The sequence below is a fragment of the Oncorhynchus masou genome, chromosome 15 (assembly GCF_036934945.1).
Source record: "Oncorhynchus masou masou isolate Uvic2021 chromosome 15, UVic_Omas_1.1, whole genome shotgun sequence".
Lineage (NCBI taxonomy): Eukaryota > Metazoa > Chordata > Actinopteri > Salmoniformes > Salmonidae > Oncorhynchus > Oncorhynchus masou.
The window spans coordinates 25563963-25685716 of record NC_088226.1 but is presented as its reverse complement, the minus strand read 5'-3'; the positions used below and the strand labels follow the sequence as shown (position 1 = coordinate 25685716).

The 121754-nt window shown below is 42.5% G+C and overlaps 2 protein-coding genes across 5 annotated transcripts; one reads left to right on the top strand and one right to left on the bottom strand.

Moving 5' to 3' along the window:
* The first annotated feature begins 9746 nt into the window (after positions 1 to 9746).
* On the top strand, positions 9747 to 15587 carry LOC135556046 (nucleoside diphosphate kinase 3-like). 4 transcript variants are annotated; one of them, XM_064988921.1, is made up of 6 exons: positions 12734 to 13214; positions 13322 to 13484; positions 14061 to 14191; positions 14483 to 14584; positions 14749 to 14861; positions 15361 to 15587. In XM_064988921.1, the coding sequence occupies exons 2-6, from the start codon at positions 13397 to 13399 to the stop codon at positions 15476 to 15478; spliced, it is 552 nt and encodes a 183-aa protein (XP_064844993.1). In that variant the 5' UTR covers positions 12734 to 13214; positions 13322 to 13396; the 3' UTR covers positions 15479 to 15587. The 4 variants fall into 4 exon arrangements, with proteins under 4 accessions (XP_064844994.1, XP_064844995.1, XP_064844993.1 ...); XM_064988922.1 differs by lacking the exons at positions 12734 to 13214; positions 13322 to 13484 and adding an exon at positions 9747 to 9909; XM_064988923.1 differs by lacking the exons at positions 12734 to 13214; positions 13322 to 13484 and adding an exon at positions 10252 to 10366.
* Positions 15588 to 26311: 10724 nt separating this feature from the next.
* On the bottom strand, positions 26312 to 108460 carry mapk8ip3 (mitogen-activated protein kinase 8 interacting protein 3). The gene is made up of 35 exons (XM_064988907.1): positions 107426 to 108460; positions 78856 to 78976; positions 65676 to 65746; positions 65418 to 65509; positions 64798 to 64821; positions 62181 to 62238; positions 60460 to 60694; positions 60095 to 60197; positions 59876 to 59994; positions 59081 to 59092; positions 58636 to 58653; positions 57926 to 57983; positions 57301 to 57453; positions 57160 to 57223; positions 51203 to 51354; positions 50955 to 51011; positions 48006 to 48176; positions 47149 to 47308; positions 45211 to 45261; positions 43701 to 43787; positions 42658 to 42822; positions 42445 to 42519; positions 42233 to 42323; positions 40225 to 40413; positions 38733 to 38922; positions 38298 to 38420; positions 37962 to 38042; positions 37768 to 37835; positions 37437 to 37585; positions 36991 to 37162; positions 36445 to 36558; positions 34629 to 34667; positions 30806 to 30982; positions 28665 to 28811; positions 26312 to 28390 (listed from the first exon to the last, which is right to left on the bottom strand). The coding sequence occupies exons 1-35, from the start codon at positions 107723 to 107725 to the stop codon at positions 28332 to 28334; spliced, it is 3945 nt and encodes a 1314-aa protein (XP_064844979.1). The 5' UTR covers positions 107726 to 108460; the 3' UTR covers positions 26312 to 28331.
* Between the last annotated feature and the right edge of the window lie 13294 nt (positions 108461 to 121754).

Sequence of the window (121754 nt, the reverse complement as noted above, 5' to 3'; positions counted from 1 at the left end):
TATTTTTTTTTACATGTAGACAATGCCAAGATAAATGCAGAACTGTTTCTGGATGCTCAACACAAAGGACAGTTATTGAGTTTCTTCAGGTAATGATTTGCAGGGTAATACTTATGGATCATTCTGAAAGAGACCTATTTGACCTTATTAACAAGCCAGTATTTGTGTGGTAATTGTTTTTATATATTATATATTATGTATATACGACCACACTAATACTTGTCTATGAAAAGCAGCTCATTTTGTAGGAATCTTATCAATGTTATAGTTACAATGTTATAGTTACAAAGTAACAAAATTGAAGCCTCCAAAATGGGAGAAGATGAGGGATGAAATTCCAAATTGAAGTTCGATTCTTTAAAAAATGCTTAGCCCAATTTATCTTAAGTATTATTCAAAGAAGGACAATCTAAAAAAAAAATTGAGACCACCATATTCATGTGTTCATAACGACAGATTTCCTAATATAATGTACTATTTTTTCCAGATGCAGTTGAAAAGCATCTGGTCAACCGCTTTACCTATTTTGTTGTCAAGATGTAGAGACTGGGCTGCATAAGTTGGTCTGGAGATACCTTCAGCTTTAGAAAGCAATTCTCAACCTTTCAAGAATAAATCGCTCTGCAACCAAGGGTTGAACTTCTGTTTGGTTTTTTCAATAATAGGTATGAAATTTAATGAGCAACTTTCCTGTTGATTCTTAGACATGGTAAGACAAGGTATGTTACTTTTTCCTTGACTGGAATATTGCATATAGAGGGTATCACACGGTCTTTAACAGCAAACAATTCACACTTAATAAGGTTTAGGCAAAGACCAGATGCTTTGGAAAAAATATTTATCACATCGACTGCTCTAGGAATCTGGTCAGCATCTTTCAAAAAGAGGATGGTGTCATCTGCAAGCTGATTTATGAAATTATCTCTGTCAGCAATAGAGATCCCTTTTATATCGGTGGATTTCACAAAACTTGTAATATGTTGGGTTGCAAGCAGGAAGAGGTAAGGCGAAATTGGGCAACCTTGCCTAATTCCTCTTTTCAAATCTAGGAGAAGCATCATGCTTTAATTTAATGGAAACGTTCCCATTCATATAAAGAGCTTTAATAGTACTACAAAATAATTCCCCAAAACCAAATTTCTCAAGGGGGAGAAATAGAAACTAATGCTTCACTGCATTGAAGACTTTATAAAAGTCTTAAGAAGACAAAACTATCTTGGAAGATTAGATCAGAATAGTCAATAAGGTCTAACACCAGTTGGACCAGTTGGATATTATTAGATATATGTCTATTCCTCATGAAGCAAGATTGGGTCTCTTCTATAATTGAGTCCAATACTGCCTTCATTCTTTTTGCAAATATAGAGGTTAATATTTTGTAGTCGTTATTGAGCAGACAGATTGGACACCAATTATTGAGGAGAAGCAAGTCTTTCTTGGGCTTAGGTATTAATGTAATCAGACCTTGAGTCAAACTGGGAGGGAGAGCATTATTTGCAATTCTTTCAGAAAAGACCTCCAACATAAATGGGGTTAACTGTTGAGAAAAGTTTTGTAAAACTCAGCAGATATACCATCAGTCCCAGGAGACTTATTATTTTTAAGCTGATCAATAGAATAAATGATCTCTTCAACTATAATAGGGTCATCACACTGTTCCCTCACAGCATCTCCAATTGATTTCACAGAGAGTCAAAAAAAGAGCTGAGGAAACCTCACAATACTTAGAACTATATAAATTCTGGTAGAAGTTGCAACTAAAGTTAGAGATTAATGTGGGATTATCTGTGATGAGACCATTAATATATATTTGTTGAATTGTATTATTTTTAGAGTGGTATTTTTCTAACCTGGAAAAATATAATTAATTTAGTTCACCCTCCTCTAGCCACTTCTTCCTAGATCTGATAACGGCTCCCTCTGCTTTCAGTTTATACATATCATACAACTCGTGTTGTAGCTCAAACAGAACAGATTTGTCCTCCTCTGAGAGACCTTCAACAGGCTTTTGAACAAGAGAGGTGATCTTTGAAATTATACCTTCTTCAGCTCTCCTTATCTTGGCAAGAATACTCCCATATTTTCTTATATTTTCCTACCTCATATTTAAAAAGCTCCCTGTTATTACTGTATGAATTGTCATTTATAGGTTTGTTCCAGAAGTGTGTAATTAAATTGTTTATCTCCATCTTGACCAACTCATGTTTTAATATAGAGCTATTAAGCTTCTAAGGCCATTATTACTATTCCAGTGTGCCAGTGGCCATCAAAGATGAACATTTGCCCACTGAAGTCGGTTACGGCATCAAACTAGTTGTGTCAAGCCCTGACCTCCGCAGGAGGCTGGTTGGACGTACTGCCAAATTCACAAAAATGACGTTGGGGTGGCTTATTGTAGAGAAATTAACATTCAGTTCTCTGGCAACAGCTCTGGTGGATATTCCTGCAGTCACCATGTCAATTGCCATGCCACCATGCACGCTTCCTCAACCTAGGACATCTGTGGCATTGTGTTGTGTGAGAGCTGCACATTTTAGAGTGGCCTTTTATTGTCCCCAGCAGAAGGTGCACCTGTGTAATGATCATGCTGTTTAATCATCTTCTTGATATGCCATACCTGTCAGGTGAATGGAGTATCATGGTAAAGGAGACATTTTCTCTAACAAGGATGTAAACAAATTTGTGTACAACATTTGAAAGAAATAAGCTTTTTATTTCAGTTCTGAAACATGGGACCAACACTTTACATGTTGCATTTACATTTTTGTTCAGTGTATATATATATTTTGTGTATAATGTGTGTATTTATGTTGTATTATGTAGGTTGCATTTGAAAAATAGACCTAGGTCTCAATATGTCTTCCCTATTAAAATAAAGGTTAAATTTAAACATTTTCAAAATGTAGCAAATAAGCCATTCATTTTCTTGTTGACCAAATTCAATACTCATTGAACGCCATGCAAATATTCCTTGCTAGGTGGGTGAAACCCCACAAAAAAGCCATCTGCTGGAGGGAGACAAATTTTCTACTGAGTTGGGCCTCCCTCTTCCTCTCTGACATGGCACACAGTATAGAGCCATGACTACATGGAACTCCATTCCACATCAAGTAACACATGCAAGCAGTAAAGTTTTTTTTTTTAATGGAACAGCGGAGACTGTGAAGCAACAAACAGGCAGACACATACAAACACACGATAACATACACACTATACACACGGATTTTGTGTTGTAGATATGTGATAGTAGAGTAGGGACCTGAGGGCACACACTTAATATGTTGTGAAATCTGTTGTGAATGCATTGTAATGGTTATAAAAATGTATAACTGCCTTAATTTTGCTGGACCCCTGGAAGAGCAGCTGATGATGGGGATCCATAATAAATACAAATGCAAAACCTGTAGTGCACTATGGGACGTGATTCAGGCCAAAATTAAGCCTAAGCTTACCACCGTGTGGCTGTCCTGTGGCTGTTGCCTACCATTGAACATTTGACTGACAAGAAGTGATACCAACGCTTTACAAACATCTGTGGGACGCCTGCATGTTAATAAGATTCGTGGGTATTAGGTATTTGTTGTGAAATTGTTAGATATTGCTGCACTGTCGAAATAGAAGCACAAGCATTTCGCTACACCCACAATAACATCTGCTAAACACGTGTATGTGACAACTATAATGTGATTTGATAGGTAATCTTGTTTTCCCTCAACACCTCATGGTATGGTACATTATCTTATCTCACTGTATACAGATCTAAACGTTATTAGCCAATCACAGACAGTGTTGTTACAAGTCCCCAGTATGTCAGAACCAATAGGAGTTGTGTCCTTAACTCTCAATTGAGTAGAGGAGTTCATAGGATCCCGTGCTATCCGGGATCCTTTAAAATGTTACCTTTCTTTAACTAGGCAAGTCAGTTAAGAACAAATTCTTATTTTCAATGATGGCCTAGGAATAGTGGGTTAACTGCCTTGTTCAGAGGCAGAACGACAGATTTTTACCTTGTCAGCTCGGGGATTCGATCTTGCAACCTTTTGGTTACTAGTCCAACGCTCTAACCATAACTGGGGCGGCTGGGTACCTTATATGTCCCTACCTCAATCAAGTAAAAATGTAAAATGGCTAAGGTAAGGGTTAAGTTTAGTGTTAGGTAAGGGTTATGATTACAGTTAGGGTTTAGGGTTTTGTTCAGGGTAGGGATGTCCCAAGGAATCTGGATATCAGTGACCGTTTATAGAGTGAGAGACGAGCAAGGTGTTTGAGAGCTTGTTTTTTTAACAGGAAAAACTATGGCAAATAAATGGTACACCGCACAACAACTTTCGAGTGTCTGCCCCAAATAGTTTATTTAGAGAAGATGAAAAGAATTCACAAGATGTCCTTGATCCAATTGAGGAGTAAGTATATTTAAGTTATAATATTGTTAAGAAATATTTAGGCCTACTGTGTTGATAAGGCAAATTTTGATTATTTGAAAATAATTACTTTTTGCTGAGTTGATAACGTAATGTCGAAGGCAATATCAAATCAAATCAAATCAAATTGTATTTGTCACATACACATGGTTAGCAGATGTTAATGCGAGTGTAGCGAAATGCTTGTGCTTCTAGTTCCGAAAATGCAGTAATAACCAACAAGTAATCTAACTAACAATTCCTAAACTACTGTCTTATACACAGTGTAAGGGGATAAAGAATATGTACATAAGGATATATGAATGAGTGATGGTACAGAGCAGCATAGGCAAGATACAGTAGATGGTATCGAGTACAGTATATACATATGAGATGAGTATGTAAACAAAGTGGCATAGTTAAAGTGGCTAGTGATACATGTATTACATAAGGATGCAGTCGATGATATAGAGTACAGTATATACGTATGCATATGAGATGAATAATGTAGGGTAAGTAACATTATATAAGGTAGCATTGTTTAAAGTGGCTAGTGATATATTTACATCATTTCCCATCAATTCCCATTATTAATGTGGCTGGAGTTGAGTCAGTGTCAGTGTGTTGGCAGCAGCCACTCAATGTTAGTGGTGGCTGTTTAACAGTCTGATGGCCTTGAGATAGAAGCTGTTTTTCAGTCTCTCGGTCCCAGCTTTGATGCACCTGTACTGACCTCGCCTTTTGGATGATAGAGGAGTAAACAGGCAGTGGCTCGGGTGGTTGATGTCCTTGATGATCTTTATGGCCTTCCTGTAACATCGGGTGGTGTAGGTGTCCTGGAGGGCAGGTAATTTGCCCCCGGTGATGCATTGTGCAGACCTCACTACCCTCTGGAGAGCCTTGCGGTTGAGGGCGAAGCAGTTGCCGTACCAGGCGGTGATACAGCCCGCCAGGATGCTCTCGATTGTGCATCTGTAGAAGTTTGTGAGTGCTTTTGGTGACAAGCCGAATTTCTTCAGCCTCCTGAGGTTGAAGAGGCGCTGCTGCGCCTTCTTCACGATGCTGTTTGTGTGAGTGGACCAATTCAGTTTGTCTGTGATGTGTATGCCGAGGAACTTAAAACTTGCTACTCTCTCCACTACTGTTCCATCGATGTGGATAGGGGGGTGTTCCCTCTGCTGTTTCCTGAAGTCCACAATCATCTCCTTAGTTTTGTTGACGTTAAGTGTGAGGTTATTTTCCTGACACCACATTCCGAGGGCCCTCACCTCCTCCCTGTAGGCCGTCTCGTCGTTGTTGGTAATCAAGCCTACCACTGTTGTGTCGTCCGCAAACTTGATGATTGAGTCGGAGGCGTGCGTGGCCACGCAGTCGTGGGTGAACAGGGAGTACAGGAGAGGGCTCAGAAGGCACCCTTGTGGGGCCCCAGTGTTGAGGATCAGCGGGGAGGAGATGTTGTTACCTACCCTCACCACCTGGGGGCGGCCCGTCAGGAAGTCCAGTACCCAGTTGCACAGGGCGGGGTCGAGACCCAGGGTCTCGAGCTTGATGACGAGCTTGGAAGGTACTATGGTGTTGAATGCCGAGCTGTAGTCGATGAACAGCATTCTTACATAGGTATTCCTCTTGTCCAGATGGGTTAGGGCAGTGTGCAGTGTGGTTGAGATTGCATCGTCTGTGGACCTATTTGGGCGGTAAGCAAATTGGAGTGGGTCTAGGGTGTCAGGTAGGGTGGAGGTGATATGGTCCTTGACTAGTTTCTCAAAGCACTTCATGATGACGGAAGTGAGTGCTACGGGGCGGTAGTCGTTTAGCTCTGTTACCTTAGCTTTCTTGGGAACAGGAACAATGGTGGCCCTCTTGAAGCATGTGGGAACAGCAGACTGGTATAGGGATTGATTGAATATGTCCGTAAACACACCAGCCAGCTGGTCTGCGCATGCTCTGATGGCGCGGCTGGGGATGCCGTCTGGGCCTGCAGCCTTGCGAGGGTGAACACGTTTAAATGTTTTACTCACCTCGGCTGCAGTGAAGGAGAGACCGCATGTTTCCGTTGCAGGCCGTGTCAGTGGCACTGTATTGTCCTCAAAGCGGGCAAAAAAGTTATTTAGTCTGCCTGGGAGCAAGACATCCTGGTCCGTGACTGGGCTGGATTTCTTCCTGTAGTCTGTGATTGACTGTAGACACTGCCACATGCCTCTTGTGTCTGAGCCGTTGAATTGAGATTCTACTTTGTCTCTGTACTGACGCTTAGCTTGTTTGATAGCCTTGCGGAGGGAATAGCTGCACTGTTTGTACTCGGTCATGTTACCAGACACCTTGCCCTGATTTAAAGCAGTGGTTCGCGCTTTCAGTTTCACGCGAACGCTGCCATCAATCCACGGTTTCTGGTTAGGGAATGTTTTAATCGTTGCTATGGGAACGACATCTTCAACGCACGTTCTAATGAACTCGCACACAGAATCAGCGTATTCGTCAATGTTGTTATCTGACGCAATACGAAACATGTCCCAGTCCACGTGATGGAAGCAAGGCTTGGAGTCTGGAGTCAGCTTGGTCGGACCAGCGTTGGACAGACCTCAGCGTGGGAGCTTCTTGTTTTAGTTTTTGTCTGTAGGCAGGTATCAGCAAAATGGAGTCGTGGTCAGCTTTTCCGAAAGGGGGGCGGGGCAGGGCCTTATATGCATCACGGAAGTTAGAGTAACAGTGATCCAAGGTTTTGCCACCCCTGGTTGCGCAATCGATATGCTGATAAAATTTAGGGAGTCTTGTTTTCAGATTAGCCTTGTTAAAATCCCCAGCAACAATGAATGCAGCCTCCGGGTAAATGGTTTTCAGTTTGCAAAGAGTTAAATAAAGTTCGTTCAGAGCCATCGATGTGTCTGCTTGGGGGGGGGGGATATATACGGCTGTGATTATAATCGAAGAGAATTCTCTTGGTAGATAATGCGGTCTACATTTAATTGTGAGGAATTCTAAATCAGGTGAACAGAAGGATTTGAGTTCCTGTATGTTTCTTTCATCGCACCATGTCTTGTTAGCCATAAGGCATACGCCCCCACCCATCTTCTTACCAGAAAGGTGTTTGTTTCTGTTGGCGCGATGCGTGGAGAAACCCGTTGGCTGCACCGCTTCGGATAGCGTCTCTCCAGTGAGCCATGTTTCCGTGAAGCACAGAACGTTACAGTCTCTGATGTCCCTCTGGAATGCTACCCTTGCTCGGATTTCATCAACCTTGTTGTCAAGAGACTGGACATTGGCAAGAAGAATGCTAGGGAGTGGTGCACGGTGTGCCCGTCTCCGTAGTCTGACCAGAAGACCGCCTCGTTTCCCTCTTTTTCTGAGTCGTTTTTTTGGGTCGCTGCATGCGATCCATTCCGTTGTCCTGTTTGTAAGGCAGAACACAGGATCCGCGTCGCGAAAAACATATTCTTGGTCGTACTGATGGTGAGTTGACGCTGATCTTATATACAGTAGTTCTTCTCGACTGTATGTAATGAAACCTAAGATGACCTGGGGTACTAATGTAAGAAATAACACGTAAAAAAAAAAAAAACTGCATAGTTTCCTAGGAACGCGAAGCGAGGCGGCCATCTCTGTCGGCGCCGGACAGAGATTACTGTGTCGATAGGGGAGTAGGCTAGTGTACAATAATAATGTAATTTGATGGGCTAGTATTATTTATTTCATGGATTAATTAAATGTCAAATGAAAATATACAAACATGTGCTATAGGATATATAAAAATGGTACGTTGTAATACACTACCCCTACATGCCATTGTGTGCTGAAGCTATGGGACATTCACACCTGCACTGAATAGAATGGGGGATGCCTTTCCTTGAAGGGCGGAAACAAGGTACAAAATACAACTTCGATTGAAGACCTAAAATCACGGCAGTATCATAACGGTATCCTATCATAGTGGGCATACGGGAGTAGCCTATTCTACGATAATATAACTTTATGTGCTAGCATTATTTATCTATTTGATTACATTTTAAATGTGGATGATATGTTACTTCATTCAATGATTACAGTATTGTACAAGGTAGGTACAGGAGTAGCCTACAATAATAATTATGAGTCATTGATTGTGCTGTTAGTATAATTTATTTAATAATTAAATTGTAAATGGGGATGGGTAGGCTACTTCATTCAGTGAATACTGAATGTCTATCTTTGGGAGCATGTTAATGAATGCTTTTCAGCATTGAACTATGGCAATGTCTAACTCATTTCTGAATCTGTCTTTCTTTTAATCAAGAAGATGTGATAGCCAAAGCAACCAATCAGCTTCCCTGCAGCTGTTGAACCCACCACCCCCACAAGTAATCACATCCTCTTCTCCTGTTCAACCAAATTTGCCCACCACACAGAAAATGACTGTACATACGTCTGTGCCCATGTCAGTGGATGCCTAAATTTGAGAAATGTAAACAATATGCTACAGTAGTGTGTGTGTGTGCGTGCGTGTGGAGTCCCAAGAAAAGACATGAGTGTGATGTGCCCCTCTGTATCAATGTTGAAATGCCATAAATGAATGATGGCAACGGAAAAGTGATGTGAGTGAGAGCTTATGAAAATAAAGACACCTTGGCAGTGCTTAATTTGTAAATTGGGAAGTGCAGGAGCAAAAAGTTAGCCAGAGAGGGTGGTGACCCAGAGTATGCTGAGGTACCAGAATGCAGGGGAAAAAACTACTTTATAATAAAGCATTGCATGCATTATCATTGCTTTTGCATACCGGCATAGATCAGTATAGGGGGTTGCAGAAATTGCACACATGGGGAATTTTTTAGCTTAGGGTTCGGGGCTATATTTGGGCAACAGGATTAACACAGAGAATTTGGCAAAATACAATGTATGTAGGCTGGTATATACAGTATCATCGGTAACAATTGTGTGCAAGCCACCTAGCTAATACAATATTGGAGCTAGCAGTCATTTACATGTTAACCTTAGCGATAGCCTAATTGGGGCGCAGTAGAGTTCACTGGCCGAATGCCGACACACCGGAAATAATAACTAAAACATTAAACGAGAAATGGTGGAGGCTACCAGAATGATTTTGGGGGGAATAAACGTGGTGAGTGAAACACGTAATTACATAGCACACTCCCTACCCGGTATCCTATTCCGCCGCTATACAAATTTGTATGCGTTATTTGTTGGCAACCTTTTTGGAACAGATTCCTCTTGGAACGTTCCACAAATTATAACAACCAGGGTCAAATTGACATGTTTGGACTGCAGCCCTTGTCTCCATTGACAGTGCATGTTAATGCATGGTGGTATTTTATGGAGCTAGGAAGATGTTAGGTAACTTGGTGAAAGGTATCAGTAGCTTATTTCCTGAATCACTCCCCACACTGCGCGTTCGCGCACTACTTCCTGGCTGCTTTCCGAAGACACGTTAAGGACTTTCTTCCTTATTTTCACTTTTTCCCCGTAGATGAAGCAACGATGATTTTCCTCTTGACTATATTGGCAAGTGTTTTCCAAACAGGTTGGTTGCACTTATTATGGTTTTATATGACATTTCCTCAATTTCATATTCCCTACCCGGTATCCCATTCCGCCGCTATACAACTTTGTATGCGTTATTTGTTGGCAACCTTGTTATTTACGAAGATTTTGGAACAGATTCCTCTTGGAACGTTCCACAAATTATACAAACCAGGGTCAAATTGACATGTTTGGACTGCAGCCATTGTCTCAATTGACAGTGCATGTTAATGCATGGCGGTATCTTATGAAGCTAGGAAGATGTTAGGTAACTTGGTGAAAGGTATCAGTAGCTTATTTCCTGAATCACTCCCCACACTGCGCGTTCGCGCCCTACCCCTGGCTGCTTTCGGAAGGAAGATACGTTAAGGACTTTCTTCCTTATTTTCACTTTTTCCCTGTAGATGATGCAACGATGATTTTCCTCTTGACTATATTGGCAAGTGTTTTCCAAACAGTTTGGTTGCACTTATTATGGTTTTATATGACATTTCCTCAATTTCATATTGTTGATTCAAGTTAAATGCATTGCATATGTTCGATACTTGTTTGCTTGCAGCAGACTGGCGGTAGTGGTTAGTACTGTTAGGGTTTCGTAAATTCGAATCTGGTATCAGGATAAATATAACAATGAGTCACCGATTTTATACTATGTATTTTTATTAGCTAAGTAATAAATGGCAAATGCAACTTTCGTATATACGGGCTCACTGTAATACCACGCAGGGCAGAACCGAGAACTGACAGGATGTATGTAAACAGTATTCTTTAAACTGTGATAGACATAGGCCAACAGACGGGTTGGAACTATCACAGTAGAGGCTGGGCGTGGTTTAAACTTGCTCAGCCTATTGCAGGCGCTCAGGCGGGTCCCCGCCTCTTGGCGCTTCTTGGAGTCCTCCCTCCGTCGATGTATAGATCCTTACTGTTCTGGTATCGCAGCCGAGTTAGAACAGTTGCTCAGTTCCTGCTATTGTGTGGTCAGTATTTTTCCATCTCAGTTAAACCTCGATGACCACCTCTTCCTATCACAACTTTGTAAGATACAGCAAGTCACACCATGTGCTCAATATTGTTACATACAAACACAAGGACAAAGCATCTGTTGGGCTGTTATCTACCGTTTTGCAACATGCAGATCACACCATGTTACTCAGTTCTTGTCACACACAAACAGGCAAGTAGCAAGCAGTTGTTTAATCTCATAATGATGCTCCAGTGCACAAATGCAGACACCTCACACAACCAACATCAGATAATATTTAACCATATATGTCTAATGGCTATAATGTAAAATACAGGCTTCAACAGTACTCGCTGCTATAGTGATTCAAGTTTTCACCTGACACTGTAGGCCTGCATATTATGAACGTAGCAGAAGGTTCCGAGTTATTTTGCGAATGGAGTGGGACTCTGACTATTGCCTTGTGTTAGAGTTGCGTCAATTCGAATCTGGTATCAGGATAAATATGACAATGAGTCACCGATTGTATGCAATGTATTTTTTATTAACTAAGCAATAAGTGGTAAATGCAATTTTCGTATATACGGGCTCTCTGTCCCACCTCGCAGGGCAAAACAGAGAACTGACTTGTTCCTGACAAAGATATTATAAATATACTCTGACAGAGGTCGTTCCTGCTTCCGAGCCGGCCTGTCAGAGTAGAGACTGGGCGTGGTTTAGACTCACCCAGCCTATCGTTGATTGTTGGCGTAGAGCTGGTCCCGGCCCCCAGGTGCTCCAGTTGATAGATGTAACTGTTGCTGTGAAGAATATCTATGCGCTCATGCTCGATACCGTTATCTCACACCTGGCTCCTGCATCTAACAAAAGACTGTTTGTTCTCGCAACATTACGTTCTGAATGTGCCCCCCCAACTCATTGTACAGTTCCTGTCTTCATGTTATTCTGTATTTTTCCATCACGAGAAAGGCCCATGGCCCTGAAACTGTTAACAATGTTTGAAGTCAGCTATGTTGCATAACACATACATACATCCACACAAGCCAACAGCAGATAATATTCAATCACATATATGGTAGCGGGCTATAGTGCATAACACAGAATCCTCATACTTGTGACATTTGTGTGATCATTGATCGATTGCTGTTTCGTAAATTGCCAATATTGGAGGGTCAGGGTAGAAGAAGTTCAAGCCGGTTTTAATCATAGCTGCTGTCAGATTGGCTTTTTCATCGGCAACATTACCATTCAAATGCGTTGATAGCCTATTTTATCGTCACTAGAAGTTGTCTTTATAGTGCTTTCCTATGTCTACGCTTCGGAATTCTAATGCTGCATTCAAAACAACTGGGAACTCGGGAAAAAACGAGGTCCGATTGGGTAAAAGCCTCTTTCTGGAGCTTCGAATTTTCGACGTGAAGATCACTGAGGTCATGATTTGACCTCGTTTTTCGCCGAGTTTCCAGTTGTCTTGAAAGCACCACAAGCAACAGAGCAAACAGATTGTCATTAGTTACCACAGCCGCAAAGTAATAAACCCCGCCAATTTCTTTAATTTATCTTCTTAAATTTTGATTGTCAACATAACCCTTAACCACACTGCTGACCTTATTCCTAACGTTAAATTAAGTACATTTAAAAAAAATCGTACAGCCAATTTAGACTTTGTGGCTGTGGTAATAGTAGATACCAAGAAACGCTTTCACAAAAACCTTCACTGATCACGTGATCGTCCCAGCTGTACCCAGATAGAAAGAGGAAGAGCGTGGCCAAATTCGGCGGAAAATCTGTCTCCCTCCAGCAGGTGGTGTTTCTTTACTACCCAGCAAGCAATGAGTTTTTGTATGGAGGTGTGTCGAAATTTGGTCAACAAAAAATGGAATGGCTTATTTGGTCGAATAAGTTTTGTAATGCACACATTGTTTTGTGTGTACTGATAAAAGTAGGACACGTGATATCCAGGCAACTATGAGAAAAAAACACTTTATATCGGAGTTGTCGCGAGATGGCTATGCATATTCATATCATGAGGCTAGTAAGCATAGCATCTCTTCATTGGATACGGGTGGTTGACATCGACAAACCCTCGTCGAATATTACAATAATGAGATGTGTCCACCAATCCAAAGAAAGGATAGGCGGGAACTCGTCAGCCCGACGTTCTTCTTTGTGGACAATGACTCCAATTGTTAGGGCGGAGAGACATGTATTTTGTCAGTATACCCATAATCTTTGCTGTAACATAGTTAGAACAATTCCATCACGAACACTGTATCCAGTTTCACTATTTGCCACAAAGTCAAAATTGTGCTTTTTGGTCTTCATTTAAGGTTAAGCATAAGGTTAGTAGTGTGGTTAAGGTTAGGGTTGTGTAATCAGATTTTAATAAGATAAATTGTAGTCAAATGCGGGGTTTATGACTTTGTGGGTGTGTTAACTTGGGAACCAGGTTCCGGTGACGCTAGCAATCTGATTGGTTGGTCGCACTCACACAAGAGCACCACGGCGCAAGCGAGTCTATGATATGGGACGAAGAAAACGGTCATTGCCTGTTCAGCAGGAAAAAATTGAGGATTTGGAGGCAAAACATGCACGAATTGAGGAATCTGATGGTAAGGTGCTATTTCATATTTCACGCAAGCCAAAATGTATGGTTTTTACAAGCAACGCTTTATGGAAGGTGTGGGGGTGTGTGTAATCCAACACCACCTCAGCTCATCAGTTATCTAAATCCTCTCTAGAACATTTTAAATTGGCCATGAGATATTTTAGTAATAGTCACATCACAAATGTGATATTTTATTGCTTGTACTTGCTTGGACTGATTAGGTGTATCACATAAGATTGTAAAAAAAAAATGTCACACACACGGGATAGGTGCAGTGAAATGTTTTGTTTTACATGGTTAGCGATAGTAGTATGGCGCCCCTGGAGTAAATTCGGGTTAAGTGCCTTCCTCATTCAAACCAGCAACCTTTCAGTTACTGACCCATGCTCTAACTGCTAGGCTACCTGCCACCCTAACAGATTTGTAAATTTGCCATAATCTGTGGGCTAGATGGAGTTTCCATCATATTGCTCACACACCCCAGCTGCTGATTTCAAATCTACGAGGTATGGCCAATCAACAAAAGTTATAGGCTAGGGTTTGATTTGGGCTGGACATGATGGTCATGCTTTCGTCCTAGGTTGGACGGGTGTCAATGAGCACAGCTTCATAGCTGTGAAACCGGATGGTGTGCACCGGAGGCTAGTGGGAGAGATCATCCAGCGCTTTGAGAAAAAGGGCTTCAGATTGGTGGGAATGAAACTAGTCCAGGTAAGAGCACACACCATGATATACGCCATCAAACCCACACGCGAGGAGAAGGAGGAAGCACTTCATTAGACAGCTTATTAACATAGTTTACAACACTTGTATGCCATCTTTCAAAACAAACAGGCAATAATTAGCCTTTCCAGAGCAGTGTGAAGGGGGTAACTGGAGAAATATTGTAAAATATATTTAAATAAAATGTGATTTATATTTGTGAAAGGGGCTTATGATATACTGTCTGTGTTGGATCTCTCTCTGATATGATGTGTGTGGGTGGGTGTGTGTGTTCGCCAGGCATCCGAGGATCTCCTGAGAGAGCACTACAGGGACCTGAGAGACAAACCCTTCTTCAATGGATTGGTGCGCAACATGAGCTCTGGACCCATCGTTGCCATGGTGAGATAGCATGCCTACTACTACATACACAGCTGCCCTCTCCCGCTCAAGATATTTTACATATTTTATTATGGTTTACACAATTTAAACGTTACTGGTTATCCACGTTAATGTGCACATCCCTAGTTGTGCAATTGTTCATCCAGGTGTGTATATGTGTGCAGGTGTGGCAAGGTCTGGATGTGGTGAAGATGTCTCGCAAGATGCTGGGGGAGACCAACCCGGCAGACTCCCTACCAGGAACCATCAGAGGAGACTACTGTTTGGAAGTGGGCAGGTAAAGTGTGTCTGTGTGAAACTGGTTGTGAAATGGCTAGCTAGTTTGGTGCGCACTAATAGCGTTTCAATCAGTGACGTCACTTGCTCTGAGACCTTGAAGTCGTTGTTTCCCTTGCTCTGCAATGGCCTCTGCTTTTGTGGCGCAATATTATTTTTTTTAACCTTTTATTTAACCAGGCAAGTCAGTTAAGAACAAATTCTTATTTTCAATGACGGCCTAGGAACCGTGGGTTAACTTCCTGTTCAGGGGCAGAATGACAGATTTGTACCTTGTCAGCTTGGGGGTTTGAACTTGCAACCTTCTGGTTACTAGTCCAACACTCTAACCACTAGGCTACCCTGGAGCAATAGGTAATGATGATTCATGGGAGGCAGTTGTTGATGTGTGCAGATGGTCCCTTGTTTGAGCCCAGGTAGGGGCGAAGAGAGGGATGGAAGCAATACATGTTATCATCAGTGACCATGAAATTATATCTTGTTGACTTTCTGTGTTGTAGGAATGTGATCCATGGCAGTGACTCTGTGGAGAGCGCTCAGAGAGAGATCTCTCTGTGGTTCAGGCAGAATGAGCTACAGTGCTGGGAGGACAGCAGCGGACACTGGATCTATGAGTGACACACACACCACTTGTAGACCACCCAAGTGCCTTCAGAAACTATTCATACCCCTTTACTCTTTCCACATTTTGTTTTTCCAAGCGGGATTAAAATTGATTTAGTTGTCATTTTGTTGTGTCAACGGTCTACACAATACTTTGTCAAAGTGAAAGAAATTCTAACATATGTACAAATATTCATGAAAAATAGAAAACAAATATGTCTTTGATAAGTATTCATACCCTTGAGTCAATACATGTTAGAATAACCTTTGGCAGCAATTACAGCAGTGAGTCTTTCTGGGTAAGTCTCTAAGAGCTTTGCACACCTGGATTATACAATATCTGCACTTTATTCTTTTGAAAATTCTTCAAGCGCTGTCAGGTTGGATGTTGATCATGCTAGACAGCTATTTTCAATATATATATATATATATTTTATATTTTCAAGCTGAGATGAACTAAAAGATCCCTGAAGTATTCCATATGTTATTTCTCTCAAATGCTGTTCAATTTTGTTTACATCCCTGTTATTGAGCATTCCTCCTTCGCCAAGATAATCCATCCACCTGACAGGTGTGGAATATCAAGAAGCTGATTAAACAGCATGATTATTACACAGGTGCACCTTGAGCTGGGGGCAGTAAAAGGCCACTCAAACAGAACAACGCCACAGATCTCTCAAGTTTTGAGGGAGTGTGCAAATGGCATGCTGACTACAGGAATGACCACCAGAGCTGTTGCTAATTTCTCTACCATAACCTGCCTCCAACCTTGTTGTAGAAAATTTGGTAGTACGCCCAACTGGCCTCACAACTACAGACCACGTGTAACTACGCCAGCCCAGGACCACCACATCTGGCTTCTTCCCTTGTGGACATAGCCACAGGAAGTAGTTTGAGGGTGGGGCTGCTGCAAAAATGCCTGCCTGCGCTGAAGATGTCTATTTTGGTTCACTAATACAGGACTAGTAAGGGCCCAGAGCACTCATTTTGTGAAAACATTTTAACAAAATGTATTTGAGTGTTTACCAGCATTTGTCTGATTATTATATGTAAAAAAAAGTTAATATGATAATACTTGCTTGATAAACAGTGAATTCAGAAAGTATTCAGACCCCAGAGTTCCTCTGTGGAGATGGGAGAACCTTCCAGAAGTACAACCATCTCTGCAGCACTCCACCAATGAGGCCTTTACGGTAGAGTGGCCAGACAGAAGCCACTCCTCAGTAGAAGTCACATGACAGCCCACTTGGAGTTTGCCAAAAAGGCACCTGAAGGACTCTTAGACCATGAGAAACAAGATTATCTGGTCTGATGAAACCAAGATTTAACTCTTTGGCCTCAATGCCAAGCGTCATGTCTGGAGAATACCTGGTACCATCCCTACGGTGAAGCATGGTGGTGGCAACATCATGCTGTGGGGAGGTTTTTCAGTGGCAGGGACTGGGAGACTAGTCCGGATCGAGGGAAAGATGAACAGAGCAAAGTACAGAGAGATCCTTGATGAAAACCTGCTCCAGAGCGCTCAGGACCTCAGACTGGGGCAAAGGTTCACCTTCCAACAGGACAAAAACCCGAAGCACACAGCCAAGACAACACAGGAGTGGCTTTGGGACAAGTTTCTGAATATCCTCGAGTGGCCAGCCAGAGCCCAAACTTGAACCCGATCAAACTTCTTTGGATAGAGCTGAAAATAGCTGTGCAGCGACGTTCTCCAACCAACCTGATAGACCTTGAGAGGATCCGCAGTGAAGAATGGGAGAAACTCCCCAAATACAGTTATGCCAAGTTTGTAACGTCATACCCAAGATGACTCGAGGCTATAATCGCTGCCAAATGAGTAAAGGGTCTGAATACTTACAGTTGAAGTTGGAAGTTTATATACACCTTAGCCAAATACATTTAAACTCAGTTTTTCACAATTCCTGACATTTAATCCTAGTAAAAATCCCTGTTTTAGGTCCATTATGATCACCACTTTATTTTAAGAATGTGAAATGTCAATAATAGTAGAACAAATCATTTATTTAAGCTTTTTTTCTTTCATCACATTCCCAGTGTGTCAGAAGTTTACATACTCATTTAGTATTTGGTAGCATTGCCTTTAAATGGTTTAACTTGGGTCAAATGTTTCAGGTAGACTTCCACAAGCTTCCCACAATAAGTTGGGTGAATTTTGGCACACTCCTCCTGACAGAGCTGGTGTAACTGAGTCAGGTTTGTAGGCCTCCTTGCTCGCACACACTTTTTCAGTTCTGCCCACACATTTTCTGTAGGATTGAGGTCAGGGCTTTGTGATGGCCACTCCAACACCGTGACTTTGTTGTTCTTAAGCCATTTTGCCACAACTTTGGAAGTATGCTTGGGGTCATTCGGAAGACCCATTTGCGACCAAGCTTTAGCTTCCTGACTGATGTCTTGAGATGTTGTTTCAATATATCCACATAATTTCCCTTCCTCATGTAGCCATCTATTTTGTGAAGTGCACCAGTCCCTCCTGCAGCAAAGCACCTCCACAACATGATGCTGCCACCCACGTGCTTTACGGTTGGGATGCTGTTCTTCTGCAAGCCTCCCCCTTTTTTCTCCAAACATAACGATGGTCATTATGGCCAAACAGTTCTATTTTTGTTTCATCAGACCAGAGGACATTTCTCCAAAAAGTACCATTTTTGTCTCCATGTGCAGTTGCAACGCGTAGCCTGTTTTTTTTAGTGGCGGTTTTGGAGCAGTTGCTTCTTCCTTGCTGGCGGCCTTTCAGGTTATGTCGATATAGGACTTGTTTTACTGTGGCTATATATACTTTTGTACCTGTTTCCTCCAGCATCTTCACAAGGTCCTTTGTTGTTCTGGGATTGATTTGCACTTTTTGCACCAAAGTACGTTCATCATTTGGAGACAGAACGCAGTCTCCTTCCTGAACGGTATGACGGCTGCGTGGTCCCATGGTGTTTATATTTGCGTACTATTGTTTATACAGATTAACGTGGTACCTTGTAAATTGCTCCCAAGGATGAACCAGACTTGTGGAGGTCTACAATTGTTTTTCTGAGGTTTTGGCTGATTTCTTTTGATTTTCCCATGATTTCAAGCAAAGAGGCACTGAGTTTGAAGGTAGGCCTTGAAATACAGCCACAGGTATACCTCCAATTGACTAAAATTATGTCAATTAGCCTATCAGAAGCTTCTAAAGCCATTACATTTTCTGAAATTTTCTTAGCTGTTTAAAGGCACAGTCAACTTAGTGTATGTAAACTTCTGACCCACTGGAATTGTGATACAGTGAATTATAAGTGAAATAATCTGTAAACAATTGTAGGAAAAATAACTTGTCATGCACAAAGTAGATATCCTAACCGACTTGCCAAAACTATAGTTTATTAACAAGAAATTTGTGGACTGGTTGAAAAATGAGTTTTAATGACTCCAACCTAAGTGTATGTAAACTTCCGACTTCAACTGTATGTAAATGTGATTTAAAAAAAAAAAAGTATTATACATTTGCAAACATTTCTAAAAACCTGTTTTTACTTTGTCATTTGGGGTATTGTGTGTAGATTGATTAGGGGAAAAAATGATTTAATCAATTTTAGAATAAGGTTGTAATGTAACAAAATGTGGAAAAAGTCAAGGGGTCTGAATACACTATGTTTTCCAGTTTCTTGAAATACTTTGCAAATGCAACTTATTTCTTTGTGAAAACTGAAATGGTCTATTCATTCATTTTCCATATTAGTAAACTCTCTTATCCAGAGCAACTTAGTAGTGAGTGCATACATTTTCCCCAATGGAATCGAAACCACAACCCTAGCATTGCAAGCGCCATGCTCTACCAACTGAGCCACATTATCACATCATCACAAACCACTTGATGGCTCAATGTGCTCAATTACTGTATTCTGCAATGTTTTTCATCATGGTGATGTGTATGTCGCTCTGGATAAGAGCGTCTGCCAAATGACTTAAATGTAAATGTAAATGTGATGTAAAGTGTACAGGTACAAACCTAGATGACCAGCCTATGTACAATACAGTAAAGTACATTTACATTAAGTGGTTTGTAAGGATGGTAAATTAATACTACACCAAAAGTGGTTGTTTTCCATGTTATTTGATCAAGATAAATATTTAATTTGATGTGTATGTTTTGTGTCTTTGCCCATAACTTTGCACCTTTTGATGTAAATGGACAGGGTTTTATTGTTTCTGGATTACATTAGAATGACAATTGCAGAGAATGGGACAGCAACTCTTCAAATTCCAACTGTTGAATCCTGCAAGATACTGTTCTTAATTATTCAACAACCTCTTTTGCCAAAGTAGGGACGATGAATTTTTTTTTGCCTGCAATACCTCTATTCGTAAAAGCATAATGCACTACATTTGTGTAAATGTTTTTATTCTATTTTTATTGTATTCTGATTGTTCAGTGGGTGCTGCAGCACCTTCAGTACCCCTACTTCCCGCGGCTATGCCTGTGGGATGAACTGAGACCAGCCACCTGGACAGCTGATGAAACTGGTTTTGCACAACATAAGAAAGCTCACCTGTGTGCTCGTACTCCTCACCAGGGTCTTGACTTGACTGCAGTTCGGCATCGTAACCGGTTTCAGTGTGCAAATGCTCACCTTCGATGGCCACTGGCATGCTGGAGAAGTGTGCTTTCCACAGATTAATCCCAGTTTCAACTGTGCTCGGGAGATGCCAGACCCGTATGGTGTCGTGTGGGCGAGCGGTTTGCTGATGTCAGAATTGTGAACAGAGTGCCCCATGGTGGCGATGGTGTATAGGCAGTGTCATGACTCCTGTAAGGATCAGAATGGGTCGGATGAGACTTGTGGGGGGTGACAGTAATTAGGCCTCTTTCTCCCACAGAGGGGAGAGGGGGAGCTGCTGGATGGTCGACCATTCACACCCGGTTGTTAATTACAAGAGAGGGAGACTCTCTCTTTTGCCCTCCCAAAACTGTCCAAATGTGGATAATGGATCAATAATTTTAATGTGGGAAATGGTCCGTGTGGAACTATGGAAAACGAATGTAATATTGGTTTTCAATTTCTGATGTGATTAAAAACTGTATGAACCAAATACTGTAACTTGGAAAGGATACCCCTTTATCTGTCAAGTTTTCATCCAATATGTTGTGCATACAATGTTTTGTTAAGATAGGAATGTGATTTTAGTTTTCTAATAAGGTAATAGTTTTGATATCCTTTGCACATTATGTAGCCATGCCCTGAGTGAGATCGGAGAGCTTGCCATTATTGACGGACCGCCCCTTTTGACTAAGAGTGCATAAAGGCTTGGAAGGGAAATCAACATTTAGACCAGGAAAGGTGAGAGCTACATGTTTTAAATGGTTGAAACTAAACCTCAACACGCGGTGGAGAAATAAACGTACCTTCCTTTAGACCAGAGAGACGAAGAGCTGCAGCTCATGTCCATCGTTGTCTAAAGCCTGAATACCAACACGAGGAGGAAGAGGCGAGAAGCTCACCTCAGACAATCACTGGTACAGTTGATTAGCTGTCTTAAGTCAGATATCGAGGAAAGCAAATCTAACTGAAGCCATATTACTACGGTCATGACCAATTGGACCCGTCAACATGGTTGGCTATCTTCCAGAGTGAACAACAGTAGAAGATGGGAAAGGGGAGACCCCTTTCGGACAATCAGAGCCATACAGCTGGAAGGCCAACAACTTTCCGAAAAGGCTTGGATCCGACCGAGATAAACAACGAACGAAGGCATTTCACACGTTAATACATTCATGATTTCTTAATTCAAATGGGTGGCGGTTTGTGTGCAAGGTATATGATTAATGTGAGGACAGTCCTAGAATGTATACATGATGTATACAAGTGTGCCTTTTTCTTTCTCTCTCTCTTCCCCCCCTCTCCATCTATGTTGTAACAAGCCGTCATATCAACGTGTACGACAGCGTATTCTAGTTCCCAACAAAATACAGCAGCTTCTCAAATCCATTGAAGAGGAGTGGGACAACATTCCACAGGTCGCATACAACAGCCTGATCAACTCTATGCGAAGGAGATGTGTCGCGCTGCATGAGGCAAATGGTGGTCACACCAGATACTGACTGGTTTTCTGATCCACGCCCTACCTTGTCAATTTAAAAAAAAAATCTGTGACGAACAGATGCATATCTGTATTCCCAGTCATGTGAAATCCATAGAGTAGGGCCTAATTTATTTATTTCAATTTACTGATTACCTTATATGAACTGTAACTCAGTCAAATCTTTGAAACCGTTGCATGATGTGTTTATAATTTTTAAATCTACCAATTGGTGCTGAAATGGAGACGAATATGCATATATTTAGACGTATTTCTTTCATTGACGCCTAACATTCTAAACCTGATATATATAACTAGATATGTTCTATTGAGTCTGTCGTCAAAATTCAAGCTAAAAGGTACACCATATTTAATGGTTTGGCTTAAGATAAATGTACTAAAAACCCTATTGAATGAGTTTTTCCACGCCACCGTGCTTCTACACCTGCATTGCTTGCTGTTTGGGGTTTTAGGCTGGGTTTGTGTACAGCACTTTGAGAAATCAGCTGATGTAAGAAGGGCTATATAAATACATTTGATTTGATATTGAATGAAAACTCCATGAGAAAATCCGTTGGCCAGTTAAGAAGTGTTTGCAGCGGTTGAATTACCACACCAGTAAATACTTATGTGTTACGTTCTGACCTTTATTTCCTTTGTTTTGTCATTATTTAGTATGGTCAGGGTGTGAGTTGGGGTGGGCAGTCTGTTTGTTTTTCTATGATTTGGGTATTTCTATGTTTCGGCCTAGTATGGTTCTCAATCAGAGGCAGGTGTCATTAGTTGTCTCTGATTGAGAATCATACATAGGTAGCCTGGGTTTCACTGTGTGTTTGTGGGTGATTGTTCCTGTCTCTGTGTTTGTTTTCACCAGATAGGCTGTTTAGGTTTTCTCACGTTTATTGTTTTGTTAGTTTATTCATGTATAGTGTCTTTATTAAAGTACCATGAATAACCACCACGCTGCGTTTTGGTCCGCCTCTCTTTCACCTCAAGAAAACCGTTACATTATGTAAATGAGATTTCTGTAATTCATTTTAAATAAATTTGTTCTCTTTTTATACATTTGTTTTCACTTTGTCATTATTGGCTACTGTGAGTTACACATGGAGTAAAACAAAACATACAGTCAATAATACAGTAGAAACAAGTCCATATACGATGTGAGCAAATGAGGTGAGATAAGGCAGGTAAAGGCAAAAAAAGGCCATGGTGGCAAAGTAAATACAATATAGCAAGTAAAACAATGGAATGGTAGATTTGCATTGGAAGAATGTGCAAAGTAGAAATAAAAATAATGGGGTGCAAAGGAGCAATATAAATAAATACAGTAGGAAAAGAGGTTGTTTGGGCTAAATTATAGATGGGCTATGTACAGGTGCAGTAATCTGTGAGCTGCTCTGACAGCTGGTGCTTAAAGCTAGTAAGGGAGATAAGGGAGATTTTTGCAGTTTGTTCCAGTCATTGGCAGGAGAGAACTGGAAGGAGAGGCGGCCAAAGAAATAATTGGTTTTGGGGTTGACCAGAGAGAGATATACCTGCTGGAGCGCGTGCTCCAGCAGGTGATGCTATGGTGGGTGATGGTGGGTGATGCTATGGTGACCTGCGAGCTGAGATAAGGGGGGACTTTACCTAGCAGGGTCTTGTAGATGACAAGGAGCCAGTGGGTTTGGCGGCGAGTATGAAGCGAGGGCCAGCCAAAGAGAGCGTACAGGTCACAATGGTGGGTAGTATATGGGGCTTTGGTAACAAAACGGATGGCACTGTGATAGACTGCATCCAATTTGTTGAGTAGGGTATTGGAGGCTATTTTGTAAATTACATCGCCGAAGTCGAGGATTGGTAGGATGGTCAGTTTTACAAGGGTATGTTTGGCAGCATGAGTGAAGGATGCTTTGTTTCGAAATAGGAAGCCAATTCTAGATTTAACTTTGGATTGGAGATCTTTGATGTGGGTCTGGAAGGAGAGTTTACAGTCTAACCAGACACCTAGGTATTTGTAGTTGTCCACGTATTCTAAGTCAGAGCCGTCCAGAGTAGTGATGATGGACAGGCGGGCAGGTGCAGGCAGCGATCGGTTGAAGAGCGTGCATTTAGTTTTACTTGTATTTAAGAGCAATTGGAGGCCACGGAAGGAGAGTTGTATGGCATTTGAAGCTTACCTGGAGGGTTGTTAACACAGTGTCCAAAGAAGGGCCAGAAGTATACAGAATGGTATCGTCTGCGTAGAGGTGGATCAGGGACTCACCAGCAGGAAGAGCGACCTCATTGATGTATACAGAGAAGAGAGTCGGTCCAAGAATTGAACCCTGTGGCACCCCCATGGAGACTGCCAGAGGTCCGGACAACAGACCCTCCGATTTGACACACTGAACTCTATCAGAGAAGTAGTTGGTGAACCAGGCGAGGCAATCATTTGAGAAACCAAGGCTGTCGAGTCTGCCGATGAGGATGTGGTGATTGACAGAATCGAAAGCCTTGGCCAGATCAATGAATACGGCTGCACAGTAATGTTTCTTATCGATGGCGGTTAAGATATCGTTTAGGACCTTGAGCGTGGCTGAGGTGCACCCATAACCAGCTCTGAAACCAGATTGCCTAGCAGAGAGGGTATGGTGAGATTCGAAATGGTCGGTAATCTGTTTGTTGACTTGGCTTTTGAAGACCTTAGAAAGGCAGGGTAGGATAGATATAGGTCTGTAGCAGTTTGAGTCAAGAGTGTCCCCCCCTTTGAAGAGGGGGATGACCGCAGCTGCTTTCCAATCTTTGGGAATCTCAGACGACACGAAAGAGAGGTTGAACTGGCTAGAAATTGGCAACAATTTCAGCAGATCATTTTAGAAAGAAAGCGTCCATATTGTCTAGCCCGGCTGATTTGTAGGGGTCCAGATTTTGCAGCTCTTTCAGAACATCAGCTGAATGGATTTGGGAGAAGGAGAAATGGGGAAGGCTTGGGCGAGTTGCTGTTGGGGGGTGCAGTGCTGTTGACCGGGGTAGGGGTAGCCAGGTGGAAAGCATGGCCAGCCGTAGAAAAATGCTTATTGAAATTCTCAATTATAGTGGATTTATCAGTGGTGACAGTGTTTCCTATATTCAGTGCAGTGGGCAGCTGGGAGGAGGTGTTCTTATTCTCCATGGACTTTACAGTGTCCCAGAACTTTTTTGAGTTAGTGTTGCAGGAAGCAAATTTCTGCCTGAAAAAGCTAGCCTTGGCTTTTCTAACTGCCTGTGTATATATTGGTTTCTAGCTTCCCTGAAAAGCTGCATATCACAGGGGCTGTTCGATGCTAATGCAGGATAGGATGTTTTTGTGTTGGTTAAGCGCAGTCAGGTCTGGGGAGAACCAAGGGTTATATCTGTTCCTGGTTCTAAATTTCTTGAATGGGGCATGCTTATTTAAGATGGTTAGGAAGGCATTTAAAAAAAATAACAGGCATCCATTACTGACGGGATGAGATCAATATCCTTCCAGGATACCCCAGCCAGGTCGATGAGAAAGGCCTGCTCGCTGAAGTGTTTCAGGGAGCGTTTTACAGTGATGAGTGGAGGTCGTTTGACCACTGACCCATTACGGATGCAGGCAATGAGGCAGTGATCGCTGAGATCTTGGTTAAAGACAGCAGAGGTGTATTTAGAGAGCAAGTTGGTTAGGATGATGAAAATATATTTGCGGCTTTCTGTAGTAGGCAGCTAGGAGTGATATTGCTGCTTTGATAAAATATTTATTGAAGGAATGACAACACATCTTCGCCACGGTTACTTACACAAGATAACATTGAATTTACACTGCAAGGAGAATCCTTGTACTGTAGGTTCTTTAATTGCATATCTGCTGCTGCTTTCTGTATGTACTGGACGGTCATGGATGTGGAATGCAATAGTGCTCTCTCTGAAACTTAGCAATAACCACTGACAGAGAGAGAAGAGAGAAAGGCGAATAAAGGGCACATTTTTCTAATCTCATTCATTCATAGTGATTTATTGTGTTTTAATCTGAAGGCACACATTCACAGTTCGGTCAGTATTTATTTTATTCATTTTAGCAGTTTTAAAGATGTCGTCTGTAACATAAACACCTCTTGGTTTTTGAAGAATATGTCATGAAGAAGCTGTGTCCTGCTTTCTTACCTCATCATAATCCAAAAACACTCTTAAAAACCTCAGAGGAGAACCAAAAGTGAAGAAGGAAGTTTGTAAACACTGAATGTGGTCGAACAGCCAACTGTATTGCTTCAAATAAATTTGGATGAATGAATAAAAAAATTCTCAATGAATTTCATTCCTTTATTGTTACAGGTATATCATAAACATTAAGGCTGGTTGTGATAGGCTATATACTGTACTCAAAGGACTTTTAACCAGGATCTAAAATGTAACGTAATGTCCACTGTGCAACATGAACATCTATAGTACTGCTGTTAGAGGTGCCTAAAGTTGACAGGGTATGTTCCAAATGGACTTGAGCTTCACTCTTCCGAATCTGAACCACTGTCCTTGTTACTTCTTTGTACATCTTCAATTCAATCCGTAAACCCGGAAGTTCCGAACTGCAGCATCATTTAAAGGCAATGTTCCCATGTTAGCGGAGACTGCATTCACAGTAAACTCTGCATACTGTATGTCGGCTCAATCGGAAATGACCTTTTAAATGCGGCATAGGTTGGCCTTGCAATCAGATTGAATTCTGGTCTTAATTCAAAAAGTAAAATAAATAAAAAGATCACAAAAAAAGGTTGAAAATAAGTCAATCAACAGAGAACGACAGACAACACAGCCTCTGGTTTTCAGAGCACAAATAGGTTTAATATTTAATCCACACAGATAAAGAGATCAACACATGAGTAACATACTGAACAAGAAGGGGAGGGGCCTTGGGCATGTCTGGAGAGTTACAGAATCGTCAATTACAGCTGTCATTCAAAACAGGCGACCATGCACAAACCTCACTGTCCAACTGTCAGTCTGGGAATCAGAGTAGAGTGGGCGGTTGGTGAATTAGTTATGAACCAAACAGCCCACAGTCGAGGATATGCCTGGCTCTCTCTCTCCTTCCACTATTTGGCACGGTTACTTTCCCCTTCGCCCTTACCCCTTGGTGTTCACAGACCTGAGAAGACTAGATAGGTTTTTACAAAGGCCAAAACAGAACTGAGCCTCTTTACCTGTCCATTATCTCTACAGGAGAGTTTGGGTTTGATCAACAGTGCAGCCTGACTGATCTACAAATCACCTTGCATCATAAATAACTACTCATTATTATTTGTAGATCAATCAGTCAGTCACAATTTACCCACAACGCATCACGTATTTGATCCGCTCAAACACGGCCAATCTATGTCCTTAAGGCTGTCTGGAAACTTGCTTCTAATGTGGAGCAATTCAAATCCCCGTTCATCCTCTGATGCCAAAACAAGAGTTTCTCTTCACTCCACTACACCTTATTTACTGGCTCATTTATCCCCCATGAATTTAACTACATCTGTATTCCAAATGGCACCCTATTCCCTATATAGTACACTACTTTTGACAAGGAACCATAGGGCTCTGATCAAAAGTAGTATATTAAAAAGGCATAGAGCGCCATTTCCGAGGCATCCTGAGTCTGCACACCTCCTGATCAAGCTTCACTGTATTTACAGGCCAATGCATTCAAGACTGATCTTGTTATTTTCCCAGTACATTCAACAACGTCTCCTCACCTTCTAACTAACAGCTGGTTGAGGTAAAATCACCCTGAACCAACCAATCACCTGTCAGTCTCTCTCTCTACATTCAACTCACCAATGAGCGGCTAGTGACCGTGTCCCTCACTCCGACCAATAGCTGCCTATCTCTGAATTCCTCTTGACCAATCAGCTGTCTCTGTTTCCAGTGTGGTTCAGTGAGCTGAAAGCTGGTTGGAGGTGGGGGGTCCTTAGTAAGTCATACCATAAATAGTTTTGGGATTACTGGTTGGCAAAACTTGGGTAATTTCTGGAGAGACGTTATATTATGCAGTAGTCTTTAATGTTCCTGTACTTGTGTTGTTGATAAGATGCAGGTGGGCGAGGCGAGAAAGGGTTGGGTTAGGGGTGATTGTAGGTATCAGGGGGTAGCTTGGGGGAAGATGCAGGCCATTACAAGTCAAAGGTCAAATACAGGAGAGATACAGATGTACTTCCAGGGGAAAGTACATCTGAGTGACATCTAAAATGGCACCCTATTCCCTATATAGTGCATTAGTTTTGTCCAGCGCAATATGGGTCTTTATCAAAAGTAATGCACCATATAGGGACTAGGGTGCCATTTAAGACACACTCCAGGCTTTAGGGAGTAGATACAGGGTAGCCGGAGGTAGTTTGGAGGCAGGGGTGGTTACAAGGCTCATAGTGGGGGGGAGACGATTACATTGGTAGAAGCGGCAAAAAGGGCGAGGGAGGAAGAGGGTAGTCATAGTCAATGTATTTTGAAAGTTACTAGACTGGGGGAGTGATACTTACAAGGCAATAGGTAGTTACAAGGTCTTTGGGGGGGATATCGATAGTTAAAAGGGGTGTAATAGTACGTACAGGGGCCGAGGGGTCATTGCCAAGCCTAGGGATAGTTACATCATGACCAGGGGTAGATACAGGGGCAGGGAAGAGCGGGGTGGGTAGGGTGGGTTAGTTTTAGTATGGGAGAAGGGGGTGATCATCTGGGTGCAAGAAGGGGGACAGGGGGATGCAAGGTGACCCTAGAGGGTGGGAGTATCACTCGGGGACGTAGGACACCTGCCACACGATGATATGGCTCCGCTCGGCTTTGCACACGGCAGGCTTCATCTGCGGGGCACCCCCGGCACCTCCCCTTCCTCTGTCTCGTCGTCCTCGCCATCACCTGACACACAAATGAAGTGAGCGAGTCAGTCATCATGAAAAGACACACCCGCTTTCTGTAACCTTTGCACTGAAGTGTTTCTATACATCCACACACATAAAAGCATTGGATTGGTATTTTAAATGCATAAAGTGAAATGAACAAGTGCACAACTAGGGCAGAAGCGTAGAGAATCTGGAGACAGGTAGAATTTGATTTGTAATTCAAAAGAGCGCCACATGGACTAGGATGTATATGGCAGAGTGTGCGTGCATGCGTGAGTGATTTTCCTCACCGATGCGGAAGTCGATGTAGCCCTCCCCTCCACTCAGCACCAGGACGTTATGTACGCTCTGAGCCTCAGCCTCCGGCTGTGCCGAGGACCCCTGACCCTCTGACGGACTGTCCAGCACACTACCATTTAGGGTGGCCAACACGTTGCCTGACAGAAAAACATAAAAAAATAAAAATAAATGTTATATATATATACACACACACACAGTTGAAGTTGGAAGTTTACATACACCTTAGCCAAATACTTTTAAACTCAGTTTTTCACAGTTCCTGACATTTAATCCTAGTAAAAAGTCCCTGTCTTAGGTCAATTAGGATCACCACTTTATTTTAAGAATGTGAAATGTCAGAATAATAGTAGAGAGAGAATGATTTATTTCAGCTTTCATTTTTTTCATCACATTCCCAATGGGTCAGAAGTGTACATACACTCAATTAGTATTTGGGAGCATTGCCTTTAAATTGTTTAACTTGGGTCAAATGTTTCAGGTAGCCTTCCACAAGCTTCCCACAATAAGTTGGGTGAATTTTGGCACACTCCTCCTGACAGAGCTGGTGTAATTGAGTCAGGTTTGTATAGGCCTCCTTGCTCGCACACGCTTTTCCAGTTCTGCCCACAAATTCTCTATAGGATTGAGGTCAGGGCTTTGTGATGGCCACTCCAATACCTTGACAAATTTGATTTGATTTGACTTTGTTGTCCTTAAGCCATTTTGCCACAACTTTGGAAGTATGCTTGGGGTCATTGTGCATTTGGAAGACCCATTTGCAACCCAACTTTAACTTCCTGACTGATGTCTTGAGATGTTGCTTCAATATATCCACATAATTTCCCCTTCCTCATGTAGCCATCTATTTTGTGAAGTGCACCAATCCCTCCTGCAGCAAAGCACCCCCACAACATGATGCTACCACACCCGTGCTTCACGGTTGAGATGGTGTTCTTCAACTTGCAAGCCTCCCCCTTTTTCCTCCAAACATAACGTTGGTCATTATGGCCAAGCAGTTCTATTTTTGTTTCATCAGACCAGAGGACATTTCTCCAAAAAGTATGATTTTTGTCCCCATGTGCAGTTGCAAAACGTAGTCTGGCTTTTTTAATGGCGGTTTTGGAGCAGTGGCTTCTTCCTGGCTGAGCGGCCTTAAGGTTATGTCGATATAGGACTCGTTTTACTGTGGATATAGATACTTTTGTACCGGTTTCCTCCAGCATCTTCACAAGGTCCTTTGCTGTTGTTCTGGGATTGATTTGCACTTTTCGCACCAAAGTATGTTCATCTCTAAGAGACAGAACGCGTCTCCTTCCTGAGCATTATGACGGCTACGTGGTCCTATGGTGTTTATACTTGCGTACTATTGTTTGTACAGATGAATGTGGTACCTTCAGGGATTTGGAAATTGTTCCCAAGGATGAACCAGACTTGTGGAGGTCTCTTGATTTTCCCAAGATGTCAAGCAAAGAGGCACGGAGTTTGAAGGTAGGCCGTGAAATACATCCACAGGTACACCTCCAATTGATGTCAATTAGCTTATCAGAAGCTTCGAAAACCATGAGATAATTTTCTGGAATTTTCCAAGTTTTTTAAAGGCACAGTCAATTTAGTGTATGTAAACTTCTGACCCACTGGAATTGTGACACAGTGAATTATAAGTGAAATAATCTGTCTGTAAACAATTGTTGGAAAAATTACTTGTGTCATGCACAAAGTAGATGTCCTAACTGACTTGCCAAAACGATAGTTTGTTAACAAGAAATTTGTGGAGTGGGTGAAAACAAGTTTTAATGACTCAAACCAAAGTGTATGTACATTTTTTTTTTAAACAGGTAACGAGAAACAGATCAGTCAATCAATTGTATTTATAATGCCCTTTTTACAATAGCAGTTGCCACATAGTAGTAAAGGACGTTACCAATAGGTACCCACAAATTAAACAATGTAAACCACTTTTGCATTTTAGTGCTCAGTTGACAACATGGTCCATCCTCACAGTCCTCAAATACATCAAGTTGAGAGTATTGACAGTAGGTATAATACTTTTTAGTTAGTCAATTACTCCACATTTGATGTAATGTGTTTAAGAGTATAATAAACTATTTACTTTTATTGACTTTATAAAATCAAATTATGATTACTAACTGACCTGGCACAGAGACAAAGAACTTGACGGCATCTCTGTGTCCATGGAAACAGAGCTGAGCCTGGGCCATGGAGCAGTATGGGATGAAGCTGCCGCTGCTTTTCTCTGGGTTGTCGTCCGCATACACATGAATCACACCCCCGGCCACGCCGCCGGACGACGTCGGAGACACCTTATTGGCTATTGGGATGAGAGTCGCGTCAATAGCCAATCAGACCATCTGACACACCAGCGAATAGGACAAGGACATTGATGCATGGGACCATCCTATCACATTAGCACACACAGAGCAGGCTTGCCAATAAGACCCATCAATTGGGCAGGCGACATCGTTACAGAGCATTTCAAATAGAAATGTGTAATATAGAACAGACATCCCTCTCAGTCATGCAGAATAGGAAACTGTCAGCTGACTCTATACATAGCAATTCTCTGTACGTGGCAACTCACTGAATAAGCCTGTGGTCATCCACTTATGAATTTGCAAATGGTGAATAGAAAACAATCTGAATACTGAAATAGTAGCAATACCAAAACATGCCATCAACATGCAATAATGAAGAGACAAGGCATCCCCAAAACCCCATTACCTACTATATTGACTGTCACTGAAATTATCCATTTTCATCACACAAATAGCATACAAACATGACTCATACATACATTAACACCATACTCGACATACACTACCATTCAAAAGTTTGGGGTCACATAGAAATGTCCTTGTTTTTGAAAGAAAAGCATACATTTTTTGTCCATTAAATGAACATCAAATTGATCAGAAATACATTATAGACATTGTTAATGTTGTAAATGACTATTGTAGCTGGGAAAAGCAGATTATGTTATGGAATATCTACATAGGTGTACAGAGGCCCATTATCAGCAACCATCACTCCTGTGCTCCAATGGCACATTGTGTTAGCTAATCCAAGTTTCTCATTTTAAAAGGCGAATTGATCATTAGAAAACCCTTTTAAAATTATGTTAGCACAACTTTACACTACAGTTCTGATTAAAGAAGCAATACAACTGGCCTTCTTTAGACTAGTTGAGTATCTAGTATCAAACTAGACGCTCTTAATGTACTTGTCCTCTTGCTCAGTTGTGCACCGGGGCCTCTCACTCCTCATTCTATTCTGGTTAGAGCCAGTTTGCGCTCTACTGTGAAGGGAGTAATACACTGCGTTGTACGAGATCTTCAGTTTCTTGGCTATTTCTCACATAGAATAGCCTTCATTTCTCAGAACAAGAATAGACTGACGAGTTTCAGAAGAAAGTTTTATGTTTCTGGCCATTTTGAGCCTGTAATCAAACCCACAAAACGCTGATGCTCCAGATACTCAACTAGTCTAAACACACAGTTTTATTACTTCTTTAATCAGTACAACAGTTTTCAGCTGTGCTAACATAATTGCAAAAGGGTTTTCTAATGATCAATTAGCCTTTTAAAATGAGAAACTTAGATTAGCTAACACAACGTGCCATTGGAACACAGGAGTGACGGTTGCTGATAATGGGCCTCTGTACGCCTACGTAGATATTCCATCAAAAAAATCTGCCGTTTCCAGCTACAATAGTCATTTACAACATTAACAATATCTACACTGTATTTCTGATCAATTTGATGTTCTTTTAATGGACAAAAAATGTATGCTTTTCTTTCAAAAACAAGGACATTTCTAGGTGACCCCAAACTTTTGAACGGTAGAGTATATGTGTGCCAATGCATTATATACAGTACTCCACAACACCTGAAGATTGCATGCAGAGTTACACGTGAACAAAAGTAATTTCCCTGAATCGGATCCAGACCACCAGACCACTGTTTTTGTCTCTGTTCCATTTCGGCCCCTAGCCCCTAGTCCCCTTTGTGGTTGACAGATCTGAATTGACTGGATAGGTGGCATGAACAAACATGTGCTTGTCCTGTTGAAGGGCTATCTAATCCTCTCAAATCTCCACAAGTGCTATATACTGTCATTTACTCCGGTCCAATCACTATATTACTCACACTTATCCAGTTTATCAGATATGTGAACATTATAGGGTAATAAGGGTGCTTAGGACTGAAACTGAACCAGGCCTATGTTGGAGAGCGATTAAGGGGAGATGGAGGTAAGACAGGCAGGCAGATGTACAGTGCCTTGCGAAAGCATTCGGCCCCCTTGAACTTTGCGACCTTTTGCCACATTTCAGGCTTCAAACATAAAGATATAAAACTGTATTTTTTTGTGAAGAATCAACAACAAGTGGGACACAATCATGAAGTGGAACGACATTTATTGGATATTTCAAACTTTTTTAACATATCAAAAACTGAAAAATTGGGCGTGCAAAATTATTCAGCCCCTTTACTTTCAGTGCAGCAAACTCTCTCCAGAAGTTCAGTGAGGATCTCTGAATGATCCAATGTTGACCTAAATGACTAATGATGATAAATACAATCCACCTGTGTGTAATCAAGTCTCCGTATAAATGCACCTGCACTGTGATAGTCTCAGAGGTCCGTTAAAAGCGCAGAGAGCATCATGAAGAACAAGGAACACACCAGGCATTTCCGAGATACTGTTGTGAAGAAGTTTAAAGCCGGATTTGGATACAAAAAGATTTCCCAAGCTTTAAACATCCCAAGGAGCACTGTGCAAGCAATAATATTGAAATGGAAGAAGTATCAGACCACTGCAAATCTACCAAGACCTGGCCGTCCCTCTAAACTTCAGCTCACACAAGGAAAAGACTGATCAGAGATGTAGCCAAGAGGCCCATGATCACTCTGGATGAACTGCAGATATCTAAAGCTGAGGTGGGAGACTCTTTCCATAGGACAACAATCAGTCGTATATTGCACAAATCTGGCCTTTATGGAAGAGTGGCAAGAAGAAAGCCATTTCTTAAAGATATCCATAAAAAGTGTCGTTTAAAGTTTGCCACAAGCCACCTGGGAGACACACCAAACATGTGGAAGAAGGTGCTCTGGTCAGATGAAACCAAAATTGAACTTTTTGGCAAAAATGCAAAACGTTATGTTTGGCGTAAAAGCAACACAGCTCATCACCCTGAACACAGCATACCCATTGTCAAACATGGTGGTGGCAGCATCATGGGTTGGGCCTTCTTTTCTTCAGCAGGGACAGGGAAGATGGTTAAAATTGATGGGAAGATGGATGGAGCCAAATACAGGACCATTCTCGAAGAAAACCTGATGGAGTCTGCAAAAGACCTGAGACTGGGACGGAGATTTGTCTTCCAACAAGACAATGATAAACATAAAGCAAAATAAACATAAAGCAAAATCTACAATGGAATGGTTAAAAAATAAACATATCCAGGTGTTAGAATGGCCAAGTCAAAGTCCAGACCTGAATCCAATTGAGAATCTGTGGAAAGAACTGAAAACTGCTGTTCACAAATGCTCTCCATCCAACCTCACTGAGCTCGAGCTGTTTTGCAAGGAGGAATGGGAAAGAATTTCAGTCTCTCGATGTGCAAAACTGATAGAGACATACCCCAAGCGACTTACAGCTGTAATCGCAGCAAAAGGTGGCGCTACAAAGTATTAACTTAAGGGGGCTGAATAATTTTGCACGCCCAATTTTTCAGTTTTTGATTTGTTAAAAAAAGTTTGAAATATCCAATAAATGTCGTTCCACTTCATGATTGTGTCCCACTTGTTGTTGATTCTTCACAAAAAAATACAGTTTTATATCTTTATGTTTGAAGCCTGAAATGTGGCAAAAGGTCGCAAAGTTCAAGGTGGCCGAATACTTTCGCAAGGCACTGTATGTGACATCATCCCTGTGGGACAGAGGGAGTCCTAACTTACCCCTCAGACCTAGGAGCTGTCCCCGATGAAGTACTACCGCTAAGGGAGGGAAGGAGGGAGGAGAGGAGAGAGTGGACAAGAGTGACAATCAGGACAGGGAGGACAAGTACAGGGATACCAGCCATAAAAAAGAGAAAGAAAGAGAGAAAGAGAAAAAACGAAGAGAAGCCCTTACGGAATAAGAGAAGAAAGAAAAATGGACAGACCGATAAACATTGAACAAAAATACAAAAGCAACATGTAAAGTGTTGGTCCCATTTTACATGAGCTGAAGTAAAAGATGCCAGAAATGTCTATATGCACACATTTGTTGACATCCCTGTTAGTGAGCCAAGATAATCCATTCAGGTGTGTCATATCAAGAAACTAATTAAACAACATGATTATTACACAGGTGCACCTTGTGCTGGGGACAATAAAAGCCCACTCTAAAATGAGCCGTTTTGTCACACAACATAATTCCACAGATGTCTCAAGATGAGGGAGCGTGCAATTGACATGCTGACTGCAGGAATGTCCACCAGATCTGTTGCCAGACAATTGAATGTACATTTCTCTACCATAAGCCGCCAACGTCATTTTTATAGAATTTGGTAGCACGTCCAACCTGCCTCACAACTGTAGACCACGTGCATGGCGTTGTGTGGGTGAGCAGTTTGCTGATGTCAACTTTGTAAACAGAGTGCCCCATGGTAGCGGTGGGGTTATGGTATGGGTAGGCATAAGCTACAGACAACAAACACAATTGCATTCTATCAATGGAAATTTGAATGCACAGATATACCATGATGAGATCCTGAGGCCCATTGTCGTGCCATTCATCTGCCGACATCACCTCATGTTTCAGCATGATTGTCACGACTTCTACCGAAGTCGTTGCCTCTCCTTGTTCGGGCGGTGCTCGGAGTTCGACGTCACCGGTCTTCTAGCCATCATTGATCCATTTTTCATTTTCCATTGGTTTTGTCTTGTCTTCCCACACACCTGTTTTCAATCCCGTTCATTACCTGTTGTGTATTTAACCCTCTGTTTCCCCTCATGTCTTTGTCAGAGATTGTTTATTGTCAGTGTAGTGTTTTTTGTATAGGTGCGCGACGGGTCTTCGTACCCATATTTGTTTATATTCATTTTTCTATTTAGTGTTATGGAGCATGTTACTTGGACATTATTAAAAGACACCATTTTACACTCCATTTGACTCTCCTGCGCCTGACTTCCCTGCCACCTATACACATATCTCTGACAATGATAACGTACAGCCCCATGTCGCAAGGATCTGCACACAATTCCTGGAAGCTGAAAATGTCCCAGTTCTTCCATGGCCTGCAATGCTCACCAGACGTGACCCATTTAGCATGTTTGGGATGCTCTGGATTGATGTGTATAACAGCGTGTTCAAGTTCCTGTCAATATCCAGCAACTTTGCACATCCATTGAAGAGGAGTGGGACAACATTCCACAGGCCACAAATCAATAGCCTGATCAGGAGATGCGTCGTGTTGCATGAGGCAAATCTTGGTCACACCAGATACTGATTGGTTTTCTGACCCACGCCCCTACTTTATTTTTATGTATCTGTGACTAACAGATACATTTCTGTATTCCCAGTCATGTGAAATCCATAGATTACGCCCTAATGAATTTATTTAAATTTAAAGATTTCCTTATATGAACTGTAACAGTAAAATCTTTGAAATTGTTGCATGTTGCATTTATATTTTTGTTCAGTATAAAAAGGGAAAGTAAAAGACAGAAGCAGACATAAACACAGAATAGTGGAATCAAAGAGGTGTGTGTGCACACCACTCAAACTCACTCTCTGTCAGTGGTATGGAGATGACAACACCATTCCCAGTCCCCACCCACAAGCGGTTTCCACCAATAAGAAGGGCTGTTATTCGCACAAAGGAGAAGCCCAGCTTGCCAGTACCTGTCAATCAGAGTGAGAGAGAAGAGAGAAAGAGATAGAACACAGGTCAATCCATACATTGGATGCATGTCAATAGACTAAAAGTGGAGTCAAATAATATGGTGTCCTATCAATGAGTTGGCCGAAGCTTAGCCTGCTGGTCCCAGATCTGATCTGTCTGAACTGTCTTGCCAACTCCTATAGTCATTGTCTTGATATGACAACAAACATACAAATTGGCCGTGCAACACAAACAGATCTTGGACCACCAGCCTAGCCAGAGCTGGATAGCATGGTTGCAGTCAATTCCATTTCAATTCAGTCAATTCAGGAAGTAAACTGTAATTCCAAATATTTTTCTGAGAGGAAAACTGGAATTGGAATTTTAGTTTACTTTCTGAATTGACATGGAAATTGACTCCATTCCTGCTGTTTAGCTTAGGTTATTCCTACCCAGCATCTTGCTGACGTAGGGTTCAATGTCGACATCCTGTAGGTGCTGGTGTGTGAGGGCGTGGTAGAGACGCAGCGTGGAGTCCAGACGGATTGACACCCACACCCCATCCCCGATCCACGCCAGCTGCCTCACCTGGCTCTCCCTGCGAGGGTGGGCGTCAAAGGACTTCTGACGTGGGAGAGGGGTTAGGGGGGTAAATTGGTGGATTGATTTACTTTTGATTTATTTCAGAATATTATCAATGTGGAGCGACATTACATGAGCTCTCCCCGACCCATCTCTATCTGCAACATAACTGCAGATAGACTCAAGACTGGGTTAGCCCACTGGGCTAATGTCTTGGCATTATGTCTGGGAGCTAGCGTGAGTCTTCAGGTCTCAAAAAAGGTTACTTTGCAACTTCCTCTACTATACAAACAGTCCCTCCCCTCCTGTGACCAACCTCTATCTGCATGCTCTTGGGCTGGATGACATGGATCTTGTTCTTGTAGCCACACCACACTTTGTCATGGACCATGGCCATGCAGCGGATAGAGTGGTGCGGTCTACCCAGGTCCATCAGGTGGTAGTTAGAAAGGTCCCACTGCCCGTCTGGAGATAAAGAGATACACAAACACACACAGGCACACATGCACACACATAAACAAATTATGTAAAGCTTTAAATCCCGATTAGAAAAAGTAATGTTGCTTTCATGGAATGTCATTTTTTGGTTAAGGCTCATAGGTGAGAGCTCAGAAGAATTAGGTAGGTTAGGGTTAAGTTTACGTTACCCTCAGATCTGTGGAAGATAGCCAGTGTCCCGTCTGCCAGAGCCACAAGCACACGACCCTTCACATGCCTGAAACCGAGACAGTCACGCTAATGTTACACAAAGCAACATACACCTATTTACTACAACATTAATGAAGGACTGGTAAAAATGGCCATTCTAAAAGCAGACAGTGGTCAGTAGTGGGGGACTTACACTAGACTGAGCACAGAGTCCTTCAGTTTGATGGAGTGGAGACACTTCTTCCAGTTGGCCACTGCCGAATGGACGTAAAGCCTGGAGAAGGGATGTAAAGCTTAGTTAGGACATAGACAGAGATAGGGTTTTATGGTTAGGGTTATGGGTTGGGAGACATATGCAGGCAAAACTGGTTGCCGAAAAAAATCATGATGATGTTTTTTGTGACATTGTGGTCAAGAGTTGTAAAAATAAATGTTTTGCACTTTTTTAGAAAACCAGAAAACAACATCACTATGATGTCCCATATTACATTTCCGCCACTAGCTAGGCATTAAGTGATTAGTTACCCACCAGCCATTTTGTGCTCCCAGCCACATGGTGGGGGCTACGCTGGTTCCAGCTTTCGGGTCGTCGCTTCCATCCTCCGTCTCCTGGGGTGGGGAGTTAGACTCCTCTTTTGACTGGCCTGCACACCTGACAGGGGACACAAACAGAGAGTTGTCTTGAAGTCCACTATAGACTACCACAGTCCAACTACTGTAGCATGTTAACAGTATTATCTGCTGCAGAAATATAAAGAGACGACTAAAGGATTTAAATAGTAGAAGTTAGACTAAAACTATATCAAATCAAACTAAAGTGTATGTAAATACACTTTCAGTAAAAATGTTGAAAACTTGGAACATTTTTGAAAGTTTCAATGACAACTTTTCAATAATGTACTGGCGATTATTCTTCTCTTTACAACTACTAGCAATTCAAAACTGGTCAAATCTTGTGTCTTACCGGTCGTATTGGCCAGCATCAACCACCGGAGGCTGGGGGTCTGTGAAGACGTGCTCCATGAAGGGCCCTGGAGGTCCCAAGGTGTTGTCTGTCTCGCTGGCGGCCGGCTCAGCTACCTCTGTAGCCTCTGTGGCCTCCTCTGCTGACTGGGCCGGGTGCAGCTTCCCACTGAGCGGTGGAGCCATAGGAGCTGAGGCGACAGGGACACAGGGTGATACATTATACACAGTATACTACTACAACTATACCTATTAACTATAGATGGGCACTAATACTGAAAGTCCCTATTGATATTAGTTGAAATGTGTTATTTGCAATTGATATCATATCGGAATTTAAAAAAAAACATGTGGAGGCCTATTAACTATACTTATAACTCTTCAACTGACTGGGCTGGGTGCAGCTTCCAATGAGAGTGGAAACTACTGGGGGGAGGGGGGGACATATCAGCACTTGCTGGGATATATACACCAACATATATAGCGGAGGTTCCCAACTAGATTCACCCGAACTCAGCCTCCCACTGAGCGGGAGAGACACAGGGAGGAGGGACAAGAAGAAGAGGAAGAATTGTGCCGCAATTAAATCCTATATTTTTTCATTGCAAGCCCGATGATACATACACAGTGTATATACTGTATATGTATCATCAGGCTTGCAATGAAAAAAATATAGGCTTTATTTGCGGTGCCTTCAGAAAGTATTCACACCCCTTTGTTTTAAGGCAAGCCTAAATAAGTTCATGAGTGATTTGCTTAACAAGTCACACAATAAGTTGCATGGACTCACTCTGTGTGCAATAATAGCCAGTTGGGGAACCCTGCTGTACAGAATAAAAATGTCAAGACCTTCATCCTGTTTGCAACAAGGCACTAAAGAGTACTGCAAAATATGTGGCAAAGTAATTCACTTTTTGTTCAGAATACAAAGTGTTATATGTTTTGGGCAAATCCAATACAACACATTACTGAATACCACTCTCCATAAACATAGTGGTGGCTGTATCATGTTATGGATATGCTTGTAATCGTTAAGGACTGGGAAGTTTTTCAGGTTGAAAAGAAACGGAGCTAAGCACAGGCAAAATCCTAGTTGAAAACCTGGTTCAGTCTGCTTTCCACCAGATACTGGGAGATGAATTAATCTTTCAGCAGGAGAATAACCTAAAACACAAGGCCAATGTACACTGGAGTTGCTTACCAAGAAGACAGTGAATGTTCCCGTGTGGCCTAGTTACAGTTTTGACTTAAAATCTACATGAAAATCCATGGCAAGACCTGAAAATAGTTGTCTAGTAATGATCAACAACCAATTAGACAGAGCTTTAAGAATTTTGAAAAGAATAATGGGCAAATGTTGCACAATCCAGGTGTGGAAAGCTCTTAGAAACTCATCAAGAAAGACTCACAGCTGTTATCGCTGCCAAAGCATCTCTACAAAGTGTTGACCCAGGGGTCTGAAGGCACAATAGATACATCTCTGGGGTTCTCACCTTGCCCCCGGTCCAGTACGGGTGTGTCTGTGCGCGAGGAGCAGTTGCTGCGGACCACGCTACAGTTGGTGGCGCAGCCCACCAGGGTGATGCCTGCTAGCATGCCCTCCACCCCGCCTGTCTCCTCACCACCACCCTCCCCAGAGTCTAGCACGATCTCACCTGCCGGGTAGTCACTCTCACTGGCCGCTGCATACAGACACAGAAAAGCACACACAGACACGCACATATGCAAACACAGAAACAAGCACGCACACACAGAAATACACACCCATACACATGCACACAGAGGAAAAACAAACATTAGATGTGATTCTAGTTCAGTAGATTTAGATGGAATTACAGTGCATTCGGAAAGTATTCAGACCCTTTCCCTTTTTCTACATTTTGAAACGTTACAGTCTTATTCTATAATGTATGAAAAAACATTTTCCCTCATCAATCTACACACAATACCCAATAATGACAAAGCGAAAACAGGTTTTTAGAAATGTTTGCAAATTTATAATATTTTTTAAATCAGAAATACCTTAAGTTTTCAGACCCTTTGCTATGAGACTTAAAATTTAGCTCAGGTGCATACTTTTCCCATTGATCATCCTTAAGATGTTTTTACAACTTGATTGGTGTCCACCTGTGGTAAATTCAATCGATTGGACATGATTTGGAAAGGCACACACCTGTCTACACCTGTCTATATACAGTTGCCAGTGCATGTCAGAGCAAAAACCAAGCCATGAGGTCAAAGGAATTGTCCGTAGAGCTCCGAGACAGGATTGTGTCGAGGCACAGATCTGTGGAAGGGTACCAACACATTTATGCACCATTGAAGGTCCCCAAGAACACAGTGGCCTCCATCATTCTTAAATTGAAGAAGTTTGGAACCACCAAGACTCCTCCTAGAGCTGGTTCGCCCAGCCAAACTGAGCAATTGGGGAAGAAGGGCCTTGGTCAGGGAGGTGCCCAAGAACCCGATGGTCACTCTGACAGAGCTTCAAAGTTTGTCTGTGGAGATGGGAGAACCTTCCAGAAGGACAACCATCCTGCAGCACTCTACCAATCAGGCCTTTATGGTAGAGTGGCCAGAAAGAAGACAATCCTCAGTAAAAGGCACATGACAGATTGGAGTTTGCCCAAAGGCACCTAAAGAACTCTCAGACCATGAGAAACAAGATTCTCTGGTCTGATGAAACCAAGATTTGTCCTGAATGCCGAGCGTCACATCTGGAGGAAACCAGGCACCATCCCTACAGTGAAGCATGGTGGTGGAAGCATCATGCTGTGGGGATGTATTTCAGTGGCAGGGACTGGGAGACTGGTCAGGCTCGAAGGAAAGATGAAAGGAGCAAAGTACAGAGAGATCCTTGATCAAAACCTGCTCTAGAGCACTCAGGACTTCAGACTGGGGTGAAGGTTCACCTTCGCAATTGCTGTAAAAAGTGCTTCAACAAAGTACTGAGTAAAGGGTCTGAATACTTATGTAAATGTGATATTTCAGTTTTTTTTTTTATACATTTGCTACAATTTCTCAAAAACCTTTTTTACTTTGTCATTATGGGGTACTGTGTATAGATTGATGAGGGGAAAAAAAACAATTTAAGCAATTTTATAATAAGGCTGTAAAATAACAAAATGTGGAAAAAGTCAAGGGGTCTGAATACTTTCTGAATGCACTGTATATATTATGTTGATTTGATCTGAATACTATGGTCATGTCATGGTAGTAGATTTGGTTCAGGTGGAGAGTGCTATATGGTTGTGTTGTGTTAATAGACAGGTTGTAGGATAGGTGGTCGGTAGTCATGTTATTATGGCAGTAGATTCCTTAGTGGTCAAGTTTCAGTAGATTTGGTCCAGATGGTGAGTGCTAATGTATGTGGCCATGTTGTGGTAGTAGATCTGGTTGTGTTATTATAGTAGTAGGGTGCTAGGTTGTCAAGTAGCGGTAGAGTTGGTCTAATAGGTGAGTACTATGTGTTTGTGTTTGTGTTACGGTTTGACCGCTAACCTGGCACGCTGGAGATACAGAGCACGTGGGCATTGCAGACGTTGAACTGGTCGACCAACGAGCCGGGCTGGTTGGCATCAATGATGACCACCTTAATGATGATAATAGTTTTTCATTATTTAATCAATTGAAACAAATAGCAGCAACAAGCTGAGTTACAAGTACAACTTATTAGAAACAAAAAAATATTATTTAAAAGTATTATTTAACACCTTGCTGGCCGAGTGGGTACTGGTCAGGATCCAGACTCTGCTACTCATAGTGTCTGTTTCATGAAGCTCCTTAGACTGGGGGAAGGAAAGGGAAAGGGACAGAAAAGGAGGGAGAGGTGGGGGTGAGAAACGGAAGAAGGGGCAATAAGTATGTTTTCAAACTAAAACACTAAATTAACAAACAAACCAACTAGATCCAGAGACAGACAGTACCTTTCTCTTCTCTGGTGAGCTGTGGTTGCTCTTGCCGTCTCCTCCCTCTCCCTCCTCTATGGCTAGAGGATTCGTAACGCCGTTGCCGGGGCCAGCCTTTACTGTCATAATTTCCTGAGTGCATGTCTTCCATCCCGTCAGGTCCACCCCCGCCGCACACCACAGCTAAACAGAGTTTGTTTACACACATTGTTAACACAGCTCTCGAGCGGCTAGATGTTCTTTACCATTTGGCCATCAGATTTGCTACCAATGCTCCTTATAGGACACTTTCACTGCACTCTATACTACTCTGTAAACTGGTCATCTTTATACACGCGTCGCAAGACCTACTGGTTGATGCTTATTTATAAAACCCTTTTAAGCCTCACTCCCCCCTATCTGAGATATCTACTGCAGCCCTCATCCTCCACATACAACACCTGTTCTGCCAGTCACATTCTGTTAAAGGTCCCCAAAGCACACACATCCCAGGGTCACTCCACTTTTTAGTTCGCTGCAGCTAGCGTCTGGAGCGAGCTGCAAAAAACACTCAGACTGGACCGTTTTATCTCCATCTCTTCATTCAAAGACTCAATCACGGACACTCTTACTGACAGTTGTGGCTGCTTTGTGTGATGTATTGTTGTCTCTACCCTCTTGCCCTTTGTGCTGTTGTGTGTGCCCAAAAATGTTTGTACCATGTTTTGTGCTGCTACCATGTTGTGCTGCTGCCATGTTGTGTTGCTACCATGTTGTTGTCATGTGTTGCTACCATGCTATGTTGTTGTCTTGGGTGTCTCTTTATGTAGTGTTGTGGTGTCTCTTGTCGTGGTGTGTTTTGTCCTATATTTTTTTTTAAATGAGTCCCAGCCCCTATCTCAGCAGGAGGCCTTTTGGTAGGCCGTGATGGTAAATAATAATTTGCTCTTAACTGACTTGCCTAGTTAAATTAAGAATCAATGGGTATATATATATAATGAATTAACATGACGATTGATTGAACAGCAGTAAATATTGCAGATTGTGGCTTTAACCAAGTACATATTTGTTTGTTTGTTTACCTTCCTGTTGGGGTCCTTCTCCACCAGGGGGCGACAGTAGACAGGAACAGGGACATTCTTCATGCGATTGTCCTCCTTCTCATTGGCCTGGGAGAAGACAAACAGACAAACCCTCCAATCACAAAACTGCTCCAAGACCTCCAATAGAAGAAGACATTACCACTCAATTAAATCAAACCGACATTGCTGTATTCATATAGCCATATAACCACACTTTTGACATATCTGATGTGTCTTGGGGAAGAGCTTTGAGATTGGAGGTAGGTGGGTATAGCAGAGAAACAGTGTCAGCGGGTTATGGGGTGTCTGTTAACATGACTGAGGGACAGGGGCATTGTGTCAATAGCTTATGTCAGATTGTGTGTTATAGGTTGATGTGTGTCTACTTGGGGACATTAATACAGTAATGTACACACACTTAAGGTTAAAAATATATATGTTTTGAGCAGAATAGTACTTTCTAGATACAAGTGCAAACTTCATGGACTAGGACATTTAAGAAGTTGGTCTGATGGTGTCCTCTGATGTCATTGGCCTCCCCCTTGCTTGGGGGAACAATACAATTCCGCAGTACCTAACGTCATTAACAAACTTTTAATGTACGAATGACCAAACCCTGTCTTAGGGATGGCTAACTCTGGAGATCCCTTCGGTCTCCACAGAGTTGGATAAATCTGCTTTTGGTGTCCTTGCACCCCATGTGTGGAACAATCTACAGAGTTCCCTGCAACTGGTGCCTCTCAGGCAGTTCAAATTGTTGATCGGGGACATCTATGCTGATGAATGATTCTCCTGAGTATGTTTTGTAATTTTGTGTTTGTATTATGTTGTATTTATACATTGTGTATATGCAAGGCTCCCTTGTAAGAGAGATCTTAATCTCAATGGGACTCCTGCTAAAACAAGAAAGTTGAAATAGAAATAGAGAACAAAAGAGGAAAGCTCCCCCTGTGCTTCGACACAATCCTGTCCCGGAGCTCTACGGACAATTCCTTCAACCTCATGGCTTGGTTTTTGCTCTGACATGCACTGTCAACTGTGGTACCTTGTATATACAGGTGTGTGCCTTTCCAAATCATGTCCAATCAATTGAATTTACCACAGGTGGACTCCAATCAAGTTGTAGATCTCAAGGATGATCAATGAAAAAAGGAAGCACCTGAGCTCAATTTCGAGTCTCATAGCAAAGGGTCTGAACACTTACATAAATAAAGGTATCTGTTTTTATTTTGAATACATTTGCAAAAATGTTTAAAAACCTGTTATTGCTCTGTCAATATGGGGTATTTGTGTGTAGATTGATGAGAAAAAACATGTATTTAATCAATTTTAGAATAAGGCTGTAAAGTAACAAAATATGGAAAAAGTGAAGCGGTCTGAATACTTTCTGAATGCAGTGTAGGTGTTGTGTCAGACTGTGGGGTCTGTTGGTGTGTCTTGTGATGGGTCTATGGGGTAACTAAGTGCGGCTCATGCTAGGTTAGGGAGGGACCCTGTGGGTGTAACTTGCCTGTTGTTTCTTCAGCGGGCCTTCCAGTGCACTGTCCAGCTGAGCACCAGTCTTTGGGAGAAATAGAGTTAGAGAGACACCACCCTATATGATGTATTTTGACTGCTACATGGATGGCATTTTTTGTTATATATATTTATATTTAGGGGGTAAATTTAATATTGCAGATATATTGTAGCTTCCATCAATGTAATTATCTGCATCATTTCCAATACCCCATATATTATTTTGTAAATATGATATTTAAAAAAAAACATGTTCCTTTTATTATTTTCCCCTAACCCTACCACCCCACCCCTAATTGGAGTAAACTAATGGACAACACTTAGGCTTCTACTTCCATCTTACGGTGCATTTGGAAAGTATTCCGACCCCTTCATTTTTCCCACATTTTGTTAACACTACAGCCTTATTCTATTCTGTTTTTTTTCATTAAATCTACACACAATACCCCATAATGACAAAGTAAAAACAGGTTTTTAGAATTTTTGGCAAATGTATAAAAAAAACAATAACTAAAATATCACATTTACATAAGTATTCATCCCCACAGTATGAGTCTGCCACCATGCGTCATCGTAGGGATGGTATTGGCCAGGTGATGAGTGGTGCCAGGTTTCCTCCAGACGTGACGCTTGGCATTCAGGCCAAAGCGTTTAAGCTTGGTTTCATCAGACCGGAGAATCTTGTTTCTCATGGTCTGAGAGTCCTTCAGGTGCCTTTTGGAAAACTCAAAGCGGGCTGTCACGTGCCTTTTACTGAAGAGTGGCTTCCATCTGGCCACTTTATCACTAAGGCCAGATTGGTGGAGTGCTGCAGAGATGGTTGTTCTTCTGGAAGGTTCTCCCATCTCCACAGAGGAACTCTGGAGCTCTGTCAGAGTGACCATCGGGTTCTTGGTCACCTCCCTGACCAAGGCCCTTCCTCCCCCGATTGCTCAGTTTGGCCGGGCAGCTAGCTCTAGGAAGAGTCTTGGTGGCTCCAAACCTCTTCCATTTAAGTACGATGGAGGCCACTGTGTCCATAAGGACCTTCAATGCTGCAGAAATGTTTTGGTACCCTTCCCCAGATCTGTGACTCGACATAATCCTGATCAATGGAAACAGGATGCACCTGAGCTCAATTTTGAGTGTCATAGCAAAGGGTTTGCATTTATTTTTAATACAAAAACATTGAAAACATTTTTTTTTTGTCATTATGGGGTATTGATGAGGGAATAATACATTTTAGAATAAGGCTGTAATGTAACAAAAGGTGGGAAAAGTGAAGGGGTATACATTTTACAGACAAAATGTATTTTAGAATAATTATTTGTTTGTTTTTAATCCCATCTACCCTCAACCCCTCCCATCTATCTCTGAAGACCATCCCGTTTTTATTTCTATTCACCATATATTTTTAACTGTGCTGTTTCACAAAAATTCTGTATCTACAGTATATACATTTTACAGACACAATATATTTTACATTAGTTATCTTGTTGTTCAGCTCCACTCAAAACCCCTCCCATCTATCTCTTAACACCATCCATTTTTTATTTCTATTTGCCATATATTTTACAACTGTGCTCTGATGTTTCACAAAATTTCTGAACCTTCCTATTCTCATAGTTTCTACAAATTGTACATTAAAGACAACATTTTTGCTAAAAGTATTATTATATTATTGATCGGTTGACTATGACTTTTCAAATCACCCAGCAGAGTTAGCTCCAGGTAAATGTTACAATTCATCAGCCATTCCTAAACCTGCAACCAAAAACAAGCTACATATGGACAGTACCAAAACAAATTATCTAATGATTCTGTCTCTTTGCAGCTAAATCTGCAGAGCTGGGATGGAATGGATGGCATTTTACTTGGACGCTGAATACTCGCTAAATACTCAGATTGGTGGGCAAACGGCCGGACAGACGGGTAGGTGGATGAGAGACGGTACCTGTTTGAAGCGTGGCGGTACGCTCCAGCCGCAGGCCTGCATAATGCCGTCATCGCGGCGCATGTGCTCTCGAACCTGCCGGTATTGTTCCCGGCGCTGCTCGCGACGAGCTGACAGCGCAGAGTCGCTAAGGAGAGACGCAACACCATTACTGGCCAGTCTAGAACAGAGGGAGGAGAGAAAGGCATAGAGAGAGAGAGAGAGGCGGAGAGAGAGAAGCGAAGCGTTAGGAAGCACGGCCAAGCTGCTGCAAAGAAAGAGAGAAGCTAGAGCAGCATTGTGTGTTTTTAAGCAGTTAAGCTACAGCCAGCTATGAGAAAATGAATGGAAAACAAAAGAACACACCCATAAACAGGAGTAGAGCGCAAAATAAGCAGCAATCACAATATGTGATCTGCACTTAGCAATAATCACTAAGAACAATGCACAAAGCAGTAATATGAACTAGCAACCATACATCCTTTTGCACTTTAACATGATGGCACATGCAAGAACACTACTAACTGATTCAAAATATGATGGGAGGTAATAAATTATATCACACGTATTGTAAGATTACACTTAAGAGAGTGCAACCCCAAACTCTCCCCTACACATGCATAGACAACTAACTCTACAATGTTAGAGGGTGGACAAGGGAGGAGATGGAGATGGAGGTAGGGAGGAAGGAAGGGATAGAGGGACGGAGAGATAAGAGGGAGGGATGGAGGGAGAGGGATGGGAAGGAGGGAGGGACAGAGATGGAGGATGATCTGAGAGAGAGAGGGGTAGAGGGATAGAGGGATGAAGGTATGGACAGAGACAGATTGAGGGAAGAATGTAAATAAAAAAGGTTGGTGTGTGTGTTTTTCTCTCACTCTTCTGGGAAAAACTCCAGGGTTCGGTTTGAGGTGGAGATCTGACACATGGCGTGGCTGCGTCTCTGGGGGAAGCCTGCAGGGGACGGGGATTTGTAGTGGATGTTGACGCTGTAGTATGGACGCTTGACTGGCGGAGGACTGGCTGAGGAACTGAACAGACGGGCGAAACTGGAAGGAGAGAAGAGAGAGAGATGTACAGTCAGAAAGTTCAGTAAAGATTTAATTAACTGTACACTACCATTCAAAAGTTTGGGGTCACTTAAAAATGTCCTTGCTTTTGAAAGAAAAGCACATTTTTTTTTGTACATTAAAATAACATCAAATTGATCAGAAATGGAATAGCCTTCATTTCTCAGAACAAGAACAGATTGACGAGTATCAGAAGAAAGGTCTTTGTTTCTGGCCATTTTTAGCCTGTAATCGAACCCACAAATGCTGATGCTCCAGATACTCAACTAGTCTAAAGAAGGCTAGTTTTATTGCTTCTTTAATCAGTATAACAGTTTTCAGCTGTGCTAACATACTTGCAAAAGGGGTTTTCTAATGATCAATTAGCCTTTTAAAATGAGAAACTTGGAATTAAGCTAACACAATGTGCCATTGGAACACAGTGATGGTTGATGACAATGGGCCTCTGTATGCCTATGTAGATATTCCATTAAAAAAAGTCAGCCGTTTCCAGCTACAATAGTCATTTACAACATTAATGTCTACACTGTATTTCTGATCAATTTGATGTTATTTTAATGGACAAAAAAATTGCTTTTCTTTCAAAAACAAGGACATTTCTAAGTGACCCCAAACGTTTGAACAGTAGTGTACAGTACACAGCCTTAAGGCGTCCGCATGCTACCCAGCTGAAACAGTTCGGCAGAGTTTGCGCATACAGTTGAAGTCGGAAGTTTACATACACTTAGGTTGGAGTCATTAAAACTAGTTTTTCAACTGCTCCACAAAATTCTTGTTAAACTATAGTTTTGGCAAGTCAGGAAGGACATCTACCTTTTTCTTGACACAAGTCATTTTTCCAACAATTGTTTACAGACAGATTATTGTACTTATAATTCACTGTATCACAATTCCAGTCGGTCAGAAGGTGACATATACGAAGTTGACTGTGCTTTTAAACAACTTGTTTAAAATTATGTCATGGCGTTAGAAGCGTCTGATAGGCTAATTGACATCATTTGAGTCAATTGGAGGTGTACCTGTGGATGTTTTTCAAGGCCTACCTTCAAACTCTTTGCTTGACATAATGGGAAAATCAAAAGAAATCAGCCAAGACCTTAGACAAAAACTTGTAGACTTCCACAAGTCATCCTTGAGAACAATTTCCAAATGCCTGAAAGTACCACGTTCACCTGTACAAAAAATAGTACGCAAGTATAAACACCATGGGACCACACAGCCGTCATACCTCTCAGAAAGGAGACGAGTTCTGTCTTCTAGAGATGAACGTACTTTGGTGCAAAAAGTGCAAATTAATCCCAGAACAACAGCAAAGGACCTTGTGAAGATGCTGGAGGAAACAGGTACAAAAGTATCTATATCCACAGTAAAACAAGTCCTATATTGATATAACCTGAAAGGCCGCTCAGCAAGGAAGAAGCCACTGCTCCAAAAAAAAGTCAGACTACGGTTTGCAACTGCACATGGGGACAAAGATCATACTTTTTGGAGAAATGCCCTCTGGTCTCATGACACAAAAAGAGAGCTGTTTGGCCATAATGACCAACGTTATGTTTGGAGGAAAACGGGGGAGCCGAAGAACACCATCCCAGCCGTGAAGCAAGGGGGTGGCAGCATCATGTTGTGGGGGTGCTTTGTTGCAGGAGGGACTGGTGCACTTCACAAAATAGATGGCATCATGAGGTAGGAAAAATATGTGGATATATTGAAGCAACATCTCAAGACATCAGTCAGGAAGTTAAAGCTTGGTCGCAAATGGGTCTTCCAAATGGACAATGACCCCAAGCATACTTCCAAAGTTGTGGCAAAATGGCTTAAGGACAACAAAGTCAAGGCTTTGGAGTGGCCATAACAAAGCCCTGACCTCAATCCTATAGAAAATTTGTGGAAAGAACTGAAAAAGCATGTTTGAGCAAGGAGGCCTACAAACCAGACTCAGTTACACCAGCTCTGTCAGGAGGAATGGGCCAAATTTCACCCAACGTATTGTGGGAAACTTGTGGAAGGCTACCTGAAACGTTTGACCCAAGTTAAACAATTTAAAGGCAATGCTGATTGAGTGTATGTAAACTTCTGACCCACTGGGAATGTGATAAAATAAATAAAAGCTGAAATAAATAATTCTCGCTACTATTATTCTGACATTTCACATTCTTAAAATGAAGTGGTGATTCTAACTGACCTAAGGAAATTTTACTAGGATTAAATGTCAGGAATTGTAAAAAACAGAGTATTGGCTAAGGTGCATGTAAACCTCCGACTTCAACTGTATATTCTGACTGCATTTTGTGACGTTTCTGTTCATTTTGGATTTCGGGTAAGGTTTTTTTTGCTGTTCGGCACACAACATTTTTTCGAGGCAAGCCGAAGTCTACGTCCCTTCGTCGTGATTGGTCAACAGTAGGGATTCTTCTATAAGAAGAGTCTTTGTGGTCATTTAACAAGAGATGACTTGTTTTCAACACAAACAAATACTGCACCAAACATCTTAGTTAGATATAATATTGTAACTAAGAACTCCTCGGCAAAAACGTCAAAATAAATGACTGATTTATTGAGTTCTTAGGTTAATTAGGACTATTTTGAGTCGTCTCAAAATTGACAAACAGAACCTAGTGCCTCTTTTTTCTCATTTTTCAAGCGAACATCTTTTAAGGGAGTATGCAAGAACACTCGTTCGGTTTCAGCCAAACTAGGTGCTAGCCGAACTGAAGTATGCTGACACCTTTATGCTGCATGCCACTGATAATAACTCACAACTGCCAGATGGTGGATTTCTTCTTCTCCTGCATCTGAGGACTCTCCCTGGATGCCCTGAGGAGACAGAGAGAGACATGTTTTTTCATGCTATTGTCATGCTAAATATAGGAGATATGGCCTGCCTTTCCTGATCCTCTCTGTCCACCAGACTGCCGACAGCATCTCCATTAGCCTATCCTTGTACTGGTTCCTCTCCCTTTCACCCCTCACTCCCCTCCTCCCACTCCTCCTTCTCCTGTCATCACCTGATCATCTCTGTCCACCGGACGGCCTCCTGTAGTTCCATTAGTCTCTCCTTGTACTGGTTCCTCTCCATCAGGACCCTGGCCATCTCTACCCGCGTGAAACGCCGACGCTGCGTCATAGTCACATCCCCATCCACCATCGGAGACGAGTACTGAGGGAGAAAAGGAGGGGGAGAAAAGGGGGAAGAGAGAAGGGGGAGATAAGAGAGGAAGAGAGAGGGGAGGATGAGAAGGGAAGAAGAGAGAAGGGGGAGGAAAGAGGGCATATTCATACCCTTTTACACTGTTGTGCCTGCTGACCCCAAACTGTTCTGTGCTGGCTATCAGAAATGTTCTTTTTCACAACATTTTCAGAAAGAAAACTATTCAAGGCCAACCCAAGAGGCATAGTTAGCTTAACATGCCCCTAGATCAGCATTTCTGTCACACCCTGATCTGTTTCACCAGTTTTGGTGATTGTCTCCACCCACCTCCAGGTGTTTTCCCCATTAGTCCCCGGTGATTTCTCCCTGTGTTTCCTGTCTCTCTGTGCCAGTTCGGCTTGTTTTGCCAAGTCAACCAGCGTTTCTCCTAGTTCCTATTTCCCAGTCTCTGTTTTTTCCTAGCCATCATGGTTTTGACCCTTGCCTGTCCTGACGCTGTTTCCACCTGCCTGACCACTCTGTTCTGACCTCAAGCCTGCCTATCCCCTTGTACTGTTTTGACTCTGACCTGGTTTATGAACTCTCGCCTGTCCCCAACCTGCCTTTTGCCTACCCCTTTTGGCGTAATAAATATCAGAGCTCAACCATTGGCCTCCTGTGTCTGCATTTTGGTCTCGCCTTGTGCCCTTATAGTTTCCCAAAATAGGGGTCACCTGATTTGAAAATGGGGTCGCGAGAGAATCTCCAGTAGCCGCTAGATGTGGTTGTAATAAACAGAGGTTTCTGTTATCTTCCAACAAATGCCTCTATCTTTTCAATGGTTTAAACTGCAAAATATTTTGACCCCATCAATTAAAGATAAGAGTCTACGGAACACGTACAGTGCATTCGGAAAGAATTTAGACCCCTTCACTTTTTCCAAATGTTGTTGCGTTATAGCCTTATTTTAAAATGTATTAAATAATTTTTTCCCCTCAATCTACACAAAATACCCCATAACAACAAAGCGAAAAACAGGGTTTTAGATTTTTTTCAAATGTATTACAAATAACTAACAGAAAAAACTTATTTACATAAATATTCAGACCCTTTGCTATGAGACTCAAAATTGAGCTCAGATGCATCCTGTTTCAATTGATAATTCTGGACATGTTTCTACAACTTGATTGGAGTCCACCTGTGGTACATTCAATTGATTGGACATGATTTGGAAAGGCACACACCTGTCTATATAAGGTCCACATTTGACAGTGCAGATCAGAGCAAAAACCAAGCCATACAGTCGATTGAATTGTACGTAGAGCTCCGAGACAGGATTGTGTCGAGGCACAGATCTGGGGAAGGGTACCAAAACATTTCTGCAGCATTGAAGGTTCCCAAGAAGATAGTGGCCTCCATCATTCTTAAATGGAAGAAGTTTGGAACCACCAAGACTCTTCCTAGAGCTGGCCAAACTGAGCAATCGGGGGAGAAGGGCCTTGGTCAGGGAGGTGACCAAGAACCCGGTGGTCACTGACAGAGCTCCAGAGTTCCTCTGTGGAGATGGAAGAACCTTCCAAAAGTACAACTATCTCTGCAGCACTCCACCAATCAGGCCTTTATAGTAGAGTGGCCAGACGGAATACCAACAGTCACATCTGGAGGAAACCATGCACCGCTCATCACTAGGCCAATACCATCCCTACGGTGAAGCATGGTGGTGGCAGCATCTTGCTGTGGGGATGTTTTTCAATGGTAGAGACTGGGAGACTAGTCAAGATCGAGGGAAAGATGAACGAAGCAAAGTACAGAGAGATCCTTAATGAAAACCTGCTCCAGAGCGCTCAGGACCTCAGACTGGGGAAAAGGTTCACCTTCCAACAGGACAACGACCCTAAGCACACAGCCAAGACAACGCAGGTTTGGCTTCGGGGAAAGTCTCTGGATGTCCTTGAGTGGCCCAGCTAGAGCCCGGACTTGAACCCGATCGAACATCTCTGGAGAGACCTGAAAATAGCTGTGCAGCGATGCTCCCCATCCAACATGACAGAGCTTGAGAGGATCTGCAGAGAAGAATGGGAGAAACTCCCCAAATACAGATCTGCCAAGCTTGTAGCGTCATACCCAAGAAGACTCGAGGCTTAATCGCTGCCAAAGGTGCATCAACAAAGTACTGAGTAAAGTGTCTGAATACTTATGTAAATGTGATAGTTTTACCCCTACACCGGTGGTCACGAGCCTCTATTGTCCCTCTAATCACTCAAACACTCCATGAGAGCCCATGAGTTCATGTTCCGCAACATTTCTATAGGCTATGCAATTGCGTGAGAAAACAGAGTGATGGTCTCTATTAAAAAGTGATGGCCTCAATCACATTGACCGTTACTCTCTTTGCTGACCATAATTTTCACTTGTCTGACCGCTTGCATGATGACAAGTTTCTCACACGACTGGCCTATTTGGGTGATGTTTTTTCTTGCCTGAAAGATCTGAATCTAGGATTACAGGGACTCTACGCAACTATATTCAATGTGCGTGACAAAATTGAGGCTATGATTAACATAGAGCTCTTCTCTGTCTGCATTAAAAGGATGCAGGTCACAGGTCTTTCCATCATTGTATGCTTTTCTGAGTGCAAATGAACTCAAGCTTACGGACAATGTCAAATGTGATATAGCAAAGCACCTGAGTGAGCTGGGCGCGCAATTACGCAGGTACTTTCCCGAAATGGATGACACAAACAACTGGATTCGTTATCCCTTTCATGCCCTGCCTCTAGTCCACTTACCGATATCTGAACAAGAGAGCCTCATCGAAATTTAAAAAAGCAGTCCTGTGAAAATGTAATTTAATCAGAATATCTGGATTGGGCTGCGCTCAGAGTATCCTGCCTTGTTGCAAATCGCACTGTTAAGACACTGAAGACTTTTGCAACCACGTACCTATGTGAGAGTGGATTCTCGGCCCTCACTTGCATGAAAACTAAATACAGGCACAGACTGTGTGTGGAAAATGATTGAAGACTGAGACTCTCTCCAATACAACCCAACATTGCAGAGTTATGTGCTTCCTTTCAAGCACACCCTTCTCATTAACCTGTGGTGAGTTATTCACAATTTCCAATGAACAAATACGGTTTTACATGTAAGATGGTTAAATAAAGAGCCAAATTATTGATTATTATTATTTGTGCCCTGGTCCTATAAGAGCTTTTTGTCACTTCCCACGAGTCGGGTTGTGACAAAAACTCACACTCATTCTTATGTTTAATAAATGTATTTTATAGTGTGTGTGGCAGGCTTACAATGGTGGCAAAAAACTACATATGAGAGTGCGCTGACCCTGGTGCTAGAAAGGGTACGTAGCTGGAGGTTGAATGTTTGAAGGGGTATGGGACTATATAAAGTTTGGGAACCACTGGTGTAGGCTATATTACATGGATATATTAGATTTTTTTAAATGTAGGCTATGCGTGGAAGGAAGGAGATGCTAAATGTGTTTATGATAATTAACAGTCAATTACCGTGAGACTGGCAGTTATTTGCCTGACAATCACCATTTGACAAAGTTTCATGACTGCCGTAGCCCTAAACGTAACAAAATGTGGAAAAAGTGAAGATTTTTATATAAAAATGGGGTCGTGGGCTAAAACAAATTGGGAACCCCTGCCCTAGCTAATCTTAGTTGAACAGGTAGGTATGTGAAATGCGGTTGTGAATTTCATATGAGCTCAATTAGGATTGAGGGCTCCTGCAAAAGGCTTTTCTGTCAAACTACCAAGGTCAGTTCTACAGAGAAAACTGGCACAAGAATCTCAATAGTAATTTGGCAGGTGGCATTCTCCCAGGATTAACCCACATACAACAAATCTACCACCAACTACAGTAATTCGACATTTGAAAAAAAAAATCACTGTTGTACTTGCCTTTCTTGCACTACCAGCTGCATTAGTGTGAAAGCAAAAGTGCAAGAACATGTTATAAAACTGTAATTGCATCAAATGGTTGTTTTATGCAACAGAATAGAGAGTTCTTATAACTCTATTGTGTCTGTGTGACCTGAAAGTGGGCCTCTGGGGGATTTAACACTTTCATGAGTTAATGTTTCTGTACTGGGGCACCAGGGGGAGATGGCTTCAGTGTGGAGTTGGGGGGCCAGACCCTCGTTTCCACACAATGCGGACAGTTTTTACAGAAGATATTGTCTGCTGTGAATTATAAGTATCTTTCATACAAATCTTAACCTCGTGACCCATTCCATGCATATGTTGTTTGTCATGTAAACTGAAGGAGGATGGACTTTGCTATAAAACGCTGTGGCTCAAACCAGCTCGTTGAGTTCTCAGTGATCACCTCCAGGGGTGATTACCAACCAGCTCCATTACTGCAGTAATTAAATAATAAAGTTTGATTGTTTTGAAGAAATCTAAAAGTCTCTCATTTTTGATTACAATAATTCCACCACACTAGTCTTTTCTTACTAGATTTTTCTGCTTTATTAAAGAAAATGTTACCTACAGAAACCAGGTTTCCATCCAACCTTTTAATGCGCGTAAAGTACATGTCGGATAAAACAATTGACCACAGGCCTGATGGAAATAGCAAATGTAGATAAATGTAGACAAAACAAAATACGTTAGACAAAGTGAGATATTTTTCTGTCTGTAAAATGAATTATGCAAGAAAAGGCGGTGGAAACGCCTTTATGTGTAAATAATGATATACACTGAACAGAAATATAAATGCAGTTGGTCCCATGTTTTATGAGTTGAAATAAAAGATCACAGAAATGTTCCATATGCACAAAAAGTATCTTTAGAAAAGCCTGTTATAATAATGTAATAGCATCGTCAATAGGAGACAATGCTTGCCCAAGATGCTTCATGCATGCACCCTTTTCCGTACCGATTGGCACACACAAAAATGTGGTTACACACAACACAATCCCACAGATGTCTCAAATTTTGAGGGAGTGAGCAATTGGCATGCTGACTGCAGGAATGTCCACCAGAACTGTTGGCAGAGAACTGAATGTTAATTTCTCTACCATAAACTATTTTAAGGTATCTGTGACCAACAGATGCATATCTGTATTCCCAGTATTGTGAAATCCATAGATTAGGGCCTAATGAATTTATTTAAATTGACTGATTTCCTTAAATTAACTGTAACTCAGTAAAATCTATGAAATTGTTGCTTCATATCGAAGTAAACTTGGAGTCACGCGATGATGTGTTGTGTGGTCCTCCCACTACGACTCGGGAAAGCATGCAGTTTATTAGGATACAAATTAAATAAGTTATGAACCTCACAGAGTGGTGAAAGTCCACATTGATGAGCTTAATGATCCTTTCCAATAAATATCTAGGGTCTTATTCTGGTAACATGATGATCGATCTCGCTATTTTGTTCATAATAATCTCATCATGTTGTAGGCTATTCCCAGACTGTGTCTGTGAGGTATTGGCTAGAGCGCATGTGCCAAGACCAGATTGGGCACATTCGCAATATAACAAAAATAATTTCTCACAAAACCATCAGTAGATTTGAAAATGTGATTGTATTTTTATTTGGTACATGGAAGTTTAACTGCAAATGTGTGTTTTATGTGCACTAAGTCACCACGCATAGCCTTTAATCCGCAACAAGTCAATTTGATGGAAACACATCTCCGATGGAAGCATATTTTAGAATATTCGCATGAAAATCTGTTGCCAATTGGATGGAAACCTATCTTATGACTCTATAACCGTGATATGTGGCTCTGGATAAGAGTGTCTTCTATATGACTAAATGTAAATGTACATTTGTTTATTTGTTTGTTTGTTTTACTCACATCTTCTCCTCCTTCATCCTTGGAGTCCTGAGATGCTCCCAGAGTCAGAGCCTCTGCTCTCAACCTGAAGATGCAAAGAGTCATAAGAGTCAAAAGTCACACACACTATGCCCTCATGCACACACTCCCAACACCCCTCACCTCTTCAGCTCTTCTTCCAGTTCTTTAACCTTTATGTCTACTTTGTTCTTGGCGGTCCTAAGAGCCTCCAGTTCCTCTCTCAGCACCTCATGTTCCCCAGAGAGCTCATCCACTTTGGCTATTAGGTCGTTCTTCACGATGTTCAGAGCATTTCTGAATGGGGAGAAATGGGAATCAATACTTCTTAACTCAATAATGGTTTCCAGGTGGGGAGGGAGGACAGGCAGATGGATGGGGACATCTTGCATTCATTTATTTGATTGTTTTTTTTGTACCTGTAACCCCACCTCAAAAAAATTGACAAAACTAAATAAACACATTAAAAAATATTAAAAAATTCTCTACGTGTCTTACTATCACTCTCAAACACACACACACACACACACACACACACACACACACACACACACACACACACACACACACACACACACACACACACACACACACACACACACACACACACACACACACACACACTTGCATGTCTGTTTGTGCTCTCTCTATTCATCAAAATAATTTACTTTTTACTCAACCCTTGCAAAAGAACAGCCCTCCTAGTAAATCTATCTTTAATATGCAGCAGCACAACAAACAAGAGTAAGTTTAAAACACACACACTTACTTGGTCTCCAGAAGATGTTTGTTCTCCGTCAGCAGATTCTCCACCTCCTTGCCCATCCCTGTGACGTATCAGCTAGCGTTAGTGTTAGCATTGATTAGCACTAACAACACTCTTTTCTTTCTAGCCTGGTCCCAGATCTGTTTGTGCTGTCTGTCTTGCCAAACAGCTGGAGAGAGCACAAGCAGACTCCTTCTATAGCTCTATAAACACTTCACAAACTTTCCAAGTGTTCATTTCCAACTATAAACTTAGCTAACTTTTTTTCACGAACACATGAATTGTCTTTGAATATGAATTGTGGGGCTATTTATGGATTAATTCTACTTCAGTAATGTATGAACATTTGGAGGTTTTGGGGAGCATCATCGTGCTTAAGCCAACTTCCGCAAGCTGAAATTAAACCAAGAAAAGCCCAAAGGAAATACAGATATGATAGTGTGTTTGCTGTGACATGCTAAAATGAAAGGAGAATAGATCTCTGAAATTAAGTCAAAGATGAAAAACAAATACAAAAGAAGAAAAAAAAGCTTGCCAGACTCAAATAACAGCCAACAGGAAATGGGAGGAAGTGACATCACAGGAGAGGAACAGATAGGAAATGGCATCACAACATGGAACACAGCAAAGACGAGACATCGCAGACAGACACAACAACATGGGAAGATGAGAAACCTTCTAGAGATGCTGAATAAGGCTAGAGGGAGCCTTACCGAAAAAATCATCACGGACTGGGAGAGAGGAAGAGAAACAGGGAGAGAGAGGAGAAAGAAAGAGAGAGAGATGGGGTGAGATAAAAGAGAGAGAGAAGAGAGAATGCTGATAAGCACTTGTTAAATACTAAAGCTTCAGAGAGTAAAAAGAGAGCTTGGACCTGTCCAAGACCAGAGAACACTAGAAGTCAGTTTAAACTCAGAGAGATTTACCTTTATTGACCACAGGGTTCAGTTGAGCTTAGTAACATTACGACCAACCAATCAAAAAGAGCATTATCTGGACTAGATCGACATTTAAAACAACTGGTGTGGCCTGGAATGCCAGCACTGTGTTATTGGGTAAAGCCTACAGGCACACAGTGGAACTTCATGTATTGGAAGATGGGAGGCAGGGGTGTGTGTGTCTGTGTGTGTCTGAGAAAGAGAGGGTTCAGATACACACCTGAGAACTCCCCTAGGGGCATGTCCAGCATATACAGGAAGGGAGAGAGGAAGCATAGAGAAGGGTCACGGGTCAATAAACTAATATGATCGCAATGAAATAAACCAATGTTAAAGCTATGTCAACTAAACCCAGTAACAGAAAGTAAACCAAGACTAAAACAAGAATAATTTAGCTTGCCCTGTAAAATCAACCATTCAAATATATCAAATCAATGGGGACTGCAGCAAGGGTGCAAGTGATATCCTAGAGTGCTTTGCAGTGCAGTGGAGGATGGGGGAGCTGCCGGGAATTTGGGGTGTTGGTGAACATTCCACCGTGTGTAGGGTTAAAGTTCAGAGCCAGCCAGTGCTATGGCAACGGTGACACAGCTGGTGACACAGCCTCAAAACATAGTGCTTAATTGTGACATTTATACAAAAAAAAATAAGCTAAACATATTTCACAGGAATAACCCTTTCCTCTTTTTGAGGCGTTTGGGGCACCCACCAGCTTTGCACTAAGCACCAATTACATTCCCAATGACTCTTTGCTTAGTGCAGACAGAGGTCGGGTTCAGACGCATGCCAGAACTCACAATGCTGGATAGGTGTTTAACATATCAGCTCACCACATCATTTGAAATAGCAATCTGACACATGACTGTGCAGTCGATGACATGGCACACAACCATTGGTTAATGCAACGCAACGTTTACAATGTAGACAGCCTGGAACATCACCAGAGACTGGCCTATGCTGTCTTCCAATAGCTCATTTGCATATACCACACCCAAAGCTCCTCTGATTGGCTTACCTAGTAGCTCCGCCCCAGCGTCAACATCCCCGATGATGTCAGACTTGGCATCCTTGATCTCATGGTAGAGGGAGTCTGTGTTGATACCGAATGCCTCGTTCACGATGCCCTGGGAAGGACTGACACACGCACTGATATTTAATCATTGCTGTGTGTATGTGTGTGTGTGTGTGTGTGTGTGTGTGTGTGTGTGTGTGTGTGTGTGTGTGTGTGTGTTACCTGTTTCCTCCACCATAAAGACGGGGGTCCCCACACATATCCAGCTCTGGGGTGGAATCGATGATCTCTTGGAATTCTGACCACTCATCACTGCTACCCATACCTGAGTACAGATAGAATATCATACACACTCAATACCGTATTCACAAAGTATCTCAGAATAGGAGTGATCTAGGATCAGTTCTGCCTTTTAGATCATAATGAATAAGATTACATGGACAGGGGGGGACCTGATCCTAGATCAGCACTCCTTCTCTGAGGGACTTTATGAATACAGGCCCTGATCACATGATAAACCACTCATGCTAGCGTGTGTGTGCGTGGGTGCGTGTATGTGTGTGTGTGTAACTATACTTTACACTCACCAATGCTGACGTTCCTGGTTTCCTGGGAGACCTGCACCTCCATGTTTCTGCTGAGGCGTTTAGCACTCTTCCTGCCGCGGCTTACAGCATGCATTGGGTCGAATTCGCCGGGCGGGAGGAAGCCCTCGTTGAGGGGCGTGACGGTGGCGGAAGGGACGGAGGACGTGGGCGTGTTGGACTTACTTCCTGTGCTACTGGGCGTGGCTGCCACCGAGTCCGACTCGGAACCATCCTCCTGGGGCATCAGAGGTCAGGGGTTAAAGAGGTCAAGGGGTTATATTGTAAAAGAGGGGCTGCATCCCGATTCTTCCCCCTTCTCCCAAAGTGTACACTTCCCTTCATGGATTTAACAATGGTGGAAACTCCCTCCAGACAATGTTTGCACCAAGCCAATGCTTTAACCTGTTGATGCTCTGGGGGCGCTATTTCATTTTTGGATGAAAAACGTTCCCGTTTTAAACAAGATATTTTGTCACAAAAAGATGCTCGACTATGCATATAATTGATAGCTTTCGAAAGAAAACACTCTGACGTGTCCAGAACTACCAAGATATTTTCTGTGCGTGCCCTAGAACGTGAGCTTCAGGCAAAACCAAGATGAGACGGCATCCAGGAAATGAGCAGGATTTTTGAGGCTCTGTTTTCCATTGTCTCCTTATATGGCTGTGAATGCGAGAGGAATGAGCCTGCCCTTTCTGTCGTTTCCCCAAGGTGTCTGCAGCATTGTGACGTATTTGTAGGCAGATCATTGGAAGATTGAGCATAAGAGACCACATTTACCAGGTGTCCGCCCGGTGTCCTGCGCCGAAATTGGTGCGCAAAAGGCAGCTGCCAGTATTTTTCCATGGGATACAGAGAGGAAAGCAAGCTTCCACGAACTGCATATCAATGAAGAGATATGTGAAAAAACACCTTGAGGATTGATTCCAAACAACGTTTGCCATGTTTCGGTCGATATTATGTAGTTAATTCGGAAAAAGTTTTACGTTTCGGTTCGTTTCGGTAGCCAGACGCAATGTAGAAAACGGAACGATTTCTCCTACACACAGACGCTTTCAGGAAAAACTGCGCATTTGGTATGTAACTGAGAGTCTCCTCATTGAAAACATCAGAAGCTCTTCAAAGGTAAATGATTTTATTTATTTGGTTATCTGTTTTTTGTGAAAATGTTGCGTGCTAAATGCTACTCAAAATGCTATGCTAGCTTTGCATACTCTTACACAAATTAGTCAATTTCTATGGTTCAAAAGCATATTTTGAAAATCTGAGATGACAGTGTTGTTAAGAAAAGTCTAAGCTTGAGAGCAGACGCATTATTTTCATTTTATTTGCGATTTTCAGAAATCGTTAACGTTGCGTTATGCTAATGAGCCTGAGGCTTTAGTCACGATCCCGGATCCGGGATGGGGAGTTCCAAGAGGTTAAAATCAATGACGGAGAGTATGCAAGTGCACATTTAGGCTGAAGGGTGGAGAATAGAGAAGCCAGGGATCTTCTCTTGCAAGGATCGTTCACAATCTTGCTTATACTTACAATCTTGCGCATAGACTTAGTAACAAAGCATCACACTTAGCATTACACGTGAAACGGGATGTAAAGACAGGTGCAAATGGGACGAAAGAAGCTAAGTTATGTTCTATTATTGTAGAAAAAAGCACTTAAGTGAAAAGAAATTACACAAATTTAATGTAATATTTGTCCCCCCCGAGACCCCCACGTACCATTCCCATGCCCTCTCCACTGGGGTACAAGCTCAATGACGGGGGACGCTCCACCTTGCTGCTGGGGGAAAAGACAGGGGGAGAGGTGGGAGGAGAGAGGAGGAGGTGAGGGGAAGGGTAAAGGTTTGAGGGAGAGAAGAAAAAGACAATGAGAATGAAAGACAGAGAGAGGTGAGGGGAAAGAGGATGAGATATAGAGGGAGGGGCAGAGAGAGGTGTGAGGAAGAAGAGAGAGGAGAGGGGCACAAAAGAGGGGGAGATAGAGAGAGGGAGGGGCAGAGAGAGGGGGAGATAGAGAGGGAGGGTGGGAGATAATATACTGTACATTAGGTATCTGCAGAGATGTGAAAGCTAACTTTGGGGTTGCATAACATAAAACTGAAAATCCCCTGAATTAAGCACAATACACAAAGCCAGCTACTGGACAGACTGACACTAAACCAGACCAACATAATATGACACAATATATCCATTATGGAGAAATGGGAGAGACTATATGGACTCTCCTGTTGCGCAAATTGAGGACGTACTGTATGTTGCACAATTGAGAGTAAAGTGGAGACGAGTGGATTGGGTTCAGTCAAGCCGGTGCGAATGACCAGTGCAACGATGTGGTATCAAGGCTTGCCGAAGTGAGTTGCTTACCACAGGGTAGCTGTATCACATGGGTCATTTGTTCCATCCCAATTGATTTTATCTTGAGTAGGATAACAGCCTACATGAAAAAGAATGTGTAAAATTGGTAGTAACCATATGGATGTCACCGTGATACAGTCTACTGCTCAATGGGAAGAGTTTGTCGGCAACAACATTTTTTTTTCTCACCAAAGCAAACAAGTGAAAACAACAATACAGATAAAAACAAATTAAAACAAAAAACGGTGCGCAGGTGTGGTTGGAAGCCCAAGGGTTTATATGAAAACCACACCACAAAAAAACAATATGCAATACATAAGTACAACTAAGCTATTAACGTCTACATAAAAAATATATATTACTCCGATAAAAACGTAATGATTCTGAATACTTTCCAAGTCCCGACTTCGGCAGACAACTTTCAAATTCTCGCTGAAGTTTCTAGCCACAAGCATAAACTAGCGAGCTGGGAAGGGCTCATCAGGACGATTGCATGAACTAACTGAACCAAATACATTCGTCTCCACTCGATTCAGCTGCGCGACAGACAGACAGACAGACAGACAGACAGACCATAAACAGTTGGTGATAGAGGAGAAGGTAAAGGACAAAGGCACAAACTCTGGGTCATTCCATATTGGGACATAGCGGGGGCAGGGGAACTTCTAGTCAAAGAAGGAGAGGCTGGTTGGTTAATGGAGCCAGGGCAGTGATCATCAAGTCCTAGTCCTGGGAACCACAGTATCTGCAGACCTGATTCAACTAATCAACAAGCCCCCTAGTAGTTGAATCAGGTGTGTTAGTGCTGGGCTGGAGCAAATGCCTGTATACCCAGCAGACCTGGGTTTTTAAATACCTGAAAAGGTGCTGAGCGATTAACCACATTTTAGTTTTTGTTGTTGTTATTACAAACAACTAATTGACCACCGTCGTTTCAATTACTTGAAATCGAGTTATATATTTTTTGTTAGTGCCATTTCTCTAGATAGAAATCAAATCATTGACCAGATAAATTAAGTCCAGAACTATATGGGATGCTGGGCTGAAGGGAGTTGTAGTTTTCATTAAGCAAATATTCAACCTAGCTCAGCTCAGAAACTTGGTAATTAACTACAATGGCCATAATCCACTGTGCCTGTTCTTTTCTGGTTCGGATACATTTTTACGCCTGCTACATTAGGTTAGATACACACAGACCGCATTCGCGACCGCATGAGAGAGAGGATAGTAGACAACACAATGACGAGAGTGAGGGATAGAAAGTTAGTGAAAGTATGCCTACCTACCTAGTTAGTGATAGTATGCCTATCTACTTTAAAGAACTTGTAAAATGATTTCGCCTGACAGTTCTGCAGCATACTTAGGCAGGCTAGCCTAGCTAAATTGGATGACTAAAGACAACACAGTATGGTGAGAACAGAGATAACGTTAGATGGTTGTCTTGCTGGCTGCTACTGCCTGAGCAGTTGAGACGAGATGCTGACTTTAAGGAATTAAAAATTATAAAGTTGTCAAATAAAACTAAGTAATATACACAACTGAAATATTTTATTATTTAATAACAATTCTCTATTTGTGGACCTGACAGAGACAATGGAATATTTCCAATGTTTTGGCACTTGAATGTTCACTATTTTTGGCATCTCCATTAAAAACCTTTAATCATTTTAATGTAAAAAATAAATAACCGAACTGAAACCGAACAGACTTCAAAAATCACTAATCGCTCAGCACTACTGAAATAAATATCTGAGCCTGGTTCAGCTTGCCTGGCTTTATAAACCAATAGACAAGTTCCAAAGAGACTCAAACAAAATCTGTGTTTAAAATTATTTTTCAAGTATTTGAACCTGGGTCCTATACTCAGGACCAAGACTGACAAACACTGAATGAGATTGGGATTGAGGGACAGGGATGGAGGGGGTGGGGTGGGGTGGGGGGGGGGTAAGAGGCAAAGAGGTTTTTGGGGGTAGTGATTTACCTTTTCCTCCACACGTGGCGTTGACTGTGCAACACAGCAGCACGAGCACAGAGTGAGACAACGAGACAGACATATGGTGATTAGAGTGAAGCCAAACAGGTCACAAGTGGTGTTGTGGGGGTAAACACACATACATTTTGTTTAGTGAAATATTTTATTGTGCACACGCATTTACCCACCTTCTGCAGAAAAAGGGCATTGAAAGTATAGAGAGCGTTATTTTACTCACCACAAACAGCGATTATCTTTTACCAACCTGTTTGGTAAACCACTACATCACTGGTCACAAAACAAGCGAAAACGGGCTAACAGACACAGCACAACACAATTACAGCACACTAAACCCAAGCACAACAAACCACATACCAATACCTCAGCAGAGTTGTTACTACTAGCTATGCCAGGATCAATTTCTATACTCTTCCCCCTGCACACACACTCCCACCAACACACCCACCCATCCATGCACACTTTCCAGAAAGGTCACAACTAATTATATTATATATATGTTGTTGTATGAACTGTATTGTTTTGTCTGTATGCTGCTCAATGGAATTCCTCACTGGGGGGTAATAACGTTTTCTGATGAACATGTTTTTTTTTTTAAGTCAGCCACTCACGTCCGTCCACTGCCTGGTCCTTCTGGCTGGCTGTTGTTCCCTGCCTGTTGCATCTTGGACCTCTCAATATGCTCCACGTATGTTTGAATCATCTGACAGGAAGATAAGAGGATGAGTGAGGAAGCTGGATGTAATTCCATTGACTTGGTTCTATTGTACCAGGCAAACTACATCAAGATACAAACCTAGCAGCTAGTATGGAGTCAGATACTAAACTCTCCCATGCACAAACACACACACACACACGGCTGTTACTACCTCTGTGTGTCGCTGGTGCAAAGCGTTGTACTCCTTCTTCATGTCTGACTCACGCTCCTCCAGACGCGTGACTGAAATCCAGAAAAACAGAATCAGAGTCAACCAGCCTCCCATTGCAACATCACTGTGGGTTATATACTTCGGGCTGGTTTCCCGGACACAGATCTTGGACAAAAACCTGTTCAAATGAGATTCTCCATTGAAAGTGTCTATTAGTCCAGGACTTGCTGGACATGGCTCCATATTGGACAGTGGATAGTGTGATGGTGCTCTCCATTTGTTAATTGTTTACTCCATGTGTAACTCTGTGTTGTCTGTTCACACTGCTATGCTTTATCTTGGCCAGGTCGCAGTTGTAAATGAGAACTTGTTCTAAACTAGCCTACCTGGTTAAATAAAGGTGAAAAAAAAAAACATTAAAGCTGGTCTGCTTTGAAACACTAAATGGTGGCAGGCCTATTTCCTCATTGATTGAATATGTGAGTTTGTTTGATGTCACAGGCACTAAAACCCTATTAAGCCATATTGACCACAGAAGACAGAACATGCACTGGCTCATCCGTTCATGGTGGGTTAAGTGTAAAACAGGCTATACTGTGTCCTTGAATACTACATGCAAAGCTCTTCACGGTGCAAAACCAATGTGTGCTATGTGTAGTCCTCCACAGTGTAGGTAGACAATAGTGCACAGTCACTATGTGCTGGGCTATGCACTTTGTGCTTGGCTGTCAATAGTGCACCGTCACATTGTGATAGTTATGAGTAATGGCAGACTCACAGTGTGTGTGGTAGTCCTGAGAAGGGAAGACTCACAGTGTGTGTGGTAGTCCTGAGAAGGGAAGACTCACAGTGTGTGTGGTAGTCCTGAGAAGGGAAGACTCACAGTGTGTGTGGTAGTCCTGAGAAGGGAAGACTCACAGTGTGTGTGGTAGTCCTGAGAAGGGAAGACTCACAGTGTGTGTGGTAGTCCTGAGAAGGGAGGACTCACAGTGTGTGTGGTAGTTCTGAGAAGGGAAGACTCACAGTGTGTGTGGTAGTTCTGAGAAGGGAAGACTCACAGTGTGCTAGTTCTGAGTTGTGCTAGTTCTGATTAATGCACACTTACAGTATGCTAGTTTTGAGAAGTATACACTCACTCTTGTCAAAGTAGTTCTTGCTCTGAGTAATAGTACACAGCATTTTATTACTGAGGTACTATTCACTCTGGTCAGAATAGTTATAGTTATTAAAGACTGATGAGCAACGGAAAAACACATGCCGAATCGATGTGTTGTCTTATGTAAACAAAGTCTGATCCATCGCACTGCTGGGCATAACTGTCTAGCTGTATATGCCATTAGATACAGCGCAATCACCTGCAGCTGTTTATCCCATGTAGTGGGCAAATGGCATTGTCGAAATCAAATTGTCAGAGTATTGTCTCTAGTTAACAAGTCTTGTTGAAGTCATGTTTTTTAATTTTTTATTAGGGGGTGGATCAGCTTTAATATTGCGGATAGATTGTTGCTTCCATCAATGTAATTGTCTGCATCATTTACAATCCCCAATATATTTTTGGGGTAACTATATACAGTTGAAGTCAGATGTTTACACACACCTTAGCCAAATACATTTCAACTCAGTTTTTCACAATTCCTGACATTTAATCCGAGTAAAAATTCCCTGTCTTAGGTCAGTTAGGATCACCACTTCATTAAGAATGTGACATGTCAGAATAATAGTAGAGAGAACGATTTATTTCATTTATTAATTTCATGACATTCCCAGTGGGTCAGAAGTTTATATACACTCAATTAGTATTTGGTAGCATTGCCTTTAAATGGTTTAACTGGGGCAAACATTTCAGGTAGCCTTCCACACGCTTCCCACAATAAGTTGGGTGAATGTTGGCCCATTCCTCCTGACAGAGCTTGGTGTACATACACACAAATACATACATATACATTACCATTCAAAAGTTTGGGGTCATTTACAAATGTCCTTGTTTTTGAAAGAAAATACATTTTTTTGTCCATTAAAGTAACATCAAATTGATCAGGAATACACTGTAGACATTGTTAATGTTGTAAATGACTATTGTAGCTGGAAACGGCAGAATTAAGAAAATGTCATGGTATCCAATTAGTAGTAGTTACTGTCTTGTCTCATCGCTGCAACTCCCGTACGGACTCAGGAGAGGCGAAGGCCGAGAGCCATGCGTCCTCCGAAACACAACCCAACCAAGCCGCACTGCTTCTTGACGCAACGCACATCCGACCCGGAAGCCAGCCGCACCAATGTGTCGGAGGAAACACCGTACACCTAGCGACCTGGTCAGCGTGCACTGGGCCCTGCCCGCCACAGGAGTTGCTAGTGCGCAATGAGACAAGGATATCCCTGCCGGCCAAACCCTCCCTAAACCGGACAACGCTGGGACAATTGTGCGCCGCCCCATGAGCCTCCCGGTCGCGGCCGGCTGCGGCAGAGTCTGGGATCGAACCCAGAATCTCTGCTGGCACAGCTAGCACTGCGATGCAGTGCCTTAGACTACTGCACCACCCGCATGGCCCGTAAATGGCTGATTTTTTATGGAATATCTACATAGGCGAACAGAGGCCCATTATCAGCAACCATCACGTTGTGTTAGATAAACTTGAATTATCATTTTGAAAGGCTAACTGATCATTAGAAAACCCTAACGCAATTATGTTAACACAGCTGAAAACTGTTGTCCTGACTAAAGAATAAATACAATTGGCCTTGTTTAGACTAGTTGAGTTTCTGTAGCATCAGCATTTGTGGATTCGATTACAGGCTCAAAATGGCCAGAAACAAAGAACCTTCTTCTGAAACTTGTCCGTCTATTCTTGTTCTGAGGAGGCTATTCCATGCGAGATCTCGTACAATGCTGTGTACTACTCCCTTCACAGAGCAGCGCAAACTGGCCCTAACCAGAATAGAAAGAGGAGTGAGAGGCCCCGGTGCACAACTGAGCAAGAGGACAAGTTCATTAGAGCGTCTAGTTTGAGAACCAGACACCTCACAAAACTGGCAGCTTCATTAAATAGCACCTGCAAAACACCAGTCTCAAAGTCAACAGTGAAGAGGTGACTCTGGAATGCTGGCATTCTAGGCGGAGTTGCAAAGAAAAAGCCTTAAAACCTCTTACATCTATGAGGGCGCTATTTCATTTTTGGATGAAAAACGTTCCCGTATTAAACAAGATATTTTGTCACAAAAAGATGCTCGACTATGCATATAATTGATAGCATTCGAAAGAAAACACTCTGACGTGTCCAGAAATACCAAGATATTCTCTGTGCGTGCCCTAGAACGTGAGCTTCAGGCAAAACCAAGATGAGATGGCATCCAGGAAATGACAAGGATTTTTGAGGCTCTGTTTTCCATTGTCTCCTTATATGGCTGTGAATGCGAGAGGAATGAGCCTGCCCTTTCTGTCGTTTCCCCAAGGTGTCTGCAGCATTGTGACGTATTTGTAGGCAGATCATTGGAAGATTGACCATAAGAGACCACATTTACCATGTGTCCGCCCGGTGTCCTGCGCCGAAATTGGTGCGCAAAAGTCACCTGCCAGTATTTTTCCATGCGATACAGAGAGGAAAGCAAGCTTCCACGAACTGCATATCAATGAAGAGATATGTTAAAAAACACCTTGAGGATTGATTCCAAACAACGTTTGCCATGTTTCGGTCGATATTATGTAGTTAATCCGGAAAAAGTTTTACGTTGTAGGTGACTGAATTTTCGGTTCGTTTCGGTAGCCAGACGCAATGTAGAAAACGGAACGATTTCTCCTACACAGACGCTTTCAGGAAAAACTGCGCATTTGGTATGTAACTGAGAGTCTCCTCATTGAAAACATCAGAAGCTCTTCAAAGGTAAATGATTTTATTATTTGGTTATCTGGTTTTTGTGAAAATGTTGCGTGCTAAATGCTACTCAAAATGCTATGCTAGCTTTGCATACTCTTACACAAATTAGTCAATTTCTATGGTTCAAAAGCATATTTTGAAAATCTGAGATGACAGTGTTGTTAAGAAAAGGCTAAGCTTGAGAGCAGACGCATTATTTTCATTTTATTTGCGATTTTCAGAAATCGTTAACGTTGCGTTATGCTAATGAGCCTGAGGCTTTAGTCACAAACCCGGATCCGGGATGGGGAGTTTCAAGAAGATATCTCAGACTGGCCAATAAAAAGCTAAGATTAAGATGGGCAAAATAACACAGACACTGGGCAGAGGAAGATTGGAAAAAAGTGTTATGGACAGACTAATCTAAGTTTGAGGTGTTCGGATCACAAAGGAGAACATCCGTGAGACGCAAAAAAAAATGAAAAAATGATGGAGGTGTGCTTGACGCCATCTGTCAAGCATGGCGGAGGCAATGTGATGGTCTGGGGGTGCTTTGGTGGTGGTAAAGTGAGAGATTTGCACATTTTTCAACGCCATGCCCTGTGGACGGCGGGTTAATTGGATCCAATTTCCTCCTACAACAGGACAATGACCTAAAGCACAGCTCCAAATTAGCAATAACTATTTACGGAAGAAGCAGTCAGCTGGTATTCTGTCTATAATGGAGTGGCCAGCACAGTCACAGGGTCTCAACTCTCTTGAGCTGTTGTGGGAGCAGCTTCACCGTATGGTACCTAAGAAGTGCCCATCAAGCCAATCCAACTTGTGGGAGGTGCTTCAGGAAGCATGGGGTGAAATATCTTCAGATAACCTCAACAAATTGACCACTAGAATACCAAAGGTCTGCAAGGCTGTATTTGCTGCAAATGGAGGATTCTTTGACAAAAGCATTCTTTGTTCTCCAATCTTGTCAACATCTTCACTACATATCCTATTCATTTTGCAACTAATTTCATGTATGTTTTCATGGAAAACAAGGACATTTCTAAGTGACCCCAAACTTTTGAAAGGTAATATATATATATATATATATATATATATACAGTGGGACAAAAAAGTATTTAGCCAGCCACCAATTGTGCAAGTTCTCCCACTTAAAAAGATGAGAGAGGCCTGTAATTTTCATCAATGGTACACTTCAACTATGACAGACAAAATGAGAAAAAAAAATCCAGAAAATCACATTGTAGGATTTTTAATAAATTTATTTGCAAATTATGGTGGAAAATAAGTATTTGGTCAATAACAAAAGTTTATCTCAATACTTTGTTATATACCCTTTGTTGGCAATGACAGAGGTCAAATGTTTTCTGTAAGTCTTCACAAGGTTTTCACACACTGTTGCTGGTATTTTGGCCCATTCCTAAATGCAGATCTCATCTAGAACAGGGATGTTTTGGGGCTGTTGCTGGGCAACATGGACTTTCAACTCCCTCCAAAGATTTTCTATGGGGTTGAGATCTGGAGACTGGCTAGGCCACTCCAGGACCTTGAAATGCTTCTTACGAAGCCACTCCTTCTTTGCCAGGGCAGTGTGTTTGGGATCATTGTCATGCTGAAAGACCCAGACACGTTTCATCTTCAATGCCCTTGCTGATGGAAGGAGGTTTTCACTTAAAATCTCACAATACATGGCCCCATTCATTCTTTCCTTTACACGGATCAGTCGTCCTGGTCCCTTTGCAGAAAAACAGCCCCAAAGCATGATGTTTCCACCCCCATGCTTTACAGTAGGTATGGCGAGTTGAGTTTTTACCAAAAAGTTATATTTTGGTTTCATCTGACCATATTACATTTTCCCATCTTCTTCTGGATCATCTCTAGCAAACTTTAGACGGGCCTGGACATGTACTGGCTTAAGCAGGGGGACACGTCTGGCACTGCAGGATTTGAGTCCCTGGCGGCGTAGTGTGTTACTGATGGTAGGCTTTGTTACTTTGGTCCCAGCTCTCTGCAGGTCATTCACTAGGTCCCCCCGTGTGGTTCTGGGATTTTTGCTCACCGTTCTTGTGATCATTTTGACCCCACGGGGTGAGATCTTGCATGGAGCCCCAGATCGAGGGAGATTATCAGTGGTCTTGTATGTCTTCCATTTCCTAATAATTGCTCCCACAGTTGATTTCTTCAAACCAAGCTGCTTACCTATTGCAGATTCAGTCTTCCCAGCCTGGTGCAGGTCTACAATTTTGTTTCTGGTGTCCTTTGGCAGCTCTTTGGTCTTGGCCATAGTGGAGTTTGGAGTGTGACTCTTTGAGGTTGTGGACAGGTGTCTTTTATGCTGTTAACAAGTTCAAACAGGTGTCATTAATACAGGTAACGAGTGGAGGACAGAGGAGCCTCTTAAAGAAGAAGTTACAGGTCTGTGAGAGCCAGAAATCTTGCTTGTTTGTAGGTGACCAAATACTTATTTTCCACCATAATTTGCAAATAAATTCATTAAAAATCCTACAATGTGATTTTCTGGATTTTTTTTCTCATTTTGTCTGTCATAGTTTAAGTTTACCTATGATGAAAATTACAGGCCTCTCATCTTTTTAAGTGGGAGAGTTCTTGCACAATTGGTGGCTGACTAAATACTTTTTTGCCCCACTGTATATATATAGTATATATATATATATATATATACATATATACACACACATATATATACACACATATATATACATATATACACATATACATATATACACATATATACATATATATATACACATATATATATATACACACATATATATGTGTATATATGTGGCTGTTCCACTGGATGTCAGAAGGTGAATTCACCAATTTGTAAGTCGCTCTGGATAAGAGCGTCTGCTAAATGACTTAAATGTAAATGTAAATATATATACACACACATATATATATATATATATATATATATATATATATATATATATATATATATATATATATATATATATATATATATATATACACATATATATATATACACATATATATATATATACACATATATATATATATACACACACACACACACACACACACACACACACACACACACACACACACACACACACACACACACACACACACACACACACACACACACACACACACACACACACACACACACACACACACACACACACACACACTCACACACATATATATCCATACATACATACATACATACATACATACATACATACATACATACATACATACATACATACATATATATATATACATACACTTAAAAAATATATATATATGCCTGTCACATCTGCTCCTGCAACGTCCTCTACTGCTCATCCTGTGTCTCCTTGACCTGCCGCCACTCCCCCAGTACTCTCTCCCTCTCTCTGTGTGTGTGTGATTGTGTGGGCGGAGACAGGTATGCTAGAGTCAGAGCAGATCCCCACCAGCTGCAACCTGTTCCATAACCAAGACCTCTACAAATACTCAGGACTGCCACTTCCACGCTGCCAGATCGTTATCTCTGCTCAGCCAGTCTACAGTTCTAGCCGTTTGTTACTATTCAGGACCTGTTATGCCAGTTTTCCTTGCCTGACGCTGTTTTCCTCTCCGCTACAGTTCTGCCCGCTCTGAATCTGGTCCCTGTCTCCAGTCCCACATCTCGTCATCCTGCTACTCTGTCCTGGATTCCACAATCCACTACTTACTTGGATTCCCCTCGAACTGCTTACCCTGTCCCAACCCCTCTCACCTCAGCCTCCGTACCTGGTTTTCTGCAACCCACCAGAGCTTCCCCTGGCCTGCACTCCATCTCCACCCTGTGTTGTAATAAATACCTTGGTTGCTTCATCCCAGTTTCCTCAGCTGAGTCTGCTCTTGGATTTCCCTGTTCCACTCCACGTACCAATACCTTCTTTTATTATTCCCTGCAAACCCTACCACCCCTCCCCCAATTGGAGTAAACTAATAAACAATAACACTTAGGCTTCTACTTCCAGCTTATACATACTATGCACATTTTACAGACAATCTATTTTACAATAGATGTATTTTCTTTTGCTTTTAGTCCTGGCCTACCTCTATTGCTGATGTTCTATTTGCCATATATTTGTAACTGTGCTATTTCAAAGGTTCTGAACCTATATACATTTTACAGACCCCGTATGTTTTACATTTGTTATTAGTCCCACCCTTCAACTCCATTCAACCCCTCCCATCTCGGATTTCTATTTGCCATTATTTTAACTGTGCTGTAAGGCTTCACAAAAGTACTGAGCCTTTCTATTCTCATAGTTTCTACAGATTGTAAATTAAACATTTTTGCTGAAATCATTATTGATCGATTGACTGGCTTTTCAAATCACCCTGTATTGCTATCTGCAGTGTTAGCTCTAGGTAAATGTTGCAATTCTTCAGCCATCCCTGGACCTGTGACAAAACGAGTGTCACGTTCTGACCTTTATTTCCTTTGTTTTGTCTTTATTTAGTATGGTCAGGGCGTGAGTTGGGTGGGCAGTCTATGCTTGTTTGTTCTATATTTTGGGTATTTCTATGTTCGGCCAAGTATGGTTCTCAATCAGAGGCATGTGTCATTAGTTGTCTCTGATTAAGAATCATACTTAGGTAGCCTGGGTTTCACTGTGCGTTTGTGGGTGATTGTTCCTGTCTCTGTGTCTGCACCAGATAGGACTGTTTGGGGTTTTTCACATTTCTTGTAGTCAGTTGTTCATGTGTACCTTTACGTATTAAAAAGAACCATGGACACTTACCACGCCGCATATTGGTCCTCTGATCCTTTTCGCCTCTCCTCTTCGGAAGAAGAGGAGGAAATCCCTTACAACGAACTACATCTGGACAGTACCAAAATAAATGACTCCGCCTTATCGCTGGCAAAATCTGCAGAGCTGAGAAGATTGTATCCCCCATATATAACATTATACTGATTGCAAGTTTTGAATGTCAATTCATAAACCATGTGCCATTGATTCAGTACATCATAATCCCTTCCCAACTATTTTGCAATTTATATGGTGTAACAGTTTAACTTTAGTCCGTCCCCTAACTGGGCTCAAACCAGGGACCCTCTGCCCACATCAACAACTGACACCCACGAAGCATTGTTACCCATCGCTCCACAAAAGCCGCGGCCCTTGCAGAGCAAGGGGAACGACCACTTCAAGGTCTCAGAGCGAGTGTCGTCACCGATTGTAACGCTATTAGCGTGCACCACTGCTAACTGACTAGCCATTTTACATCGGTTACACTGGCACAACTGTACATTTGTTTTGGTCCTTAAATGAAAGTGGTATATTTTATATCACAATTTTCTTTGACCAATTTTGGTCTTTAATGCAGGGCCAACAGACAAGTTCCTTACTTTGTCCCGCTTCCATTTTTGGGTTGAGCAGACATTTCCATATGTCTGTGTTAGCTGCATGTGTGACATAACTCCACCAGTCTTTATATAATTTACAAAGATTATACCTTTACCTTTTTATCAATTTGTATATTTGATTTTAACCACAATACTTGAATTATTTGTTGTGTCTTTTCAGGTGGATTAAATTGAAATTGCAACCAACTTTCTATGGCTTGTTTAAAAGAACATTTTCGAGATTATTTCGTTTTCAAATAACCAAAAGTGAGCGGTTGTAATCTGAATAAAGGGAAAAAGGCCATTCTGGAACATGGGGTGAGACATTCTTACTAATATACTGGAGAACCATTTTGGATTTAAGTATAACTTTATGACTGATGCCTTTAGTGAGAGGTCTAATGCTTTGATATTTAATTTCTGCCCTCCGAATTCATGTTCATCATATAAATAAATAAATAGGCCCTTTTAATTTTGCCTGGCTTGCCATTCCAAATCAAATTCAATATTTTTTGCTCATATAATTTAAAAAGCAGGTCACTAGGTGTAGGCAAAACCATAAGCAAATAGGTAAACTGTGATATGACTAAAGAGTTCAATCAGGGTGATTTTTCCAAAAATAGACCGCTATTTTCCTTTTCATGGTAGCAAGATCGTATCTATTTTTGCTAACTTACTATTAAAATGTATTGGAGTGAGATTTCTTTCTTTCAGGATATGTATACCGAGAATGTCCACATCCCCGTCAGTTATGTTTTTGGTGAACTACACAGTAAAATAAAAGTTAAATGTTTTAGTGATCCAATATGTAATATAGTATCAAAATTTGGTTTTAATCCAGAGAGGTTAGAAAAAGTATCTAGATTTGGATTTAAAAGAAAACATGTACAATGTACAATAACATATTTGTTCTTAATGACTCCCCATCCCGCATGAGGGAGCGTAATCATCGACTGACACTAATTAGCATAACGCAACGAACATAAATATTCCTAGAAAATATTCCTATTCATGAAAATCACAAGTTAAATATATTGAGACACAGCTTAGCCTTTTGTTAATCACCATGTCGTCTCAGATTTTCAAAATATGCTTTACAGCCAAAGCTAGACAAGCATTTGTGTAAGTTTATCGATAGCCTAGCATAGCATTTTGTCCAGCTAGCAGCAGGTAACTTGGTCACGGAAATCAGAAAAGCAATCAAATTAAATCGTTTACCTTTGATGAGCTTCAGATGTTTTCACTCACGAGACTTCCAGTTAGGTAGCCAATGTTCCTTTTTTCCAAAAATATTATTTTTGTAGGCGAAATAGCTCCGTTTGTTTGGAAATAGCTCCGTTTGCCCGGAAATTGCAGTCACGAAAACGCAGAAAAATATTCCATATTAGCTCCATAATATCGACAGAAACATGGCAAACGTTGTTTATAATCAATCCTAAAGGTGCTTTTCACAATTGGTTTTCAGTAGGACCGATTGGAATAATGGCTACCTCTGTATTTTACGCGAGAATCACTCTGAGAGCATCAGGTGACCACTTGCGCAATGTAGCCGCTTACGGGTATTCTTCAACATAAATGCGTAAAACTACGTCACAATGCTGTAGACACCTTGAAGAATACGGAGAAAAAGTAATCTGGTTGATAGCCCATTCACTGCTCAATAGGGACGCATTGGAACGCAGCGATTTCAAAACATGAGGCACTTCCGGATTGGATTTTTCTCAGGTTTTCGCCTGCAATATCAGTTCTGTTATACTCACAGACAATATTTTTACAGTTTTGGAAACTTTAGAGTGTTTTCAATCCTAAACTGTCAATTATAGGCATATTCTAGCATCTTGTCCTGACAAAATATCCCGTTTACTACGGGAACGTTATTTTTCCAAAAATGACAATACTGCCCCTAGTCACAATTAAGCCATGGATTTCTAATTCCTTAATATTATTGTTGGATCTAATTTTAACAGCTAACATTTCGATGGCAATAATAAATAGATATACCGATAGTGGACAACCTTGTTTTACTCCTCGACATTTTAAAACTTTCTGAGATGAAGCCATTATTTACCATTTTACACCTAGGGTTACTATACATAACTTTAACCCATTTTATAAGAGATTCTCAAATTGAAATATTCCAGGCATTTATATATAAACCACAGTCGTACTTTATCAAAAGTTTTTTCGTACACGGTCGCCAGGTGTACGGTGTTTCCTCCGACATATTGGTGTGGCTGGCTTCCGGGTTAAGTTGGCATTGCGTCATACTTTGTAGAACTGGTCTGTTTTAGAATGCAATGTACATGTCAGATATTCCAGAGGCACCCATTCAAATAGTATCTTATGCCAATCTTTAATAGAAGGGACCTTATTACTAATCCACAAAACATCCTTTTACAGTGGATTAGTAATAAGGTCGTCTTTTCTTATTATCTGCTAAGCCATTACAATTATAACCTGCTATACTTACTTCACCAATTACAATAATGAGACAAGTTTCAATTCTATTTCTATAATATATGTTTGTAAACATACCATTAAAAAGTAACATGATGATTGAGTGTCTATATAGTTGTACCATGATATTTGCATTGCTACTAAATAAACCACCAATTGGTCCCCACTATTCCACCCGCTAAAACCCCTCCTCATCCCGAGTTGGGTTGTCATCCCAATGACCGGCACACCACCCTCAACCCCCCGGATCCCATGGTCCTGGAGAGACCGTGACCATCCTTCGAAAGACCACACAGTGCTACCCACAGAACAGAAGCAGATCAACCGCATTTCCATTGCGCTCACCTCGATTTGTATTATATATAGCTATTAAAAAATATATATTTAAATCCTGTTTATCTTAATTTCCATAATTAGCTATTCATATTTGTAGTAATTCTAGTTATTACGTCTATACTCACTCTGGTCAGCGTCGTTCTAGTTACTATAGTTCTATACCCACTGTGATCGAAGTAGTTCTGGTTATTATAATTTTATACTCACTCTAGTCAGAGTAGTCCTACTTATTAAGTCTAAGGGTCTATTCACAAATAGTCCTCTTTAAAATAACCGATCTCAGTGAACTCTGGGGTAAAATAAAGCAAAATAACTCACTTCTCTTTGTATTCACACTGCCCTTGACTTGGAATGAGGACTCAACTCTTTTTTTCCCTTCCAGTTCCCCTCACCTATTTTGTGGTCCGAGTCTTCTTTGCATTCACATCGCTACGCTTTGAAAGGAACCAAGATCTTTATCCAACATTTACAGAATGCACTCTGGGTTTTTGAAAAGTGCAGGACAAGCCATTCCATCAGAACATATTATCATATAGTTATTTATATCTACTTATATTTTGGAAGCTAATAGATTCCATTTAGTTAAAAGATGAGACATGATAATTATAATTACTATTAACAAATATTATTAGTAACAGAATAAATATCAGAAGAATAACTGCAGATTGAATAATGCTGTAATTTAAAATTGTACACCCAATATAGTCTACTCCCCTTTAAGAGCTAGAATTGATTTTGTACCCTATGTTGTGATTCTCACCAAATATATTGTTGTCATCTCACACTATTCAAACCCCACAGGCGAATAAACAGGTTAGAATCTCTCTTTACAGATCACATATTGCAAATGTGGCACGAATGTGAGGGGTTATGGGAGGGGAAACGGGGTTGCAGAACTCTAGTATGTGGTGCGGGAATAATAACAAGCGAAACTGGCTAGCGTTGTGTTGTACATTGCCCTAAAAAAATGTTTGGTTCCCTTCTGGGTCCCTTTTGAGGGTTCTGACTTCCTTTGGAGTGTTCACACTGGATAAAAAATGAAGCGAGCCACACTGAGGTCATGAAAATTGTCAGAAAGGGACCAAGTGTGAAAACATCCTAATGCTCACTCTGGTCAGAGTAGTTCTAGTTCTGAGCAGTAACAGTAGTTTATACTCACTCTGGTCAGAATAGTTCTTGGTCTTGAGCTCCAGCTGTTTCCCCTGCAGTTCCAGGCTCTCCACATGAGTCTGCAGGTCCTTCTTATCCCCCTCCAACGCATCCTCAAACTCTATGAATTTCTGTGGGATAAAACAACCAATAACTAATTCAGGAAATGAATTGAAATTGTAAATCAAGAATGGAAAAATCTTCATCAAAAATAAAATAGATAGGAAATACAGCACACTCGGAAAGTATTCTGACCCCTTGACTTTTTCCAAAGTTTGTTACGTTACAGACTTATTCTAAAATTCCTCAATCTACACACAACAATGACAAAGCGAAAGCAGTTTTTTTAAGAAAGGTTAGCAAATGTATTAAAAAAACAAACAGATACCTTACTTACATAAATATTCAGACCCTTTGCTATGAGACTCGAAATTGAGCTCAGGTACATTCTATTTCCATTGATAATCCTTGAGATGTTTTCACCTGTGGTAAATTAAATTGATTGGACATGATTTGGAAAGGCACACACCTGTCTATATAAGGTCCCACTGTTGACAGTGAATGTCAGAGCAAAAACCAAGCCATGAGGTCGAAGGAATTGTCCTTAGAGCTCCGAGACAGGATTGTGTCGAGGCACAGATTTGGGGAAGGGTACCAAAACATTTCTGCAGCATTCAAGGTCCCCAAGAACACATTATTAAATGGAAGAAGTTTGGAACAACCACAAACTCTTCCTAAAGCTGGCTGCTCGGCCAAACTGAGCAATCGGGGGAAAAGGGCCTTGGTCAGGGAGGTGCCCAAGAACCCGACGGTCACTTTGACAGAGCTCCAGAGTTCCTCTGAGGAGATCTGAGAAACTTCCAGAAGGACAACCATCTTTGCAGCACTCCATCAATCAGGCCTTTATGGTAGACTGGCCAGAAAGAAGCCACTCCTCAATAAAAGGCACATGACAGCCCACTTGGAGTTTGCCAAAAGGCACCTAAAGGACTCTCAGACCATGACAAACTAGATTCTCTGGTCTGATAAAACCAAGATTGAACACTGGCCTGAATGCCAAGCATCACGTCTGGAGGAAACCTGGCATCATCCCTACGGTGAAGAATGGTTTTGGCAGCATCATGCTGTGGAGATTTTTTTCAGCGGCAGAGACTGTGAGACTAGTCAGGATCGAGGGAAAGATGAACAAAGCAAAGTACAGAGAGATCATTGATGAAAAATTGCTCCAGAGCGCTCAGGACCTCAGACTGGGGCAAAGGTTCACCTTCTAACAAGTAAACGACCCTAAGCACACAGCCAAGACAGAGCAGGATTGCCTTCGGGGAAGGTCTCTGAATGTCCTTGAGTGGCCCAGCAAGAGCCAGGACTTGAACTCGATCAAACATCTCTGGAGAGACCTGAAAATAGCTGTGCAGCAACTCTCCCGTTCCAACCTGACAGAGCTTGAGAGGATCTGCAGAGAAGAATAGGAGAAACTCTTCAAATACAGGTGTACAAAGCTTGTAGCATCGAGACTCGAGGCTGTAACCGCTGCCAAAGGTGCTTCAACAAAGTATTGAGCAAATATTGTTTTCACTATTGTTTTCACTATATATTTTACCTCTTGGGGATGTCATTCGAAAACATAATGTTCACTTTCACTGGTATGCGGATGACACACAGCTGTACATTTCAATGAAACATGGTGAAGCCCCAAAATTGCACTTGCTAGAAGCATGTGTTTCAGACATAAGGAAATGGATGGCTGCAAACTTTCTACTTTTAAATTCGGACAAAACAGAGATGCTTGTTCTAGGTCCCAAGAAACAAAGAGATCTTCTGTTGAATCTGACAATTAATCTTAATGGTTGTACAGTCGTCTCAAATAAAACCGTGAAGGACCTTGGCGTTACTATGGACCCAGATCTCTCTTTTGAAGAACATATCAAGACCATTTCAAGGACAGCTTTTTTCCATCTACGTAACATTGCAAAAATCAGAAACTTTCTGTCCAAAAATGATGCAGAAAAATTAATCCATGCTTTGTCACTTCTAGGTTAGACTTACTGCAATGCTCTACTTTCCGGCTACCCGGATAAAGCACTAAATAAACTTCAGTTAGTGCTAAATACGGCTGTTAGAATCCTGACTAGAACCAAAAAATTTGATCATATTACTCCAGTGCTAGCCTCCCTACACTGGCTTCCTGTCAAAGCAAGGGCTGATTTCAAGGTTTTTACTGCTAACCTACAAAGCATTACATGGGCTTGCTCCTACCTATCTCTCTGATTTGGTCCTGCGGTACATACCTACACCTGCCGTACATACCTTGGTCCTGCCGTACATACCTACACCTCCTAATTGTCCCTAGAATTTCTAAGCAAACAGCTGGAGGCAGGGCTTTCTCCGATAGAGCTCCATTTTTATGGAACGGTCTGCCTACCCATGTCAGAGACGCAAACTCGGTCTCAACCTTTAAGTCTTTACTGAAGACTCATCTCTTCAGTGGGTCATATGATTGAGTGTAGTCTGGCCCAGGAGTGGGAAGGTGAACCGAAAGGCTCTGGAGCAACGAACCGCCCTTGCTGTCTCTGCCTGGCCGGTTCCCCTCTTTGCACTGGGATTCTCTGCCTCTAACCCTATTACAGGGGCTGAGTCACTGGCTTAATGGGGCTCTCTCATGCCGTCCCTGGAAGGGGTGCGTCACCTGAGTGGGTTGATTCAATGATGTGGTCATCCTGTCTGGGTTGGCGCCCCCCCTTGGGTTGTGCCATGGCGGCGATCTTTGTGGGCTATACTCAGCATTGTCTCAGGATGGTAAGTTGGTGGTTGAAGATATCCCTCTAGTGGTGTGGGGGCTGTGCTTTGGCAAAGTGGGTGGGGTTATATCCTTCCTGTTTGGCTCTGTCCGGGGGTGTCCTCGGATGGGGCCACAGTGTCTCCTGGACCCCTCCTGTCTCAGCCTCTAGTATTTATGCTGCAGTAGTTTATGTGTCGGGGGGCTAGGGTCAGTTTGTTATATCTGGAGTACTTCTCCTGTCCTATTCGGTGTCCTGTGTGAATTTAAGTGTGCTTTCTCTAATTCTCTCTTTCTTTCTCTCTCTCGGAGGACCTGAGCCCTAGGACCATGCCCCAGGACTACCTGACATGATGACTCCCTGCTGTCCCCAGTTCACCTGGCCGTGCTGCTGCTCCAGTTTCAACTCTTCCGCCTTATTATTATTCGACCATGCTGGTAATTTATGAACTTTTGAACATCTTGGCCATGTTCTGTTATAATCTCCACCCGGCACAGCCAGAAGAGGACTGGCCACCCCACATAGCCTGGTTCCTCTCTAGGTTTCTTCCTAGGTTTTGGCCTTTCTAAGGAGTTTTTCCTAGCCACCGTGCTTCTACACCTGCATTGCTTGCTGTTTGGGGTTTTAGGCTGGGTTTCTGTACAGCACTTTGAGATATCAGCTGATGTACGAAGGGCTATATAAATAAATTTGATTTGATTTGGGTCTGAATGCCTATGTAAATGGAATATTTTTTATTTTATTTGTAATAAATGTGCAAACATTTCTAAAACCTGTTTATGCTTTGTCATTATGGGGTAATATGTGTATATTGATGAAAAAAAGCTATTTAATCAATTTTAGAATAAGGCCGTAATGTAACAGTGTCCAACAAGCCTTCTCTACCCTTAACCTTGCTCTGAACACCTCCAAAACACAGGTCACATGGTTTGGTAAGAAGAATGCCCCTCTCCCCACAGGTGTGATTACTACCTCTGAGCATTTAGAGCTTGAGGTAGTCACCTCATACAAGTACTTGGGAGTAGGATTGCATATTTTTATGAATATTCAGATGTAGAAACTTTCTGTGGGAATTAACGGGAATATATGTGAATTAACGGGAATATATGTGAATTAACGGAAATATATGCAAATTAATATTAACACCATTTAAATGTAAATGTTTTTTGCATTGAATATATTTACCATATCATAAAGAGACAGAAACAAACCTTTTACCTTGTCATAAGTAGAAATAATTGCAAATGATGAAATCCTTCCAATAGAGAAATTAATAAAAAATTAGTTACAAAGTGAACTTTAATTAAATGAGTTTACTCTTCACATGGGATGATTTCACTGAACAACAAAAGAAAGGGAATATTGAATGATCCATCTCATCTCACAAAATCTTTTTCAAAATATAAATGTAAAAGGATAGCCTAGAAACTAAAGATTTGGTGGTCTTCCTCTCAGGCTTACATGTCTTCTCCCTGGACCAATGTCCACCTCGTGAACATCAGAATCTTCACTGTCACTTTCCAACCTTGAGGATGACTCGTTGTCAGGCTCAAAAGGCCTCAAATTTGCCCGGATGGCCACCAATTTTTCAACCCTTGTATTGGTCAGCCTGTTGCGTGCTTCGGTGTGTGTGTTCCTAAACAAGGACCAGTTGCGCTCTGAGGCGGCTGATGTTGGTGGGATTTGGAGGATGATGGAGGAAACAGGGAAAAGAGCTGCAGAGCCACAAAGTCCCTTCCACCAGGTGGCTGATGAGATACAGTGCCTTGCGAAAGTATTCGCCCCCCTTGAACTTTGTGACCTTTTGCCACATTTCAGGCTTCAAACATAAAGATATAAAGCTGTATTTTTTTGTGAAGAATCAACAACAAGTGGGACACAATCATGAAGTGGAACGACATTTATTGGATATTTCAAACTTTTTTAACAAATCAAAAACTGAAGAATTGGACGTGCAAAATTATTCAGCCCCCTTAAGTTAATAATTTGTAGCGCCACCTTTTGCTGCGATTACAGCTGTAAGTTGCTTGGGGTATGTCTCTATCAGTTTTGCACATCGAGAGACTGAAATTTTTCCCATTCCTCCTTGCAAAACAGCTCGAGCTCAGTGAGGTTGGATGGAGAGCATTTGTGAACAGCAGTTTTCAGTTCTTTCCACAGATTCTCGATTGGATTCAGGTCTGGACTTTGACTTGGCCATTCTAACACCTGGATATGTTTATTTTTGAACCATTCCATTGTAGATTTTGCTTTATGTTTTGGATCATTGTCTTGTTGGAAGACAAATCTCCGTCACAGTCTCAGGTCTTTTGCAGACTCCATCAGGTTTTCTTCCAGAATGGTCCTGTATTTGGCTCCATCCATCTTCCCATCAATTTTAACCATCTTCCCTGTCCCTGCTGAAAAAAAGCAGGCCCAAACCATGATGCTGCCACCACCATGTTTGACAGTGGAGATGGTGTGTTCAGGGTGATGAGCTGTGTTGCTTTTACGCCAAACATAACGGTTTGCATTGTTGCCAAAAAGTTAAATTTTGGTTTCATCTGACCAGAGCACCTTCTTCCACATGTTTAGTGTGTCTCCCAGGTGGCTTGTGGCAAACTTTAAACAACACTTTTTATGGATATCTTTAAGAAATGGCTTTCTTCTTGCCACTCTTCCATAAATGCCAGATTTGTGCAATATACGACTGATTGTTGTCCTATGGACAGAGTCTCCCACCTCAGCTGTAGATCTCTGCAGTTCATCCAGAGTGATCATGGGCCTCTTGGCTGCATCTCTGATCAGTCTTCTCCTTGTATGAGCTGAAAGTTTAGAGGGACGGCCAGGTCTTGGTAGATTTGCAGTGGTCTGATACTCCTTCCATTTCAATATTATCGCTTGCACAGTGCTCCTTAGGATGTTTAAAGCTTGGGAAATCTTTTTGTATCCAAATCCGGCTTTAAATCTCTTCACAACAGTATCTCGGACCTGCCTGGTGTGTTTCTTGTTCTTCATGATGCTCTCTGCGCTTTTAACGGACCTCTGAGACTATCACAGTGCAGGTGCATTTATACGGAGACTTGATTACACACAGGTGGATTGTATTTATCATCATTAGTCATTTAGGTCAACATTGAATCATTCAGAGATCCTCACTGAACTTCTGGAGAGAGTTTGCTGCACTGAAAGTAAAGGGGCTGAATAATTTTGCAAGCCCAATTTTTCAGTTTTTGATTTGCTAAAAAAGTTTGAAATATCCAATAAATGTCGTTCCACGTCATGATTGTGTCCCACTTGTTGTTGATTCTTCACAAAAAATACAGTTTTATATCTTTATGTTTGAAGCCTGAAATGTGGCAAAAGGTCGCAAAGTTCAAGGGGGCCGAATACTTTCGCAAGGCACTGTATGTTGGCACGACTGCCATATTGCATCTCCATCCCAAAGCCCTTGCTTGGAAGTGTACTTCGCTAGACTGCCAAGAACCTTGCCCTCATCCAGGCCAAGGTGGCGAGACACGGTAGTGATGACACCATAGGCTTTGTTGATCTCTGCACCAGACAGAATGCTCTTGCCAGAATACTTGTGGTCCAACATGTACGCTGCGGCAGGTATGGGCTACAGGCAGAAGTCTTCACACTTTTTGATGTATTTCAGAACTGCAGTTTCATCTGCTTGGAGCAACAGTGAAGTGGGCATGGCAGTACGGATTTCTTCTCTTACATCTGCAAGCAGAGTCTGAGCATCAGACAGGATGGCATTGTCTCCTTCAATCCGTGCCATGGCTACTGCTATAGGTTTCAGGAGTTTCAGACTGCTTAACACTCTCTCCCAAAATACATCCTCCAGGAGGATCTTCTTGATGGGGCTGTCAATATCGGCAGACTGTGATATGGACATTTTTGGAGCGACTCCTTCCCCTCCACGAGACTGTCAAACATGATGACAACACCACCCCAACGGGTGTCGCTGGGCAGCATCAATGTGGTGCTCTTATTCTTCTCACTTTGCTTGGTGAGGTAGATTGCTGTTATAACTTGATGACCCTTCACATACCTAACAATTTCCTTGGCTCTCATGTAGAGTGTATCCATTGTTTTCATGATGTCCCTGAGGAGCATATTCAATGCATGAGCAGCACGGGTGTGATGTGAGGGTAGGACTCCTCCACTTTAGACCAAGCAGCCTTCATGTTCGCAGCATTGTCTGTCACAAGTTCAAATACCTTCAAATACCTTCTGTGGTCCAAGGTCATTGATAACTGCCTTCAGCTCATCTGCAATGTAGAGACCGGTGTGTCTGTTGTCCCTTGTGTCTGTGCTTTTGTAGAATACTGGTTGCGGGGTGGCGATGATGTAGTTAATTATTCCTTGCACACAAACATTCGACAACCCATCTGAGATGATTGCAATAGTCTGCTTTCTCTATGATTTGCTTGACCTTCACTTGAACTCTGTTGAACTCTGCATCCAGCAAATGAGTAGATAAAGCATGTCTGGTTGGATGGGTGTATGCTGGGCAAAGAACATTCAGAAAACTCTTCCAATACACATTACTTGTGAGCATCAGAGGTGAACCAGTTGCATACACAGCTCGAGCAAGACATTCATCACCATTTTTCTGACTATGTTCCTCCATTGAGTCAAAAAAACTTCTGATTCCAGGAGGACCATGAACTGTTGCTATCGATAAGGTGTCTGATTCATCATTTTCACCTCGAAACGAAGTAGAGGGACTTTTGTCAGAGGTTGCTTGTTGTGAGCACTGAAGGAATATGCACGTGGCCAGATGATTCTGCATCTTTGTTACATTCTTCACATTTGATTTGGCACAGTATTTGCAAATGTACACAGCTTTTCCTTCTACATTAGCTGCAGTGAAATATCTCCACAAATCAAATAGTGCCCGTGGCATTTTCCTGTAAAGAATAGAAAAAAAGGAGAAAAAAACTAACAAAATACAATTCCATGTACAGATAAATATTTAAGGAGTCAGATTAAACAACTCCTTTGTAAGATAAATGTTTTAAAATTAAACAGGTTTGGAAACAGGTGAATTAACACTCCTCAGTTAGCAGGCTCAAGCAAGCTAAAACCCACATGGTAGCAAAAACTAACTAGCAGAAATTGTTAACAAGTTAGAAATTATTTACACACACGTTGCTGTAGGCTACTACTTACTAGTTAACAAAAAACATGGATGTCATACAAAATATATTCACACCACCCAGTATTGTAATCAAAATCTACTGGAAAGCATGTAGTCCTTGACTCAGACAGTGTAGTAGTGTGGGCTCAATAGCATCTCATTAGTGTGCAAGATCTTGAGAATCAGCTGTACAGGTGATGGAAGAGTGCACTGCACATGTGATGGAAAAAATGCACTGTGCATGCAGAGGGTTGCAATTCCATTGAATTGGGGATAGTTTAACCAAAATATGTGTGTATCCCACAAAAAAGGTTCACAGTTATAAGCTAACTTTGATGAATTTAAGCAAAATTCACGGACTTAACTTGCCATTAAAATGTCCAACCTTTTGCGACCCTACTTGGGAGTATGGCTAGACGTTACACTGTCCTTCTCTCAGAACATATCAAAGCTGCAGGCTAAAGTTAAATCTAGACTTGGTTTCCTCCATCGTAAATCACTCCCCTTTCACCCCAGCTGCCAAACTAACCCTGATTCAGATGACCATCCTACCCATGCTAGATGACAGAGACATAATTTATAGAACGGCAGGTAAGGGGGCTCTCGAGAGGCTAGATGTTCTTTACCATTCGGCCATCAGATTTGCCACCAATGCTCCTTATAGGACACATTACTGCACTCTATACTCTTCTGTAAACTGGTCATCTCTGTATACCCGTTGCAAGACCCACTGGTTGATGCTTATTTATAAAATCCTCTTAGGCCTCACTCCCCCCTATCTGAGACATCTACTCCCTGGGGTTACTTGTCTTTTCAGTTCGCTGCAGCTAGCGACTGGAACGAGCTGCAAACTGGACAGTTTCATATCCATCTCTTCATTCAAAGACTCAATCATGGACACTCTTACTGACAGTTGTGGCTGCTTTGCGTGATGTATTGTTGTCTCTACCTTGCCCTTTGTGTGGTTGTCTGTGCCCAATAATGTTTGTACCATGTTTTGTTCTGCTACCACGCTGTGCTGTCATGTGTTGCTGCCTTGCTATGTTGTTGTCTTAGGTCTCTCTTTATGTAGTGTTGTGTTGTCTCTGTTCTCATGATGTGTGTTTTGTCCTATATTTATATGTTGTAAAAAATAAAATAATCCCAGCCCTTGTCCCCGCAGGAGGCCTTTTGCCTTTTGGTAGGCTGTCATTGTAAATAAGTATTTGTTCTTAACTGACTTGCCTAGTTAAATAAATGAAATAAATATTGCACAGTATGAAATGTCTCTCATAAAATAGCAATGTCATCAATAAGGACTTTTTATTTTTCAATGCCACTTTCTGGGGCTGTCATGGTCAGGGAAAAAACCTCCACCTATTTCTGAAGCTAGAGGATAGATGGGTAAAATGAACTGCTAGTATTGTTTTGGACGGGGTGAGTCACAGAGAGATGTGTCAAGAAGATCTACCCTGTCATCTCCAATCACAAAAACCAGGGTCATGTTCAGTAGGGCGTAAAACGTAAAAACATTCATGCTGCTGTTTTGCCTGTGGCTATGTAGCCCTGACCTGTTCACCGGATGTGCCTCTCTCTCTCTCTAAAAGCCAACTGACATTTATTCCTGAGGTGCTGACCTGTTGCTGTCACGCCCTGGTCTAAGTATTTTGTGTTTTTCTTCATTTATTTGGTCAGGCCAGGGTGTGGCATGGGTTTTTGTATGTGGTTTGTTTTGTATTGGGATTGTAGCTTAAGTGGGGTGTTATAGATAAGTCTATGGCTGTCTGAAGTGGTTCTCAATCAGAGGCAGGTGTTTATCGTTGTCTCTGATTGGGAACCATATTTAGGCAGCCATATTCTTTGAGTGTTTCGTGGGTGATTGTCCTTATGTCATTTTGTCTGTAGTGTATTAGTTTGCACCAGTATTAGGCTGTTTCGGTTTTTGTTACGTTCATTGTTTTTGTAGTGTTTGTATTTTGATTCGTGTTTCTTCAGTTTATTAAACACGGATCGTAATCTACACGCCGCATTTTGGTCCGACTCTCCTTCACACCTAGAAAACCGTAACAGAATCACCCACCACAACAGGACCAAGCGGTGTGTCAACAGGCAGGAGCAACAGGAGAAGCAACAGCGGCAGCAGGAGAAACAAAAAAAGGATTTCTGGACTTGGGAGGAAATCCTAGACGGAGAAGGACCCTGAGCACAGCCTGGAGAATATCGCCGCCCCAAGGAAGAACTGGAGGCGGGGAAAGCGGAGAGGCGCTGGTATGAGGAGGCAGCACGGCGACGCGGATGGAAGCCCGAGAGTCAGCCCCAAAAATGTCTTGGGGGGGGCTCACAGGGAGTATGGCAACGCTAGGTAGAGACCTACGCCGACTTCCTGTGGTTACCGGTGGGCTAGAGAGACCGGGCAGGCACTGTGTTATGCTGTGGTGCGCATGGTGTCCCCAGTGCGGGTGCATAGCCCGGTGCTGTATATTCCAGCTCCACGTATCGGCCGGGCCAGATTGGGCGTCGAGCCAAATGCCCTGAAGCCAGCTCTATGCATCTGGTCCCCAGTGCGTCTCCTTGGGCCGGCTTACATGGCACCAGCCTTGCGCACGGTGTCCCCGGTTCGCCTGCATAGCCCAGTGCGGCTATTCCACCTTGCCGCACTGGCAGAGCAACCGGGAGTATTCAACCAGGTAAGGTTGGGCAGGCTCGGTGCTCAAGAGCTCCAGTGCGCCTGCACGGTCCGGTCTACCCTGTACCACCTCCACGCACCAGCCCTCCGGTGGCAGCTCCCTGCACCAGGCTTCCTGTGCGTGTCCTCGGCCCAGTACCACCAGTGCCAGCACCACGCATCAGGCCTACAGTGCGCCTCGCCTCTCCAGCGCTGCCAGAGCCTTTCTCCTCTCCTGCGCCGCTGGAGTCTCCCGCCTGTTTAGCGCTGCCAGAGCCTTCCTCCTTTACAGCGCTGCTGGAGTCTCCTGCCTGTTCAGCGCAGTCAGAGCTGCCAGTCTGCATGGAGCAGCCAGAGCTGCCAGTCTGCACGGAGCAGCCAGAGCTGCCAGTCTGCATGAAGCAGCCAGAGTTGCCAGTCTGCATAAAGCAGCCAGAGTTGCCGGTCTGCATGGAGCAGTCAGAGCTGCCAGTATGCATGGAGTAGCTAGAGCTGCCAGTCTGCAAGAAGCTGCCAGTCTGCAAGGAGCTGCCAGTCTGCAAGGAGCTGCCAGTCTGCAAGGAGCTGCCAGAGCTGCCAGTCTGCATGGAGCTGCCAGAGCTGCCAGTCTGCAAGAAGCCGCCAGAGCCGCCAGTCAGCATGGAGCAGCCAGAGCCGCCAGTCAGCATGGAGCAGCCAGAGCCGCCAGTCAGCATGGAGCAGCCAGAGCCGACAGTCAGCATGGAGCAGCCAGAGCTGCCAGTCAGCATGGAGCAGCCAGATCCGTCAGTCTGCCAGGATCCGCCAGTCAGCCAGACTCTTCCAGATCCGCCAGTCTGCCAGGATCCGCCAGTCAGCCAGACACTTCCAGATCCGCCAGTCAGCCAGACTCTTCCAGATCCGCCAGTCAGCCAGGATCCGCCAGATCCGCCAGTCAGCCAGGATCCGCCAGTCAGCCAGACTCTTCCAGATCTGCCAGTCAGCCAGACTCTTCCAGATCCGCCAGTCAGCCAGACTCTTCCAGATCCGCCAGTCAGCCAGACTCTTCCAGATCCGCCAGTCAGCCAGACTCTTCCAGATCCGCCAGTCAGCCAGACTCTTCCAGATCCGCCAGTCAGCCAGGATCCGCCAGTCAGCCAGACTCTTCCAGATCCGCCAGTCAGCCAGACTCTTCCAGATCCGCCAGTCAGCCAGACTCTTCCAGATCCGCCAGTCAGCCAGGATCTGCCAGAACCGCCAGCCAGCCAGGATCTGCCAGATCCAACTACCTGCCTGAGCTTCCTCTCAGTGCCGAGCTTCCCCTCAGTGCCGAGCTTCCCCTCAGTGCCGAGCTTCCCCTCAGTGCCGAGCTTCCCCTCAGTGCCGAGCTTCCCCTCAGTGCCGAGCTTCCCCTCAGTGCCAAGCTACCCCTCAGTCCCGAGCTACCCCTCAGTCCCGAGCTGCTCCTCAGTCCCGAGCTGCCCCTCAGTCCAGTGGGATCCTGGGTGAGGACTACTAGGCCATGGTCGGCGGCGAGGGTGGACTTTCTAAGGACGCGAGGAAGAGGGACTAAGACTTTGAGTCCGCACCTTGGGGGGGGGTTCTGTCACGCCCTGGTCTAAGTATTTTGTGTTTTTCTTCATTTATTTGGTCAGGCCAGGGTGTGGCATGGGTTTTTGTATGTGTTTTTTTGTAGCTTAGTGGGGTGTTCTAGATAAGTCTATGGCTGTCTGAAGTGGTTCTCAATCAGAGGCAGGTGTTTATCGTTGTCTCTGATTGGGAACCATATTTAGGCAGCCATATTCTGTGAGTGTTTCGTGGGTGATTGTCCTTATGTCCTTAGTGTCCTTTTGTCTGTAGTGTATTAGTTTGCACCAGTATTAGGCTGTTTCGGTTTTCGTTACGTTCATTGTTTTTGTAGTGTTTGTATTTTGATTCGTGTTTCTTCAGTTTATAAAACATGGATCGTAATCTACACGCCGCATTTTGGTCCGACTCTCCTTCACACCTAGAAAACCGTAACAGTTGCACCCACTGTGATTATTATTTGACCCTGCTGGTCATCTATGAACGTTTGAACATCTTGAAGAACGATTGGGCCTTATTTGTCATGTATTCTTATAATCTCCACCGAGCCAGAAGAGGACTGGCCACCCCTTAGTGCCTAGTTCCTCTCTAGGTTTCTTCCTAGGTTCCTGCATGTCGAGAGAGTTTTTCCTAGCCACCGTGCTTCTACATCGGCATTACTTGCTCTTTGGGGTTTTAGGCTGGGTTTCTGTAAAAGCACTTTGTGACATCTGCTGATGTAAAAAAGGCTTTATAAATAAATGTGAATAAATGTGATTTAGAAACATGAAAATTAGCATTATTTTTGTGACACATTCATGTATTAGCAGATCTCCTCCATTTCAAAGCGTTTTGTCCCATGTCGTGCCAACTGAACCAGACCCTGCTCTCCTCTCTCTCTATACAGAAAGCAGAAAACGAACAGAAACTAACACAGCTGCCTGGCCTGCCAGCCTTCCTTCCAAGGGCTCTCTCTGCAGCCTGCAGGGATTTATAAAGCCTTGCTTTATACAATGGGCCGGCCGGGCTGCAGTCTTACGACTGTAATCCTCCAACTGCAGCGAGGCCCTGCTTGCTGCTAGAGATATGCTCTACCATCGCCTGGCTGACCTCAAATAACAGGATCCGGGAACATGGGGAGGCAAACCTGCCAAAGTTAGGGACAGGGACATATGTCAATTTGCTCACCCAGTATGTCCCTAAAAATGCTCCTGTTATAAGTCTATGGCAGCCCTATTCATGGAGCCTGTCCATTGCCATTTTCCTCCAAATGCCCGGCGTTGCCCCCTGACTAGAGGTCGACCAATTAATCGGAATGGCCGATTAATTAAGGCCGATTTCAAGTTTTCATAACAATCGGAAATCTGTATTTTTGTGCGCCGATTTCCGATTATTACTATTTTTTATTTTAAAAAGAAATACAATTAAATACCTTTTATTTAACTAGGCAAGTCAGTTAAGAACACATTCTTATTTTAAATGACTAGAAACTGTGGGTTAACTGCTTTGTTCAGGGGCAGAACGACAGATTTTCACCTTGTCAGCTCAGGGGGTTTAATCTTGCAACCGCACAGTTAACTAGTCCAACGCTCTAACCATTGCACTCCACGAGTAGCCTGCCTGTTATGCGAATGCAGTAGAAGCCAAGGTAAATTGCTAGCTAGCATTAAACGTATCTAATAAAAAACAATCAATCATAATCACTAGTTATAACTACTAATCCAGTTTAGCAGGCAATATTAACCAGGTGAAATTGTGTAATTTCTCTTGTGTTCATTGCACGCATAGTCAGGGTATATGCAACAGTTTGGGCTGCCTGGCTCATTGCGAACTAATTTGTCAGAATTTTACGTAATTATGACATACATTGAAGGTTGTGCAATGTAAAAAGAATATTTAGACTTAGGGATACCACCCGTTAGATAAAATACCGGACGGTTCCGTATTTCACTGAAATAATAAATGTTTTGTTTTCAAAATTATTGTTTCCGGATTCGATCATATTAATGACCTAAGGCTCGTATTTCTGTGTGTTATTATGTTATAATTAAGTCTGATTTGATAGAGCAGTCTGACTGAGCAGCAGCAGGCCCGTAATCATTCATTCAAACAGACTTTTGTGCGTTTTGCCAGCAGCTCTTCGCAAGCACAGCACTGTTTATGACTTCAAGCCTATCAGCCTAATGGCTGGTGTAACCAATGTGAAATGGCTAGCTAGTTAGCTGGGTGTGTGCTAATACTGTTTCAAACGTCACTCATTTTGGAGTAGTTATTCCCCTCGCGCTGCAAGGGCTGCAGCTTTTGTGGAGCGATGGGTAACGATGCTTCGAGTGTGGCTGTTGTCGATGTGTTCCTGGTTCGAGCCCAGGTAGGGGCGAGGAGGGGGACGGAAGCTATACTGTTACACTGGCAATACTATTGTGCCTATAAGAACATCCAATAGTCAAAAGGTATATGAAATACAAATGGTATAGAGAGAAATAGTCCGATAAATACTATATTAACTACAACCTAAAACCTCTTACCTTGGAATATTGAAGTCTCATGTTGAAAGGAACCACCAACATTCATATGTTCTCATGTTTTGAGCGAGGAACTTAAACGTTAGCTTTTTTACATGGCACATATTTGACATGGCACACATTTTTACATGGCACATATTACTTTCTTCTCCAACACTTTGTTTTTGCATTATTTAAACCAAATTGAACATGTTTCATTATGTATTTGAGGCTAAATTGATTTTATTGATGTTTCATATTGTTAAAATAAGTGTTAATTCAGTATTGCTGTAATTGTCATTATTACAAAAACATTTTTAAATCGTCCGATTAATCGGTTTCAGCCTTTTTGGTCCTCCAATAATCGGTATTGGCGTTGAAAAATCATAGTCGGTCGACCTCTACCCCTGACCTCAACGAATAGACAACTCCACCCCATCTCACCTCATCTCCTTATTCCCTACATAGTGCTCAACTTTTGACCGGGGCCAATGGTGCACTATAGGGAACCGGGAACATGGGTCCCATTTGGGACACAACTCCATTGTCACCAGTTGACCAAAGCAAAGCAACATCATGAGAAAACAATAGCATCATGCTGCAGTCTGGCTTCACACACACACACACACACACACACACACACACACACACACACACACACACACACACACACACACACACACACACACACACACACACACACACACACACACACACACACACACACACACACACACTATACTATTACACCCCGGGCAACTGTCCTGCTGACCCTCCTGCCCTTCAAACGCCCTCCCCAGGACACTGCTTGCCCCTGTGCACCCCTCCTCCCCAGCCAGACCCAGCAACCCAGCCAGCTCTCAGCAGCATCCACAGCTAGATGCAGCCAAAACAATAAAAGGCCCTCATCAAAATAAATGAATTGAAGCGCCGCGCAGTGGGATGGTGCATTTATATTCTGATAGAACATACTGTATTTCAATCAATAAATCAAATTGTATATTGTTCTTTCAAAACAACATTTGTCACAAAGTGCTTTATAGCATATAGCATATTGGGATCAACATGTTGAGGTCTCAAACTATCAGGAATCAAACAATAAACATTTATGGTCCTTTGAACATATTTATCTATATTTCAGCCTTAGAGTGACGGTGGTTGTCAATTACACTCCTTCGTGGATACAATGGACACTCAGGGAGGAATCATAGAACATGTTGTTGCCTTTATTTATCAGTGGGTCAATCTAAATCTGGGTCCAAAATGGTACCCTATCCTCTATATAGTGCACTAGATTTGACTACATATGGGCCCTGGTCAAAACTAGTGCACTATAAAGTAGAGGTCGACCGATTAATCGGAATGGCCGATTAATTAGGGACGATTTCAAGTTTTCATAACAATCGGAAATCTGTATTTTTTTTACACCTTAATTTAATCTTTATTTAACTAGGCAAGTCAGTTAATAAGAACACATTCAATCTGAATGTGGAATCAATCTTGCAATCTTACAGTTAACTAGTCCAACGCTCTAACCACCTGCCTCTCATTGCACTTCACGGGAGACTGCCTGTTACGCGAATGCAGTAAGCCAAGGAAAGATGCCAGCAAGCATTAAACTTATCTTATAAAAAACAATCAATCAATCATAATCACTAGTTATGTCACGCCCTGGCCATAGTTTACTTTGTATGTTTCTATGTTTTGACTGGTCAGGGTGTGATCTGAGTGGGCATTCTATGTTGGATGTCTTGTTTGTCTATTTCTGTGTTTGGCCTGATATGGTTCTCAATCAGGGGCAGGTGTTAGTCATTGTCTCTGATTGGGAACCATATTTAGGTTTCCTGGGTTTCACTGTGTGTTTGTGGGTGATTGTTCCGGTCTCTGTGTTTTGCACCAGATACAGTGCCTTGCGAAAGTATTCGGCTCCCTTGAACTTTGCGACCTTTTGCCACATTTCAGGCTTCAAACATAAAGATATAAAACTGTATTTTTTGTGAAGAATCAACAACAAGTGGGACACAATCATGAAGTGGAACGACATTTATTGGATATTTCAAACATTTTTAACAAATCAAAAACTGAAAAATTGGGCGTGCAAAATTATTCAGCCCCCTTAAGTTAATACTTTGTAACGTCACCTTTTGCTGCGATTACAGCTGTAAGTCGCTTGGGGTATGTCTCTATCAGTTTTGCACATCGAGAGACTGAATTTTTTTCCCATTCCTCCTTGCAAAACAGCTCAAGCTCAGTGAGGTTGGATGGAGAGCATTTGTGAACAGCAGTTTTCAGTTCTTTCCACAGATTCTCGATTGGATTCAGGTCTGGGCTTTGACTTGGCCATTCTAACACCTGGATATGTTTATTTTTTAACCATTCCATTGTAGATTTTGCTTTATGTGTTGGATCATTGTCTTGTTGGAAGACAAATCTCCGTCCCAGTCTCAGGTCTTTTGCAGACTCCATCAGGTTTTCTTCCAGAATGGTCCTGACTGATTGTTGTCATATGGACAGAGTCTCCCACCTCAGCTGTAGATCTCTGCAGTTCATCCAGAGTGATCATGGGCCTCTTGGCTGCATCTCTGATTAGTCTTCTCCTTGTATGAGCTGAAAGTTTAGAGGGACTGCAAGGTCTTGGTAGATTTGCAGTGGTCTGATACTCCTTCCATTTCAATATTATCGCTTGCACAGTGCTCCTTGGGATGTTTAAAGCTTGGGAAATCTTTTTGTATCCAAATCCGGCTATAAACTTCTTCACAACAGTATCTCGGACCTGCCTGGTGTGTTCCTTGTTCTTCATGATGCTCTCTGCGCTTTTAATGGACCTCTGAGACTATCACAGTGCAGGTGCATTTAAACGGAGACTTGATTACACACAGGTGGATTGTATTTATCATCATTAGTCATTTAGGTCAACATTGGATCATTCAGAGATTCTCACTGAACTTCTGGAGAGAGTTTGCTGCACTGAAAGTAAAGGGGCTGAATAATTTTGCACGCCCAATTTTTCATTTTTTGATTTGTTAAAAAAGTTTGAAATATCCAATAAATGTCGTTCCACTTCATGATTGTGTCCCACTTGTTGTTGATTCTTCACAAAAAAATACAGTTTTATATCTTTATGTTTGAAGCCTGAAATGTGGCAAAAGGTCGCAAAGTTCAAGGGGGCCGAATACTTTCGCAAGGCACTGTAGGGCTGTTTTCGTAGGTTTGTTATTTTGTTAGTTTATCGTGTATAGTTTCCATATTTAATAAAGTGAATCAAAACAACTCTGCATTTTGGTCCGCTCCTCCTTCCCACAACGAAAGCCGTGACAGAATCACCCACCACAACAGGACCAAGCGGCGTGGTAACAGGCAAAAGCAACAGCAGGAGCAACAAAAGAAGGAATGGACATGGGAGCATGAATTAGACGGAGAAGGACCCTGGGCTCAGCCTGGAGAATATTGCCGTCCCAAGGAAGAACTGGAGGCGGTGAAAGCGGAGAGGCGCCGGTATGAGGAGGCAGCACGGCGAAGCGGATGGAAGCCCGAGAGTCAGCCCCAAAAATGTGTGGCAGAGTCAGGAGTCAGACCTGAGCCCACTCTCCCTGTTTATCGTGAGGAGCCAAGGAGGAGACCAGAACCAAAGCCAGTGTTGGAGGTGAGTGAAACAGAGACTGTGAAGGAGTTAATGGGGAAATTGGTGGAGAGAGTAATGAGGGAGTTGCTTTGTTGGTGCTTTAAATATGGAATTCACCCGACGGAGCATGTCGGGAATTGATGGCACCTGGGTCAGCGCTCCATACTCGTCCTGAGGTGCGTGCTAGTCGGCTGGTGAAGTTGGTGCCAGCCTCATGCACCAGGCCTCCTGTGCACTTCCCTAGCCTTGCATGTCCTGTGTCAGCACTGCTCTCAAGATCTCCAGTACGCCTTCACGGTCCAGCCCATCCTGTGCCATCTCCACACACCAGCTCTCCAATGGCAGCTCCCCGCACCAGGCTTCCTGTGCGTGTCCTCGGCCCAGTACCACCAGTGCCAGCACCACGCATCAGGTCTACAGTGCGCCTCGCCTCTCCAGCGCTGCCGGAGCCTTTCTCCTCTCCTGCGCTGCCGGAGTCTCCCGCCTGTTCAGCGCAGTCAGAGCCTTCCTCCTCTCCTGCGCTGCCGGAGTCTCCCGCCTGTTCAGCGCTGCCAGAGCCTTCCACCTCTACAGTGTTGCCGGAGTCTCCTGCCTGTTTAGCGCAGCCAGAGCTGCCAGCCTGCATGGAGCAGCCAGAGCTGCCAGCCGGCATGGAGCAGCCAGAGCTGCCAGCCTGCATGGAGCAGCCAGAGCTGCCAGTCTGCATGGAGCAGCCAGAGCTGCCAGTCTGCATGGAACAGCCAGAGCTGCCAGTCTGCATGGAACAGCCAGAGCTGCCAGTCTGCAAGGAGCTGCCAGTCTGCAAGGAGCTGCCAGAGCTGCCAGTTTGCATGGAGCAGCCAGAGCAGTCAGTCTGCCAGGACCCGCCAGTCAGCCATACTCTTCCAGATCTGCCAGTCAGCCAGACCCTTCCAGATCTGCCAGTCAGCCAGACCCTTCCAGATCTGCCAGTCAGCCAGACTCTTCCAGATCTGCCAGTCAGCCAGACTCTTCCAGATCTGCCAGTCAGCCAGACTCTTCCAGATCTGCCAGTCAGCCAGACTCTTCCAGATCTGCCAGTCAGCCAGACTCTTCCAGATCTGCCAGTCAGCCAGACACTTCTATATCTGCCAGTCAGCCAGACTCTTCCAGATCTGCCAGACTCTTCCAGATCCGCCAGTCAGCCAGACTCTTCCAGATCCGCCAGTCAGCCAGACTCTTCCAGATCCGCCAGTCAGCCAGACTCTTCCAGATCCGCCAGTCAGCCAGACTCTTCCAGATCCGCCAGTCAGCCAGACTCTTCCAGATCCGCCAGACTCTTCCAGATCCGCCAGACTCTTCCAGATCCGCCAGTCAGCCAGACTCTTCCAGATCCGCCAGACTCTTCCAGATCCGCCAGACTCTTCCAGATCCGCCAGACTCTTCCAGATCCGCCAGTCAGCCAGGATCTGCCGGAACCGTCAGTCTGCCAGACTCTTCCAGATCCGCCAGTCAGCCAGACTCTTCCAGATCCGCCAGTCAGCCAGGATCTGCCGGAACCGTCAGTCTGCCAGATTCTTCCAGATCCGCCAGTCAGCCAGGATCTGCCAGAGCCTTTCTCCTCTCCTGCGCTGCCGGGGTCTCCAGCCTGTCCGGCGCTGCTGCCGGGGTCTCCCGCCTGTCCGGCGCTGCTGCCAGGGTCTCCCGCCTGTCCGGCGCTGCTGCCGGGGTCTCCCGCCTGTCTGGCGCTGCTGCCGGGGTCTCCCGCCTGTCCGGCGCTGCTGCCGGGGTCTCCCGCCTGTCCGGCGCTGCTGCCGGAGTCTGAAGAGCCCCTCTCTGTCCCGAGCTGCCCCTCTGTCCCGTGTTGTTAAGTAGGGTTGCCGTGGCTGGGAGGTCACGGAAGCGGACAAGGTGGGGGAAGACTGCGGTGAAGTGGGGGCCACGTCCAGCACCAGAGCCGCCACAGCGGACAGATGCCCACCCAGAACCTCCCCGATAGGTTCAGGTTTTGCGGTCGGAGTCCGCACCTTGGGGGGGGGCATCTTTCTATGTTTTGATTGTTTCTATGTTTTGATTGGTCAGGGTGTGATCTGAGTGGGCATTCTATGTTGGATGTCTTGTTTGTCTATTTCTGTGTTTGGCCTGATATGGTTCTCAATCAGGGGCAGGTAGGTAGCCTGGGTTTCACTGTGTGTTTGTGGGTGATTGTTCCTGTCTCTTTGTTTTGCACCAGATAGAGCTGTTTTCAGTTTTCGTAGGTTTGTTATTTTGTTAGTTTATCGTGTATAGTTTCCGTATTTAATAAAATTAATCAAAACTACGCTGCATTTTGGTCCGCTCCTCCTTCCCACAACGAAAGCCGTGACAAGTTAACTACACATGGTTGATGATGTTACTAGTTTATCTAGCGTGTCCTGCGTTGCATATAATCGATGCGGTGCGTATCGTTGCTCCAATGTGTACCTAACCATAAACATCAATGCGTTTCTTAAAATCAATATACAGAAGTATATATTTTTAAACCTGCATATTTAGCTAAAAGAAATCCAGGTTAGCAGGCAATATTAACCAGGTGAAGTTGTCACTTCTCTTGCATTAATTGCATGCAGAGTCAGTGTATATGCAACAGTTTGGGCCTCCTAATTTGCCAGAATTTTACGTAATTATGACATAACATTGAAGGTTGTGCAATGTAACAGGAATATTTAGACTTGGATGCCACCCGTTAGATAAAATACGGAACGGTTCCGTATTTCACTGAAAGAATAAACGTCTTGTTTTTGAGTTGATAGTTTCCGGATTCGACCATATTAATAACCTAAGGCTCGTATTTCTGTGTGTTATCATGTTATAACTAAGTCTATGATTTGAGAGCAGTCTGACTGAGTGGTGGTAGGCAGCAGCAGGCTCGTAAGCATTAATTCAAACAGCACTGTCGTGCGTTTGCCAGCAGCTGTTTATGACTTTAAGCCTATCAACTCCCGAGGTTAGGCTCGTGTAACCGATGTGAAATTGCTAGCTAGTTAGCGGGGTGCGCGCCAATAGCGTTTCAAACATCACTCGCTCTGAGACTTGGAGTGGTTGTTCCCCTTGCTCTGCAAGGGTAACGCTGATTCGAGGGTGGCTTGTTGTCGTTGTGTTCCTGGTTCGAGCCCAGGTAGGAGCGAGGAGAGGGACGGAAGCTATACTGTTACACTGGCAATACTATAATGCCTATAAGAACATCCAATAGTCAAAGGTTAATGAAATACAAATGGTAGAGAGAGAAATTGTCCTATAATAACTACAACCTAAAACTTCTTACCTGGGAATAATTGAAGACTCATGTTAAAAGGAACCAACAGCTTTCATATGTTCTCATGTTCTCAGCAAGGAACTTAAACATTTTAACATGGCACATATTGCACTTTTACTTTCTTCTCCAACACTTGGTTTTGCATTATTTAAACAGAATTGAACATGTTTCATTATTTATTTGAGGCTAAATTGATTTTATTGATGTATTATATTAAGTTAAAATAAGTGTTAATTCAGTATTGTTGTAATTGTCATTATTACAAATAAAAAAAATAAAAAACGGCAGATTAATCGGTATCTGCTTTTCTTTTGGTCCTCCAATAATCGGTATCGGTATCACCATTGAAAAATCATAATCGGTCGACCTCTACTAGGGAATAGGGCGCCATTTGGGTCTGTCTAAAGACCTTGTAATCTGAGCATTGACAATCACTCCCAAAGGAAACACATGGCACAGGGAGAAGATTCCAGCCAGGGTGTGGGCTGTTGTTGTTTTTTCTCTAGACTTGGGAAGATGTTCCCTCTATCTCTGTATCTCTCTCCATCTCTGTCTCTCATTCTTTCACTCTGTCTGCCTCTTTCTCTCTCTCTCTCTGGGAAGATGTTCTCTCTCTCCCTCCCTTTGTATTTCTCCATCTCGGTCTTGTTCTTTCGCTCTTTGTCTACCTTTCTCTAACTCCCTGTTTCTCCTCTCTATCCCTGTTTTATGGCATGTATTCCTGCTCATACTCCATCTGTCGCTCTCATCCTCTCTTCTCCTCTGTATCACTCTCTCTCTCATCCCTTCTCTCTCTCCTCTCTAACTCTCTCTCTTGTCCTCTCTCCTCCTCTGTATTGCCCCTTCTCTCTCCATCTCTTGCTCTCTGTCATAAGCACAAAATCAGGTTACAGTGCCAATCTCCCTCGGTGTACAATTGATTTCCCATAAAGCACCCAGCCCATCCCCCCACAACGCACCACGCCACTGTCTCAGGCAGTGCCTTAAAACCAATCCCTGGGTCGCATCTAAAACATTTATGTTCGAAATAGCATCTGTGCACTCATGTTCGGTGCTGTATTCAAAGTTCTAATCCACCACAGCAAATATAGTGTGTTATGGTCTCATTGAAAATGGAGCTCTTGGACTCTGTTCTGAAGGTTATAACTGTGACCTCAACTCTTACCCTTATAACATTGTACAGGTAATCTAATGTGATTATTACTGTTACTTTAGTGTATAGCACACTATTCTGCAGTTCATCATGAAATCTCTAATTCATATAATACAGTACGAGTTACTCCAAAGGACTTTCACTATATCTTTACAGGTTGTCATTATCATTATTCATTTTGGTTGTATCAAGCACTATTTCATCCAAATACTTATCATATTTTCTGACCAGCGCACTTACTAATTCTTACACATGCTATTTTTGTGTCACTTGCTTCAAAAAGCATATAAACAAATCCTCTTTACACTTTCATGATAATCTATTTCAAATGTACGCATTTAATCATGTTCTCTTCTCTCAAATGTAGCAAAAAATGAGACAGAGAAAACAACCTGTGTCCCAAATGGCACCATATTCCCTATATAGCCCCATGGGCCCGAGTAAAAAGTAGTGCACTAGGCTGGGAATAGGGTGCTATTTGGGACCTTACAATGTGACGTGGTATATGACTGTACACACATCTATGACTAAGCATCATGTGGCATTGGACCTTTATTTTGGGTAAAACCCTGCACAGCTGTCTGCTTATACTGTACTAGAATGTGTCTAGGATAACACCAGCAACAGTCATCAAAATTGTTAAAAGGTTTTAAAAACAATTCTTATAAAACAGTTGGACAATGGATGAAGATACTTCAAACATTTTGAATTTATAGCACATAACACATTTTACATGAATGGACAAATAACAAATGGAGTTCAAGGATTTTGGTGGGTATTCAGGTATTAAATGTATTGTCAAATGTCACTTTTTTCTTAGAATGCACTCATATATAAATGGTCTAATGGTATCAGGTATTTATTTCATTTTGTGTTTAAAATAAAGATAATTTATATGCACCTCATTTCCATAAATGTACATACAGTGCCTTTGGAAAGTATTCAGACCCCTTGACTTTTCCACATTTGTTACGTTACAGCCTTATTCTAAAATGTGTTAAATAATAAAAATCCTCAGCAGTCTACACACACCCCATAAAGACAAAGCAAAAACAGGTTTTTGTAAATGTTTGCGAATGTATAAAAATAAAAGAAATACCTTATTTACATAAGTATTCAGACCTTTTGCTATGAGACTTGAAATTGAGCTCATGTGCATCCTGTTTCAATTGATAATCCTTGAGATGGTATTACAATTTGGAGTTTACTTATGGTAAATTAAATTGATTAAACATGATTTGGAAAGGCACATGCCTGTCAATATAAGGGCCCACAGTTGAGAGTGCATGTCAGAGCAAAAAAAAAAAACATGAGGTCAAAGGAATTGTCCGTAGAGTTCCGAGACAGGGTTGTGTCGAGGCACAGATCTGGGGAAGAGTACCAAAAGATGTCTGCAGAATTGATGGTCCCCAAGAACAGAGTGGCCTCCATAATTCTTAAAAGGAAGAAATTTGGAACCACCAATTCTCTTCTTGGTCGCTCGGGCCAAACAGCAATCGGGGTAGAAAGGTCTTGGTCAGGGAGCTGACCAAGAAACCAATGGAAACTCTGACAGAGCTCTAGAGTTCCTCCGTGGAGATGAGAGAACCTTCCAGAAGAACAACTATCTCTACAGCACTCCACCAATCAGGCCTTTATGGTCGAATGACCAGACGTAAGCCACTTGTCAGTAAAAGGCACATGACATCCCACTTTGAGTTTTCCAAAGGCACCTAAAGACTCTCAGACCATGAGAAACAAGATTCTCTAGTCTGATGAAACCAAGATGGAACTCTGACTGAATGCCAAGCATCACATCTGGAGGAAACCAGGCACCATTCCTATGGTGAAGCATGGTGGTGGCAGCATCATGCTGTGGGAGGTTTTTCAGCGACAGAGACTGGGAGACTAGTCAGGATCGAGGCAAAGATGAATGGAGCAAAGTACAGAGAGATCCTTGATGAAGACCTGCTCCAGAGTGCTCAGGACAGACTGTTTAACACGTGTCAAATAAGCTTGTTGACCAATCAGGACCTGAATATGACTGCACGTCACATAATAATGTAACCCGTTGATAATTTTTTTACGTAATTATTACACATGGATTTCACTATCAATCATATTTCATATGTCACAAACGATTCATAGATACGTATGCTATGATGCTGGTAAAGTTGTCTCGCGCACCTACAGTGCTGGTCATAAAAAAAGCTAGTTAATGGATTCAAACAATGTTCTTCCCCAAAAACATAGCAAAACAACATAATCTGTTTCAGTAGCTATAGTTAGCTAACTATATAGCTAGGTGTCATCATCTAAAATAACCCTAATTTATAAGACAGTTCTATTTTGATTAATGGTGGTCGGACTCATCTATGTGAAGCTAGCCATAGGTTGTTATTCTGGCACCACATGGCCAGGTCTCTGACCTCCTCCATATAGGCTGTCTCGTCTGTGATCAGGCCGACCACTGTTGTGTCTTCTGCAAACTTAATGATGGTGTTGGAGTCATGCCTGACCGTGCAGTCGTGAGTGAACAGGGAGTACAGAGCAAGCACCCCTGTGGGGCTCCAGTGTTGAGGATCAGCGTCGCAGATGTGTTGCTACCTACCCTCACCACCTGGGGGCGGCCCCGTCAGTAAGTCCAGGATCCAGTTGCAGAGGGAAGTGTTTAGTCCCAGGATCCTTAGCTTAGTGATGAGTTGAGTGTACATGGTGTTGAACGCTGAGTTGTAGTCAATGAATAGCATTCTCACATAAGTGTTCCTTTTGTCCAGGTGGGAAAGGGCAGTGAGGAGTGCAATAGAGATTGCATCATCTGTGGATCTGTTTGGGTGGTATGCAAATTGCAGTGGGTCTAGGGGTTTCTAGGATAATGATGTTGATGTGAGCCATTACCAACCTTTCAAAGCACTTCATGGCTACGGACGTGAGTGCTACTACGGGTCTGTAGTCATTTAGGCAGGTTGTCTTAGTGTTCTTGGTCACAGGGACTATGGTGGACTGCTTGAAACATGTTGGTATTACAGACTCAATCAGGGACATGTTGAAAATGTCAGTGAAGACACCTGCCAGTTGGTCAGCACATGCCCGGAGCACATGTCCTGGTAATCCCTCTGGCCCCGCGGCCTTGTGAACGTTGACCTGTTTAAAGGTCTTGCTCACATCGGCTATGGAGAGCATTATCACAGTTGTCCGGAACCGGTGGTGCAATCATGCATGCTTCAGTGTTGCTTGCCTCGAAGCCTGTATAAAAGCCATAGAGCCCGTCTGGTAGGCTCGCGTCACTGGGCAGCTAGCGGTTGGGTTTCCCTTTGTAGTCCAGTTTCATTTCAGGCATATTGTTGTCAATTAAAAGTCTGTGTCAAATACAATTATTTTATTGAATAAAATGGAATGAAATATAGTACATTCACGTCAGCATCACAACACCCCAGCTTTGCAGGAATCCTTCAGCAAACACACAAGCACACTGAACTGATCACCAACTTGGCCCAGGCACAATGCATGTACTAGGCTATTCAAAGGCCCCTATCCTCATTGAACCACCACTGATGATGCTACATAGATAAGCCTTTCCACTGTCTCTGATCTGCTGTGTTTATATGGATGGGCCATTAGTCCAGGTATGAGTACTCACTGCATGCAATCAGTGACATAGACTGACCAGGTGAATACAGGTGAAAGCTATAATTTACTGATGTGACTTGCTAAATCCACTTCAATCAGTAGCGATGAAGAGGAGGAGACAGGTTAAAGAAGGATTTTTAACCCTTAAGACAATTGAGACATGGATTGTGTATATGTATAGTCGTGGCCAAAAGTTGAGAATGACACAAATATTAATTTCCACAAAGTTTGCTGCTTCAGTGTCTTTAGATATTTTTGTCAGATGTTACTATGGAATACTGAAGTATAATTACAAGCATTTCATAAGTGTCAAAGGCTTTTATTGACAATTACATGAACTTGATGCAAAGAGTCAATATTTGCAGTGTTGACCCTTCTTTTTAAAGACCTCTGCAATCCGCCCTGGCATGCTGTCAATTAACTTCTGGGTCACATCCTGACTGATGGTCCAATCAATGCTTGGAGTTTGTCAGAATTTGTGGGTTTTTGTTTGTCTACCCGCCTCTTGAGGATTGACCACACGTTCTCAATGGGATTAAGGTCTGGGGAGTTTCCTGGCCATGGACCCAAAATATCGACTTTTTGTACTTTTGCCTTATGGCAAGTTGCTCCATCATGCTGAAAAAGGCATTGTTGGTCACCAAACTGTTCCTGGATGGTTGGGAGAAGTTGCACTCGGAGGATGTGTTGGTACCATTCTTTATTCATGGCTGTGTTCTCGGGCAAAATTGTTAGTGAGCCCACTCCCTTGGCTGAGAAGCAACCCCACACATTAATGGTCTCAGGATGCTTTACTGTTGACATGACACAGGACTGATGGTACTGCTCACCTTGTCTTCTCCGGACAAGTTTTTCCCGGATGCCCCAAACAATCGGAAAGGGGACCCATCAGAGAAAATGACGTTACCCCAGTCCTCAGCAGTCCAATCTCTGATCCTTTTGCAGAATATCAGTCTGTCCCTGATGTTTTTCCTGGAGAGAATTGGCTTCTTTGCTGCCTTTCTTGACACCATCCTCCAAGAGTCTTCACCTCACTGTGCGTGCAGATGCACTCACACCTGCCTGCTGCCATTCCTGAGCAAGCTCTGTACTGCTGGTGCCCCGATCCCGCAGCTGAATCAACTTTAGGAGACGGTTCTGGAGCTTGCTGGACTTTCTTGGGTGCCCTGAAGTCTTCTTCACAGCAATTGAACCACTCTCCTTGAAGTTCTTGATGATACATGGATGATTTAGGTGCAATCTTACTGGCACCAATATCCTTGCCTGTGAAGCCGTTTTTGTGCAAAGCAATAATGACGGCACGTGTTTCCTTGCAGGTAACCATGGATGACAGAGGAAGAACAATGATTCCAAGCACCACTCTCCTTTTGATGGGTCCAGTCTGTTATTCGAACTCAATCAGCATGACAGAGTGATCTCCAGCCTTGTCAGCGTCAACACTCACACTTGTGTTAACGAAAGAATCACTGACATGATGTCAGCTGGTCCTTTTGTGGCAGGGCTGAAATGCAGTGGAAATGTTTTTTGGATATTCAGTTCATTTGCATGGCAAAGAGGGACTTTGCAATTAATTGCAGTTCATCTGATCACTCTTCATAACATTCTGGAGTATATGCAAATTGCCATCATACAAACTGAGGCAGCAGACTTTGTGAAAATTAATATTTGTGTCATTCTCAAAACTTTTGGCCACGACTCTATATGTGCCATTCAGAGCATGGGCAAGACAAAATAGTTAAGTTCCTTTGAATGGGGTACGGTAGTTTGTGTCAAGAACTGCAATGCTGCTGTGTTTTTCACGCTCAACAGTTTCTCGTGTGTATCAAGAATAAAAAGAAACACAAAGCGCATCCAGTCAACTTGACACAACTGTGGAAAGCATTAGTCAACATGGTCCAGCATCCCTATGGAATGCTTTCAACACCTTGTATAGTCAATGCCTGACAAATTGAGGCTGTTCTGAAGGTAAAAGGGGGAGGGGGGCTGTGCAACTCAATATTAGGAAGTCGTTCCTAATGCTTGGTATACTCAGTGTATATTACATTTGGCCCTATCAGCTCTGGTCAAAAGTAGTGCACAATATAGGGAATATGGTGCCATTTGAGACGTATCCCTTGTTATATGGGCCTGGCCAATTAGGCCTAGAAATAAATGGCCTACAGAAGGAATGTGATGGGATGTGGGTGTAGCTTATAATGGTTAGGTTTAGGGTTTCATTTTGGTAAACTGGGCATACAGTGGCAATGAAAACTGAACTGATATTGAAAGTGAATGTATGTGCAGTAATTATTAGTCATAGATATGGCTAGTGATGAAGACACTGGCAGAGTATTTATAAACAAAACAGCCATGGTTGGAGTAACCCTCACCTCCTCTGCCTGCTTGCGCAGCGCCTTCTCGCGCTCGTACTGGGTGATGAGCTGCTCGTTGTCCTCCTTCAGCAGCTCGAGCTCCACTTCGTGCTCCTGGTTCTCCGTTAAAACCGAATCCAGATTCTCCAGAACGTTCACCACCAGCGGCATTAGCTCCTTGACCACTTCCTCATCGTAGCTGCTGATGAGGCGCTCGAACTCCCGATAGATGCTGTTGGCGAGGCCCGAGACCCGCTCCGACATAACCGAAACTGAGCCATAGTCGTCCTGATAGACAACCTCGTCGATTTCCATCATCTTGGCAAAATGAGGTCTGGGTCCGATTCCAGATGTGAGATGATGTTGATTAGATAGGCCTACAGTTATAAAACACGCTTACCAAGATGAAAGGGAAATACTACTCATTGGAATTATAATCCGTTCTGATTAATCATCAATAAATATTTCCTGTGTCATTCCATATTCCGAACGATTTCAAAGATTGTTATCATTTGGGTGGTATTTTTGGCAGTTAGGATTTATAACCTTGAACTACTAAACTCTATTGAGACATTTTTATTCACAATAAAAAATATATAGGCTATATACAAGGGGATAGAGAGACCGCCCTCCCGAGCCGACCACCACTGCTGCTGCTGCACCGCAGCCTCGAGGACGGAACGACGCACCCTGCTACTGCCTTCCTCGCGACAGCAACATCCAATTCCGGTAGCAGTCGGTTCAGTCCTTACCGACCTGTGTATCCGCCGTAGTTGAATACATAATGAATGAGAAATAAGTCCTCAACAATACACCTGCCGCTCAGCAGCCGGAGGCATGGACCCCAGCCATTACTGGGAGGATTCGAAATCCGTTGGGAAATAAAACATAATAATATATAAATAGGTAAAATGAAGAGGCTAACGGCGTTCCCTTGTGCTGCCAACACCCAAGCCGCCCCTTAAATCATATTTGATCCGTTTTTTCTACCGATGTTGTTCTCGGTGAAGGACGATGCTGTTTCGGAGTCGGTGGCGCTGTGGACTAGTATTCTGCACTAGTATTCTGACAGCAGCACAAACTATAACGTCACTTTCGTATGATACTAGTGAGACCTTCTAAATAAAAGCCCGCATTTCAATACATTTCAATTGGATAACTCATTCAAATTATATTCAACTTGAATCAATGGACACTTTTATTGTGCCAACAAGAAAATGCAATAAGTAATTTATAAAAACAAAAAAATATGGTGAAAAAAATAACAATTAAGACAAAAAAAATACAATGTTGACACTGGTATGTTGAGAATATTGGACTGTAGAGATAACTTTTCTACCTAAAACAGGTATCCTATGTACCATGTATTGTATTGCAGTGAATGGAGTGGGTGGAGTAAGGAGTCACCAGTACTCTGCATTAAACCAATTGTCCAGCACAAGAGACCCATTTCATTTTGGCAGACTCGATTGAGTAATTCGAATAACATGTATCTGTGTTTTATGAAAGGTGTATTTCTTTAAATATAGACTAAATATAGACTACACAATAGCTTTTAACATAACAGTATGTGTAAACTTTAAAAATAAAGGCTGGTTAAATATGTAAAATGGTCCATGTATTTTTTCAAAGGTGGTTGCAAAGCTGTGAAAAACAGTTGCACTGCACAGCGTTTAAAAAAAAATCGATATTCCCAAAGTTTAGTATTTCTTTGCAGGGAGACTCTTATAAATCGTTCAAAAAAATCCGGATCATCTGCCAGCATAATATCCTGCTGCTAGGAGAACGGTAATCGGCTCGGAACTCCCTGGCTGTAGATGGATGGAGGTGCCAGCTGACCAATTCTGGCTGACGTCATGCTGTTTCCTCTGCAGTTATATTTTTTGACAATTTGTCCAATTCATGCACCTATAACGAATTGTCATCCCTACTGCCTTTGATCCTGTGGACTCACTAAAAATACTGCGTTTGTAAATTATGTCTGAGTGTTTGAGTTTACCCTTGTCTGTCTGTAAATAAAATAACAAAAAATAAAATAGTGACATCTAGTTTGCTTAATATAAGGAATTTGATATAGAGCATTTACTTTTACTTTGTACTTTTACTCAAGTATATCTACAGCAGCTTTGATTGGACTGATCATGTCAACATCATACTTTCAAAATCTTAGCTAGCAGTAATCATCATGAATCAAGTCGACAATCTCCTTGTCATATGAAGATATATAATGAAGAGAAATTATAAATAAAATGTATCGGTGTTCATCGGCCATTGGACATAAACATTATACAACAAGTTGGAAATCGCAAATTCAACAATTAATGGTTTGGAAGGAATCAGTGGCTGACTGCAAGCATTGCAAAGCAATCACTAGCCTGCTATTCAGTGGAGTAGGTGTGTGGTCCCAAGTCTGGGTTTAAGAGTCTCTTTTACAAGCTTAAAAGGATAAACATTTAACATTGGCCATGGTGTCAATCCAGCATGACTTCTGACAAACTCAAACAACTGGAAACTGAAAAAAACAAGCTCCGACTGGGAAAATACGTTTTCAACTGCCATCCAACACAGAATTGCAAGTCGGGAGCTCCGACCTAAAGGTCACTGATGTCATCATGATTCAACATTGTTTTTTTACGAGTTTCCAGTTGACCTCAAAGCACCATAAATCCAGAGAATGCCAGACTTTGATGACAATGTTTGATGACAAAATTTTCCCAGGAAGGAGAGTCATTCCACCTTCCTGTTCAAGTGAGCACAGCACAAGGTGAGTCCAAAAATGTATTGTATGCTGTTGCATAAATTATGTAATATACCAGGGAGATATGTATACTGTAGCTAAGAAAGTAATACTAAGTGTATGTTGTGTAAGCTAAGTAAGCTGTTAGTAGCCCATGGTCCTCACCCCAATAATTTGGTCCCGTTTCCCCTCCTAATTTCACCTACTGTTCTGACTTGGTGGGGCACATGTAGCCTGTTTTAGAGAAATGTAATTATTGAATATTGTAAGAGCTTTCATTGTCTGCTTATATGCCCCCTTTATTTATCATATAGTTTTGACTTTATGTACAGGGAGAATACTGTAAGAATGGATCATGTTTTGAGTTCTGTCACTGTACATTTCAAAATTGCTGAACAAATAGTTATATTGACTACGTCCATCCGAGCTCGCTCATTAATATCTTAATTAAATTTACGGATTGCCTCTTATCCGCTCGTCATCCCCTTAAGCCATAGTTTGTACATCTCAATTGTCAGTAGAAACCACATTTGTTTAAGCAAGTCACCCATATCAGCTATGATTTTTTTTAAAGGCAGTAAATGAGTCTGAAAGAACTGTTTCACTGCCGGACAAAGCTCCGATGATAGCCAGGTGTAGCAGGGGTAAGGGGTTGCCACTGCTGTTGGGACTTTACATGCTAAAATCGCCTCTGTTCTACCGGTACATTTTTAAGTTAGGACAGGCGGGAGGCGGGGGCGCTCCAGTACAGTAGGTGGTGTTAATGCTCAATAACGTTGGATGCTAGCCACCGATAAACTCCACAGAAGAAGGGCCGGTGGCGACAATGGTAGCAAGCTAGCCGTACACTGGTAGGCAGTGTCATTAGTTCCCGCCTGTCGGGCACTGTTTTCCCAGAGTTCTGTTAATGACGGCGAGGGCAGGTGTTCGGCAGGCGGGAGTGTGTGATAGCTTAGCCGGCTAGTCCTAAGGAGGACTCTGGTACACAGCAGGCGGGAGACGACAACGTGTGTTAGCGAACTGGCACTGCTGTGCTAGCGGGAGGCAAGGACAACCGGTAGACAGTGTCCTTTGCCCACGCCTGTCAGACACGCTTTACTCCAGTACACAACAGGTGCGAGGCAGGGGACACTGTGTGCTAACTAGCTAACTAGCAAGCTAGCACGTGGTGTCGCTAACTAGCACACGGTGTGGCTAACTAGCAAGCTAGCACACGGTGTCACAGCCTCTGCCTGCTGTGCTACTGGGAGGCGGGGGTGACCGGTCCTTCGCCCACCGCCTGTCGGGAACTGTTTTCCTGCAGTTATGTTAACGACGGGGTGAGGCCAGGTGTTTGGCTGGCAGGAGCGAAAGACACTGTCTACTGGTGTTGCTTCTGCTAGCCAACAAGAAGGACCAGGAGTTGGAACAGAACAGAACCGAAAACCAGAAAATAATGACATTTTTCAAGAAACATAAGCGGAACTTGGAACAAAAGTGATCAATACTGTTCTGGAATTGAACCGATATTTTAATAAGTCCAGGCATTTTTTTCTAGACACACAAAGAAATGAAACAAAATGCCTATGCAAAGCCCTCACTCTGTCACTCAGAAACATATTCCAGCATCTGCCTGCAAGCTGAAAATCTTTGCCAATGTCTGTGCATGTTTAGGCAACCTGCCCCTCCCCTCTGAAGCATAGGCTACTGTACTGACATTAGAAGTGTGAGAAGCTGAATAGAGAGATGTTTTATTACCTAGAGAAGAATGGATTAACTTTTTCAGGCTTAGGTATCATGTTTCGTGTTGGATTTATTAACTACAAAAAGGTAAGATGTGTTTTTAATTCTAGTGCCGCTCTGCACACACAAGCTTGTTAGCTTGCTAGCTCAAGCTTGTTAGTTAGCTCAAAGGACATTCAAAGTTCCTTCATAGAACCACTCCTCCTAGGCATAATTCTGTGGACCTATTTCAGATAATGCATGACAAGATGAGTAGCTTTTCAAGCCTGCTCCTCAACCCAATCCAGTGCTCTCCCCACCCATAGAATTTTGCGCCATAGGCTACACTTGTCTGTCCATCACGCATGTAAACTACTAGCTTACTTGCTCTAACCGAAATGATTTGTGAAGTAATTTAATGAGCTAAATGTAAAAAAAAACTGATTTCAGAGGTTAAAAAAGGAACAGAAAGGAACTATATAAAAATAAACTTTTTAGCAAATTAATTGAAAATGAAAAACAGGAATATTTAATTTACATACAGTACCAGTCAAAATGTGGAATATGTAGTAACCAAAAACGTGTTAAACAAATCAAAGGTAGCCACCCTTTGTCTTGATGACTGCTTAACAAAGTCTTGGTGTTCTCTCAACCAGCTTCAACTAATTTGTAACAGTTTTCTTCCTGGGAAGGAGAGGAGGGCCAAAATGCATCGTGGTTATTTATAAACATCTTTAATGAAAGATGAAAACGTGAACACTATACAAAATAAGAAAACGTGGAAAAACCGAAACAGTCCTAACTGGTGCAAACCACAGAGACAGGAACAACCACCCACCAAATACCTAAAGAATATGGCTGCCTAAATATGGTTCCCAATCAGAGACAACGATAAACACCTGCCTCTGATTGAGAACCACTCCAGGCAACCATAGACTTACCGAGAACACTCAACTGAACACAACCCCATAGACTACAAAAATCCCTAGACAAAACAAGACACATAAATCACCCATGTCACACCCTGGCCTGACCAACATAATAAAGAAAACACAGAATACTAAGGCCAAGGTGTGACATAATTTAAATTAACAGGTGTGCCTTGTTAAAAGTAAATTTATGGAATTTCTTTCATTTTTAATGCGTTTGAGCCAATCAGTTGTGTTGTGACAAGGTAGGGGTGGTATACAGAAGATAGCCCTATTTGGTAAAAGACCAAGTCCATATTGTGGCAAGAACAGCTCAAATAAGCAAAGAAAAACAACAGTCCATCATTACTGTATGATATGAAGGTCAGTCAATTCGGAAAATGTCAAGAACTTTGAAAGTTTCTTCAAATTCAGTCGCAAAAACCATCAACTGTTATGATGAAACTGGCTCTCATGAGAACTGCCACAGGAAAGGAAACCCAGCGTTACCTCTGTTGCAGAGGATAAGTTCATTAGAGTTAACTGCACCTCAGATTGCAGCCCAAATAAATGCTTCACAGAAGAAACAGACACATCTCAACATCAACTGTTCAGAGGAGACAGTGTGGATCAGGCCTTCATGGTCAAATAAGAAGAGACTTTCTCGGGCCAAGAAACACGAGCAATGAATATTAGATTGGTGGAAATCTGTCTTATTTGAGAATTTTTGGTTCCAACCGCCATGTTTTTGTGAGACGGTAGAGTAGGTGAACGGATGATCTCCGCATGTGTGGTTCCCACCGTGAAGCATGGAGGAGGTGTGATGGTGTGGGGGTGCTTTGCTGGTGACACTGTCAGTGATTTATTTAGAATTCAAGGCACACTTAACCAGCATGGCCTCCACAGCATTCTGCAGCAAAACACCATCCCATCTGGTTTGTGCTTAGTGGGACTGTCATTTGTTTTTCAACAGGACAATGACCCAAAACACACCTCCAGGCTGTGTAAGGCTATTTGACCAAGAAGGAGAGTGATGTAGTGCTGCGTCAGATGAACGGGCCTCTACGATCTCCCAACCTCAACCCAATTGAGATGGTTTGGGATGAGCTAGACTGCAGAGTGAAGGAAAAGCAGCCAACAAGTGTTCAGCATATGTGGGAACTCCTTCAAGTCTGTTGAAAAAGCATTCCTCATGAAACTGGTTGAAAGAATGCCAAGAGGGTGCAAAGCTGTCATCAAGGCAAAGGGTGGCTACTTTGAAGAATGTAAATTCTAAAATATATTTTGATTTGTTTAACACTTTTTTGGCTACTACATGATTCCATTTGTGTTATTTCATAGTTTTGATGTCTTCACTATTATTCTACAATGTAGAAAATTGTAAATAATAAAGAAAAACCCTTGAATCATGAGGTGTGTCCACTTTTCACTGGTACTGTAGGTATTCACACCGCTGAGTCAATACATGTTAGAATCACCTTTGGCAGTGATTACAGCTGTGGGTCTTTCTGGGTAAGTATCTAAGAGCTCTGCACACCTGGATAATTCAATATTTGCACATGATTATTTGTAAAATTCTTCAAGCTCTGCACAGCTGGTTGTTGATCATTGATAGACAGACATTTTCAAGTCTTGCCATAGATGTTTAAGCCCATTTAGGCCACTCATGAGCATTCAATGTAGTTTATTCCATTTCTTTTCCTGCTAAAAAAAACTCCCTCGTCCTTGCCGATGACAAGCATACCCATAGCAGGTTGTAGCCACCACCATGCTTGAAAATATGAAGACTGGTACTCAGTGATGTGTTGTTGGATTTGCCCCAAACATAACGCTTTGTATTCAGGACATAAAGTTCATTTCTTTGACACTTTTTTGCAGTTTTACTTTAGTGTCTCATAGAGCCCCACAGTGGAGGTGTCGTAATACCCATCAAATCTAGGGGTCAAACAAGGAAATGGTTCCAATCATATTCCCATACAGGATTGTAGTAACACTTAAAATAAGGGCTGTGTTTTGTGTAGGCTTACCCTGGCGTGACGTTTTGATAACCATGTATATCTCTCTCGGACAAGGAGACTTTTATCAATATACTCGCCTCCATTTACTCTCAGATTCGAAAATTCTTATTCGTATCAAAGTCGACATCATGCAAAACTACAAATCCCTGAAAGCTCCTGCACGTCATCTCTAGCTGACACTTTTACTAACAGGTATTGTGACAATTTTAAACACGCACAAGACAGTTCACAGAATTTCCTATTTAAAGAAATATAGCCAATTTATTAATGACTACATTTAGCTTACATTAGATAATTAATCCAGAGATTCTTACCTTTGCCTCGATTCGGCAGTCTCGTCTTGGCATTTGTAGTTCTTTATGATAGCCACATTAGCAGCTAATTAGCATAAAACATATTGGGGGTAAATACAGTCACCTTGTCCTAGAAATTTACATGGTTATCAAAATGTCACGCCAGGGTAAGCCAACACGAAACACAGCCCTTATTTGAAGTGTTTCTAAAATCCCCTATGGGAAAAATCTATGGTTGAAAAACGATTGGAACCATTTCCCTGCTTGACCACTAGGTTTAATCGGTATCATAATTCATACTCACAAACTTTTAAAAATGCACAATTGAAAGCATCCTGTCGGGCTGTATCACCGCCTGGTACAGCAACTGCACAGCCCACAACTGCAAGGCTCTCCAGAGGGTGGTGCGGTCTACCCAACGCATTACCGGTGACAAACTACCGCCCTCCAGGACACCTACAGCACCTGATGTCACAGGAAGGCCAAAAAGATCATCAAGGACATAAACCACCCGAGCCACTGCCTGTTCACCCCGCTATCATCGAGAGACTGAAAAACAGCTTCCATCTCAAGGCCATCACACTGTTAAACTGCCATCACTAGCACATTAGAGGCTGCTGCCTGTAGGCATAGACTAGAAATCACTGGCCACTTTAAGGAATGGAACAGTAGTCACTTCAATAATGTTTACATACAGTGCCTTGCGAAAGTATTCGGCCCCCTTGAACTTTGCGACCTTTTGCCACATTTCAGGCTTCAAACATAAAGATATAAAACTGTATTTTTTTGTGAAGAATCAACAACAAGTGGGACACAATCATGAAGTGGAACGACATTTATTGGATATTTCAAACTTTTTTAACAAATCAAAAACGGAAAAATTGGGCGTGCAAAATTATTCAGCCCCCTTAAGTTAATACTTTGTAGCGTCACCTTTTGCTGCGATTACAGCTGTAAGTCGCTTGGGGTATGTCTCTATCAGTTTTGCACATCGAGAGACTGAATTTTTTTCCATTCCTCCTTGCAAAACAGCTCAAGCTCAGTGAGGTTGGATGGAGAGCATTTGTGAACAGCAGTTTTCAGTTCTTTCCACAGATTCTCGATTGGATTCAGGTCTGGACTTTGACTTGGCCATTCTAACACCTGGATATGTTTATTTTTGAACCATTCCATTGTAGATTTTGCTTTATGTTTTGGATCATTGTCTTGTTGGAAGACAAATCTCCGTCCCAGTCTCAGGTCTTTTGCAGACTCCATCAGGTTTTCTTCCAGAATGGTCCTGTATTTGGCTCCATCCATCTTCCCATCAATTTTAACCATCTTCCCTGTCCCTGCTGAAGAAAAGCAGGCCCAACCCATGATGCTGCCACCACCATGTTTGACAATGGGTATGCTGTGTTCAGGGTGATGAGCTGTGTTGCTTTTACGCCAAACATAACGTTTTGCATTTTTGCCAAAAAGTTCAATTTTGGTTTCATCTGACCAGAGCACCTTCTTCCACATGTTTGGTGTGTCTCCCAGGTGGCTTGTGGCAAACTTTAAACGACACTTTTTATGGATATCTTTAAGAAATGTCTTTCTTCTTGTCACTCTTCCATAAAGGCCAGATTTGTGCAATATACGACTGATTGTTGTCCTATGGAATGAGTCTCCCACCTCAGCTGTAGATCTCTGCAGTTCATCCAGAATGATCATGGGCCTCTTGGCTGCATCTCTGATCAGTCTTCTCCTTGTATGAGCTGAAAGTTTAGAGGGACTGCAAGGTCTTGGTAGATTTGCAGTGGTCTGATACTCCTTCCATTTCAATATTATCGCTTGCACAGTGCTCCTTGGGATGTTTAAAGCTTGGGAAATCTTTTTGTATCCAAATCCGGCTTTAAACTTCTTCACAACAGTATCTCGGACCTGCCTGGTGTGTTCCTTGTTCTTCATGATGCTCTCTGCGCTTTTAACGGACCTCTGAGACTATCACAGTGCAGGTGCATTTAAACGGAGACTTGATTACACACAGGTGGATTGTATTTATCATCATTAGTCATTTAGGTCAACATTGGATCATTCAGAGATCCTCACTGAACTTCTGGAGAGAGTTTGCTGCACTGAAAGTAAAGGGGCTGAATAATTTTGCACGCCCAATTTTTCCGTTTTTGATTTGTTAAAAAAGTTTGAAATATCCAATAAATGTCGTTCCACTTCATGATTGTGTCCCACTTGTTGTTGATTCTTCACAAAAAAATACAGTTTTATATCTTTATGTTTGAAGCCTGAAATGTGGCAAAAGGTCGCAAAGTTCAAGGGGGCCAAATACTTTCGCAAGGCACTGTATCTGGCATTACTCATTTCATATGTATATACTGGATTCTATACTATTCTGCTGTATCTTAGTCCGTTCCGCTCTGACATTGCCCATCCATATATGTGTATAGTCTTAAATGCATTCCTACTTAGATTTGTGTGTATTGGGTATGTGTTGTGTAATTTGTTAGATATCACTTGCTAGATATTACTGCACTGTCGGAGCTAGAAGAACAAGCATTTCGCTACACCCACAACAACATCTGCTAATCACATGTATGTGACCAATGAAATTTGATTTGATTTACCGTGGTACTCTATTGCAAATAGAATGCATATTTTTATTCTGTAAAGGCTTCCTTTTCACTCTGTCATTTCGGTTAGTATTGTGGAGTAACTACAATGTTGTTGATCCATTCTCAGTTTTCTCCTTTCACAGCCATTAAACTCCAACTGATTTAAAGTCACCATTGGCCTCATGGAGAAATCCCTGAGCGCTCTCCTTCCTTTCCAGCAACTGAGTTAGGAAAGACGCCTGTATCTTTGTGGTGACTGGTTGTATTGATATACCATCCAAAGTGTAATTAATAACTTCCCCATGCTCAAAAGGATATTTAATGTCTGATTTTTGTGATTTTCTGTTTGAAATTCACTGCTCAACTGAGGGACCTTACAGATAATTGTATGTGTGGGGCCCAGAGATGAGGTAGTCATAAAAAAAACAATGTTAAACACTTAATAATGCACAAAGAGTGAGTCCATGCAACTTATGTGTCTTGTTTAGCCCATTTTACTCCTGAACGTATTTAGGCTTGCCATAACAAAGGGGTTGAATACTTAGTCTCAAGACATCTCAGCATTTCATTTTTTATTACATTTGTAAAAATGTCTAAAAACAATTCCACTTGTGTTTAGGCCAGTGACACAACATCTCAATTGAATCCATTTTAAATTCAGGCTGGGTGAGTGGTGGAAAAACAACAAAACATCTACATGTAATTCAAAATGTCACAAGAAACATGGACACCGCATCTTTCTTTGTCATACCTAGTTGCCAGGTCTTTTTGTGCTTTAGTCAACTTCTCTATCATTTATAGCCACGCTAAAGATTCCTGAAGAATGAGAAAGATAATCAGAATTTCCCTATGTTTTAATAGATAATATAATATAATACAATGAGTTCTGTCAACAAAATCATTGACAATAATAACCAATAATGAAATCATTATAATCAGTAAACTCTTCTAGCATTGTGTGTTTGTGAGTCTATCTGAAAACTAGCCGTCAAAATGTTCCTTCCTCTGCCCTTGTTTCCTACACTCCTTGTCTTGCCTCTCCTTGAAAGTGCATTGTAGCCTGAGGAGAGGAATCTTCACTGCTCTCCCCAATTTGCTTTGATAAGGAGGTGAGGAATGGGGGAAACAAGGGGAGAATCTCAATCTCAACGACTCCAACACCATCATTTAGTTTGCCGATGACAGAACAGTTGTAGGCCTGATCACCAACAACGATGAGGCAGCCTATAGGGAGGAGGTCAGAGACCTGCCTGTGTGGTGCAAGGACAACAACCTCTCGCACAACGTGATCAAGACAAAGAGATTATTGTGGACTACAGGAAAAGGAGGACCGAGCATGCCCCCGTTCTCATCAACGGGGCTGTAGTGGAGCAGGTTGAGGGCTTCAAGTTCCTTGGCGTCCAGATTACCAACAAACTAACATGGTGTCTTAGCACACCAAAACAGCCGTGAAGAGGGCACGACAAAACCTATTCCCCTTCAGTAGACTGAAAAGGCTATCCTCAAAAGGTTCTACAGCTGCACCATCGAGAGCATCCTGATGGTTTGCATCACTGCCCTTTTATGTCAACTGCTCGGACTCCGACCGCAAGGCACTACAGAGAGTAGTGTACAGTACATCTCCAGGGTCAAGCTTCCTGCCATCCAGGATCTCTATACCAGGCAGTATCAGAGGAAGGCCCTAAAAATGGTCAAAGACTCCAACCACCCTAGTCATAGACTGTTCTCTCTGCTACCGCACGGCAAGCGGTACCAGAGCACTAAGTCTAGGTCCAAAAGGCTTCTAAATAGGTTCTACCCTCAAGCAATGAGACTCCTGAACATCTAATCAAATGGCTACCCAGGCTATTTGCGATGCCCCCCCCACACACTTCTATGTTGCTGCTACTCTCTGTTATCTATGCATAGTCACTTTAATAACTCTACCTAAACTCAGCAAATAAAGAAACATCCTCTCACTGTCAACTGCTTTTATTTTCAGCAAACTTAACATGTGTAAATATTTGTATGAACATAACAAGATGCAACAACTGTGACATAAATTGAGACAGACATGTGACTAACAGAAATGGAATAATGTGTCCCTGAACAAAAATCAAAAGTAACAGTCAGTATCTGGTGTGACCACCAGCTGCATTAAGTACTGCAGTGCATCTCCTCCTCATGGACTGCACCAGATGTTCCAGTTCTTGCTGTGAGATGTTACCCCACTCTTCCACCAAGGCACCTGCAAGTTCCTGGAAATTTCTGGGGGCAATGGCCCTAGCCCTCACCCTCTCGATCCCGCTCCAGAGTGCAGGCCTCGGTGTAACGCTCATTCCTTCGACGATAAATGCGAATCCGACCATCACCCCTGGTGAGACAAAACCGCGACTCGTCAGTGAAGAGCAGTTTTTGCCAGTTCTGTCTGGTCCAGCGACAATGGGTTTGTGCCCATAGGCGACATTGTTGCCAGTGATGTTTGGTGAGGACCTGCCTTACAACAGGCCTACAAGCCCTCAGTCCAGCCTCTTTCAGCCTATTGTCAGACAGTCTGAGCAGTGATGGAGAGATTGTGCGTTCCCGGTGTAACTCGGGCAGTTGTTGTTGCCATCCTATACCTGTCCCACAGGTGTGATGTTCGGATGTACCGATCCTGTGCAGGTGTTGTTACACGTGGTCTGCCACTGCAAGGACTATCAGCTGTCCGTCCTGTCTCCCTGTAGCGCTGTCTTAGGCGTCTCACATACTGTGGACATTGCAATGTATTGCCCTGGACACATCTGCAGTCCTCATGCCTCCTTGCAGCATACATAAGGCACGTTCACGCAGATGAGCAAGGACCCTGGGTATCTTTCTTTTGGTGTTTGTCAGGGTCAGTAGAAAGGCCTCTTTAGTGTCCTAAGTTTTCATAACTGTGACCTTAATTGCGTACTGTCTGTAAGCTGTTTGTGTCTTAATGACCATTCCACAGATGCATGTTCATTAATTGTTTATGGTTCATTGAACAAGCATGGGAAACAGTGTTTAAACCCTTTACAATGAAGATATGTGAAGTTATTTGGATTTTTACGAATTATCAGGGTCCTGAAAAAGGGACATTTCTTTTTTTGCCTAGTTTACATGTACATATTACCTCAATTACCTCAACAACGGTGCCCCCCGCACCTGTGCATTGACTCTGTACTAATACCTCCTGTATATTGCCCCACTATTGTTATTTTACTGCTTTAATGATTTGTTATTTTATCTCATACATTTTTTTTTCTGAAAACTACTTTGTTGGTTAAGGGCTTGTAAGTAAGCATTTCACTTTCAGGTGAAACACCTGTTGTATTCGGCGCAAGTGACAAATACATTTGTTTGATTTGAATTGCATTTCCTTGATTCCTCACATCCTGTAACGGTTTTCTTCTGGGGAAAGAGAGGCGGACCAAAATGCAGCGTGGTTAGTTTTGTCCATCTTTAATAAAGATGAAAATACAACAATCTACAAAACAAGAAACGTGAAAAAACCGAAACAGTCCTATCTGGTGCCACAAACACAAAGACAGGAACAATCACCCACAAAACCCAACACAAAACAGGCTACCTAAATATGGTTCCCAATCAAAGACAATGACTAACACCTGCCTCTGATTGAGAACCATATCAGGCCAACCATAGAAATAGACAAACCAGACACACAACATAGAATGCCCACCCAGCTCACGTCCTGACCAACACTAAAACAAGGAAAACACACACGAACGATGGTCAGAACGTGACACATCCTCTCTACTCGCATCCGTATCAAAACCCATTGGATAAGAATGTGAGAAGGGAATGACCTTTGACCTTCTCATCCAATAGGCTTTGAGAAGGAAATTAGGAGAGAGGATGCGACAAATCAAGGAATTGCATTTGAGATTCTCCCAAAGACAAAGGAATTATTTGACAGCTATTACAGACCCATGCAATCTTTATGATTTTATTTTTAAATCATCACTGTAAAAAAAAGTAAAAGAAGCAACACTAAACTTAACGGGAAACATAGAAATAGCACACAGAACAGATCTACTGCTTTGGAGACTTGATTTGAATGAGAAAGAAGTGTGCTTTAATACAAAATTGCTCACAT

Bases quoted from the DNA above. Each gene is read 5' to 3' on its own strand.
- LOC135556046 (XM_064988921.1), top strand. From the start codon at position 13,397: ATGGGACGAAGAAAACGGTCATTGCCTGTTCAGCAGGAAAAAATTGAG. The intron at 14,192-14,482 runs GTAAGAGCACAC...TGTGTTCGCCAG, and splicing joins TGGGAATGAAACTAGTCCAG to GCATCCGAGGATCTCCTGAG. The intron at 14,585-14,748 runs GTGAGATAGCAT...ATATGTGTGCAG, and splicing joins CTGGACCCATCGTTGCCATG to GTGTGGCAAGGTCTGGATGT.
- mapk8ip3 (XM_064988907.1), bottom strand. From the start codon at position 107,725: ATGATGGAAATCGACGAGGTTGTCTATCAGGACGACTATGGCTCAGTT. The intron at 48,177-50,954 runs GTGAGTTATTAT...CTCTCCTTCCAG, and splicing joins AAATCCACCATCTGGCAGTT to TTTCGCCCGTCTGTTCAGTT. The intron at 42,324-42,444 runs GTGTTAAATAAT...ATCATCATTAAG, and splicing joins GTACCCACTCGGCCAGCAAG to GTGGTCATCATTGATGCCAA.